Source organism: Ambystoma mexicanum, chromosome 3p (genome assembly GCF_040938575.1).
Source record: "Ambystoma mexicanum isolate Mex_15411 chromosome 3p, UKY_AmexF1_1, whole genome shotgun sequence".
Classification (NCBI taxonomy): domain Eukaryota; kingdom Metazoa; phylum Chordata; class Amphibia; order Caudata; family Ambystomatidae; genus Ambystoma; species Ambystoma mexicanum.
The window spans coordinates 113,394,377-113,538,555 of NC_090925.1; the positions used below are offsets into that span (position 1 = coordinate 113,394,377).

At 46.4% G+C, this 144,179-nt stretch overlaps 1 protein-coding gene across 2 annotated transcripts; it reads left to right on the forward strand.

Moving 5' to 3' along the window:
• Positions 1-8,548: 8,548 nt before the first annotated feature.
• Positions 8,549-88,598, forward strand: LOC138580140 (myosin light polypeptide 6-like). 2 transcript variants are annotated; one of them, XM_069650456.1, is made up of 7 exons: positions 8,627-8,739; positions 16,049-16,076; positions 42,123-42,266; positions 68,263-68,436; positions 69,468-69,545; positions 75,028-75,065; positions 87,733-88,598. In XM_069650456.1, the coding sequence occupies exons 1-7, from the start codon at positions 8,737-8,739 to the stop codon at positions 87,748-87,750; spliced, it is 483 nt and encodes a 160-aa protein (XP_069506557.1). In that variant the 5' UTR covers positions 8,627-8,736; the 3' UTR covers positions 87,751-88,598. The 2 variants fall into 2 exon arrangements, with proteins under 2 accessions (XP_069506558.1, XP_069506557.1); XM_069650457.1 differs by lacking the exon at positions 75,028-75,065 and having other exon boundaries at positions 8,549-8,739.
• Positions 88,599-144,179: the final 55,581 nt, after the last annotated feature.

The following is a 144,179-nucleotide window of genomic DNA, read 5'->3' on the forward strand; positions in this document are numbered from 1 at the left end:
TCATCGAGGGCTACGCAGAGATCACTAGACCCCTGATTCATCTCCTGAAGGGGGGGGTCAAGTGGGAATGGGGTCCAGAAAAATCCAAGGCAGTAAGACAACTCAAAAGAAGCCTCTCACAAGCGCCTTGCCTAGCTTACCCTGTCAGAAACAAGGAGTTCTTCCTGGAGACAGGGTTCTCTAATACGTGCGTGACGGCAGTATTATACCAAAAGTATGACAAGGTCAATAAAGTAATCTCCTATGCGAGCAAAACTTTATCCTCTCTGGAGGAAAAATTCAACGATTGTGAGAAGGCACTCCTGGCAACGGTGTGGGCATTGAAGAATTACCGCCCGTTTATCCAGGGGGAACACATCATAGTGGAGACTCCACACCAGCCTCTGCAATATCTCCAAAGTGACAGAATCCGGGCCGGAAATGTGAGTAATTCCCGAATTACTTCCTGGATTCTGTCAATGCAAGGCTTTCCCGTAGAGGTCAGATATGGCCAAAACAAGAAGAGTCCCCTCGCGCAAGGTCTGGCTGACTTGCATGATTGTGCCAGAGAAAACTCGAGGACGAAAGTCTAAAAATCAAGGACAACATGGAGGCATACCTTAATTCCCCACACAAAGTCTTTGAAGAAGACAAGTGTGAGGGAATGGCCACTATCTATGTGGATGGATGCTCTTACCATGTTGACAACAATGGGGAGAAAGAACTGGTGGCCGGCGTAGGGAACGCATGGGTGAATGAGTCACCAGAACCCTCCGCTGGATACAAAATTGGTCCCCGAAGTAGTCAGGTGGCAGAATTGATGGCTGTGCATCAGGCCATCCTCACTGCTGTCCAACATCAACTCCACGAACTGGTCATAATCACAGATTCGGATTATGTACGGAACGGGTTCGTGGAGCACCTGGTTAATTGGAAAACCAGAGGCATGTTATGTGCTAATAACAAACCCCTGAAACATGGAAAGTTAATCCAAAACATAGACAATCTGGTCACATCGAATGGGATGACCATCTACTGGAAAAAGATCAAGGGCCATTCTAAAGTAGAGGGACCAGACAAAACTGGAAATGACTTAGCTGATCAGCTGGCCAAAACCGGGGCCATCCAAGGGGATCTAATAGAAATAGAGTCCCTGTTGGGGGAAATCCAGGTCACTGCCATCACTAGGTCCCAGACCAATGCTCACAATGATCTTTCAACTGCACAATGGAGTAAGGAGACCCCTGATGCTGATTTGATTACAGCTCAGAAGGGGGATCGAATAATTGGTAAGTTTTACCAACACATTGAGGACCCTGAGAACTTTCCCCTGACGGATACCGATTACATTGGGAAAGAGGATCTAAGAGCGTTGATGAAATGTCCAAAAAGGTTCCGAATCCAAGACGGTTTGTTGGTAAGGAAATCCCAAGCTGGCCACGATAAGTGGGTGACACCTACCTCATTCTGAAGCCTGATGTTAAGTCACGCCCATGATGCGGCCACCGCCGGTCATAGGGGGTTTCACACAACACTGGAAATATTAAGAGAGGTTGCATACTGGCCACACATGGGGCAGGACCTCGACCAATACTTGAAGGGTGTCTTGTGTGTACACAATTTCAGACATCATCCCTCACACACCGTGCGCCTTTCCAAAAGAGGGGGATGACACTGCCATGGTCAGATTTGCAAATCGACTTTGTAGGCCCTGTAATCCGCTCGTCTAGAGGAAACAAGTACATGTTGACCGTTACATGCTTGTTTACCAAGTGGGTGGAATGTCTCCCAGCCCCAAATTGCAAGGCAGAAACAGCAGCTGCCCTGATGATTAACCACATCTTTTCCCGTTTTGGTCCACCTCAAAGGATTGAGTCAGACAGGGGTAGCCACTTCACCAGTGAAGTAATGACAAAGATGTGGGAGATACTGGGGGTCAAAAGGAAGCTACATGTTGCTTACAGGCCAGCTTCTTCTGGAGCAGTGGAGAGATACAACCAAACCATTGTGAGCATCTTAAAAAAGTTTGTGGCAGATTCTGGGCCAAGTTGGGATCTCCGATTATCTCTGGTCCTAATGGCCATCAGATCTACCCCTTCATCTGCAACCAAAATGTTACCATTTGAGTTGATGACGGGGCGAAAGATGCTGCTTCCCCAGCATTTGCTCTACAGGACCCAAGAGCAGACACTGATAAATGCCTCCACAACTCATGAGTATGTGGAGAATTTAAGGAAACACCTTCAACATGCTTTTGCCTATGCTCAGCGGAATCTAGAAAGATCAGCCGAGAGCATGAAGACCCACTATGATTTAAAAACTTCCCGAAAGGAATATAAGGTGGGTGATCGGGTCTATCTATACAATTTCCAAAGGAACCAGGCCAAACAGCGAGAATTCTTGCCTACATGGAAGGGACCATTTGAAATTATAGACAAGATCTCCCCTGTTGCCTATAAGATCTGCATCCCCAAAGGCAGTTTGGCAGAGGGGGAAGATAAGTGGGTCCATATAAATCAGCTAAAGTGTTGCCATCCCAGGCACACTCTGCAACAACTGGAGGAGTACTCTGCAATACCAAAGGGGACTGCTCCAGAGTAATTCAATTCCAACCCTAAAATATCCCACATATAGTCTCTAAAATATTATGATTTGGGAAAAAAAAAGTCTTATGATTGTATCTTGTTTTTTGTTAAAATAAGAACGCAAATGTTTTGACTATAAAATGTATATGCCACCCCACTATATCAATGATGGGGAAGAAATGTCTACGAATAGGTATTGCCGCTTTCCTTTGTCGTCCTAGGAGAAAGAAAACCTGAGGCTGGCCAAGGAGGACGATCCGGGGACCGGGAGCAGAGACCCGAGGGGCCCGGGGTACTACCCAATATTCCCATCAGGACCGGCGAAGAGAACCGATCGATCCAACTGGGTGGAGGAAAAGATGCTGAACTGTGCCATCCACAGAATTGGAAGAAGATAATGGGGACATACCAGCGCAAGGGCTCAAAACCTCCTTTGCACCCGACCTCCCCTCGACTTAAATCAAAGCGTAGTCGGGCGGGGGGGTTTTGTCAAGGGTTTTGACCCATGTTGAATCAATAGACTGGGTAGATGTGGGGATGAGCTGTTGCCGCCCATTATTCTATCCCAGAACAAACTAAATCAATAGATTGGTTGGATGTGGGGATGAGCGATCGCCGCCCACATTCACGCCAGAATAGGAGAACTGCGCAGTTGGCACAAGACCACTCTATTGAAATACAGTAATTCAAGACAACTCAAAAATGGATGCAGTCCCGACAAATTCCTCAAGGTGGCGCTAGCGGTCTAAACTCTGACAGGGAAACTGTATTTAAGAGTGGCAAGAGGGGCAGGGACTTCAAAGCTTGTTGGTTAATTGGAAACCTTAGCCACCTGTTGTTCCCAGAGGCCAAGAGGCTGGGAAACCTTAACACCTCAGAGATTCCACACCAGGAGGCACGATATCACATGACCCTGTTGATTGATTGAGGAGAGACTTCCAGGCAGCCTGCTGGAGCCCACACAAAAGGCTCTTTCTGTTGAATGGGGTATGTTAATTTTGAGTGTTTCCTGTCAACAGCCCTCTGCCAGCAAGGAGAGACATGTGATCACTGACCCACCCAGACTCCTGGAGGCGGACCCAAACACTTTGGGGAGTTGAAATGCAACACATATATATTTTATAGAAACAGTGATAATTTATTGTAACCAAATGACAGGAATGTACAACTTTGAGGGTCTTAGTTTGAAAAATGCCCTCACGATTTGAGTCCAAACTCCAATTTGTACCATGTTCTGGGGCAAAACCCTGCTAATTATGATTATTGTAGACAATGTGTTTAAGCTAGAGACATGGAAAGTTACTGGGATATATGTGGAAGGGAAATGTACCTTTGTATAATTTTTGATGAAAAACCAATGTTGCAAAACCCACTAAAATCGAAAATAAGTTGCCATTTTTGAATGCAAGCTCCTAGAAACGCCAGAGTCGGAACAGGGACTATCTTTAGTAATATATGATGTGTGTACGTGATGTCAAACAACTGTGTACCTGAGAAATATGTATTTGAATCAAATATAGATTTGTGGGCAAATTGACCAGGGGAGGATCCTCTGACCCATAAACAGACCTCATCACTCTGACTCACAACCCAATTCCCCAATCATGGGAGAGGGGAGAATTGGGCCAATGACATGTAGAGAGGGGCAGGCTCAGTTATGCCACGCACACACCCACTTCCAAAATACATAAAAAGAGACTGCTGGGACAGGTAGGGACATTCAGTTCCATTTTCTGCGGGACGCTCTGCCGGGAGACTCCAGACTTCACATCCATCAATCTCCAAAGACCAGAACTTTACTTCAGAACTTAAAGCAAGGGCCTAAACCCACAAACTGAGAACTCTTCTCAGCAGGCCTCAGAATCCTTAAAATCATTTGCAAACTCTTCCACAGCCGGGCGAGCTGTTTGAATTCTTTGCCAAGAACAAATGCCAGAGACCAGACCAGAGATCCATAGAACCACAGGCCGCTGTATCCAGAGAGCTGACCCAGACCGCTGTGAGCAGAACCAGAGATCCGGATCGCTGTGAGCAGAACCGGTGCCTGATTGACCCGCCGAGCAGAGAGAACCGAAGTCCAGTCCAGTTGACCAGATCCGTGACGAGGCCCATTCATTTCAAAATTAGGAGTGAGTATCCGCCAGAACTGTGCAGAACCCAATCTCTTAGTTAAAATAATCTAATTCAAGCTATTTTAACCTAATTAGAACAGCCTCCTAGAAATCGTGTCATCTGTCATTTTTAAAGCTGCACAACTGTCACCTGTCAATTCTGCAGCTGCCAGCTGGCACCTGTCATTTTGAGTTTTACTTTAAATCCGAAAATCTACCTTTATTAAATCATCCGTATCTCCGGAACCGTTTGTGCTAGGAACGAGATTTCTTCTCCCTATACTTTTTCCGTAATCGCGAGACACGCACTCGCGAAATTTACCGCGATTTGCGATTTGGCCCGATTTCTTCATCTGTAGAAATCAGCAGCTTTTTGCTTCTCTTTGCTAAAATTTGTTTGCAATCTGCTAATCATTCATAAAGTATTGTTAAAGTGATCCTGAACTAATATAAAGTAGCCATCACCTACCCTGAACCTCTAGAGGGAATTAAAAGCAATTTTAGCACCTTTTCACTTCCTTGCAAACCGCATTAAAGTAATTCGCCGGTGTTTAAAACTCATCCCTGTTTTCCCTAAGCTTGCTGGGAGAACTGGAACTGTGTATTGCATTATAAAGTGTGATTTGTTGGGATTCTTGAAGACTCTGTGCTCTCCTTCCATTTCTTGTATTGCATAGGGGGAGAGTGAATTGTCAAAGAAAAAGTGATCATATTACCTTTCGCTAAAATCATAACAAGTTATTTCTGTACTGCATTTTATTCCACTTTGCGTTTCCTTGAACCATATAAAGCATTCTTTCCCACCTTATTCTTCTGTTCCTATTCATAAGTTACCTCTTGCTGACTACTGCTCATATTCACAAGTGTAATATCCATTATCAATTTATTTATAAAGTGTGATAGATATATATTGTTGAATTGTCCAAATAAACCTTTTAAATTTGCAAAACAAACCTACTTCTTGGCTCAGTGGGGTCAGCGGGATTCTAAGAGGGGGGTGTGATACAAGGGTTGTGATCCAAAGTACTGAACTGGACATAAAATACATCAATAAGGGTTTTCCTCAGCATCCCAGAGTAGGCATTGACTTAGCTGTAGTGTTGATTGAATATCGCTTACAAACGTCCCAAGTGCTAGGTAAGGGGCATGTGCTGAGTATACCTGTGTAGGCTTTGCATTATTTGATGCTACTTGGACAATTATGTCTTTTGTATGTGGACTACGGTTGATAGGAATGTTTTCCTTTTTCCCTTTTGCCTCCATGTTTCAGTTTAAGGTTATGCTGGACTCCTTTGCGGTTTCCCGTATGTTGACATTAAGAGCTGGGTGCCATAGTAAAGTCTAGAGGTAATATATGGGTGATGGTGCATGCACGGGTGTTTTCAAAAAGTGGGTGTCAATATGTGGCGCACATCGCTCTAAAATGGCATTTTAGGAGCACATGGTGTGGTTTCCTGTAGCAACTTTGTTATTTCAGTTGGTACAATGGTGGTAGTTACTATATGTTATGTTTGTTTTAAACTTGATATGCAGGTCGTAAATACAGAAGGGCGATTTGGAGTGCCCAGTGACTAAAAGAAAACTTGATAGAAGAAGTTTTGATGCTATTTGATGGGACGGTGTCCCTAGCGCTACTCACCAACACTCATAGAGGTGTAGTAGCTTGTGGTTTTTAGGGGAAGACTCAATTCTTTGGTTTTCCTCAGTAAATCCTGACTTTGGGCAGCACCTGTGCGGTCTAGACGGGCTCTTTGGATAATGATAATCTCATGGCTCACTGTCTGATGCTTGTTGTTTGGATGTCATTTGTAGGTGACTCCCTGTTTGGATTATCGCTCCTTGTTACTCAGGAACACATGGTGGTGAAAACTTATGAAATAAGGTTCTCCCCAGAAGAAAGTTCTAGCATTTGGAAGCTTGAAGAACTGAAACATGTCGGGATATGTTGATAATCGACACGTTGTGTACATTTTTAGCAGATGTTAAATGTTATGTGTCTGTGAAATCTTTAATGTTGTAAATTTTTTGTGGTATAAATTTCCCCATTAGATTGGTGTTATACCCACCATGTGGGTCATAATCTTGAGCGGCACAAAGTGTTTTTAAACAAGTTGTTCTAACAATGTTTTATTGAGTTTTGAATATATGAAAATTAAAAAGATCTAATGTTAAAATTTGTGTTATAATCCTAGTCCATTTTGTCAGGACTTAAAGGTATGGGTGACCATTAATAATCTCCTCTCAGACAGATGAGCAATCCAATAGACTAAGGTTTTACACTCTTCCTCCTTTGTGTATACATATCTAGAAAGGGTGGCCATGTACCGCCGCAAGGAACCTTGCACACAGCCACCATCGGAAACCGGAGAAGTCCAAGACCCTCCACAGCCACCTGAAAGTCCCTGCCAGCCAGAAAGGAGCCACCCTACAGCAGTGAGTACTCAAGCAGCAGCTCCCCCGCTTCACCCAGTGAGTTGCAGCGGAAAGCAAGACAAGGAAGTCCCAAATCGCCTGCACCTCCCCAGGAGTACCCCAACAACCCTGCTCCACGCGCAGACCAGGGCAGACCGCAAAGGGAGAAGAGAAAACCCAGCAGGTTTTCAGACTTCGTCATGGGGCGACTCTTTGTCCTTTTTCCCAGCAAAGGAGGTGTGTGGGGACATCACGTGATCGCGGGAGCGCGGTCTCGCGAGATCTCGGCCAACGTGATCTCGTGGACCCGCGCTCCGCGAGTGGGAACTCTTGGCGCCAGTTGGAGGCTGGTGGAGCGCCAGACAAATCGGTCTGGACAGCGCTGCTCCTTCAGAGGGACCAATGTGACTGAAGGCCCAAGTCAATACCAGCTCACTTCGAGGGTGTAAGTCCAATGCCATAGGAGCCTCCTTGGGGCCCTGGAAGAACACTGCGTGGAGTCCTCTGCACACCCACTTCCAGTAGGTTAACTGGGAATCTCAGCCAAGACTGTGAGTACTCGCCCTGTCCCGTCTCCTGGACTATTGCTACCTGTTCTGTTATTGAATAAAAGTAGTTGCAACTACCTTGGGCGTCCTGTCGTCCTTTGAGGCCATAACAAGTGGGGTAGCAGCCACCCTCTGAAAAAAGTGTGCCTACTCATATATATCCTCTACTTATGCCCTACAAAAACAGAACATGGCCACAATGTGAGAAAATAACCCTTCCAGGATTGCAATCTCTTACAACATCCTGGACATATATAAATTACTTGCTTGCGCGCTCATCGTTTTCCCTCAACCCTATTTTTGGCTTTGAACAGTACTCTATTTTTAAAAATATGACATAAAAAGTACACAAACCATTTTAAGGTATTCACACAAATATATAAATCCTTATAGAAACAGGTTAGGCAAACATATTATTCTACCCATCTTGAATGGGAGACTACAAATACCAGAATACAATTCATGAGAAGGCAAAATAATGTTATTTGAGTTTTAAAAATGTACTTTCAAGACTAAGAGTATTGTTAGAAAATGTTAACTGTGTTTCAATGTTTGACAAATACAGGGTTTATATATATTGTGTGATGAAAATATTACATTGTACCAAAAATGAACCGTTTTTGGTGTGTTAAACATGAACATCGGAAAAGAATATAGTTAGTTTAAAACGGCTTTGAGTGATCTCATGAAAGTGGCCTGGAAGAGGGTGTAGATTCATTTAGGCAGCTTTGTATGTGTTTTTAGAATAAAAATGAAACTTTGCATTTTTTAACACTTGCTTGTCTTGCCCAAAACAATGGTCTCACGACGTGTAAATCGCTCCAGAGAAAGCGATCAACAGTAATGATGGGGCTTGCAGAGTCTGGTGGGAGGGGGCATTTCTCTTAAGAGCGTTACCGTGTATGGAGAGAAGATGCCCATGGCAACGCGGGGCGTTCCGCCCGCCTCAGCCACCGCGCGGTGATTGGACGCCGGAGACGCCACTCCGCGCCGTGACGTCGCCGTGGGTAGAGGGTCTCGCGCTGACAGGAAGCGGCTGCATGCCAGGAAGAGGCTTCACGCGCCAGCAGCAGCAGCAGCAGCAGAGGAGGCGGTGGTGAGATGGTGAGAGAGGGGCAGGGGCTGTGCAGGGAGGAGAAGCGGCGGAGCCTCAGCAGCCGAGCCTGGGGGCTACTGTGCATGGAGGGGGAGCAGAGTGTGAAGGCTGCTGAGGAGGAGCAAGCAGAGCCGGCCCGAGGCACGGGCAAAGCTGCGCTGCTTCCTCGGGCGACTCCTACTCAGGGAGGCCGCGCCGGCGTCGCCTCCCAGGCCTCTGTCCTGCTCTTAGGACGGATGCCCCCTCCCACCAGACTCTGCAAGCCCCATCATTACTGCTCATCACTTTCTTTGGAGAGGTTGACATGTCATGGCTCGTTTAAGAGACCATTGCTTGGGGCGAGAAGCTTCAGTGTTCATACATCCACGCCCTCCTCCATGTCACGTCACTTAAATGAGATCGCTCGAAGCGTAAACTATGTTCATATTTAACACACCAGAAATAGGTAGAATGTAAGTCTTGAAAGTACATTTTTAAAACTCAAATTGGATTTTCTTGCCTTCTGGTGAATTTCTTACTGGTATTTGTTGTCTCCCATTCAACATGGGGAGAATAATATTGCAATTTGTTTTTGTTTAACCTGTTTCTATATGGATTTGTGCGAATACATTATATTTGTTTTAATTCCTATTTATAAAAGACAGAGTAGTGTTCAAAGCCAAACATGTGAGTGAGGGGGAAATGAGTGGGCACGCAAGTCATGTATATATGCACATTTGCCAACATTCTGTGACAAAAAGATGTAGGATTTTTCAAGTTTCAAAATAATAATTCCCATAATAATTTAATCACAGGAAACTACAATTTTGGCACCAATGAAGCATTCTAAAATACTCAACCCATCAAACAGCACAACATGGAACACATTTTCTAATGTTAAAAATGTATAATTCTGATGGTAACTTGACACCAAATTCAGTTACCTAACTTCAAAGAAGATGATCACACAGAGCTGGTAGGTAATGTTTGTCACTGCTCTGTAGCAGTAGCCCGGGCAATACATATGTATTCCTGCAGTGCAAGATGAATAACCGCATGGAGATTGATACCATCATCAGTCTGATAGGCAGATGCTGTGTGATGGTGGTACGCTCTGCCACTTCCCTTCACTGGTGGTTCACCTAAGGCATATCCTGGACAGATCAAGAAGCTGTCAAGTCAGTGGGTTGGTCTGAGTGCTTTCAAAGTAATTGCCTACAAAGCCCCCTGCACAGACTAATTCATGTGTTGCATGCTTTGTCCTGCAGCCTGCCTTCGAGTCACATTAATTACCTGCCACTGAAAAAAGCAGTAGGATCTTTCACCGAAATCTTTAGGCGGTAGGACTGCTTAAAAAGCAGTAGCCTACTGCCTACATCTGTAGGGTTGGCAAGTATGTATATGTTCAAGCTGTGGGAAGAGGTTGCAATCCTGGACAGGTTGTTTTCCCACATTGTGGCCATGTGGTGTTTTCTAGGATGTGTGACCATGTGGTGTTTTCTAGGGTGTGTGTGTTTGTATCTTTTTTTCAGATGGTGGCTGCTACCGTGCTTGTGTTTTTTTTTTTTTTTTTTTTTTAATTTTTAGATTTCACCCAGATTATCATGTTCCAAGTGCAGACGCTTACCCACAATACCGCATAAAAGTGTTATCAAAACACGTCTCTTACTAGGATTTTTTTTTTCCTGGGAAAATTTCACTATGGATTGTTGGGATTAAAAGGTGGGCAACCTTTTCATTTTGCCAGTGTAGTTATTGGAAAATCTCCCCCCTCAGGTAATTTTTCTGGTGTAGTTTTTTAAATGCCAATGCTCTTTTGCCTGGTGCACTTTTTTCTAATGTGTAAATGTTAATTGAATCAAACTTGTATATCTTACTTTATGTACACTTACTATGTGGTTTAGAGGTGCCAGCTTTAGATTTTTACTATGGGACCAGAAGTGCCCACACCTAGTGATGTGAGGGAGCTGTACCCATCCCAAAACACTTTACAGCACGTTTCACAGCAGGTATTGTGGTCGGGGGAAAGCCATATGATTTAAAGGAAGATCTAAACAGAACATCTCAGCAACAGTCACCTAACCTCAGTTGTCATTGCAACATTCTATTATGTGATCCCCTACGTCCCATTTTAATTCCTGCACCTCGCCAACGTTTTGGCCTGCTCGCCCCCCCAATGTAGGTGCTCGGGGAGTACATTGATAAGGCTTTCTTCTCATTTTGTCTGCTACTTCAAAACAGCTATTGCCACACTGGCAGATGTGGTGTCCTGTCATAGTTTCGAAAAAGTAGTTCCGAATGACACAACTTTCAAATACAAAGTTTTGAGAGAAATACATTTTGAATGCATTTTTTTTAATGTTAAAGGGCTTAGTTTCGTATAGTAAAATAAGTGTTTTAAAAGGCACCCAATAAAAAATGCATTCAAAGTGTTTTTTCTTCAATGTTTTGTCATTTTCGAAACTTTGACTGTCGAACAGTCACTATGAACCGGTAAACGTTACCAGTGGCAAATCGTATACTGGACGTCACATTGTATTTGTCACCTGCCTTACTCATGGCAACATGTTTTTAATATAGCTTTCCATATTTTGTGCATTAAAGACAAAATAATTTGAAATCATTTTCTGTAATATCACTGGTCACCATTTATGCAAATAAGGGGACCTGCAACTCTTATTCCACTCTGGGGCCCCGCATATCCTAGCGCCGGCCATGGTGCAGGGACTTGAAGGGAGAGGGTAGGGGAGTGGGTAGCATTAACGTAAGATGCATTGGCATATTAACTGGATACCACTAGTCCCTGAATCAGGGAGGGGTTGGGCACTAGTCCGTGCGTTGCTTGGTTGAAGAGGTATTTTTTTCTACTGCCCAGACCCATGTCCAACGTAAGGTTGAAGTGTTGGTGGAGCTTTGTCCCTGTAGATTTAGTGGTGTAAATGCAGACAAACATGTTTGTGAAGCTTTAGGCTTAACAGTGCATTTAGTTTGTAGCTGACTGTAGGTGTTGGGTTTTGACCCCCGGTGTACTGGGTCCAGACGCACCGTTGCTGGGGCGTCCAGCAAGACACCAAATGCTGCGTCAAGCAGCTAAATGGGCAGGGGGGCACCCTGCAATGACCAGCCTCACCCGTTCCACCAATGGGGGAGGGAGGGCGCACCATCCCTGTGGGCACACGGGCCAGGATAAACGCACAGGCTGTGATCACATGGCATATAAACAATGACTGACATGGACACCAGTTGCTCACTCCTGGAGTCTGCTGCACTGCCGCACGTGTGAGACTAGGCCCATTTTTATTAACTGTAGTCATTACTCATTCTTCTTAACGGGCAATACATTTACTTTAAAGGGGCCACACCACACTCCTCCTTTTCTATAACTAAACAACAACATTAACCATATAACTGAGCACAACATTGGGTGTATTCCTGTCCGCACACCCATTGCATTATTGGCGGCAGTTGGCCCATTGGCCACCTGGTGATCCTAGATTCCAGGATCAAGCTGTTTACCTCGGGGAACCGTGCTACAGTCCTCCCACACTTTTTGGAGATACCGCATGGCACTTCTTTGGGGGTGCGACAGGAAAAACACATCCGTCTTCCTAAATGGGGTCTCCTCCCTCTCGTTGCACCAGCTGAACCACGGGTGGTCTGGGCGGTCTCCTTCCCATTGCTTGTCAAGTGTCTTCCTTTGAGGCTGTCACTACTGCTGTTGCAATTGGAACAGCTGGTGATGGGTCTAGACCAGAGGTCGCCAAACGGTTGATCGCGGGCGACTAGTAGCTCGCCTGAGCCTCTTCAGTCGCCCGCGCTGGAAATACTGAAAAAGAAACTCTATTTTTTTAAGTTAAATTATTCAATGCTGTGTTTTTGCAGTTATTTTCCTTGAGCAGGATCCAAACCCTGGTCGTCCCAATTGGGGGCATGGAGCTTGGCTGCAGTGCCACATGGAGCTGCTTGCAAATTCCCTGACAGATGTCGGTATCACGTTCTGCTTCTGCAGGCCGCCTGTAGTACCAGAGTTGGCCTTGTGCGCCCCCGACACTGTCTTGCTTAAGAAAGCTGCTCTTGTTTTCCAGAGATGTCAGAGGGGTTGGGGCAGGATCAGGATCATTGTGACCACGCCATGAAAATATCACAGCAGCACTGCTGCTCGCCTGCAAATGTTCAAAATAATATTTAAAAAATGGTGCAATTTCTTTCATGTGGCTTCTTTCCAAACTCCACACTGTACATTTCCACTTTAAATCACTTCCATGACACAGGTACACCCACTTTTAGTGCATCAAGCGATCCATAGACACGATGTACAGTAGAAGCCTACCAGGGTAGCTCAGCAGGTTGACAGACCGATGCTGAGATGTTATATATTCAAACCTAAATGCTGTATCATATCATAAGTGTTTCAAGGCGCGGCAAGGGAGGGGGAACAGAGAAGACAGACAGTGATCCTACTAGGCCAGGTGTCATTCAGATCACACAAGTGCATGGGACGGGGAAGGAGGAAAGTGCGGGGGCGAGGGGAAGGGGACAGTGCAATACATGGGATAATAAAAAACAATCAGTAGCGTCCGGCCAGCTGGTGGCAAGTGCAAGGGTAGTGCAGACATCAGGTGTCAAGTGCTAGTGGCGGAACTGTAGGGGTACAGAACAGTCCTTAAGTGCGGGGGTTGGCAGGAAGGCAGTGCAGGTGTGCAAGTAGGGGCGGAGGGGGTGGCTGGGCTTGAGAACAGGGGGGTTGCCAGGTGACCAGTGCAGGTGACCAATGCAGTTTCATTATCGGCCAGGCAGTCAGCGGGGGAGAGGAGGAGAAAAGGCAGAAGCAAAGAGAAAGGTTTTGAGGTGCTTCCAGAACTGGAGATGATTCTCCTCAAGTTTCAGGGAGGCTGTTCCAGAGATCTACCACCAACTCGTTGCTTGGTGAAGCGACTGACCCTGCGGGAGGTGGAGGCGGATGAGCGAAGAGCTCGAGAAGGAAGATATTTTGGAAGAGGGAGCTGAAGGTATTGAGGCCCCAGGCCCCAGAAGGCCGTGTGGACCATACCGAGGGTTTTGAACTTTATCCTCGCAGCCACTGGGAGCCAGTGCAGAGATTTCAGTCCTAGAGAGATACGATTCCCTGGGCTTGAGGCCAAGGACAAGTCTTGTGGTCCTGTTCTGGATGAGTTGCAGAGGGTCGGAGAGTAGAAGCAGGCAGATTTAGAAAGAGGCTGTAGCAATAGTCCAGCCTAGAGAGAACCAGAGCTCTGGAGACATTGAGCACCTGGGGGAAGGAGAGGAAAGGAATAATGCCTCTGAGGAGGTGCAGCTGGTAGTGTGACGACTTAGAGATGTCAGAGATGTGAGAAGAGAAGGAGAGTGTGGAGTCGAAGATGACCCCGAGGTTTTTAGCCTCACAGGTGGGAGCAGGAGGAGGGCCAAGGGAGGCCGACGGTTGTAGGTCAAAGGATCGAAAAAAGGGTCGACAGGACAAATGATCTCCGTTTTTTTTTAAAACTTTTTTTTGGGGGGGTTGGGGGTCCCCAACCCCCTTTTTTTTTTGCTAAAAATCACTTTTTTTCCAAAACGAAAACCTAAAAAAAAAATATAATAAAAAAAAAAAATCGATCCTTTGTCCTGTCGACCCTTTTTTTTCGATCCTTTGACTAGACACTGAGGCTGACCAGAGTGACAGGAAAGGTGGGAGCAGGTGTTCCAATGATGCTCCTGTTCCGGTAAAGCCGCTCACCGCCGCACCCCTGGAGGCCAACCCGGGCAGCAAGCACCCTGCCTAAGCGAGCCCGGAGTGTGAGCCACTCACCGCTGCAGCCTGAGCTTTTCAGCAGGTGGTGCCGCTTGCAGAGGGTCCTCTGTGCAATATCTCGACGCGTCAGGCCTGGCCTTGGCAGCCCACTGCATTATTGCTCTGGCAGCGTCCTGCCCACAGCGGGGCTCCCTCTTCACCAGCCAAACAAATTGTGTGGGCAGCCACAGGAATGCAAAACGGGGCTGCCATTGTTGGGGCACCCATAAAACAGGCAAGGGGGCACCCTGGAGCGACCAAGTTCACCCGGTCCACCAATGGGTGGGTGGGCTCACACACTGCATCTTCCCTGGCTCTGTGGGCACACTGTCCAGTCTAAGCACACAGGCAGTGATCACACGCCAGGCCACACAGTGATCCATTGCACCCGTTGCTCATTCCCGGAGTTTGCTGCCGCACGTGCGGACAGAGGCCCCTTTTTATTAACTGTAGTCATGACACATATCCTTAAACGGGCAATACATTTACTTTAAAGGGGCCACACCACAGGTGTCTGGACTGTGTAGTGCTCTTTTTCTCCTGCTAGTTCGTGGGGCAACAGCCATGTTTGTGACTTTGCGACCGCCCTAAGAGGTACTCCAAAGAGGCAAGCTGCATCTGGAATTTGCCTGCTGCTTTGGGCTGGGAAGCTTAAGTACATGCAGCTGCAATAATTGATGCGACAGAGAACCACTTTTTAATTGGTAGGCCTGGTGAGTGGGAAGGCGTTTTTGATAACCTTGTTTACCTGTGCAATTAAAAGTCTGTCCCAGTTAAAGCAACACTCGGTTGTGCGGAATGCTTCCACTCTGACTTGAATCCGAGCGTATGTTTGGGTCTCTGACAGTGTTTTATGTATCCGGGGAAAAGGGGCCACATTCCTTAATATATTCCAGAATTCTCCATTATTCTTCCCTGTATGAATCGTGTCTTGCCAGTAAATTTGTTTATAGGATGCTTGTGTTGGATAGGTTTACTGTCCTTCAATGCATGCCCCTGAAAGGAGAACCAGATGTTGGAGGCTGCTTGTGTGTGGGACTTGATCTCACTGAGAGTGTTTGCTAACAGAACACAGAAAATGGCAGTGTTGGTTGCTCATGTAGCTCTTATACTGCTCTGAGGAATCTTTGGAGCGCTGATGAGGGACAAAAAGTCTCTTACTCACATTTGCTGTTTTTGCTGTTTGTTTTCGAGCTGAAACCCCATCTACAATCGTTTGGAGGAAAATGCATTGCTTGGTCCCTTTCCATAAGATGTTCTCCCCTTATTCAATCTAGTTAAGCCCACAGTACTTATGTATTTTTCCCTCTAGTTTGTATAGATCATGGCCTTGTGGGTCATGTGAGTTCACATTACATAAGTGGGGGCATTATGGAGATCTGCGTAGTTAAATACGACTATCGCAGCTGACATAACATTACAAGTTACTTGTGGGTCAGAAGTTACATGTAGGTGGCTGTGCAAGATGTTACTCTGGGTTGTCATGATGCCCTGTCTCCCACTTTATACAAGAGCTGCCAACACTCACCCTTATGTTTTGCCCCAAACAGAGTGACTTTTCAGAAGACCAGATCTGTGGTAAGTGAAGCCTGTGTATTTTTTATGATGGGTGGGGTCCTCTCCTGGTTCTCTTGAACCGTGCATGCCCTGTCCTGTCTCTTACTCACCCCAATCTCTCTTATGCTCTCTGCAGATTGAGTTCACACCAGACCAGCTAGCTGGTAAGTGTTGCATTCCTTTAGGTGGTGTGCGCGCGGGTGGAACTCCCGTTTCATTACATGCCGCTTTCTTGCACTTGGATTTGAGTTTTTTTCTTTCTGCCCTCCTCATCTTAACACTAACCTACATTTCCATGTGTGGTTGCAGTTCTTGATCACTCGCTTGTTCATGGCTTCTAGTGTGGTTTGTTATTAGTCAGCTGTGTTATTGGTATTTGGGGAATTGGGCGTCTGCGCAATTTTAGGGCCCCTCTAGTATGTCATGTTTGTTTTTAAACTTTTTTTTTTTGGGGAGAGAAGGGCGAATCATGTTGCTTCATGACAATTTGAAAGCACTGAAGCCCCTTCGCTAGGCAGCCAATAGATAACCAACCTCCAGAGCAATGGGAGCCCATAGTAATGTAGTGGGATTTATAAAGCGCCCATGTCACCCCTGGAAATCGTAGCACTTTAGAGGCGATGGAGAGCAGATCGAAAACAATGGAGGTAATGGCTGGAAGGTTTGGAATTAATCCTAACCTCTGGCATTGCTGTGGGCAACCCTCCAGATCATCTTTCTTCTCCTGCCAAGCCATTATAAAAGGGGAAAGACAATGTGCAAATCAAGCATGCTCCAACTGTTTCAGTGCAGATGGGGAATGGCCTAGCAGTTTGGGAAGGGCTGCTCCCATTGGTGGCAGTAGCTGACTGATTTGCATATGGCTGGACCCCTTTTGCAATGGTGCAGACAGGCTATAAAACGGTGGTGTGGAAGGTTGCCCAGAGCAGGGCCAGTGTTTCAGATTCATTCAAAACCTTCCCATCACTTTTTGGTTATAGTGATGATTAGCAGACGGCAGTATTGTAGCTGTTATCTCTGGAATCGCCACATTTTCAGGTTTCTTGGACACAGCTCGCAGTGAAGAGGGCTGTTCCTTACACCTTGAGGCAGCCTGGTGAGAATGCCTGCCACTGGGTCGCTCCCTCCTGAATCTGGGCAGAATGAATGGGCAACTAGAGCATGGTCTCTAGTGTCCATGATGCTGGATGTAGAAGATATGGTAATAGTTTCACTAACGACATAAATAGCATTATGTGATCGACATATAGTGATGGGGGGCAGGTGTAGGGGCTAGCATAGGCGGGATCGTCTCACTTTACTCTTTAGGTGAGTATTCTGACCGTATTATGGACCATGTGAAGCAGCGATGGTTGCTTTTCTGGCAGGCCCAGATAAACAGTCCCATAGTCCCTCCGCAGTGATGGTGAAAGCATTTATAGCTATTATTTTGTGTGGGGAAAGACCAAAAGAGCAGGTGGGAGAAGCATGTTTTCACTATTTCAGAGATTTGAAGTCTGTTATAGATCTGAATGCGCAACAGTCCTGATATTACTCATGCTGGGCTGGGTGCAGGCCATTTGCTGAAATTGTGTGGCCAAAATGGGGCCTCCTTGTGACTGTCCTTTGCATGAGTGGCAATAACCTTGGTTTTATTAGGATTAATGTTCTTGTCAAGGCATTCTTGGTTTGTGAAGATGCAGCTCTCTGCACCAGACCAAAATCTGGGTAATCCTTTGTAATTCGGGCAATCATCAGTATCCACTTTGCCAAAAGGTTTAATGTACAGGTTAAAAACAATATAGGCGAGGACCCGAGGTACTCTGCATGTCGAGGTGTGGGGTGACGTAACCATCACAGGGCAATATCGCACAGACCAAAACTCCAAGTCGTTTCTAATGCCAACAGGTCCATGTTAACTAGTGGTGTGGGTCTGAGCCCTGTGGCATGTAAAGGAGCTGTTTTTACACTGCCTTTTAACTTTACTGGCGATGACTAATTTATATGCTGTGTTGTGATGAGGCCAAAGCACTATGGTTGATTAAATATGTTCTGTGCTGGGTGGGAGGGAAGGGGGTTGTTGCCTAGTTACCTTTTGAAAAGTCTATCCAACAAATCGTGTAAATACCAGGGTGGCTAGGCCTGTACCAGGGATCCACCCGAGCACCCATGTTTGCTAATCGCCCACTAGGTTGCTTTCCTCTCTACATTCATAGTCCTTGCATGCCAAGGAATGCACACTCACAAGGCCTAGTAGGTTCGTCCAGGGAAGTGCTGTCAGGCTGGTGGTGTAGGTGTTCATAAGATAACCAACTGTACTCCTAATACAGAGTCTATCCCTTCACCCACCTATCTGTGCGATCGGAGTACCATGGCTCACCGCCCCCTCCCCCCCCCCCCCCCCAGTGCCCCGGCCCTTTTTGGTGATTTTGGTATTTCGCCACTCAATGCCTTCTAAGGTTTCTGTTTCATTACATACTCCATCATAGTGCCATCAATGAGAGCTTTGTGCGATTTCACAGTACTTTCAACGCTAGAAAACCGTGATCTCCAACCGTACGTATCCGAAACTACATTGTCTTGATGTGTGAATGTAATCATAGTGACGTGCTTGTGCAACTGGGCGATGCTGCGTTGGAATGTTGGTGTCTGCATACGGACAGTATCTGAGGTTTATGGTAACCCTTCTCCCTCACCACTCGTCATTCACTGCTCCCTCGCACCATTATTAACTTTCTCGGACTTTGTGAATGAGGATGGGCCTTGCTGCTCTCCTGGTCACTATTCCTGCATATTGGATAACTCGCCCTTCCCTAGATATATATCGTGCAGCCTTTGGGGCTCAACGTTCCTCATGTCATCAGTCTTGTGTGAGTGGCTTATCTTGGGCGATGGGCCAGGACTCCCCCCAGTCATCTGTTGGATGTGGTTGAGCACGGTGGGACATCTATTCCCTTTTGGAAAGTGTCCTATCTTCCCAGTATACTGAAGGCTGTGAGGAGGATGCTTTGTGCATCCTGTGGGGCTCGTGTACCTGGTTTCAGGGGTGACCAGTACTAACTTTGTTGATCCCTCACACCTTCACTTTCTGCCTGGGCTGCATCTAGCTTTGGCACTGATGAACCACAAAGGGCTCACGGGCACCTAGTGTCTCCTCTTGACACCATCCTGCAGGCACGCTCGAGAAGCTACCCCCAGCACCTCAATCTCTTATGGAATGATCACTCTTGCTGCTGGTAGCCACTCCCTGTCTCTGCTATGCTTTTCAGACCATTCAAACGGACTCTTATTTTTATTTTTTTGAGGAGCATATCGCCATCCCAGCTCCGCCCCTTATTAGGCAAGCTGCCTACTCAGTTACACAACCGCTGCCACACTTCCCGTACTGTACTTAACTAACACATTTCCTGTAGCTGTGTATTATGGGGCCTAAATCCCAGTGGGCCTTTTTCAATAGTAAAGTAAGTTGCTGCTTACTCTGGCGTCGTACAACTCGTAGCAAATTCTGGTAATGTGCATTCCCTAGATCTTTTTACTAACTGAGCCTGGATGTATTGTACATGCTCTAGCTAACCAAGCATCAAATGCTGCACTGTTGCCTTCCTGTCATGGTTGGAGGACTGCCTGCATAGTTTTACCTGGATTAACGCCTTGCCTGGTGGCTGTGATACTCGAGCAATTTTAGCTTCGTTTGCCTGTATGAATGTTCACGTCTTGAGGCACTGTGGTTGCGCACATCTGCCTTAGTTATGGCATTCTGCACAGTACTTTATTGGACTAGTCCAAAATTTGACTTTAGCCCTGTGTTTGGAACTTGTCTGGGGCAGGCTCCTTTACGAATGGTTAGTAGGAGCCCTGTTGTTGAAATTGGCCTAATCTAATTAGACCAAGCTAAAGATAGACATTTAGTATTTAGTATTTTATTTATTTCTATAGCGCACCAGGCCCAGGGGCAACCGGGCGCTTAACTTAGTTACAACAAGATGAAGGCATGACAAGGCATGTGACAGAGTATTACAGGAGTATTACAAGAAGATTTACAAAATTTACAAAGTATACATTCAAGCGCATATAGATAAGGCAGTGATATACAGGATAGTTAATAATGGATGCAGAGTAGGTCAAAGTGCAAGTAGGGCAGTAAGCTGGTGTTAGCTGTCTTGGGAGGATAGCCAAGCTTTGGTGAGGTGTTTGAATTTCAGGAAGGAAGGTTCTGCTCTAAGGTCATTGGGGAGTGAGTTCCAAAGTTTGGCTGCCAGGATGGGGAAGCTGGTTCCACCTGATCTTTGGAGATTAAAACGCGGGATGACAAGGCAGTTGGCTTGGGCCGCTCTGCGAGGTCTGGTGGAATTGTGGAAAGAGAATCTGTTTGCCAGGTAACGAGGGGCTTGGTTGTGGAGGCATTTGTGTGTGAGAGCCAGGGACTTCAAGGAGATGCGATGTGGGATAGAGAGCCAGTGCAGGTTGCGCCTGGTGCCAGATATATGCTGGCGCCTAGGAATGTTAAGGGCCGCTCTGATCGCATTGTTTTGGACAATTTGTAGCTTGTTTAAGTTGCGGAGATTAGTACCTAGGTAGAGGGCATTACAGTAGTCGACCTTGGATAGTACGAGGGTCCTGGCCAAGGTTACGCAGTTGGCAGTGGTTAGGAACGGGCGACAGGCAGTGATGAGCTTGCAAGTATACGCTGCTGCAGATGAGACTGCGTTGGACTGTCTAGTCAAGGATAGGGTTGAGTCGATGTAAATCCCTAAGGTTTTCGTGTCCTTGGCAATAGGGATGGTGTTCCCATCAATGGTGAAAGACTTGAAAGCAGGGTCAAGTTTAGTGAGTTTTTGTGGTGAACCAAGAATGAGGAGCTATGTCTTTTCATCATTTAGGCAGAGGCCGTGTTGGGCCATCCACGCTTGGATGACCTGGTAGATGGCGTTGATGGCGCGGGAGTCAGTTGTGTAGTCTCCTGTGATGGGGATTAGTATCTGTGTGTCGTCAGCGTAATTGGTATACGTGACGCCCAAATGGTCCAGAATATCGAAAAGGGGTTTGGTAAACACGTTATATAACGTGGGCGAGACACAAGACCCTTGAGGCACACCACAAGAGACCGGAGCGGGTGGTGCGGCCGCAAGTGGGGAAAACATGCGCATAGATCTATTATCCAGGAAGGATCTGATCCAAGTAGAGGCATTTTCTGAGAAATGTGCGGCTGATTTGAGGTGATGGCAGAGAATTTTGTGATTGACAAGATCAAAAGCAGCAGAGAGGTCCAGGAGAAGTAATAACGCCAGTTTGCCTTTGTCTTTGAGCTCTTCGATCTGCGTTTTTAAATCGATAAGGGCGGTCTCAGTGCCATGGCGAGGCCGGAACCCTGATTGCCTGAGTCCCAGAAGTTTATATGATTCAAGGTATTCCTGAATTTGTAGGTAGGCCGCGCGGTCAAGGATTTTTAGTAAAAAAGGTACAGTGGTAATTGGTCTGTAGTTAGTGGGTATGCTGGGATCCAGGGTAGGTTTTTTCAGAAGCGGGATGACCCACGCATCCTTAAGATTGTCCGGTACAATCCCAGAGCTGAAGGAGGAGTTGATGAGCGTAGTGATGAATGGTGCTAGGTCGTGAGCTGCTTCCTTAATAATAGGTGCAGGACAAAGGTCACCCTGACAATTGGAAGGTTTAAGGCTAGTGATGATCTTTTCCACTTCGAGAATGGAGAGTGGAGAGAAGCTAAAAGGAGTCAGAGAGTCTGTGCTAGAGAGGTTTATGGTAGGTATAGGGATCTGTAGAGGGTTGGATTGAAGGCTAGATTGTTTGTTGTTTTTAATTTGGAGAGTGGCAATCTTACCTAGGAGAGCTTCTTGGATTTTGGAGCACCAGGTGCTATCTTTGGTACAAGTGTCAGGTGGAGTAGCAGGAGTTTCAAGTTCTTTTAGGATTTTAAACAATTCTTTGGTGTTAGATTTGGCTTGTTCGATACGTTTGTTGTATGTGTCTTTCTTTGCCTGGAATATAGCTTCCTTGTAGTTAAGGGTGGCCAGGAGTACGCGTGATTTGTTAGCTGGCGAGTGATTGCTTCTCCAGGGGGATTCTGCAATTCGTTTTTCTTTGCGCAGGGCTCTGAGATGGGGTGTAAACCAAGAGTTTAGGTGGGCTCGAGGTTTAGATTTTCTCAGTTTCGAGGGTGCGATGGTGTCTAAGGCTATAAGCATGGCCTGGTTGAATGTGTCGACCAAGGCCGTAGGGTCAGAGCATGAGGGATCCCGGTCATTGAGAGCTGGAAGGAGGAGGGGGAGGAGTCTATCGCAGGTAATGTTGCGTTTGTTACGGGTGGCCATAGCCGGGGCAATGTTGTGAGGGAGGCTGATAGGTTTGGACTCAATATTGAATGTAATTAAGTTGTGGTCTGTCCAGGCACACTGTTGGTTAGAGGTGATGTTGAGGGCGGCTAGCCAGTCAAGGGTTCTGCCCTTGTTGTGGGTGGGTTGGTTTAGGAACTGAGTGAATCCAGCATTAGTGAGGATGTTGTCAATAGACGAAGCAGCAGTGTCCTTGGGGTAGTGGAGGCCTAAGTTAAAATCCCCCAGTATCAAGACCTGGGAGATAGCTTTGGTGTTGTGTGTGAAGATGTTAGAGAGGTCCTCCGCGAAGGTGGATAGTGGGCCAGGTGGCCGGTAGAGTAGATGGAAGGTGATAGCTAAACTAGCTGTCACACCTAACCATTCTGTCAGTGCTTCCAGAGTGGAGGCGTGATGTGTGGCTGAGAGGTGGAAGTTCAGAGCGTTTTTGTGGATGATGGCGATGCCACCTCCTTTAGATTGGATGGAATTACGGTCATGTCTGATAATGTTGTAGCCTGGAGGGATAGCGAGGGAGAGAAGAGGACCTGAAGCTGGGTGGAGCCAGGTTTCAGTGATTGCTATAAAGTCGAGGTCAAGGTTGATGATCAAGTCAGCTACTTCTAGGGCGTGAGCCGGGAGTGATCTGGCGTTGATTAGCGCGCCTTTGATATTGTTTGAGTTAGGGGAGTTGGAAGATGGTGGTAGATTAGGTGAAAGTGTAGGTGGTGACAAAGGGAGAGGCAGTTTGATGCGGTGAGCTAAATGATGGGAAGCGTGGGTAAAACGCGAGCCAAGTCTAGCATTTCTCAAGGAGATAGAGCAGGGTAGGTTAGGTGAAGGTCTGGTGGCGAAGTGCTGGATCCAGAGGGCTGGGTTGTTGAGATAGGGGTTGGTGTGGTGAGCGTAGGATGGCATAGTAGAGGTGTGATGCAAGTAAGAGTGGTAGATAGAGGTGGTGGTAAGGTATAGTGCAGTGCAGCCAAAGTGCAGTATAAGGAGGAGAAGGGAGGGCAGCAGTCTGGTAAGTAGGATACTGAAAGAGTACAGAGGAGAGTTTGCAGTAGTTAGACTGTTGGAGGGGGGCATGTTGACCTAGTAGAGTCTAAGCGCGCGTGGTCTGGTAAGGAACATGAGGGCGACCATATGACACTTACACAGTTGCAGTGGTCCGTTAGCGACCATAGGCACAACACAATTGCAGTGGTCAGTTAGCGACCATAAGGCACAACACAATAGTAGTGGTCCGTAAGCGACCATAAGGCACAACACAATTGCAGTGGTCAGTTAGCGACCATAAGGCACAACACAATTGCAGTGGTCAGTTAGCGACCATAAGGCACAACACAATAGCAGTGGTCCGTAAGCGACCATAAGGCACAACACAATTGCAGTGGTCAGTTAGCGACCATAGGGCACAACACAATTGCAGTGGTCAGTTAGCGATCATAAGGCACAACACAATAGCAGTGGTCCGTAAGCGACCATAAGGCACAACACAATTGCAGTGGTCAGTTAGCGACCATAAGGCACAACACAATAGCAGTGGTCAGTTAGCGACCATAAGGCACAACACAATAGCAGTGGTCAGTTAGCGACCATAAGGCACAACACAATTGCAGTGGTCAGTTAGCGACCATAAGGCACAACACAATTGCAGTGGTCAGTTAGCGACCATAAGGCACAACACAATTGCAGTGGTCAGTTAGCGACCATAAGGCACAGCACAATTGCAGTGGTCAGTTAGCGACCATAAGGCACAACACAATAGCAGTGGTCCGTAAGCGACCATAAGGCACAACACAATTGCAGTGGTCAGTTAGCGACCATAAGGCACAACACAATTGCAGTGGTCCGTTAGCGAACGAAGGGCACAGCCAAATAGCAGTCATGAGGCATAAAGCACTGGGGGCTGAAAATGACTGTACTATTAAGAGGTGGCAGCAGTAACGCATAGAGGCGGCGGAGTTGGAGGCATAAGCGTATGTAGCAAACAGTTATCGAAGGTGAAAGAAACCGAGTTCAAATGTTTATGATTGCGGAGTAGCAGAAGACATACCAGAAAGCACAATAGTGTAGACTGAGGGTATCCCCTCTACTCGCAATGGATTAAAGGTCCGAGTAGACACTGTACAGGGGGCAAACAGGGGCCTTAGTGCGGGCCTTTGTTGAGAGGCCGGCGTTCCCGTCTGCCGGCGGAGGGGATAATCATGAATGGGGAGGTCAACAGCTGATTCGTGCGGCCAGAGCCTCACTCTGGTGCCGCGATGCGCCCGCCATTGCTGGGCCAGGCGGAAGAAACCGACGAAGTCAGTCGATTCTCAAGAAGCGTTGCGCCTCAGAACTCGACGTACAACTGGAAAACAATAAATGTGCACGATGGGCATACCTGACTGTGATAAGGCAACCCTCGCCCTTGAGGGAATTCGATGAGGCAGGGTGATCTGAAGCACGGCCGAACCGTGTGTAGCTGGAGATGCTCCTCGGCTCAGGAGGCTAGTGCTCCCGCCCTCCTCCGTGGTGTGCTGCTGCGGCTAGAACGATGAGGGTAGAGTTCGTGGCCCCTAACAGGCTCTCAACAGGCCTTTGTATGGCCTTCGTAGGGCCGCCGGCACATCCGCCTGCCGGCGGATGTAATGCACAGGATAAGCGAGGCTTAGCCTCGTTGTGGCGCCGCGATGCGCCCGGCATGCGGGGGTCAGGCAGGAAGTAGGACAAGGCCAGGCAGGCCTTCGTTGCAGCTTACCAGCTGTTGCGGTTTGCAGCGATGGGGAAAGGGCTCCTGCCCTCTTCCCTTGGATGGGGCGACGAAGTGAGGCCGAACAGGCTCTCAACAGGCCTTTGTATGGCCTTCGTAGGGCCGCCGGCACATCCGCCTGCCGGCGGATGTAATGCACAGGATAAGCGAGGCTTAGCCTCGTTGTGGCGCCGCGATGCGCCCGGCATGCGGGGGTCAGGCAGGAAGTAGGACAAGGCCAGGCAGGCCTTCGTTGCAGCTTACCAGCTGTTGCGGTTTGCAGCGATGGGGAAAGGGCTCCTGCCCTCTTCCCTTGGATGGGGCGACGAACTGAGGCCGAACAGGCTCTCAACAGGCCTTTGTATGGCCTTCGTAGGGCCGCCGGCACATCCGCCTGCCGGCGGATGTAATGCACAGCATCCAGGTGCAAACCTTACTATACTAACGCTTGTTATCCTAATCAATAGTCACAGGGATTTCATGAAGTGTACAGTGAATAAGATTTAATTGAAAGATGAGTGAATCTGCCGACACATGTTTCAACCCTCACAGGTCTTTCTCAAGGCTGAACCAATACAGGAGCCAAATAATTGAACATGTGTAAGTGAAGTGCATGCCCCACAAAGCACCAAAATGGCCCACAAAGCACCCTGACTTTCCCACCCATTCTGAGCATGTGTTGCGCGCGCGCGCACACGCTGTTGCTCCTCCACTGAGCATCATTATATGCAGAACTGGGAAGGATTGACTTCCGTGGCGCTGTAGCCACATGTTGCTGTGCACTATGCCTCACTCGTGGAAATTGAGTCTCATTGTGAAGGACCAAGGGGGGGTGGTGTCTGTACTTCTGCTCTCTATATGGTAGAGGAGAGGCACAGAGGACCCTAGCCAAGATTCTCTATTATTGGTACGTGGTCGAGCAATCGAGGCCTAGCTTCTCAGGAGGTGATGCAGGCTGGTTCTTGAGTACAGGGTAGTCCCCAAGTACCCACAAAGGAATGTCTGCACACTGTATTAGTTAACCTTGTATATTAATTATATAGAGACTGTTATGTACAATATCATAACTCGCTTTGTACTCGGTTATTTATAATGGCAAATATACAGTTCTACGTGGTACCACAATTACTATTAATTATATTGCCAGCCCGCAGCACCCATTTCGAACCTCTATTTGTGGACCAAGAGATTTTGACCTCAGAGAAACTATGGACCACATTATTTCATACTAATAGGAAAGTAGTGAGATATGCCATAGTCAACTATTTACAGCAGCTCAAAATTCCGATGTATGCACGGTTAAGAAATTGAGTGTCAAGCGAGTTTTTGTGTAAAATGTTTTAATGAAACACCAGGAAGAGCATTGTATTAATCTGTCTTATCTACAAAAGATCTAATTAATTTTGTCTTGTTATTTAGTTTGAATACTTAGAATATTTGTCAAAAGCGTACATGAGTTTTAAAATTGTATATAAGTTTTTTAATCTTAATATTTATTGTCTTGCAAGTTGAAAGGTCTAGATTGCGATCAAGACCAAAACAACTATGAATAAAAAAATAATAAAGTTCTACGTGGTACCACAATTACTATTTGATCTCTTTAAAGTGCATCAACTGTACGGTTAAATATCACACACATCCGTTCGTAAAGGAAACCAACAATAGATATGCGGAAAGCAGTTGGTTAGAACAATTGGCAGAATACTGGCCCCGATACCTAGACACAGTTCTGTGTGGATATTCTTCCCCCCTGCCCCCCCAAACTTAGCAACATGTAAAATAAAGATATAGCACAAGCCCAGTCCATATATTGTTCACAAGAGACTTTCCAATAGTTCTGCAACCCCAAAGTACCTGGTGTTGTAGCGTTCCTCGTCGGGGAATCGACTGCCCTTCTTGAGTGCCCTCCCTTTAAGGCAGGAGTCACGGGTCGTCCGAACAGGGTGAACTACGGCAGTGAAGTGGCAGCTTCGTTCCTAGCGGTGCTCGTCGACGGGAAAATGTAAACGTCCTGCAAGGAAGAGGCGTGCGGGGTACCTAGCACTGGACCACAAAGAGTTTGAAGAACTGTGGCCCAGCAAGGGCGTTGAGTTGTCCGCGTCTCTGTGGTCTTTGGGTGGCGGGAAACCCACCGGCGGATGCTCCTCAGCGCGGCGACGGTCTGGCCTTCTCCGGCGGGATAAGGCGGGCGGCGGTGCAGACGAGAGTATCCTTTCATCAAATGAAGTTCTTGGGCAATGGGAGCATGGCGGCTCCGTCGGCGGCGGTGGACTGGCGGGCAACAGTCTCTTTGGGATTCCGCGGCAGTCCCTGTCTCCGGTCGGCAGCATGTCGTAGGTCTGTCTACCAGGGAGCTTTGGCAAAGGTGCATGATGGTAGCTCAGGAAGAGGGTGCCTTACCAGGTCCTCTCTGGGTCAGTCCTTGGAGACACAGCAGCGTTCAGATCGATGAAGTAGAGCAACAGCAAGACTTCCCTTCCAACAGGGCTTCAAGGCTAAGCTACTCATCGTAGTGGACTTCAGCTTCTGATCACGATTCCTAGCATTGAGAGGTCCCCAAATCTACTGTTGATCTCCCATGCATTCCGCTGGGGTCATACTCGAGCATCCAATCGCGGCAAAGGGCATTCATGCAGGCAGCCAATCAGGTAAATAATGCATTCAGGCCATTCACTTCTCTCCAGACACTTGCATCAAGTTATGTCTATTGGTACAAGTACCCAGGCATTCAACACGCCACACTGTATTCATACCAGTTTCGGGCAGGGCTGTCTGTCATTGTGTCAAACGCCAGATACTAGACATTCACAACACAGAATGCGTATTTGTCACACTCTATTCCCCCAGGTCCCACCCACAGGCGTACCTACCCACAACACACGGTTGTCGGGAAGGCTCCAGCCAGTCTGGTCGGCACTTCCCCACACTACCATATATGGAACTTCCGCCGAACAGCCAGTCAAGGGGAAGGGACAGTCGGGGCTTCCCGGGACTTCGGGAAGATTGATAGATTGAAGATCAAGGTAACAGGCGATGGAAAGCAATAGGCCACAGGGGCCATCATGTCCATCAGGAATCTACTGTTTCCAATGACCGGGACTGGGCATTCCAAAATGGAGGATACTCGGGGCACCAGTCAATTCAGCACGGAGCTGCCACCAGCCCGTACCCTGCTCTGTGGGCCACACACAGGTGCCCAAAAATATACACTAGGGGCACAGGGTTGTACCTCCACCCATGGGTGCCATAAGGGTATCCCATGGGGTCTGTTCACCAAAACCAAAGGAGAGGGCTGCACCGCCAGGAGTCCCACATGAACTGTGCGGAAAACACGACGGAACCCACGATAAAAGGCAGTAAAGGACAAGGATATGGAGGCCATGTCCCTCCGATGCATTTCCAGCATCACACTCATTACTGACCAATAATTCCAGCTTGGCTAACACTCCTTAGCCGCTTCAGGGACCCTCCGGCACAGTTACCACTTGTGCCAATACCTACCAGGGAACAGGTTTTTCCTTGTACCCACTACCCTAACACCCAGCTCTGGATTTCTTTTCTTCTTTCAGTAAATAGGTAGCTTTATTGTTGGTTCCAGCAAGTCACTTAAATACACGAGAGGTGTTTTATGTCTCCACCACTGGACCATCCACACCCCTGGCGGTTCTCTCAAAATGTCATACCTTTTTAACTCATTCCATGCATGTAGCCAAGCCTCCCTGAGTACTACATGATTCTTGTGTTTATGTTGGTATTAATCTGTTCATCGAGGTGTGGGCATGCTATGATCTCCAATTCCTGATCCAGCATTGTTCTGTTGGCAATGCATGTTCATGTCGCGCCCACACTATTTCTATGGAGAATGTCAAATGAAATGGCCCCATGGTGGTTCTAGCTGGGGTGCTTTTTACAATAAGAAATTGTTTTTTGTTCGCTTGCATGTCTTCATTCCTGAACATTGTGAATGAACTGGATGGCCCTGTGAAATAACTGGGACACTCTGTGTTCGAGCTACTGTAGATACGTTAAGCCCTTAAACCAGTTAAAGATGGAGCCAGAGACTACCTGGATCATGGGAGTGCACTGGTGGGGAAATGTCATCCGTGGCCGGTTATAGCTATACCCTATACATATTAGGTAGGAATTGTGCTACAAGATAAACTAATGACCAGAATTAATGTAAAAGTGTTTCCTCCCAGGTGAATAGCTTCTGGCAGTTGGTCTTCATATGCTCTTCCTATTTGTTGCAGATCTTGAATATCTAGCTAAAGCTTTTCCAATGTGGATGATATTTGAGGAGGGATACAGTTGTAATCCCACCCATTCCCTGCCCCTAGCTAATGTAATCCCTATGGCTAATCCCACCTATTTTTCCTAATTTCGTTGAGAGAGCTGTACCATGGAGGCAGCCATCTTGGACGACTGTCTCTAAGGCAGCTCTCTGGAAACAAGCAGTCCATCTTTTAATGATATACCATGCATCTAGAATGATACATTGAAGCATGCATGTGTAATCTTTTTTAAAATAGCTAAAGTAATTTCTATTTTGGGAGCTTGTTTTGATTAGTTTGACTTTTTTTTATTTAAACAAAGTCAATCATGTTTTATTGTTAAGGCATCTTTAAAATGAGTGGTCCAGCTGCCATTCCAAAAAACAAAAACAAGTGATAGAAGGACCCGAATACTCCACATATAAATAACTGTAAAACGTATCCTTCCTAGTAAATCGCGTGTGGGCAAACTCTATGGAGCCACGTAGTCCGTAGTATATTCAGAGTGCTCGGAAGATCATGACTGAGGCAGAGGGGTGCTTTCCAGACGTGGCGGGTAAGCACAGACATGACTTCAGGGTTATGTAATGTATTTGGGATAGAAACATATGGTCTTCGGTTTTTAGTATTTGTCTTGGATAATTTTCAAGATAAATAAAGTACAGTAAAACAGTCTGTGTAGTTCAGCACTGTTGGCTCATGACTGGCGGGCAACCCTCAATTAGACACACAATAGTCCTGATTTCCTAATATTACTGTGGGAAATATAATTTGTTACAGACTGACATTTTTGTTTGTATAGCTGTAACTGGTGCCTTGTACAGAGGGTAAGGTAACAGCCTACTTACAACTGTGAGATTACATGTAAATGCTACGAGTCACGTAACGTTCTATATATAATGCCTTTTCATTTTGGCTAAACGTCAGTCAAAGCCCCTCCTAGTCACAACCGATACATTTACCTCGTCATAGAAGGGGGAAGTAGTTGTCAGTAATCGGAAGCAGCCATTCTAGTGGAACACCGAAAACGCCTGCAGTTTCTTACACAGCGCAGTCTTGACTTTATCCTCCTGGAAATGTAGCCTCCTATCGAATGCAAGGCCTCAAACTAGCCTCAGTGCATTATGTTAAGCTTTCGAAAATAAGGTGAGTGGTAGCACTGCTTTTTCAATCTTAGGCCCTTCATTAATATTCATGAACGCTGAATAGAATAGGAAGCCCATCACTATCTGGCTTACATTTTATTGACCAGGTTCATCCAGTGAAGCACCTTTTCCTGCTTTATATAGACTTAACAATAGCCGGGTGTAAAACAACAACAAATGAAACAGCCAGCCAGGCTGTACCAGTATCACATAATGCAGTCTGCTGAACCCCAGTTCATTTTTTCCGCTGTAGGGTGGGAACGATCTCTGTGCACTGACCGAAGTTTTTCAAGATCTTTCTGACAAAAAACATTTAGCGAAGAGAAATGTCATCTTCACTTTTCAGCTCTTGTGTGCTTGTGCACAAATATGTTTTTGTGGCAATGAGGTTCTCTGATATCCTGCTCTCCATACTTAACCTGGTTCATATATACCTTGACCAACAGACAGGCCTGGACGCCTTAATTTTTAAAACACTTTTTTAAAAATGTATACTTTATTTAAGTAGGTTCATGTTTACAACAGAAATCGGTGCACTGGAAATTAACATCTATGTTTAAATTATGTATCGTTGAAGGCAGAAAAAAACCAAAGAAAAGAAAACTGACACAAGGGCCCACCTGTACCTTCCTACTCCCACACAGTAAACGAGCATTTGTTGTGCTGTTCCCAAACCATCGCGCATTCCTGACGATATCTCTTAACATTGCCCCACCCCCCCCCCTCCTTTCACATACTTCTCACTTTAAGGAGCCTCCTCCCTTGCAGAGAGCATACCCCGAACAGGGTCCCAAATGTCTGGGGGCCGGTTGCCTGGAGATGCTGTTCTACAGTACTCCAGCTCCATGTTGCAGCACCGAGCCAAGTCTCTTAGCCTTTTGGACAGCGTCAGCACTGTAGGAATCGACCAGAGTATTAATGTACATCTTTTTGCCAGTATCGTACCTATTGATAGTAATTTCTTCCCCCTCTTCGAGATGCCTGGTACCAACCCAAACATGCAGGTTAAAATATTTAACGGGACTTTGCAATTGACCATGCCCTCCGTCACCTCTACAACCTGCTTCCAAAAGGTAACTAAATGCGTACAGTTCCACAGCACATGCATGAAATCAGTATTATCTTTACTGCACCGGAGGCATCTACCATCACTCCCACTGTCGAACTTTGCCTGAACCGCTGAGGTTAGACTAACCCGTTGGAAGACTTTAAGTTGGATCAGTTTAAAACTAGTTATTGGCACTTTCTTAGATTGCTCACACATAGATTTCCATCTAGCATCCCTCACCATGTCCCTTTACCATTTCGCCATGCTAGTCATTACTTACCCAGGTGTATTACTTTGGGCCATTGCATATATTGTAGCCACTATACTTGCTGAATTACTATATATAACAGCAGGGAGACTGTTCCGGGTTCCGTCAGGGAATGATGGTGACCACGCTCTGCCTCCCAGAGTCTGGAATTGGAATGCTAACCTAGAAGTATTCCCCAAGCTTCTCCTGAACCTGTTCCCACAGAACAAATGATCTCTCCCCCCACCCCCCCCGCCCTTGGATAGAAGTATGCCAAGGCCTGCACCCCATACCTCGACCAATCCCCCTTTTTATTTATTTTTTTTCTCCCATGTTTGGGCCCAGGGCCTGAAATAAGTTTTGAGTGTACAGAAATGGGATCTGCAACCTGCGGCATAGCTGCTCCCATGGGTGTACTATACAAGCCGCTGGACCAAGTTGGCACTTGTCATTATCTTAAATGAGAACAGGGAGCTTTGTAACGAGTATGGAAATGCCGCTTTCCAATTTAACATGTGGGCATGAGGTCGGCACCCGAAAGGAGACAGACACCTGCGCTGCCAAGTAGTATAACTCTGTCTGGGAAACCAACTCCGCCCCTAGCCCAATTTCTGACTAGATATTCCCATCGTATCCTGTGCGTTTTCGGACTCCACAGCAACTTAATCGCCAACGACTTCAATTCGGCAAAGAATTGGGACCCCGGCCATATTGGGACATTCAAAAATAAGTACAGCAGTTTGGGTAAAACAATCACTACCTTCCTGAGGAGAGAGATCGGGAGAGGGCTCTAGCGGTCAATTCAGCTTCCAAGCGCCTACATATAAATACCATAGTTATCCTGAAAGAGCTGTGTTCTGGATCTGCCAATGCGTGTACCTAGATATTTGGCCCACTCTTGTTCCCATCGAAATCCCTCTGCGCCTACTGGTAGCTTCGTACTCTCATTCAGCGGGAATAGAATTGACTTGGACCAATTCACTCTCAGCCCTGAACTATTTCCGAACGCTTCAACTTCCTGGGCAGGGGTAGGGGGGGTTAAATCACTACTGGGGTTTCTAATGAAAAAGTCTGCATACAACAAAACCAGCTCATGGGTAGGGGTGTCACGGTATTAGTTTTATAACGGTACGATAAACTTCTTGCCAAATGACGGTATATCATGGTTATCGCGGTATAGCAGGCGGAGTTAACTAATCTTAACACATATTTTCTAAAAGGTCACAAATTGTCAGATTTATCATCACAAACAAAACCAGGCACACAGAGCCAGAAATGGGGTTTTCAACATACTTTCCACTGAAATGCCACCCCTTGCTTCCACCAAACACACATGTGGAGAGGAGGAGGAGGGGGGGGCCTGCTGCAACTGGGAAAGTAAACTGATAGCTTTTCTTAAGTGGTCATTTAGGCTTTTAGCTCCCCCACTGGCTACTGGGGAAGATGAAAATGTTGCCATCTTTATAACCTGCATGCCACAGATCAATGGAGGATGATGGTAGTATACACTCACACACTCTATTTACGTTACAGCCTTTAGTTTACTTACGGGCCAACATGTTACCCTTTGGTATGATAGTAGGGAATACCCACAGAGATTAGTGAATTTCACAGTGTGACCTATTATATGTAAATTCAATGATAGAACCAGGGAAATCCTCCATTGTCATATGTTTAGCAAACATTACCCATTATAAATATATAAACCCCAAAGCCGCCAACCCAGTAAACCCTTTTCCTTCTTGGCACTGTATTTATTCTTCCTATTGCTAACATATTGATTTTGTGTCAGGCACGTGTGGTTTATGGAAGGGCATTAAAAACTGCACCAACTGAAACTACTTTGCAGATGGCACATCCAACAGTGCAAGACCAAGACTGCGCAGAACTTGCTTACTGCAGCCTTTCCAAATCAGATTGAAAAGCACACTTAACGGTATAAACGGTATACCGGTATAAACAATGTGACGGTTATTATTGTTTAATTGAGTGGTTCACGGTATCTTTAACGGTATACCTTAATACTGTTACATCCCTACTCACGGGTGCCTCAAAGCGCCAGCCCCCATTGCTCATGAAGTAGCCTCAATTTCGCAGCGGGAGGCTCCATTGCTACAGAGAATAAAAGTGGGGATAATAGACACCCCTTGTGCATTTCACCCCCCCCTGGCTCCGCCCCCCCCCTCCTCCCTGGCCAACCACTGTCATCCAAATAACCAGATTTTGGCCATCACCCCTAAATACAGTACCTTAACACAGTAAGGGGGGGTTCCCCAATCTTTTCGAGCACTGCAAACTGGTAGTCCCATGCAAGAGTCGAAAGCTTTCTCCATATCCAGAAGCCCTGCTATTGCCTGGATTGAGGGGTCCACCTGGGACAACACCCCAAACAGCCTCCTTAGATTAAGAGCCATACTCCTCCCCGGAATAAAACCTGACTGATCCACGTGTATTATTGACGGGAGAAACAGCAGCAGTCTATCCACCAAAATTTTAAAGAAAATCTTTGTCTACTTTGATAAGGGAGATTGGCCTGTACGACACACGGTCCAGCAGGTCTTTATCTGGTTTTAATAGCCGGGTATATCTTACTGCATTGTAGGGGACAAGCGTCCTACCTAGAGTCCCTCGTCACACACTTCTAGCAAACCCCCTTGCCAAATTACTTTAAATTCTGAAGTGATCGCAGAGCCTTACCCAACAGGTGATCTCTAATTGCTTTAAGGATATCTTCTGCTGTGATTGCAGTACTTGGTGCTTCCACAGCCTGTTCGCTAAGCAGGTTTAGAGGAGCATTTTCCACAAAACTATGTAAACTATCTGGATGCTCTCTAGCCCTTTCAGTAAATACATTTTCAGACACTGAAATTCGGCCATGACATGCCCTGGGCCTGTCGCCAGGGTTCTGAGCAATGTATCGCCGGCATGTCATTAAGCATCCTCACCCGGTCTGCCTTGCGCCCCGTATCTACAGGCCAATTGCAGGGTAGCCAAGAACTATCTCCCTGTCAGCCTCTGCTAAGAATAAAACCTCCCCGATTTCAGCTAGGGATTCAGAGCGGCCGGTGTCCCACTGCCACTCTGATTCGTGAGTGTACGCTACAACCCATTCAATCTATTTTGGATGCTTTTCAACACACAACACTCGCTTGAGATACAGAGCCCACTCAAGGTGTCTTGCCTGCTGGAGAGTACCAGCGTGACTGTACGAAAGCCCACGTTTATCGCAAAGTAAGCCTTTAACAATTTCATGTACTTCACTACGGTAAACCGCATCCAGTAGGGCTTGACGCTTGAACCGGCCGTACTAACCATAAGTCAGCCAATCGGAACCACCACACCACCTGGGAGTGATCTGACAATGTCTGCAGTGACATCGTCCAAGAAACACTGCCTTGAATCAGCTCTGATCTGGCTAGGATATAATCGATGCGTGAAGTAGTGTCATGCGCTGAGTGTCTATCAAACCTAGCTCTGACATGCCCCCACCACCCCCACCCCCCAAAGAGCCTTAGTAGCTGGGGAATCTGATTGCACCCCTGTGGTTGATCCTTCTAGCCTTGCATGCAATACTGCATTCAGGTCTCTTGCCACAACTAAGTGTGTATGCAAAGACTTGGCTGCAAAGAAACCAGAATCTTCCACGTTTTGGCCTTTCACCAGAGTGACTGGGCCTCCGGCAAGCAATAACATACCACCTCTCAGAATCACATTCTTCTTCAGTGAACCTAAACCCAGGGATTTATTAATGATTGACACTCCGCAAAGAAAAAAAGATGCGTAATATCTCTTGCCCCCCCGCCCCTCCTATGATTTCACCAGTCCTGCATTCAGTCTTCCCAGTAAGTGAGTCTCTTGAAGGAACAATAGCAAGCACATTTTTGCATAATTGTTAAAGCCCCTGACCTGACGTTCCAGCTAAGGAGGCCGAGACCCTTCACCATTGACTGCATCGCCCACCACTGCACCAGTCCCACAATGGCATAACCCCTCAGTGTACTCTACCATTTCAGTGCCATACACGTGTACCTTTTTTTTTAAGCACCACAACTCCCCTCCCTTCCCCTGCCCACCCCTCAAACTCCAGTCCTACCCTTCCCCAAGATTGCCTCGGTTACGTGCAGCCACCCTTACTGCCATCCCCCAATCCACATTGCCCACCTCCCACCCTTCCCCAACAGTGTTAACCATTTTAAACGGGGTTGCCTATCTGCACGTGTTGGACACAGCAACCACCTACTCGCCCACATCAGCTCCCCCTTCTAGGATGAAGAGACCCTTCACAAAATGATATTAAGTGAATGATCGTATTCGTAACATTATACCATCGCACCCCGCTGCTGAGGTCAAGCATTCCCAATTCACCCAGTTACCCAGTCCTAGTTTCCCACAAACCAAGCAATCCTGCTTAGACAACCAGGGCCCTCAATGCTTAGGCAGGGATTCTACAAAAGCTGCAACCTCCGGAGGGTCTGCACCTCCCTCAACTTGGAGGGATACAACAACAACATTGCATACTGTATTTGTCTATCCCGTAGGAGTTTCTTCACTGCCAAAAAGGACAAACGTGGTCTTGGTACTGTAGGCATAAAATCTGGTACTGTAGTTGCTTCCTGCGGCCCCCTCTGCCTGCTTTTTCATTTGTGCGGGTGCCAGTGGGCGCCCCCCACCCTGAGGCCCCGACAGGAGACCAAGTCCCAGCCGGCAAAGCAGGTAAGTCGCTTGTTGCGTGCGGTGCAGCCTGAGCCTGTCACAGTAAAGTGATCAGGCAAGGAAGGCCCAGGTCGGGGCCCAGGCGGTGGAACGGTCCCCTGGTCGTCTACTGACTGGCCAGGAGTCAGGACCCCACCAGGGGCCCGTCCACGCCCAGGCTTCTGTCTGTGTGACCTGTGTGCAGTGTGCTGCTGACTGCAGTCAGTGCCAGGCCCAGACCAATTTCTGTGACCAGGGGCTGCCGCCGACTGAGTCAGATGACTCTGCCGCGGCCGGCCAGGCCCGTGGATTGTGCCCAAAGATGTTTTTTACTTTTTTCTTTGAAAACCTGACCTTCCGTGGGGCTGGTGGCTGGGACCCGGGGCCCCACCCCACCCCACGGAAGGTAAGTTTGAAAAGAAATAACTTATTTTGAGTGGCGGCTGTGGCCCATCACTTCAAAAGTGATGGGCCCCATCCACCCAAATATGTTTTTTCTTTTAAAATATTACCTTCCGTGGGGCCGCTGCGCAGCGCACCTATTTTTGTCATCAGGCTTAGCATGGCCGTGGTGGCCCCACGGAAGGTAGCCTAAGTGATTGAGGCAAGGCACGGTAAAGCCCAGGACCGGGCGGGGCACGGGCGGCAGCGTGGTCCCACTAGTGCCTGTCACAAAAGGAATGAATTGTTTGCAACTGGCCACTTTTTCATTGGTGCCGAGCCCGACTCTAGACAATTGTATGCCCCAGTCCGGCCCTAGATAGCATTCATCTAAGCGAAACATGAACTGTGAATTTTTGCCTGGGTGTTTCCGCTCTTCCTTTTAATGTTATCGGCCTCATTAGTTCACAAACGAGCTTAAGCGAGGGGACCCGGAACGGTGCACGTATTGGGCCAAAACCGAACCAGCTGCCCTTCGTGAGAAAAGCCCATGCAAAGACTAACTTGTGAAATGCCATTTCAGGCTTAAAGATACACACATGGAAACTAGACGGGGATAAACGTAGTGCATGTGCCCACTAATCTGTCATAAATAAAAGCACTAGTTGAGTATTCGTGTATAATTTTCAACCGTCTTTTGGTGTCATTTTTTTACATAATTCCAGCGCATGTTTTCTATCCTGATGTGTGGTTTAAACACCAGATGTGGCCCCTTAACCTGGGTACAATACGCTCTGAGCATGTGCTCCGAATGAGAGCACATGCAATCCTCAGATAGGGAGGTGGGTGTCTGTTACACCCCACAGTTTAGTGAAGTATGTCAAGGACATGTCGGTGGGAAGGAGATATCGGAATATGCATTCTCCTCTGGCTCCCGAATATTGGGTGACAAAACATACTTCGCTTTTTAATGTGTTAAGGTAGAAAGAGGCCCTAAAGCAGAAGTAGCACAGGCTGTTGATTTCGCTACAATGTCTTGCAGAAATTACTTTTTCCAAGTTATACAACACCATGCTCATGCTTTAAGGAAGGGTGAAGGGGGATGCATTTATGAGATGTGATGACTAATAAGGGCTTGAGAGTAAATTGATTACACAAAACACCTGAATGAGGTGACTGAAGAACGGGATGAGGGGAGGGTGCTCTTCCTGGAGGTAACTGATTAACAATACTTGGTGTACTTTAACAGACTGTCAGATGGGGCAGAAGGGGTAGAGACAAATACAGTGCAACAGTGACTGAAACAGAATGGTTTTTTATTTATTTGCATTTTTAAAGCGCTCACACATAGCCCGGGGGCATCGGGGCGCAGTTACAGGAGGAGCATGTCTTAGTTGGATATTTACTACTAGCCTGTGCCAGCAGTTGCTGCAGCGCCAAACGTGACATGGAGCAGCAGCAGTGTGATGGGCTGGTGGTGGGACGATCTAGGTAGGTCTAGCACTGAACTGGCATGGCCGGTGTGCCCGAGCTGAGGGTGGCACCGCGCCCGGCATCATGGGGCCAATATTTTTTGGGCACTTATTTTTTTTACAAATTAAGCACTGCCTTTAGGGACCGTCCCCACAGCCCGGCGCTCCTGTCCTTCACTCTGGAGCCAGCCGTCTACTCGGCGGGAGAGCCGGCCAGGCCCTCAGGTGGCCGGGTCTTCCGTATTACGGTGCCATTTTTCCCTGTTAGAGCAGATGGGGTCCCTCATTCCGCAGTCCCCCGCAGCAAGTTATGCAGGTATGCACAGGCCTCCTCCGCCGAGTCTTTAACGAAGCTCAAATGCTGGCGGCATTTCAGGATGCCGGCTCTCGAGCGCACCCTCTCCAACCCCTCCCGACCCCACTTGGAAGCATCTTGAGCTTTACATTTCTTAGAATTAACTGTTTGTTTGCCATGCCCGCTCACGCACGGACCTTGCCCTATAAATGGAATAGCCACCCTTTGTGTTTTCCCTCCATCTTATCTGTCAGTTGTGATGACCTGCCTTTGGCATTCTGGATGTGCGTTTTCTTAATCCTGCATTTTAGTTTCGGCTGTTAGGTGGCGCTTAAGCATTACCTGTAATCCTAAACTATTGCACTGCAGTACTGGTAGGAGAGACAAGTGAGGAGGGACACAAGTCGGTGGTGGGGGGGGTGAGGGGCGTGGGGGGGGTTTGGTTATTTACCTATTGACGGCCCATGGCCATGCTAATTGCTATGGCCATTACCTATACCCCCTAAACACATCCTCATGGGATCTTTTTGAGCTTGCTCCATAAAGCAATAGCATCAAACTTTAGCCTGCCTGTGTTTTTCTAAGCAGCCTGCTGAGAGTTAATGGCTTAATCGCAGGTGGAAATGGCTACTTGTGTAATAAAAATAGTGTGCCTTAATCCATTTGATTTTGTAGCTCTTTCCTTTACCAAAAGTTTGTTAAAGAACAAACCAATCCAGTTTTGGCTTGAGGTATTATATGCATTTGCAGGGACTGACATGAGCCCAGGTTATTGCTCCTTTTTCCAGCTGTTCTGATCTTTTGGCCTGGTAAAACAATAATCAATGACTTCCCTTGCCTACCCAAAAGCTCAAACTGTTGGCCGTGCCAATGCTTGTTTTGATTATCAAACGTCAACCATCTAGGCAAACTGGAATGGGAGGAAAAGCCACTACTTTAGATGAGATGTGTCAAATGTTGCAAATGGCGAGTGTACGTCTGCTTTGCAAAACAATTGAGTTGTTTAAAGGGGAGGCAAGGGAGTGTGTTGGCATTAAAGTGGCTAATTCACCCTCCTGTTGTTGGTGGAACCTAAACTGTCCACTTATAAGGAGGACTTCTTTTGCCCCCTGCTGGGCTCTGCCCATCTTCCTCTGGTATTGGAGAAGATCGTGAAGGCTGGGAGGAGATCAGTGTTCTGCCATAGCAAGTTGATTAGACTTGTGGGGCAGCTTTTATGTACCATAAAGTGCACATGTGAAGACCATAGGGGGTGTAGCGGTTGGTTCTGCTTCCAAAATAGGCCTTGTAATGGGCATCTCCATGTTGCAGCTTCCATTTGGATAATGGCCAGACTTAATGACTGTTTAGACTGGGTACCCCGGGGAGACTTTCTCCACCTCCTTCTCACCCATGCACCTGCACTTTGGCAGAAGTAGGTGCCCTAAACTCTAACGCTACCGTTTTGTTACGGCTGTTGGTCAGTAAAGTGAATTGCGTGACTTCCAGAGTTCATTCACATAGAAGTATACAGTCATAGATTTGCTTCTTGATTTACTACGTTCTTGGAGATGGGGACTACTACTCCCTAATTTGTGAGGGTCGACTTCTGATCGAGTGGGGGAGGGAGAGCTTTTCTCAAATGGTGGCCTGTTAACCAGTTACTATTTTACCGGTACATTCTCACATAGATCCTTGAAGCTGCCCTACTCCTCCAAGCATTCTGTTTGCAGAGTTTGGTGCTATCCTTATCGGCTGGTCTTACTTCTGATTGCACCCTTTTGGAGTGGTTGCCTTGCTTCCTAGACTGCAGTGGTCTGGTATGCTAGTACCGGAGGCCTAGTCTTGTGCACATCTATTGTAACCTCATCGAGCAGGCTGCTTAACTATTTAGCGTGCTATGATGAGGCTTGCTTTGTCTATGCCCTGTCCTGGGCTTTGTGCAAGGCTGGGGAGGTGTGTTGGTGAGGGATCAGCAGCAAATCTGGTTTAGCGCTTGTATGCTGATTTAATATGTGTCTTCACATTAACCTAATTTTATGTTCTACCTGTGGGTCTGGCACCCCACACGCTCTCTGGTGGTGGGGTGTGATGCTGGGAGGAGGGTGGGTTGGAATGCTGCAGTTTTCTGTACTCTTCCTTCGTGCAGAGTAAAGGTGCTAAGGTGGAGACAGTGGAACACCATTGCACCCTACAATGGGCTAATTTAATGACTTTAAAGCGCCTTTCACCAAAAGCGCTATTAGAAAATGACACATTTTACATAATGCAAAAAAACACAAAATAGAAGGCGGGGGGTGGGGGAGAGAAACGGAGTCACTTAGTAGAAAGAAGGGAGAGCAGATGAGCTTTCAGGTTACATTGAAACATACTAAGATGAAGAAGAGTGGGGGAGTTCCAGTGTTTAGGAGCTAAGAGGGCAAAGACGGGATGATGCACAGGGAGGTTTGGGGACAGTGAGAAGCAGATTCTGTATCTGGCAGTCCGAGAGGGAGAATAGAACGAGATTAGTGAAGAAAGACTCACCAAGTGGTGAGTACATTTGAAAGAATGTGATGCAGGAGCAAAAAGATGAACCACTGAATTATAAACTGATCGGAGAAGATGTGAGGCAAGAAGGGAGAAAGTATGTCAGTCCCCCACTCCGTCTCCCTGTGTCTGACTGTGAGAGAGGGAGACTCTACAGGCAGCAAAGTAGAATGGAGGGTATTAGCAGCCACAACAGAAGACAAAGCAGAGAAGGTAGAACTAGGGAGTGTAGAGAAGGGAGTTTAGTTGGTTTATTTATAAAGCGCAACCAAACCCTCAGGTAACTGGGCGCATAAGATAGTCAAAGGAGGAAAGCTAGTCAAAGGAGCAAAAGTAGTTGAAGGAGTAGTAGACAGGGTAAAGGGAGAAAGTTATCAAACATAGAAAGGACAAGACATGGGCTGTTGTCAAGAGAACAGCCAGACTGATGGAAGGGTGGGATGGGAACAACTGGAGATAGGGAGTCAGTAAGTGAGATCAACTGAGAGCAGGAGGGATTAGAAGAAGGGAAACTCGTCACCCAAAAGGTGGGGGAAGAAAGGATTAGGAAATCGAGATTGTCCAGAAAATCCCTGGTTGGGCTTTGGGGAACGATACACAATGACGTTGCATGTTGCATCTGAAGTACTTTTAAATTGGGCACTATCGCGTGTTCGTGTTGACATTGGTCATTTTTCTCTATTGCTATCCTAGGAAAGCTTTGGACTTATTTTCTATCCCCAATCCATGAGGCTATGTCTTTGTGTGTGAGCGCGCCAATGCAATAGATAAGGAAATGAATTCAGCCTTGTTCATTGGACACCTATGCACTTTTGCTATTGGGCATGATTTGCTTGGCTTAAAATGTTACGTTTTTCTCGACCTTACTAACCAACCTGTCCTCCCTTTAACTCACATTTCCTTCCCACCCCGCCCCATAGCTCTCACTCAACGTTTGTTCGTTTTGTTTTTCTCTCTCCTCAGACATCAAGGAGGCATTTCTCCTTTTCGACCGCAGTGGTGATGGACGGATCCAGGTCAACCAGTGTGGGGATGTTATGCGAGCCCTGGGCCAGAACCCCACCAATGCAGAAGTCCTCAAGGTCTTGGGGAACCCTAAATCTGATGGCGAGTGAACCCCCCATCCACTTTTAGGGAATGGTTGGGATTAAGAGGCTTCATTTTAAGTGACTTGCCCACACATCCCTTTTTGTGTCTTTAGGAGTGAAGTTCAATTTTACTGTGTGGGGGAGGCTCACAGCTGTGATGTAACATTGCAAGCAATCCTGTCTTGACATCCCAATACACTACACTCGAGCAGCTATACAATTGGGTTGCTCTGCTGGAATTGGGTGCTCGTTGTGGCACTATGACCTATGTACTGGGATTCAAGCGAGTGCACTGAGGTTGGAGGGGGGGGGGTGAGATCTCGAGAGCAGATATTACATTCTGGTCGTGCAAGCACAGACTGTAACACCTCTGCAGCAGACATGATTCAGTACTGTGATCAGTGAAGTGCTCGCTGCATAACTCTGTAATGGTAAAACCAATTGGCCTACCCTCTTTTGAGATCTGCAGTGTCGCCCAGATAAAAGCTTTGCTAGCAAACCGCATGAGCACAGAATAAATGTCCTCTTAAACTGGATGGGAGGGTGTCCATGGAGGTAGAGGGATTAGCTTTTCTTCTATTAAGCACTTCACTGCCTTGCATGTGCACATGGAGAAAAATATTGAAATCTACACAGCATTAAATAAAATGCAAATCCAATCTGTGTGGATGTTGGTTCTATGGTTAATGGGAGGCGGGCATTAAGCTGTCCCAGCACTCAATTGTTCAAGCTGGTATTCCATGTTCTGCCTGCTAGTCCAATGCTTAATCAATGTATCTAACATCATGCTTGCTTATTGGCCCGAAGGAAGGACCGACCTTTATTACATTGGCTGCAGTGTTGGGGAGATTTATTTGTATGCTACATCGCATCTCCTAGTGAGATCGAGCACTTTTTGCTGGACTTCTGATCTGCATGAGGAGCCTCCCCCCGCCCCCCATCCATAAATAATGCATTATTTATATAGCGCCTTAATCGGGGGCTGTATAGGTACAGATGCAGACTCCAGTGCAAGGGGTGGACCGCAGGCAGGGTGGCAGGGTGAACGGGTACCTAGGACAGAGGGTGGCCAGGTGCACGGTGCCAAGAGGGAACAGGTCAGCAGGGGAGAGGGGGAGAGGGGGGAGAGGGAGATATTCTTGACGAGGATGCACAAAGTGCTTCAGAGGGGAGGGGAAGGATCCCGAGGCAAAGGAGTGGTTGCTAAAATCAGCAAGGGCCGGAGAGAGGCACAGATGGAGAGGGGAGAGGAGGGGTGTGGGTGGACAGGATGTCCTTAGTTTTTGAAATGAAGTGAGAGGCAAGGGCATTACAAAGAGCCTGGGAGGCAACAGGAGGGGTAGAGACTGCAGCACGGCCGGCTAACTCCTTTCAGATTTTAAAGTTTGGCCAAGTTGTTAGATGCGCAGAGACACAAGCTTGAATGTGGACTCTCAAGACAGGGAGTCTGTATTGCCTTTGTAGCGGTCGACAGGCCAGTTTGTCAGAGGATGAAGAGGAAGTCCTCCATTTCCTCTCAGCCACCCCACACTTACTTTTTAGAGTAGAGTAGAGTAGAGTAGAGGCTGTGTCGGGATGTGAGACAGCCAAAGATGGAGGGAGTGGAGAGAAAGTGGCGGCAAAATCCTCAACTGACACACGCTTCATGGGCCGGATGTCCGAGAAGGTAGGTGGCAGTGTTGGGGGTAGACTTGGCGTTAGAGGTGGGGGAGAGGAGATGGAGAGACAAGACGAGATGAGATGAGAGGAGGGAGTGGTGATCGCTCCAGGAGAGAGGGATGGAGAGGGGGAGGTCAGAGGAGATCAAGACATCAAGTGTGTGCCCTGCAGAGTGAGTTGGGCCAGAGGGGAGGATGGACAGGGAGAGGGAGTCGCAGAGGTCACAGAAGAGTACAGCGGAGGAGCAAGGAGTCTAAATGTATATTGAGGTCACCGAGGAGGAGTCGAGTGGTAGAGGCCAGGAGGGAGGAGGAGAGGTCTGCTCACTTAGAGAAATTAGGTGATTTGACCAGGAGGCCGGTAGATGGTAACAGTAAGCGAATGGGTAGGCAAGAGAGAATGCCTACAGACGAGGCATTCAAAAGAGTAGGTCTGAGTGGGAATGATAGTGGCAGGAATCCACTCAGGAAAGATCTGGGCTACACCCGCCCCCTCCCCACCCCCCAACACTGGACCCGGGAGGATCTGGGTGAATTTATAAATGTACATACTATTTATAAACATGGGTGTTAAGCAAGATAGTAACCCTGTGGGAGACTACACCAGTCTTGTCCTCTTGGTATTGGGTAACCCACCTGTTTGTACTTAGCAAGTTGGTAGAGTGAATGAGCAGCCAGACTTATCTCAAGAAGGGTTAATGTGAGTTGTAGCATCGAAATCCACAAATGCAATTATCCAAATAACACTAACACTCAAGGGTTTCTAGTAAAATATTTAACAGTCAGTGTTTAATAAGCATTCTTTAAAAAGGGGCAATGTGTAACAATTGAAATACACTTGTAACACGTTCTCAGAATCAAGATAAGCAAGGCTATTCGTTAGATGCTTTTTACACACTTCCTACACCCTGGGGTGACTACAATTTTTAGAACTTTATTGGCATTTATATATCACTTTTGTACTTGGTAAAATTCTGAGGTTCTGCAAAGTTAAACTTTAAAAAAAAAATATTTTGTTTATACTGTAATTGGTTAATTAAAGCCTTGTACACTTTGTAAACATTAAAATAACAAAATGACACATTATATACAATATTCCATTACATATCCTAGTTTAAAAAAAATATTCATATACTATGATGTAGGTTGCAATAAGACTTACAATACATCAATTTACTTTTTCCCTATACATAATTTCTACTACTATACATTTATCCTTTGTTTTATTATTTCATTATAATTTCCAAGAAAATCATGATCTAGCAATTAACCATTTCTCAACTGATACCATAATCCAGTTTCCTTCCACCTGGTGATTATTCTCTTACATATATCGTATGCTCCCCCTCCATATACCAGTTTCTGCCATGTAAATCGTGGACCGAATTGGTTTTATGTATCTCATACTAATTCCTTATACCCTCCCTGGAGATTATTACAGGCATTTGGAAGATGTCTAATCGTCCTATCTCTTGGTGGCAAAACCTAGACTCTTTCATTTCTAGGGACAAGAATCCACACTCCCACATACTCAAAACATGGTAAGGTGTTAAATCGGAGGAGGGTTATGAATCTGAGAATTCCTTGTTCTAGCTACGAGGGTAGGTGGATATTTCCCCTGTAGGCTATATGTGACATACCATTTCTTTCTTGACAATATAGCCAAATTGGTACTTGCATCCCATTCCATAGCTTTAGTCTTTTTGGTCGCCTAGACATGATTTGTCTGCTTCCCTCGGTAGGCACAGGCCAATCTCATTTTTAAAAAAAGTCAGTTATTTTCTAGGTCTTTCATAAAGTTGCTCACCTTCTTTCTTAATCATGCTCCTGCCCATCACACTCACCAGACACACTTCATTACTTTCCTGTACCATAATTTTTATATATAGCTTGCAGCATCTTCCACAATTGAGGTCAGTTCCATTTCGCATATTATGGCTTCTATGGTGTGGATCTAGGTTGCCTCATGACTGGTCTCATGAACTTTTCCCTCTATTTTATCCAGACCAGCTATATATCTACCCACCAGGGACTCCAGTGCGTGTAACATGCCCGGACCATGCAGCTTTTATATATTTCTAAGAAACCTTCTACCTAATGGCCCCCTTTTTTGGCCATATATGTTCTCATTACATTCCATTTTTTAAATAACATTGGTTTCTATTTTATTATAAAGTCTTGGGAAGGTTGTTAATAATGTGTTTACCCAGATTGGGGTAGATATCAATAAGATCTGTGTCCATCTTTACTTAAAATCATATTTTTCCCTCCTCCAAACACCACAACCTTTGTTTGCTTTGAATTAAAGCATAGATTGTCTTTTGCATATCGTTCATCCTCTATAGTCCCATCAGTGTTTTATCTAGGATGACTGTGTCATCTGCATACATCGTCCAACTAATGTCCACATCGCCAACTTTAGGCAGGTGGTTTTTCACTGTTTCAAACCTTTCCCTCATGTCTGCCACATAGAGGTTGTACAAGACAGGATGTAACACAGCCCTGTTTCAGCCCCATGGCGGGAGCTATGCTAGTTCCTTCACCCAGACAGATTGTAACCATAGTTCCAAAGTACATTGCGCTAAAAAAGTACAGTATTACCAGACTGACATTCCAATTTGCTGATTTACTCCAGAGTTTCTCTATCAACAGTCGAAGGCTCTGGAGTAAGTGAGTATCCGCGACAGCGTGGTTCAACATTAACATGTTGTCTAGGGTGCTATGGCCCTGTCTTCACGATTCCTTCGCATGTTTCGTCCAGTAGAAGCCTAGACTTTTATGCAGGTTTCTCCCACAGCCTAGTTGTCACTCGCACAGCAGGATGGCTGTCCTGCAAGGCCAGTCAGCCAGTCATGACTGGGTGCATTCAGGTTACCAAGGAGATGGAGTTTCGGGCATCGCCCGCTCTTACTACCTTTCCAGACAGTGGAGCCAGAAGCAGGTGTCAGTACTGAGCCTGCCAAAGGCAAAACTAAACCTGGTTTTGCGCGCAGAGTAAAACCCAAGAAAGACCTCAAACTAATGGCGAAAAAAGAAGACCACAGCCATTTTGACAAAATCGTCACCCATGGGTGCTACACTGCAGCTGATTCAGCCTGCGGTAGAAAAACACAATGGTAGGGGAAATTAGACCACTGCCACCAGCCATTAAAAGTAGTGAGAATAACAAATGTTACCGGAGTATGTAGAAACGGGGGCTACTGAGTAACCACCAGCACGCCACATAAGATGGTTTGTGCTGGATCTACAAAGAGGAAAGGTAAGTAAAGTCGATTTTACTTTACTATTCTTGGGAACAGTAGTTCACCCAAGAAAAGGTATTTAAACCTCCAGAGAAATCTAAAGGATTTCTGACGCTGCACTGAAGGTGCTGTGTGTTGCCATACAGAAAGTTGACGCCTATTGAGTTTAAAGGACGCAGGATCCAAATCGGATCAAAAATACAGGAGTGAGCAAAAGGTCTCTCTCGCCCCAGGGTGGAAATTAAAGTCCTAAAGTCTAGCAAAAGAGCTGTGGAGGTGGGAGGGGTCTCTAAGGTTGAAGGGAATTAGCACAGAAATGAGAATTCTCCCCTTCAATGGGAGTCTTGCTTTCCTCCATGTTTCTTAAAGGCATCTATGTTGTACTTTTGCAATACACAGCAGCCCATGTGCAGTTGCTGGGGAACCTTTGGTTTGTCCCCAAGAACTACTGTTCTTGAGGAAAGGGGATATTTTTGCCCCCCTCCCCTAGACCTTTTTTCTTTTTTTTTTTTAACGATTTTTACAAAAAGAAGAGTTTTTCTTGCTTCTTCCGATGCGCCTCAGCGCTCTCTTGTGGGGTTAAAATTTTCCAGTGTCTTCAAGTTCTCGTTGACGTAATGTTACTAATGGATGGGTTAAAATTATCCGTCTCTTCTCAGGCGGGATCAATTAATGGTGCTTTTGAGATCATTTCGAAAGCCAGTTCTATCAACTTTACCATAACGATTGTCCATCTTGTCATGTCTCCCGAAATCAATCTGCACCATACCTCTTCCGTATCTAGCGTGGTCACCTCTTTCACACAGGGCAGCATGTATGTGTCTCTGTTCTGACGTGTCTGAGCATTTTAGGACCAGATGTTTCAGTGTTTCCACTTCCTCGCTTACTCCACATAGGCGACAGCTATTGTCTGTCTTTGTTGACCTAATTGTTAGGATTTGCTGTGTCCTTAGTAAGTTAAGTCTGGCCTTTAGAAACGTTTCTCGCATTTTTTTGTTAGGAAATTTCCTGCAATAATTTAGCGGCATTTTTACTTTATTGTATGTAGGTGGGAGATGAGTGAGTAGCTTGTTCGAGGTTGCCGCTTCTATCGATCGAATCCAGTCCATGAGTTCTATTTTTGTTTTTACTCGATTAGGGTTGGTTATTAAGTCCTCTTCTGTACATGCAATTTCTCTCAAAGACTCTTGGATTGTTGCCACCCATCTATTGAGAGCTTTGCAGGTTCCGTCTTTCACTTCTTCCGCGATCACTGTGAATATTGGGAGTGAGTCTGCCATTATGATTTTTCTATAAAGCCTTAGCTTGCTCTGTTCCACCAAAGCCGCAAGAGAAACCAGACCCAATTCCCTTCTTATTGCTGGCATAGACGTCGACTTGGGTAAACCCAAGACAGATTTCCACACGTAGCCCTCCAGTTTTTGCCATAGTGGTTGGGGCACGTTGAAGTAGGCCTCCATACCATAAATGAACGCCGGCACCACCTTTGCGTTATAGAATTTTATTGCTGGCATGATGGAGAATTTGCCAAATTTTTTGTCGATCAATTTTATTTGAACCGTAAGCCTTTTCACTTTGTCCCATAGGTGGTCTTGCATTGTTTTTTCAACTGCTGATCCGTCTATGGACACCCCTAGGTAATTAAACTTTTCCACTACTTCTAGTTTGTACTCATCAAGTCTCCATGTTGGTAGATTTCTTCGCTTCGTCGTCTTTTTTCCCATAACCAGCACTTTAGTTTTTGTTGTATTGATTTCGAGATTATTCGATTTCATGTATCTAGCCAGGTTTTCCAATTTTCTCTGTAGGCCGATGGGCGTCTGATCGATGATAATGGCATCATCTGCATATAACAACCTCGAAATACTTCTTTTGCCAATTTTGGGAGGGAAGCGTCTTATCGTTTCTTCCTCTTGTTGGTAATCTCCCAAGAAGGTTATAAACAAGGCCGGAGCTAACGGACAGCCTTGTTTAACGCCGCGCTGGACCATTATCTCGTCGCTCAGGGCGCCTTGTTTGCTTAGTTTCACTCTGATCTTTGTATCTTTGTGCAGTGCTGTTATGGGTCCCGTGATAGATTTTGGGCATTTCCATTTCTCTAGTTTAGACCATAGCTTTTCCCGGTCGATTTTATCGAAGGTTTTCGATAGATCTACAAAGGCCAAATAGACGCAGGGAGCCCCTTCTCTCATTTTTGCTTTCAAAATTTGAAGTATTAGAATATTAATGCTTGTACTTCCATTTTTTTGAAAACCAGTCTGGAAGATGTCAAAGCACGGCGCCTGCCTTGCCCAGGTTCTAAAGTGGGTTAATAGCTGTGATGCGTATATTTTTCCCACGATGTCTAATAGGGCTATGGGTCTGTAGCTTTCCGGATCTTCTCTTCCGCCCTTTTTATAAATCGGCACTATTATTGCCTTTAACCACGTTTCTGGGACCATTTTTGTTTGAGCACAGTGTGTGAAAATTTCGCTTATAATCGCTGCCCAGGCTTTCGGTGCTTGCTTCAGCTCGACGTTAGTCAGCCCATCTGGTCCTGGGGCCCTTGATGTTTTCAAGTTGATTATGATTTTTTCGATTTCTTCGGGATCTGCTACGTCTACCCATGGTATTGTGTGATTAATTTTTTGGGGTGGTTCTCGCGTCTCTGGTTGTTGGAATTGAGTCATTAGATATGTTTTCCATCTTTTTTCCTCGACCGCGTTCGTTGAGTCTGTTTCTTTTGCAGGGTTAGATGTTTTTATTATTGACCAAAAGTCACTTGATTTCTTTGAACTGAGACATCTTAGCATATTTTCTGCATCTTGCTGGTAGAGTTGTAACCTATGATGTTTTGCCCACTGTTTATAGTTCTTCAACTCCCTCTTCCATTTTTCCCAATCTTCTTTGGAGTCTGTTTTTTTTTTGCGTTTTTTCTCAGTCTCCTGACAATTTTTCTTTTTTCCACTACCAATCTATCGTATACATGCGGGTTGGTCAATTTCTTTTTCAATTGACTTCCCACAGGTTTTCTAAATGGGATCAGTAAAGGTAAATAGTTCGGTCGATTTGTCTCTTGCGTTTTAGTTAAGTCCGGCAGTGCATATTTTTCTGTTATTCTTTTAATCTCTTCTTCGTTCAAAGAAACTCTTGATTGTTGTTTATTTACGTCCAAATTATATTTGTATCTTGGGTTTTGTGAATTGTTGCCTATCCATTTGCAAGTTGTATGGTCGCTCTGTGTTGTTTTAATGACTTTATACTCCTGGATCCGTGTTGTCAGCTCAATTGCCACGTATATGTAGTCCAAGGTAGCATTCAAGTTCGAATTTTCCCAGGTTGGAATGTTCTTTTGTTTTGGGAACAATTCGGCGACGTTGTGAAGGTTTCTAGATTTAATCATGGCTCTCCACGCTTTTCCTCTCTCGCGTGGCTTCTCTGGATTTTCCTCTTTTTATCGCTTTGGTCCACTCTCTGCAGTCCGCGTTTAGATCTCCACACACTATGTAATAGGCACTTTCGTATTCTGTGTGTAGATAATCTATAAGGTCTTCCATTTTTGTGCAGTAGGATTTAGTTGTCATTTTTAAGGGGTTCCAATAAGTGTTTATTATAATTATTTGATTAGTGAGCCTTTTCTTATGTCCTTCCCGTTGTTCCGTCCATGCGGTCATCAGGACAAGCGTTTCGTAGGATTCGTGCAGTTTTATCGGAGTTGACAACCCTGCTCCCATTTTTATCGCTGTTAGAAGACCAGACGACGGACGTCCAAACGTTCCTCTGATTGCTGGTGAAATTTCCACTGCGAAACCATCTAAGCTAGGTTTCACTTGAAGCCACATCTCTTGGAGGCATATAATGTCTAGTTGACCTAGATCAATGGTTCCAGGTCTAGTTAGATGAACATGCCCCCTTGTATTCCATGAACCAAGTATGAAGCTTGTCATTTCTTCTTCTGGCTCTTCATGCCGTAAACTCGTTGTTGTGGATGTCGAAGTTTGTTTTCGTTGCTAATTTTCAGAATTCAAATTGAGTACCGTTTTTATCCAGGCCACCGGTCCAGTTCCTGGTGCCTTGGTTTTTGTTTTCGCCAGAACAGGCTTTCCCCACTTCTCCTTTCCACCCGAGGGACATCTATGTCTCGGACTTGCTTGTTGTTTATCGCATCTGGTGTCCCTTCTAAATCGGTGTCTAAGGTTACTTGTCTCTGTTCCCTGTTGCTCATTTCTTCTTTGTCCGTAAAGTTTGTTATTCTCATCACTGGTTCTTTTATAGTATTCTTTTCGATATTTATCGTGTACATAAGCTCTTTCCCTACTGTAGTCGTCAACTTCCTGTTTTTTTCCGATTCTATTGCCTCGGTAGCACTCGTCTGTGCGTGATGTATAACGGTTTTTCCTTTCGCCTTGTCGATTGAGATAAGAGTCTAATTTCCCTGTTTGTTTATCTGTAGTTATTTCAGTTAATTCAAGCCCCTTTTCTTCCATCTCTCTGCCTACTATCTTGTCCATATTTTGTACACATTCTTCTTTCAAATGGATATATGCCTTTGCGGTTTTTCCTCTGTGATAGGGTTCCACTAACATGTCTTCTGTCCTTATTTTTTTTTAAGGACTGCATTGTGCTCATTATTTTCAGAAATGTCCTCCTGTTCAGGGTCATGTGTCCTCTGTTCAGATCTACTTGAGTGACTTTGAATATCCGTACTTGTTTTTCTGTTTTATTTGTTCTTGCTTTGTCATTATTGTCATTTGATTTTTTTTGTTTTCTTTTCGGTGTATCGGTGATTGTCGCCTTTGTTTATGATCTCTTGAATAATTGTCGGTGTCTTCCTTTTTTCCTTCTTGTATTTCCTTTTCAGGCTTTTGTTGTCTTTCAATATATTTTTGTTTTTTCATGACTTCTAACGTTGGTTTTTCTTGTGCTCTTTCTTGTTGTTCTAGTTCTTGGTTATCCTGGCTGACCTCAATGATGAGTTTTCCAAAGCCGTCTCCCAATGTTGGGATATATTCATATTTATATCACACATGAAGTCTTCTGTCGATCGTGGGGAGCTCATCTTTTTCTCCTTTATTACCCGTTCTTGCGTATCTCTTAGGCTATCCTTTCGACTCTTTTCTTTATTTTCTTTTTGTTTGTTTGAGTCTTGCTGGTTTACCTTTTCTGCCATCGCTTGTTTCTGCGCTTTTTCTTTGTTGGTTAGTTTTAGTAGGACTGGAGGTTTTTTCTTAGCCTTAGTACAAAGTCCCGATTTCATGTTGATGTCATGCAGTTTTCTATGTGTGTAATTTTTGCAGACATCGATGCTAATATCGAAGTGTTGTCTTGAATTCCTTCTTTAATTGCCTCGTATAATTTGCAATATGGAGCTAAGGCAATTGTTATGGCTGACATGATGGTCATAAGATCTGTCTTTTTATTTGGTGTTTCTTTCTGCATTGGAGTAGTTTTTTCACTCAGCCTTTCATTGTTTGTTGATTTTAGCATGTTGGGTATTTTTCTCGGGGTTTCCATTGCTTCCATGAAAAGGCTATCACTCAGTCTGATTTTGTGTACGTCTGTCTCTGGGGACATGTGTTTTGTTATGTCTGCCCCACTATCTCTTACTTGGCTCTTATCGTTTGTTTCTCTTGCTTTGACAGGTGTCTGTTCTTGTTGGCTTTGTTTTAGTTGCCCTTGCGACCCGTTTGGCCGCAGATCGATTAGCCACGAGTCTTTCTCTTGTTGTGTTTGTTTAGGGAGGGTTAAAACTTCTTCTCTGATAGATGCCTGCGTGTTTGTTAGTGACTTTCCTTGTGTTCCATTGTTACTTTCCTGTAAGATATCGACCATCTTATCAGTCTGTTGGCTTTTTTGGTTGCGTTCATTTCCTAGTGTTTTTTCTTGTTGTTCTTTCAACATACTCTGTCTTTGAAGTTCATCTCTTTCTACTATTTGACGTCTAATTTCTAAGGCCGCTTTTCTTTTCTCCATCAAGGCTTTCGTTAAATCCGAATTCAGTGTGCCTTCCTGGGCTATTTCTGGTTCTAGTCGATGTTGTCTATTTCCTGGTACTGGGTCCATCGCCGCCTCTGATTTCAGCATCAGATACCTCAATTTCTGAGTTCCGTTTCTGTTGGTTGAAGAAAGAAGCTTTTAAAGTTCCTGAAATCAAGGGTGGTGGGTGTCCTTTGTGCTGCTTTAAACGACTGCTTTCTCCTGTCAGGTTTACTATAGCTACTTTCTCGTGGTTGCATTTAGTTGTTTTTGTTACATTGCGATTTTCTTTATTTTTTCTTAGCCACTCTGTTTTGTTTAAATGTTTTCCTTTTTTCTGTTTCGCCTTTTGCTCTTTTCTCCCCAGCTCCATGTCCGAGTCTGAAGACGTAGAGTCACTTTCTTGCGAACGTGTCTGTTCCTCCTTTTTTATTTGCTTCTGTATTGGTGATATTTGCCTGATCAACGATGTTGTTTTTTTCACTTACTATTTTTTTCTTTGTCCTCTTCATTTAGAGTCACATTATTTTTCTTTGTTGCTGGTATCTCGGTAATTTCTATTGGATTCAGTGCACTGTGAATCAGAGCCCGGGCTAAATTCGCCCTAATTGTCTCATGTGATCTTTCCTGGATTTTCTCGTTGTCAAGGTTCTCTTCATTTGAGAATTGGACAGACCCCTCTTCCCTCTCCGCGGTGGTCCCTGTCGTTTCTCCTGCTTCTAACACGTGTTGCTGGTCCTCCTCGCTGCACCTCGTGAGCGTCTGTGCGTGCGACTTTCCCCTGGCGTCAGTGTCGCTGGAAATCCGTTGAGGGTCAGTCACTGTCGGAAACCCACTCGCCCTGCCGGCGGAACTCGGAATGTTGGATACCTCTTGCCCTGGTAGGTGGTTTTTTTCTGTAGACAACTTTTCATGTGATTAGTACTGCTCATGTACTTCGTGCACCGCAGAGGGAGGGTTTATTTCATTGAATAATTTTGTCCCCGATAAGGCTGACTTTCCTGCCTCTTTTGCAAGAGCCTTCTGGCGAGCTTTTAGGGCTTGTGTTACTCTATTCATTGCCTGGGTTCCTTCTTCGCTCCCGACAGATTTTACTTTTGGCTTTTTTGGGGGGGATTTTTCTGCTTTGTCGCTCCTCAGCCAGCGCCGGGATTGTTCATTGTCCGTGTCAGGATCGCCGGTTTCTCTAGCTTTTTCTGGGATTTCTTCTATTTCTCCTTCATTGAGGCATTCCAGATGGGCCATCTGTACAGTGTTACGTGGACCATTGCTTGCACTCGTCAAGGTCCGGACCATGCAGCCTTAGCTCCTGCGGACTCCCGTTGTGTTTTTCTAGTAAAGTTCGAACACGGCCCTGAGTCCGAGGGGTAAATCAATACGGAGTTCTATAAATACAGATCCTCTCCGGCGGATTTTGATGCTGGACTGACGTGAGTTGGTATTCGGTATGGGGATCAAAGAGATAATTTCTCCGCAGTCTCCCCAAATTGCGGTAGCGCACACCAGCGCCAAACAGCTGCTCAACAGCCGGTGGGCTTGCCTCCGACGGGCTTACCGCCGCAAGGGTGACCGCCGCAAGGGTGGTAGCCTCAGTGCTTTAAGGTCGGGTGATACCACGTGATAGGTCACGTGGGAAGGGTGGCTCCGCCTCCTCCTCCTGGAAGCGAACGGATGCCGGCAAGAGCCTCTGGCCAGCTCGCAATGCGGTTTCCCTGCTCCACAGCATTTGTTTTTCCAAATGATTCCTCTCAGGTACTCGGACCTTTTTTCTTTTGAGATACGCACACCCCACCTTATGCAGATTGCTGAGGGGATGTCCAGTATCCCCTCTCTGCTCCTGTGAACTTTTCATCACAGTAATGACCCTGTGGTAATGTCTGATGGTGGATGTGATCTAACATTGTTTTGTGCACTCAGGCTGTCTCGACTGCGGCTATGCACCATAGAGGCACCTATAGCCTAACATGGCGTTTTTTAAAGAATTTCTTGTGGGGTTCTCCTTTGGTAGTCCTTCTCCAATGCAAGCTTTGCCTCTGGCGCAACCCTTTGTCTGCCCACCAAAGGCGCCAGTGTCTGAACAGGCTGGAAGCGGGGGAGTGGGGTGGGGGATTTGGAAGCTCCTTCTGGTATGCCTGACATGAACCAGTTTCTCACTGGGGGCTGGCTGTCCTTAATGGACAGCCACCTGCCCCTTTTCGTAAAATCGGGGAGAGCTTGTGAAGGAGTGGGAAATCCTGATAAAAGGCAAGCTTCCTGTGGGCAGAAGGCAAGTTTACCGACTCCGACAGACACTTCCAGCAACCGTGAAGCGACCACTGCTGTCCCGACCCCATCTTCTTGATAGAGGAGCTCCGAAGACCACTTCCCTTTTGGCTGTGGGACCAACCAGCACAAGACAAACTGCAGATAGAGCAATCCCTACGGCGCTGTGATCTTCCTAGGCTGCAAACCATGAATACCAGGGGACCTTTGACCCATTTGCAATGCAACATTTTGGCCTGAATGAATCCTCTCAGAAATGTGTTGCACTCCAGAGACCCCACCAGGGTGCCGGACTGCAGAACCAAGGACGATCGGGCGGGAACAGTTACTGTTGGTTTGATAAACCAGTGCCAAAATCGCAGACCAGTGTGGGAGACCGATGAAATCTGTGCTGAGGGTCCTTTCTGGAGACTCCTGCTGTGATACCCTCATTCAGGTCCTTCTTTTCATCACCCTGATCCAGGTCCTACCTTTCACCAGACCTAGGAATTGGAAGGCCGGGCCATTGCCGCTGTACAGGAAAGAATCCCACTACGTTTCTGCCAACCACCTTAAGGTACTGTGGGGATTGGGGTAGAACTTGACCTCAGGCCCAATAGTTGCTTCAGTGTGATGGAGTGCAAAATTAGATGTTTGGGTGACCCCGTACTCCTGGCCCAGGATAAACGGCTTGTGCCCTCTCACGGTCTCCCAAAAAGGGCCCCCCTTACAACCAAGCATCTTTTATTTCAGCAATTAAATATCCGGGTGAACTTTAATTTTTCTGCTATCCCATAAGATTTGCACCTACCCTACAATGACTGTGATAACTCTTGTCAACTAGGGGTTGGACTGCTTAAGCCTTGAAAGTCTAGAGCTTTAAGCCTTGATTGAATAACTTGATTAAATGCTTTTGGTGTGTAAATAATCCTCCTTTTTCTTCCTTTCGCTGAATAACTTGCAACTGTCATTTTCTGACCTCACTACTATTTAAACATAGAACTGTCGGTTTCTTTAAAAGCCTGAGCAACTACCATCAGTTACCTTTGAAAAGTATTGTTGATATTTCCAATGTGTTAGGTGATTACTTACCTTGCTTTGTGTGTGTATATATATTTTTTCTGAGGCCTGTGGAATCTGCTTAGATCATATGCTGTGCATAGGCCGACATCTAGTGGAAGCTGCGGAGTATTACAGTTTGTTTTTCAAACTCAAAAATGGCCGTCGACACAGGGCGTGCCAGTAATACTATCCCTAGTTTGACGTTCACTGTACCCATGATCCCTCACGCGTTTAGGACCCTCAGTGTTTTCCGCCATACTTGACTGTCATGACCCTCGCCCAAAACCCCCTCTGGCAAACCCATTGGCCCGGTGGAGTCAGGACTCGGGCCTCTAGAGCCTGGCAACCTCTTCAAAAGCCCTCATGGGGCCAGTCCTGGCACCTATGGCACCAGGCACGTACACCATGAAAAACAATGTGCTTGGGAACTACTTTATTGTATTGTCAGCCAACATGGAGGCATCCACATTGCTTGGTTCCTAGGAACCAAGCTTTGCGGTCTAGTATTTTGGGTGTGGTAGCCTAGGGAATACTTTACCTGGACTATTTTGTTGGGTCTATTTAAACCACACCCGAGCAAGACAACACGCTTTGCGTTACTTTGCAGCTTGCAACGTGACGCTCACCGTGTCCAGCTATTCCCTCGAACCTCAGAGAAGCAGAATCTGCGAGGAGACAAAAGGAACATCATTAGCAGCAGCATCTTACCTGCAGTCTTCATCTTTAAACACTCGCAGCTACTGAGCTTCCTTGAATCTGCACGCCTCCCGGACAGAACGACCTGAAAGAGGAAGATGGCGGCAACATTAAAGAAAGCAGTTGAGACATTTACAAATTACGAACTGCTCAAAAGGCTTACCTGGCTGGTCGCCTCTCGGCTGGCACCACTCCGGACATTCCACTCGCGCTGAAGAACACCGCGACCTACAAGGAAGGAAAACACAGGTTAGCAAAGGCAAGACTTTGCAGCGCTGCGCATAGCGCTTACTGCATCATAGCGCTCTTACCATCATTTACCAGCGGGGCTCAACCAAGCCAGTTCGCCACGCTGAAGCTCTGCATACCTAAGGGAGAAAAAAGACATTTTAAACAAAGAAAGGCATGCAGGATAGCAACAAAACTAAAGAACAGCAATAAGACCTACCTGAACAATATCAAACGGGCCGGTGTCAGTGAAGTAACTGGACCGCACTCGCCCATGAAAGACAACTCGCCCCTGCAAAGAAGGCAGGACGGAGAGCATGCCTAATTCTACCACAAGGTGAGGAGAGGGCGCCAGAGGGACTGAAATCATATGGGGGTGGAGGGAGGATACTTACCCCAGTCGGTCAGTCTTGAACACAGTCCTCCTGTATTTTCAGGCAGAACCTTCCCTGCAGACCACATCAGGGCAAAGCTGAGAAGCATACCAGCGAGTAACCCGGCTGGGTAGCGTCCCTGTGGATACCAGGAGTTCCCTGGCTTTCAGCCATATTTTGCAAAAAATCAATTATTATTCCCCATTTTTTCCACTCCCATGTCGATTCGTCGACATTCAAAGTTCGACGCCGGCCCGGAGAAGAAACAGTCGAGAGCTGCACGACTGACTTTGGGCCTAGGCATGCCGCTGGCCTCGGCCCTGCAAGTAGGGGGAGTGGGGAGTGGTAACATGCTCTACACTCGTATATATTTTCCTACACACACTAGCCCGCTGCCACAGGGTGTGTATGGAGGGTACCCCTTTCAAATTCTGCCCCAAGTGCAACCGCAAGTATCCTTGGGTTGACAAATGCACCACCTGTAACCTCTGCTTGCCGAGGGACCACCCCCGAGGTGAACTGCAGAGCGTGTAGCCGGTTCAAGGCTAAGACACTTAAGCACCGCTCGACCAAACGTTGGGCCCACCACGCCAGGCAACGCAAGGCCATGGAAGCGGAGGGCACCTTCAGTGATGGCAGCGACGCCGTACTTTCGGACGTGAGGGCAAAGAGGCGTTGAAAGACACCCGAGCGCAAGTACCCGTCCTCGGAAGGCTGTCCGGCAGGGCAGTTATGGGGAACACACCCGGCGACATGAGCGCTACCCACACCACTTCTACACCTAAACACTCAAAGTCCAACCGAGACTCGACGTGCATGTCGAGTTCTCGCAAAGAGGCACGCAAAGAGCGGTCCACCGATTCGGTGACCTCTGGGCGTTCTCGGTCAAGATCGCCGCACGACACCAGGCAACCGTCCAGTTGACAAAGGTGCCTCACTCACCAAAGTCATGGAGGTACGCTTGTCAGAAGATTAATCGGACCACCACCACCAGCCCGCACACCAGAAGTCGGCTATGGCAGCCCATTTGGTTTCTTCCTCCAAGTCCCGACGTGCACACTCTAAAGTAATAGACAGTACCCCCAAATCTCTACTCCAGGCGTCGGATAGCTCAGAGAAGGTGAAAACACCAGGGAAACGCTCTTCTACTCATTGGGAAGGGGGTAAACAGCAGAAGAAGCCATCTCTCTCTTCTGCACACTTAAGGACAGCCAAAAGTCTTCAGATATGAAAAAATCCAAGACCTCTGTCCCTGGTTCCTCCTACTCCTCACGATATGGGAATAGAAGGGGAACCATATCGTCATTCCCAGCTCCAGAAAATGGAGCAGTGAAGATATAGACAGGTAATGACGAGAATGTCTTCCCTGGCTGACTTCTACTCCAAGAACCCAGAACACTTCCTCACCTATACCCCTGACGGTGCTACTCCTTCAGGATCTAGGGACCCGCAGCCCCCTGGTAAGAAACCTCGGTTTGAGACTCAAATGCAAGGTCTGTCTTCAGGCCCTTTTTATTTCCAGCCTTACACCCAGTATAGTGAGGATCCACTGCAGGATGAGGATCCAGACTTGGTAACGTTGGACGACCAAACTGGGGGGGACTATTATGGGGACGACGAGGACCAAGATGAAGAGTAAGATGACCCAGAAGTCTACAGAATAGACTCCACTGTAAGCAAAGAAGCACAAGTTACCGACTCTCCAGTCGACAACCAGCCCCTCCTAAATGAGGTCTTGACTAGAGCAGCAGAGCACATCCGCATAGACACTGGGAGCACAGGAGGAGAGGGACTTTGCTGAGGAACTAGTGAAAAGAAACCCATTGCCCAAGCCGTTCCAATTCTCAAGTCCATCCAACGGAGAATTGACCCTTCCCTTCTCACTCCTAACCTCACCAGGGCAATAAACCCAATTGTTCAGGGCAGCCCAATCAGACCCGCTTTACATAAGGGGACACCTGAAGCCGAACTCCCTGGTAGTTACTAATACCCGGAAGAGGGCGGGAGCGCCTCTATCATCATCTGAGGCTCCCTCCCCCCCCCCCGACAAGGAGAGCAAGAAAATCTACGGGTTGGGAAGGAAGGTGGCCTCCACTTCCGCTTACAGGCAAGGATTGCCAACTCCACCACTCTGCTGGCTAATTACAACTGCCACCAGTGGGAGCAAGTAGCTGTCCTCATCGACTCCGCACCGGAACCCTCAAAGGTCCAGTTGACCCAGGTTGCGTCGGAGGGGAGCGCTGTGTCCGGTTGCATCCTTAAGGCAACCTTTGATGCCGCTGATAACTCCGGCAGGCTAATAGCAGAGAGCCCTGTCATTAAGAGGCATGCTTGGTTAAGACAGTCGGGGTTTAAACCCGAGACACAAGCATCCATAATCGACATGCCGGTGGAGCCTAATTTACTGTTTGGCAAAGCGGTAGAGGACGCATTAAAAAAATGCCAAAGATGAGTATGAGACTCTGAAATTCCTGGGAAAGTTGACCAACAAGCCCCCTAATCAAAGAGGCAATAGTAATTTTCGTCGCCCACATGCCAAAATACACAAAGGGGCTCCAACTATTCACAGGGGCAGGGTACTTCATGGGGTAACAACCAGCAGTCTACCCAGAGTTACAGCAGAGGAAACCAGAGGGGCCGTGGTAAGGGTAGAGGCAGCCCCATCAGAGGCGTTTCGCTTCCCGCAAAACAGTAACACCGCGTTCAGGGTCCCTTCTCAGTAGGGGGACGCATTACCATCTTCACCCAAGCTTGGGAAGGGATTACATCAGACAGATCAGACAGGATACTGCATAGAATTACTAGAGCGTCCCCGAAACCACCCTCCACGTCAAAGGATACATTCCTCAGACCACCAGAAGATCCTCCTCGCGGAGATAGTCAATCTTCTAGCAAAGGACGTGATAGAACTCGTCCCGGGCAACCAGGTAAACAAGGGTATTTATTCAACTTACTTCCTTGTGCCAAAAAAGATCTAACAATGCGCCCAGTATTAAACTTGCGCCCTGCAAACAAATATGTCAAGCCCCAAAGGTTTTGCATGACTACTCTCCAAGAGGTAACCCCCCCCTCCTTAAAAAGGGGATTACATGGCAACATTGGACATGAAAGATGCCTATTTTCATATTTCTGTTTCCAGCGCACAGAAGATTCTTGCGCTTCAAGGTGGACAGTCGGCACTACCAGTTAAAGGTGCTGCCCTTCGGTATAGCCTCAGCTCCAAGGGTATTCACTAATGTACTGGCGGTGGCGGCGGCACACCTACGCAGGGAGGCAATCCCAGTGTAACCTTACCTAGACGACTGGCTCATCACGGGGGAGACCCCAGTAATTTGCAGATCAAACATTCAAAGAACGATCGACCTCCTCTTTGAATTGGGTTTCTCCATAAACGAGAAAAAAAATCAAGCCTGGTGCCAATCACCTCCAACAGTTCCTAGGAGCTGTCCTAAACACTCAAGAGGGGTTGGCCTTTCCATCAGAGGAAAGAATTCAGAATCTACTACTGCAAATTTCTCTAGAGCAGCCCGGTCGCCAGATAAGGGTGTACAAAGCGATGCATTTGCTAGGCATGATGGCGTCATGTACTTACCTGGTCCCCCACACGCTCCTGCGACCCATGCAAGAATGGTTGGGGAAACAGTGGTCTCAAGCAAGTGGTCCGTGGGATGATCTAGTGGTAGTTTCGGTACAAAGTCTTCGCTGGTGGACAAGAGAGAATCTTACAAAGGGGAAATCCTTCTACGATCCAGAGATACAGGCCGTCGTCAAAACAGCAGGGTGGGGAGCGCACTACCTTCACCATTCATCTCAGGGTCGCTGGTCTCACACAGTGGCTCAGAACCACATCAATCTGCTAGAACTTCTGGCAGTCATCAGAGCGCTTCAGGCATTCAAACCCCTCCTATCTAACCAGTCGGTGCAGATCCTAACAGATAGCACACCGGCAATGTTTTACTTCAACAAACAAGGGGCACGCATTCGGCAAATCTGTCAAAGCTTGCCCATAGAATTTGGAAATGGGCACTCAAAGATTTACCTGTCGCCCCACCATGTTCCAGGGGATCTCAACTTGCTAGCAGATGCTTTGAGCAGGGAGCCCCTTCCAGAAGAACACGAGTGGATACTACACGAAGAAGTCGTAGGAGACCTCCTCTCAGTGGGGTTTCCCCCACTATAGACCTATTTGCCACAATCGAAAACAGACAATGCCCAGACTTCGCATCCAGGTTCCCCCAGACCAGCTCCAAGGGGAACACCCTATGGATGAATTGGTCAGGGATGTTTGCTTAGTTTTCCACCAACCCCTCTGATGAGTAAGGTGGCCAACACTATCCACAGGAACAATGACGCTCATCCTAGTTGCTCCTATGTGGGCGAGACAACCGTGGTATCCACACCTATGCAAATTGGCAGTGTGCGACTCCCCCCCCCCTCCCCCCCCAAACAAACTCCCGTGCTGGTACAAGCTTCTCTTCCAACACGAGAGACTAACAGTGCGTCCTCAACCCAACTCAATGAACTTGGCAACATGGCTCCTGAAGTCAGAGTTCAGAAATCTCAATCTACCCCAGAGATGTATGGATATCTTGAAAGAGCCAAGAAAACATAAAACAAGGCACTGTTACTATGACAAATGGAAAAGATTTGTTATTTGGTGCCAGAATAAGCAAATCAACCCAATTGATTGTACTCCTTCTAATGTCGTCATCTATATACTCCACCTATTGGATGCAGGGTTAGTGCTTAACTCACTTAAAGTACACCTGGCAGCTTTATCAGCCTACACCATTTCCCATAACAAGGTGTCATGGTGGAAAGTGGCAGTTGTCGAAGCATTTATGGAAGGGGTAAAGAGACTCCACCCTCCACCAGGTTGGGACCTTAATGTGGTACTTGCTAAGCTCATGGGACTCCCCCCTTTTGAGCCCATACACAAATCTAGTCTCAAACACTTGACTTATAAAACTGCCTTCTTAGTTGCCATCACATCCATAAGAAGGGTCGGTGAAATTCAAGCTCAGTGCTGGATCCTTTCTTTACTGTTCATAAGGATAAACTGGTTTTACACACTCACCCTAGGTTCTCACCTAAGTTCATTTCCAAATTCCATGTTGACTAGTCTATTGAGCTACTGGACTTCTTCCAGGAACCCAAAAGCTCTGCTGAGGTGAAACTCCACACACTAGATGTGAAGAGGGCGGTCCTCTACTATGTAGTCAAAGCCAAGCTGTTAAGGAGGACAGATCAACTGTTCGTCTCCATAGCTCCTGGCAGAGAGGGAGATTGTGTCTCTAAGAATTCGATCTCTAGGTGGATAGTTGGATGTATCCAACTGTCCTATTCCCTTTCAGATAAAACTCTGCCTTTTACGCCGAGGGCCCACTCTACAAGAGGTACTGGAGCCACTCTGGCTTTCATTGCAAATGTACCCTTGATACCATTTGCAAAGCAGCTACATGGAGCTTTATTCACACCTTTTACTCAGCACTACTGCATTGACAATCATTCCAAGATAGATATTCAAGTGGGACAAGCGGTTCTAAGACATTTATTCGCTCATGACCCTTCTCACATCCCACCTCCTCATAACACTGCTCACTAATCTATTCACAGCATGTGATCTAAGCAGATTCCACAAGCCTCAGAAGGGATACATCACTCACCATCGTATTTCTGATGCTTGCATCTGCTTAGATTCACATGCGCCCACCCTTCCGCCCCTCTGAGAGAAGGCACATGGATGCTGGTAGTCTAGTCTTATCTATCTTATCTGCTTGGATACTCTGTAGTCCTGCTACTCCTCATGCTACCTCATGTCAGGAAAAAATACAATCTGAGGGTCCTACACGCGTGAGGTGATCATGGGTACAGTGGACGTCACACTAGGGATAGTATTCCTGGCACGCCCTAGTTCGCCCCTTTTCAAGTTTCGAAAAACAAACGGTAATACTCTGCAGCCTCCCCTAGATGTCGGCCTATGCACAGCATGTGAATCTAAGCAGATACAAGCATCAGAAATACGATTAGGGTGAGTAATGAATTATATATATTTTCTAAAAGCAAGGCGGTGAAGCCTTCATTCTGTGGAGCTCCACTCCCATCAATCTCGGATGTCGCCAAAATGCGGCTCCAATAGCCAAAAACATCCAGAGGTTGAGAAAACACCAAAAACTTGCCAACGGAGTCGTGGAAGGTAAAAAAAGAGCTTTTATTGAATCCTAGCAGTTTTAAAAAAGGCTTCCCGAGTCTGACTGAGGCTATTCGCCACACTCCTGCAGTTTGTTCACAATAATTCCTCCCTGTAGTGGGAGCCCAATTTAACACACAAACCTAATTAACAAACAGCGGGAGGTGACTCAAGCTGGATTACTACTATTACAGTTGGCCATTTTGGAAAGGGCTCGTAAAACTTGTGTTTCCATACTGTTTACTCAAAGGTAATGAATTCAGCCTTCACGCTTATAAATACATGTGTTCGATATATATGCTGAACGATATGTAGAGCTCCCCCCGACAATTATGGAAAAGTTCCCAAGTTGTTTGTGTATTGTTATCCACAATGGGTTCTAATAAATATTAGAAAACAGTGCTATTGATGATCCGCATTGTTTAAGCTGTTATTTAAAGTGGCAATTCATAGTGCACAATGGAGCAACATAGTCGTATGGCTGAATACATGTATACCCATCAGGAGATGAGTTACTAATACCTTATAAGATAATAATAGTCTTGTATAATAAAAGACCCATAGCCCGTGATCGGATATTAATACTGTCTGTACAGAAGGCCATAAAAATACTTATTTGATGCCATTGGAACAAGAATTGGTATCCTCACAAAGCTTAATACATGTGTGCCCATCAATAAATAAAAATGCATGTGCATGATACAACAATGATAAGCTTATGCTTGATATCTGTAACACATGGTTAAGTGCTATTGTAGTCTGTACCAAGGATCGGAACCAGTATGGCTATTGGATACAAATAAATCAAATGGCACGATCTACAAGACTAGGACTTATTGCACACACGATGATAGTCCTATCTTCATCCCTTGATATTATGGTCGACAGTGTATAATCTATTCAGCCCCATATCACAAGTAATTGTAGTGATGTGTCACCAGATAAAAAGAAGAAAAGGTGTAAAAATAGCCAAGAAACCCTCTGAATGAGAACGAGAAAAAGGAGATGGTAGAACAAGAATAGAAAATATCGATCAAAATAACTGAATTACACAGAACATTTCTGGAAGAAACAAGAAAAAGTTATCACAAACTCAAAATAAAGAGTATAAAGGTGCCTAAACTCCTAGAAAGGTATACAATTCCTCATCTATATTATGCCCTGTCGGGTATTTACTTTCAAAGGCGATGATATATTTTGTTTGTTCTTGTCTCAGTAGTTTTTCACTGTCTCCCCTTGGGCTAATTACAATTTTATAGATACCAAAGAATGAAAGTCTTTGGATCGCCATCGTGAAACTCAAAATGTTTGGCCATGGGATATGTCTGGTCCTTGTTGATGATAGCTCTGATGTGTTGTAGAATATGCACTTTCAGTTTGCATTTGGTGCTGCCTCCATACCACTTGAGGCATGGGCATGTCAGGACATAAACAACTAATTCAGATTCACAAGATTTTACCCTTAATTTCCATAAGTGTCTTGAGGATTGGATGAGTATAGCTGTTAAAATTAAAAGCATCTTTACAGACTTTGCATTTACTGCACTTAAAAAAAATAATCTCGTCCCCCTGTGAGCCAGTTGCTACCCTTTTATAGATGTTATCTGAGACCATATAACTTTGTACTACTAGGTCCTTGATGGACATCCTTTTACGGAAGGTTATATCGGGGCGTTCATGCAATACGTTGCCTAGATCTTTATCCACCGTCAAAACTTTCCAGTGTTTGTTAATGATATTCCGTATGATCGGTGAATGACATCTAAAAGTTAGAATTAGTCTAGTAGTACTCTCTTCTGTTATGCCCTTGATCAGATTTAGATATCAGCCGGTCCTGTCTAGTCATGTCCTGGACTTAAGATAAGATCTTTCGATTACTTTATTTATTTTTTTTTGGGTACCTTTTTGTTGTAAAAGTTTTGGGCTGTGATTTGGCTCGCTGTGTCGAAGTCTTTAATATTGCTGCAATTTTGTCTTATGCAAATAAATTTGCCATATGGAATGCTCCACAGAAGACATTTTAGGGTTTGCACTGTTTGCATGCAAAGTAACATTAGCGCCTGTAATTTTCCTATGAGGCTCGCACCCAATTTTTTTTTTTTTTGCTCCACAATTTTTACTTTTACATCAAGAAATACGATGTCCTGTACGCTGTGTTGTTCAGTGAATTGTACATTCAAATTGTTAAGGAATTTAACATATTCTTGACAAGATTGTGCTGTGCCATTCCAAATGATAGATATAGCGGAGCCATAATATTTTGTCAGTGAAATTTCATTTGTTTCCGCCCACACCACTGATTTTTTTTAAAATTTTTTTTTTTATTTTTTTTATCCCCAGTTGCCCATCAGAAGGTTTGCATACGAAGGTGCAAACGTGGTACCCATGGCTTTGCCCAGGATTTGATTAAATAACTCATCGTTAAAAAGAAGTTTTCTAGACTCTCACCATTTCAAGGATCATGGTAGAATGTTCAAAATAATGAGTTTTCAAAATGGTTTCACAAGGCCTTATGCCATCCTCATGTTGAATTGATGTGTACAGGGACACCACATTCATGGTGGCCAATAAATATGTTGGTTCCCATGGCAATTTGTCGATTTTTACATAGTCTGGGGTGTCTCTGATATTAGTGTAGCGCGGAGACGAAGGTGCAGAGAACTTCATCCACAAATGTGGACATGTAGGAGTGAGCCGCATAGTGTCACTATAGGTCTCCCTGGAGGTCTAGTGCGATTCTTATGGACTTTGGAGAATAGTCAGGGTGACTGTTTTGTGAATAGAAATTTCACCATTTCTTCTAAGATTCCTGCATTTTGCCATTTATAGCCTGATTCATGGAATTATTTGTGTGAAAAACGCAGATTTGCACGCCTTTCTGACCGAAAATCCCCATACTTCAAACAAGGATTTTCGGGCAGAAAGGTGCGCAAATCTGCACTTTTCACGCAAGTAATTCCATGAATCAGGCTGTTAGAAAGTCTCATTTTGTTTTACATTTGTAGAATGGGACTTTTAAAGTCTTTCATAGCATTTGACGTCATTGAGCTGCCTATAAGCTTCTTTAACATAGTGCTGCTTATTCATTAGGACAATATTGCAACCTTTATCCGCTGGTCTAACTATATATTTGTCCATTGTGCATATGTCAGATAAAGCCCTTTGTTGTTTCCAAGAAAGATAACTTTTGATATATTTTTGATGTCTTTCTTTCTTGTTTGAGGTCATCAATGACAACATTGGAAAACGCTTCAATGTGGACGTTCTGGGCACTCAAAGGGTTGAACTTGGATTTGCATTTTAATTTGCTTTTAGATGGCCAATCAGTACAAATACCAAGTGTCTCTAGACCTGGGGTCTCTGAATTGGTGGGTACATCTTCCAGGATCTCATTACTTTCTTGTTGTAAAGTGACTAAGGTGGTAAGTGTCCATACCAGCTATATCGGTCTGACCTTCCAGCGTTGCTTTAGGTTTCTTTTTGTATTAGTTGTGAAAATCCTTTTTAAATGGTGAGCGGTTATTTCCTGTTCTTTTTTTTTTTTACCATATCGCTTTGTACATGTCCAATACAAATGTCATCCCCCCCCAGTTCAACAAATTTACTAATGGACAAAGTCCCCATCTGGTGTGTTATTGTGTTATGCACACGGTTTCTTTGTATTTTCCTCATGATATTGCAAGAAACCCTGTAGGGTAGGAATTACAGAGACTGCAATCCCAGACTGTTATCACAGCATTTCTAATGCTTAATGTTTTTTTCTGTTCCACATTTTTTCTTTTTTCTCCAGTTGCCACAAACCTTAATAATGGGATTAGCTAGAGTCTGGCCTTGCTGCTCCGTGGGTGTTCTTTTGCAGGAACAGGGGTTTGGAGGGCAGAGTGTATACGTTGCTTTTGAGGATCAGTTGAAAAGAGGATGGGCTCAGGACGCTACCTCCTCAAAATTGTATCTGGCTAGTGCTTGAATTCCTCATTGACTGCAAAATGTGAAACTTGAATGTATGTGGTTGGCAGGGTCCCTGCGAGATGGCAAGCAGTCCCTTGTGTCCAAAAATTCCACAGCCCCATGGAGTTTAAAGCTTAATTCCTTGTCCATATTAAACAATCAGTCATTTTATGTATATCTTGATTAACCTGTTTTAGTTCTTACCCTCCCTCAATATAGTTCCAGCAGCAGACTGGTCTTTGGTGGTACATTCCTCGACTGCAGCATTTTTTGAGGGGGTACACTTTCTTCTCAAGTGGGTGTTTTCTTTGACCTTCCCCACCCTAACTGCCTCACCTATGCATAGTTGTAGACTCATTGCCTCAGTAGCACTGCTTAGCCAATGTAGCGCCTTGTTTCTGAACTCTCCTTTCCCTTCTAGAGCTGAACACCAAGCTCATCGGCTTTGACCAGTTCCTGCCCATGTTGCAGACTGTCGCCAAGAACAAAGACCAGGGTACTTTTGATGACTTTGTGGAGGGTCTGCGGGTCTTTGATAAGGAGGGGAACGGCACAGTGATGGGTGCTGAGTTGCGGCATGTGCTGGTGACGCTGGGTAAGTATAGCTGTGAAGGAGAATGGGATGATGGGGTTGGTTGTGGGTGTTGTGCAGAGTTGAAACGAGATCAGGCTTCACCGTGTGCTTGCATGTTCCTAGTCTGACTTTGTTATTGCGATTTGAAATTGATGGTAGGTTGGGAAGGGGTTCAAAGATGACAGTGGGTGGCAGCATGGGTAGGATTTCAACCCTGGCTATGACCATTCATTTGACTATTTGCTTCTGGGTTTGTGTCCTTTCACTTGGTTGCTCACATTTTCAGGTTATACAAGGGCAATACTATTACAAATGGGTGGGTGATTGGGGATGTGGGAAGGAACATAGAGCCTGTAAGTATTTGGCTTCTTACCTTCCCAAACTGCCCATTGCCATACTAACCCCTATGAGCGTTCTACCATCCTGGGGATCGCTCGCTCTGTCACTCTGTGGCATCAGACTGGGTTTTTTATGGGGCTAGCATTGTTTTTTTCTAATCCATGCTCTGAAAAGTAATGACTGAATTACAGCTGTAAATCGGCTCCAGGTTTCATTAAAAAATCTTGCCCAAGCGTGCCTTCAGCCAAGTTTTATTGATGAGCCAATGGGTCCTTGCACTGAATTTGTGTACAAAAACAAAACCAGCATTGGGAAAAACAGTTCTGGCTCTTCTTATAGGTGTTATTTGCCAGGCACTGCACCATAAGCCCAGTTACTTGCACCTTTTTGCGACTGGTGGTCATCTTGCAAATGCCCGTTGCATGCCTACACATGACTGTTGTGAAAGAGCAGATCACTGCTTCAGTCTTCACTGTCTGCCTTCTTGCATAGCCTGTGACTTTGTGTCCTTTTCTGTGTGTGATGGGCTGCTTAAGAAAAGCCACTGTTGGAAGTTGAATGGCAAGTTTACCAGAGGGCACTGAATGGGTATGAAGTGTACACTGGCCTGATCCCTTAAGACCATAATTGGAGCACATCTGGTTGTCAGTGATGCTGGATGGAGGTAGAACTAGTGCTGTCCATTGGCTTTCAGCTGTCCCTCTTTGGTGCAGGTGAGAAAATGACTGAGGAGGAAGTGGAGACTCTCCTGTCTGGGCACGAAGATGCAAATGGCTGTGTTAATTATGAAGGTGAGTTTGATCTTGGCTTCATTCTTTGTACACAGTCTTAATATGGGCTGGAACAAAGGTGGTGAGGGGGGGCGGTCTTGGTCAGGGGTTCATTCTCAGCAGTGCCTGGGAACCAATGCACTTTAGTTAATGTGGTGGAATTCCAGGCCCTTACACCAATAAACCAAACTAGATCCATTTAACCATCTTGCAGTTCCGGAGAGGGGCCATAAAGCTATGCGTACTCAAGTAGTCTCTGGTACAGGTCACGGAGGTCTGCTCTGGTCCGTTTGATTAGTCTGATGGGTGCGCAGTCGGTCTGCATGTGTATGTGTGCCTTTTTATATTAAGCAGATTCCATTGGTAGAATGGTAACTTACCTGTGTGTCTCCATGTCACGGCTAATGGAGCAGATCTGAACCATGTTTCCTATGCTGATTGCAGTTGGAAAATAAAACTTCTGCTACGGGTGTGGGGGTCGATCTGATTTCCCTCCCCTCATCGGTGCCGGCAGCTCAGTGAAGGTTATGTAAGAAGAATTTCTGATGCTTGTTAATCTGCTTAGAATCACATGCTGTGCATATAGTCTGACATCAAACGGCGAAGTATTGCATCTTGTCTTTTGAGAATCGAAAGGACGTCAAAATGGGCGTGCCTGTAACACTATCCCCAATGTGACGTGTAGTGTACCCAAAATCCTTGACGCATCGAGGTCACTCGGATAGTTTTTTTCCGCCCAGTATACTGGTCGCCTTATGCGGAGCTCTTCAAGAGACATTGCAATATCGTTATATTTATCGGCCTTTGGTTGGATTTATATTCTCTTAACCGTCCCTTCCCTCAGCGACTGTTTCCTGAACTCCGCCGAAGCCTGCTACTATAGACCTTCGACCTCGGTTAATCCGCTATGCGCTGCTGACCACGTGGCCGGGCCTTCTGGCCGGTCTACACATTAGGGAGAGTGGGGTCGGGGTGGAAATTGCATTTTTTAAGAATGCCTTTCCTCTTTGTTCCCTTGGCCTTATCGTTACTGTAATATTCCTGCGCTATGGACACGGCTCAATTTAGATTTTGTCCTTCCTGCAAGGCAAAGTTTCAGTGGAAAGACAAACACCTTAAGTGTAATAGGTGTCTTCCCCTTAACCACAATGAGGTGTCCTGTGCGGCTTGTAAGCTCCTGTGTCCCAAGACCCTAAAGGAGCGGTGTGTTAAGCGGTGGGCAGCCTACGGAATGTCGCAGGCTGAGAGTTCTTTTACAGCTCCGAGTGTGACGAGGGTCTTGGTGACTATCGGGGCTCCAATTCGGAGGCCATTGACCTCACAGCGAAGCACTTTCTCTCTGTGCCGTCCGGCCCCGCCAGCCATGATGTAATGGGGACTGTACATCCCGGTGACAAGGATGCACATTCTTCCCTAAGTAGAACAACCCACGGTCTGTCTTCGACGAAACAGTTGGGTCCACAGCGCCAATGGGCACACCGGATATTTCGGCAATGGCTGCCGATTCTCCTGATCGGCAGCCCTTACTGCAACCGCAGGAGCGGCATATGTCCGGGCAGTCAAAATTAAAGGGCACTACCACTAATATTCAAGTGACTGTCGAGACGCATCAGAAGACGCTGATGCCGCACAAGGCCTTAATTCTGCCGAAAAACACCTGCGCAACCGCGGGCCCCGTCCAAACACTGTCCTGTGATGCCAAGTATTACCAAAAGCATTGCTAAGATTGTTTCGGCGGCAAACTCAATGTTCAAGGGACTCGTCCAAACCTACGGATAAACGGGACTCGTCAACCTAAAGAGGGGCATGAAGACTCGTCCGAGGATGCGCCACAATCACCAGAACCTCAAAAGGACTTTTCAGGGAGCCCTATCTTTTTCGTCTGTTACGAGGTAAATCTCGACGTTCTGCGGTAGAGGATGCGCTAGAAGAGCCTTTTCCACCCCTAGACTCTGGTTCCTCAATATGGCCCAGGGAGAAGTTTGAGAGATGTCGGAATAGGTTAGAAAGATTTGGGAACTTCTCAGAAAAGTTAACACCTAAAAGGCCTCGGGAGGAGGGCCTTTTACTCCTGTAGCAAAATTTCAAGACCTTTTTGATTCCTATCAGGAGGAAGAGTATTAGGACCTCACTGGAGATGAGATCCCTGTAGACAAATTCATCCAGGATGAATACCCTTTTGGGGATCCTGTGGGGGATCCTATTGACCCTACAGAGGGGGGTGTTAAGTCGACCAGGACCAGCCATTCAAGCTTCAGCCTTGGGCATCACCTACTCCAGCACCAGAACCTGACACCCTGTGGCTGGATTTCACCCACCCCGTGCCCCTCACCACTCCTACTAGACAAGCCTCCCCAATTGACGACCAGATGGCATTTAACGCCATTTTAAGGAGGGCAGCAGAACAGTTCCAGATTGCTTCTCGTGAAGCTGTATGATTTGTCGGACAGTTTGGGGAAAAAAAGCCACCTGCCAGCCAGGCTATTCCATTGTTGAATTCAATAAAAAAGCTCTTGGCTCCTTCATTTTTACCCGCCCTAACAAGGGTTTTCAATCCTAGAGTTGAAACTGTTTCGGCCTTCCCCTTCTGAATCACTCTACATCAGGGGACATGCTACTCCAGATTCCCTGGTGGTAACTACAATCGGGAAGTGGGCAGGGGCTCCCCTGTCCACAGGGGAAGCACCCCTGGATAAGGAGTGCAAAAGGTTATATGCACTGGGGAAGAGTCCCAACGGCCGCAGCATTTTCCACTCTCACTCATCGCTAACACCACTTTGTTGGCTAGCTATTCAGTCACGCAATGGAAAATGCTACAAGAAAGTCCCTGAACCCTTGCAGGCTCGCCTGCTTTCCATTGTGACTGAGGGCAAAAAGGTTAATCACAGTATTCTCAAGAATCGTTTGGATAGAAACAGCTGGCAGGACATTGGCACAAAGAGGCACGCTTGGTTAGGGAACTCTGGTTTCAAACTAGAAACCCAAGCCTCATTGATTAATAAGCCGGTGGAAGAGATCAACTTATTTGGCAAAGCCGTTGACGAGGCGCTTGAAACGGCCAAAAAGGAGCACAACACCCTCAAGACCCTGGATCAAATATCCCAGAGGTCTTCCCTCTCCTCCCCCCCCCCCCCCCCCCCCCCCTCGGGAACGGTTCACGACTTTGCTTTTGTGGCCAATCACGCTTCAAGGGGGCACTCTCTCTCCAGGGCTGTCCTCACCCAGAACATTTGGAAATGGGCTTTCAAACACATATTCTGTTGTCGCAACATGTTCCAGGGGAACTCAATCTTCTGGCAGACGTACTCTGAGATTTCCCACTACCCATGGAATACGAATGATTACACAAAGTCATCGTCTCCAACGTTTTCGCAGAATGGGGCTTCCCAGAGATCGACCTGTTCGCAACTCTGGAGGATGATCAATGCCAAGATTACGCCTCCCAGGTACATACCACACCCCCCTCCCCCCGAACCGTTCCAAGAGGAACAGACTCGGGATCAAATGGTCAGGAGAAATTTGTTTATGCTTCCCGCCCCGACTCCCCTACTCAACAAGATCGTGCACAAGATGGGAAAGGAAGAGACATTGTTTAACATAAGACATTACATTGCCCACTTTGCCACATCCATTGCCTCCGGAACCAATCACCATGATATTGGTGGGCCCCCATGTGGGCCCGCCAACCCTGGTTCGCTCAGCTGATGGAGATGTCTTCCCCCAGTGAAACTACCTTGCCCATACAACATGTTATCTCAGGACCTTTCACCCGTGCCCGCAAACTTTGAACTTGGCGGCCTGGCTCCTGAGGTCAAAGTTCGGGCACCTCCAACTCTCCCTCAGATGCATGGACATGCTTAGAGAGACATACTTAGGTTTCCTTGCTTCTCTAACACCCGATATTGCTACTCCAGTAAGTGAAAGCGCTTTGTCATCTGGTGCAATTCCAAGAGCATCAACCCTCAACTGCTCGCCTACCAACTTTGTATTGTACCTGACTCATTTACTAGACTCGAGCCTGGTTTTTAACTCACTAGCTGCTCTTTCAGCATACACTACATCACAACAGAAGGTGTCGTGGTGGAAGATACCAGTGATTAAGGCTTTCATGGAGGGAGTGACGAGGATTCAACCCCCCCCCCATTTCTAACCCGGCTCCTGGATGGGATCTAAATGTGGTATTGACTAGACTTATGCAGTCTCCTTTCAAGCTCATGCATAAAGCAAGTCTGAAGGATTTGCCTACAAGACCGCCTTCTTAATAGCTATCACTTCTATAAGAAGTCGGTGAACTACAGGCTCTCTGTTCTTGACCCCTTTGTTACAGTTCAGAGATAAGGTGGTCCCTGGCACTCATCCTAGGTTTACGCCAAGTTCCATGTGAACCAATCCATATAATTACCAACATTCTTCCAGAACCCCTCCAACATGGTGGAAAGAAGCCTGCACACACTAGATGTACGCAGGGCAGTCATGTTTTACCTGGAAAGAACTCGACCACTAAGAAAGACAAAACAGCTTTTCGTTTCAGTGGCAGCAGGAAGAGAGGGGGATCCTGTCTCAAAATCTTCTATCTCCAGGTGGATTGTCAAATGCATCACTCTGCTCTGCCCTTCTAGCCTAGAGCACACACACACACACACACACACTACTCGAGGCACAGGGGCTTCCATAGCAAATGTTACTCTAGAGGCCATTTGCAAAGTGGCAACCTGGAGTTCTGTACACACCTTTTACAAAACTCTATTGCCGACACACTCACTCTAGGTCTGATTCTCAGGTGGAACAAGCAGTACAAAATTTTACTACAGTTCCTTCTCACAACCCACCTCCAACTCTGGGTACTGCTCAGTAGTCTATGCACAGCATGTGATTCGAAGCAGATTAGCAAGCATCAGAAGATGCTTGCAGAAGCACCATAAGCATTTCTGATGATTGTATCTGCTTAGATTCACATGCGCCCACCCTTCCTCCCCGCTCGGATGGAAGGAACAAAGGAACATAGATGTCTACTGCTTTCTCTTTTCTGTACTCTTGGTAGGCATAAGGCTCCCTCGTAGCAGAAAAAAATAAATATGCATTTGGAGGGACCTCGACACGTGAGATTTTGGGTACACTACACGTCACGTTGGGGATAGTTGTTACAGGGACGCCCTTGTCAACATCCCCTTTCGATTTGCGAAAGACAAGATGCAATACTCTGTGGTTACCACTGGATGTCTTACTATATGCACAACATGTGAATCGAGCAGATATAATCATCAAATGCTTTTATGGTAAGTAATGCATGGCGTGCCCTATTAGGAGTGCACTGCGAACCCCACTAAAGGGCACATGTGGAAAATGATGCCCGGTGGCATCTATACATATTGGAGAAGTGTTTGGAGTGATGGGTGATTTGTGTATTTTCACTTGTACATGCATTTCTTAATTGAGGCAATGGATGTGGTAAAGTGGACAATGTAATGTCTTGTGTTTAACCATGTCTCTTCCTTTCCCACAGCATTTATCACACATCATGTCTGCTTGATGGGCTCCGGGGTATGAATCACTCTGCCTTCTTAATTGCTCAGTTTACGCTCTTCCCTTCTCGCTGTTCATTCCTTTTAGCATGTCTCTGCATGGAGCTGACCTGCAGGAAATCTTCTAGCAATGTAGCGACGACCCATCAATGCTACATAAGTTGGTGTTCAGCAAATGCATATGTAGATCTACCAGGCAGAATCAGTGATTACCTGAGCTGTTTGCTACTCTAACTTTAGGGGTGGGGTTTGCTGTGAGTGAATGGTAGTCAACATTGAGTGATGGGACTTCACGTTTTTGTGCATACTGCAGTTGGTGATGACACATGGTTTTGGGGTCTGTAAACTGTCCTGTTTGGAGGGGTGCCAATGGCCACTGCCTCTAGGCTGTCCCTGTTTCTCGCCATGGAAAAGAGTGGCTGTTTTTTTACTTGGCCAGAAGGTATAACTTTCTTAACGTAATGAAGCTCATGGAGTCCACCTTCTGCAGTTCTCTTCTGCAATAGTCTTCTGTTTGTCAGTCTCGCCCATAACACAATTCTTTATTGTAACTCTATGCATTGTGCTCCTTCTAAGCATTGTGATCTGCGGTGGTCAACTGGCAAAGTGCTGTTAAACTAAAGCTGTGTTCAGCCAGTACCGCGCATGGCTACTCTGATTTGCCTGCTCTGTCACTTGGCCCATCACTGCCAAAGGCTATGGTAATGCCCAGTGACTTCAACTGTCGGGTCAATGGTGATTATTCTTTGTTTGGAGCGCAACTGCCCATAGCACATGTTTGGGAAGAGCCATGTTCAGTGTGTAGTGGTTTGCTAGTTACATTAGCGTGGTGTGCATTAAGGGCACACTTATGGTCTTGTGGTTTTGGCTTAATGGAAGCATTTTCACTAGCAAATTATTTTACCCATGCAGCCTTTGCTTGATTTTGTTTTTGCCACAGTCCCTGGCTGCTAGTACCCTTAAGAAATTAGCTAATTTCACATACGTTCTTCTCCCTCTCCCAAACACTAGTGCTACTGAACTCTAGTGTGTGCAAAAAAGCAAGCCCCTTTTTCTCATTGCTTGATGGGCACTGCATTTTGTAGGTACATGGTATCTTTTTTCAGTTAGAGTTTGAGTCCTAAAAGAACCTGGTTGTGTAGGTGGCAGGGTGTAAGACCATATGCATGTGAATTGAACACTATCCCATAGCTCGCTCGGAGCTCCCTTCTATAGCTGACTTGACTCTGTTTCTTCGCCCAACTCTTGGACGGGCTGCGCCTTTCCATGCCGTGCCATCTTCTGTGCTGTTAAATGCCCTGCCCTCCCATCCTGCTTGCTATTGAAGACTGGCCTGTCTCTGCGCTCTCCCTGCCAGCCCTGCTGTAGAATATGCAAGAGCCTTCTGCAGACAACTGAGCTGCTATACTGTAGGCTGTTACCCAGTGCTTTCGAAGCAAACCTTCCTTTTTTGCAGTGCTGCGCCTGGAAGGGAACAAGCTCCCATGACAGAGGGAAATGTGTGGTCTTTGATGGGGGAGAGGTTCCCAGAGCTATAGGCACGCTTCTGATCCTAAATGTCTGGGTTGTAGTGCAAAGACACTTGCTAGCTCGCCACTTTTCTGAAATGTTTTGTATGTTTTCTGGTAGTTGTTTCCAATCCAAAAGTGGCTGCAACTGTATGTCTGAGGAAAATTATACCTGCACTTGATCAGAAGAGCTTTAAGTGACTGACAGCAGCCTATCACAGTATTGTAGAGGTATGAACCTTAAGACCCTACAGTCTATTGCTACATGTGGGAGCATGTGGGACACTACATGTAGGGCGGTACTATGCACAAGACACTCTTCATAGATCAACATTACTGCCACACTCCCACTATTTAATGGGAACCAAATTCCTCCTATTCTGAATAAGTGTTGGACCAGGGAGTGCGAAAACAGCACTAGAATTCATACAAAACATATCCCAGTTTATTTGTTCACACAAAAACAGCAAATCACATCAAATGTAGGATATGTAAATATTGAGGCATAGTAAGTATCTGAAAGTGCCAGTGTTTAAAAACCTAGGATGCATTTGACCAAAGTGGTGTAGGTGCAATCACCAGATGGCACACTCCCACCCCATAGATGCATGAAGGGGACCACAGGCCTGTGAGGAATTTGGTTAGTGACATTGTAAATGTGGTAGTAATATTGTTGATCTCTGAGTGTGTTGTGTAGCTGGGAACCCTCGTGTAGTGTAGCTTATAAATGGAGCTTTGTGTCTTGTGCCTGGGGAGAGGCGACGGGCGACCAGACCTGTTTTCTAAAACCGTTGTGCTGGTGATCGCAGTCTACGCGTCTACGGCAGTCTCCTATTCCCTGCAGTCTGCTTTCCATTGCTGTGGTGGGAGGAGTGACCCACACAGCCTTCTTAACCTCATTCAAGCTGCGGAGCTGCTCCCTGAGGTGCTCTGTCTATGGCAGTCCACGGCCGCTCCGCGGTCCGCTTGCCTCAGAGGTGCTAGTCTGTGAAACGGGCAGTGAGGGGCACTGGCTTCGGAGCCAGCGAACCCGGAGCGAGGACAGTGGCCTGGAGTGGCGGAGTCCTTTGAAGCCGACGAGCAGCGCCAGAAAACCGCCCTCCACGAAGGCAAGCACAGCTGAACAAAACCCCAAACCACTTGAAGCTTTGGTGCTGCGGGACTCTAGCAAACACCAAGAAGACTACACTAAAGCCTTAACTAGCTTGGAAGATATTCCTCCAGTTTCAACACAACCGGAACGGCCTAGTCACATGGAGGGGAGTGACCAGCCCGCAATGGCAGCGGTGGAAGCCTTCAAACATGCCCCGCTGGTTTACAACAAGACCTTACCCCGCCCTCCTGTAAACAGTACATCGGGCTCTACTAGCCCTCAAGACCTGCAAGCGGAGGAGCCAGCAATTTATCCTGCTGATTACGCCGTCACCGAGGTGGAAGTTTCTGAGGGTGAAATTGCAGACAAGGCGCACTGTTCCTTCCCCTTGGATCCGCGAGTCTCGCCCATCCGAAATCCTTCTCCTCTCAAACTGAACGCCGCAGGCCGTCTCGCTGCCGACGAGCCGCGAATTGTGGAGAGAGCTGTAAAACATGGGGCGGAGTGGCGGCTCAGTCTCAGACTCTGCCGACCATGCAGCCCCTGCGGAACTCGGGTGAACTGCGAAGCTCAGAGGCTCAGCCCGCTTCAACGTCAGGTTTGGGTAATCCTCAGAACCCGACTTCGCCAGAAAACCTAAAACTGGGTCCTGCTCCTCCAGAAAATCAGGAGACCCAGATAACTAAGGAGCCACCTACATCGGGGGTCCACCAACCAGCTGTGACCCACCCCCCCCTAAAAGTGCCAAGTATGCCTTTGGTAATTACCATCTTGTCAGCCAAATTAGCCGACCTTCAGAACAAAGATGAAACCAAAGTGGAAATTCATCAACCACTCAAAAATGAGGACATACCCAGTCCCCAAAAAAACAGGGCTATTGGCAAGAGCACTGAGGACTGCTCGTACTCTACAATTGAGTACTCTGAAGATGACCTGGATGTATCAGGGGACGCCACAAAACCTCCAACCATCCCCCAAAGATTAATTTACTCTGAGCCACACTCCACGCCGACTGAAACAGTATTCACAAGTCGCCTCAATCCTATGGTAGCAACCAACATTAAGTGCCAGTCACAACAATGTCCAATGTCTTTTCCCAAGTTTACTAAGCAGCAGCCGAGTAAAAAACCACTGATGAAAGACAAAACACCATCACGCCCTTGCACGGCTCAAAAAACACCAACGATGGGATCCATAGTCTATTTCTTTGCAACAAAAAAAATACCTGCAGGAGGAAGACCAAGCCGAGTTATCGGACGCCGAACTCTTGGAAGGAACTCAAGACCTGAACCACGAAAGCGATAAAGACTCTGCGCAAACTTGCGTTCCCGAAAAGATGGCACCTCAAAGTGGAGATGACGGGCCTTGGAACCACCTTGAACGCACCGGAATCCAAACCGACACAAAAGGATACCAAACCCTTCACTGACCAAGCACAAATTAACATCGTCCCTGTCACAAGTAAGACAGTCGAGGATCCTGGGCTAAGAGGTTCTATAATTCCAACGAACAGTCAATGCCGGATCGAACTCACGGGCAAAGACTTAATAAATTCGACCGACCAGGAAGTGAGGAAAAGAGACGCTGCTCCTTGTAGTTCCACCCAAGAGAGCTCTGCAAGTGAGAGGCTCACTAATTTACGCCAACCCTCACCGGAAAGATACGAGTCTAACTCTACACCCGACTTTAGTGCTGCTCCGGGCTCACCCACCAAATCTACAAAAAGAAAAACAGACCTCTTTGCCATCATGTCATCCCTGACTATAGCACTAGCTCCTTTCACCAAGCTGTATGAAGCGCTCAACGACTCAGCAAAAGACCAAGTAACTTTATTGACCCACATGCAAACGCGACTTTCCTTCATCGAAGGCTACATTACAGCAAAGGAAATCAATAAACCTCTACGGGAGAAGTTTCTCTGCAACCTGGATATCCTGCTGTTGGCACAAAGTTTTCGAAGTCCACTCAAACGGATGAGCCAATCATCAAAACCTTCCAATTTACAGGAAACTCGGCAAAAGAAGCCACGATAGCCATTACCACTCGAGCAATAAGCGAGCCATCTGGCCGGAAGGCAGCGACAAAAGCTGAAGTTTCTCCTGTAAGTTCGACTACACTGAAATCAAAAGAAAAAAACAAATCTTTGAACACTAAGACTTTGCGGTCGTCTCCAACTAACCTGAAGAAAATCAACCTGAAAACTGTAATCAAACCTCAACTGAAAAATGGATGTGCAATCTGGTCCTCTGACCAATCCATCCAAAAAGACGGTGCTAAACTGAGTGGGCACTCCAAGGCGACGACGAGCAGGCCCTCAGCCAGACTCAAACTCGATGACGACAGTCTGGCATCTTCATTAAAACAATCCTGCCTACCTTTTGAGCCCAAACCTAATGATCCTACGCTTCTTCCTCAACCAAAGATTTCACGTACCTACACCAAAGGAAAGCGGGTTACAGACGATACCACCTTGTCAATCATGGAAAGAGAGTTGATGGAGGTGGCCTTGAATGAGACAGAAACCTGGGAGGACTGGGACGAGGTCGATCGGAGCCACCACAAAAAAAGAAAAGAAACGTAAATAGTAAATCTCCTGTGTCAAGGACATTGACCAAAAACGAGAAAAAAAATGCTCTCTCCGGAGCAAACAAGTCCAATCTTTTTAACACTGGAGGAGAAGAAACTAAACCTCCTGGCAAAAAATAAAGGCACTAGAATGTTTCAATACCCACCGGCCAAGAAAACAGAAAAGTCCCTTGTGCGGGCTAGGTCCAGGCCCTGTTCATCTAACAGGAAACTATCAATGAGAGGTGATTCTCAAAAACCAAAATACGAACGGCCGACAGAAAATACAACTCATTGGCGCTCTAGAGTTCATAGAAGTCGCCACAGGGATGAGCGTTCAACTTCAAGAAATTGGAGCACAAAAAGGCAACAAAATCGGATCATGCAGCCAGACCCTCGTTTACACCAAGAAAACAACGAACTTCAAATTCCAGAGGGCCCTGAAATTCAAAGCACGTGACAACACCCAGAGAAAAAAGCAAAGAACGCCAAGCAAAAAGAACTCCTAAGACGTACTGCTAGGTCTACTAAGACCTGCTCTTTCATCCTGAACAGCATCTGGAAAGAAGATTCCTCTTTCATTCTCAACAGGAAAACCATTCTAAATATCTTGCACTTGGTTTCCAGCACTAAAAAATCTATCGACAGAAGATCTTACGATTGTGGAGTTTCAAGACAAAAAGTGAGTTGACAGTGTTTACTTACACATACAGTCTGAAACAATAAAGTCCCTCTTAACCAAGGCAAAAAATAAATTAAGAGCTTTAGGATACAATCTCGTAGATTACACGATCAATGAAGGCCACAAAAACAAAGGGCATTCAACAGATCATTTGGAAAGACGCTCGAGACCCAGAAAGACGAACGACCAACGTACCAACGAAACTTCTCACCGGTATGAGCGAGTTTCGTCATCTTCAAACAGGTGTAACCCAAGGTCCGCTCTGCGGAAACAGAACGAGGGCCATCGTCCAAGCTCTCTAGAATTGGAAAGAGTCCAGTCAGGTCGGCAGAAAAACTGGAACATTACCATCGAACAAGACATCTAAACTAAAGGAAAAGTGAAGTCATCTGGCGACCGGAACCAAATTAGTCTCAAAGAAGTTCCAAACCGTTGGGCCTGGCTGCCCAAAGCCCTGTCAACAAAACAAGGATACTAGCAATCAAAGACAGATAAACAAGGATTCCTATGGTCAGTCATAAAACATGGAATCCATTACCGGCCTAACCTTGGGTTCCTGGAACACACAAGGCTTCATCCACCTGACAAACTCCTCAGATGTAAACTTGGGATAATCTGACATTTGGTGTCTCCAAGAAACATGGATCCAAAACAACAATAGAGGGCTATGTAACCATCATTTCTCCAGCCCTGAGAGGAGCCACAGGTCGACCAAGGGCCGGATTACTAACTGCTCTGCGCATCGGATCCAACCTCCAGTGTCTTAAAGTTATAAAGTAGGAGCCTCACATCTTGGCAGCGCTGATTCAACGAGGCGCCAGGCAACAAGGATCAAGTAAACTAAACAAAAGAAAAATACTTACTTGTAAACTTGTACTGGAACCCTAAAGAATGTGCAACGGAGCACTTCTTATCAAACATCGAAAACATTTTGAAAGATGCTATATCAAACAACTCCATCGACAGCATAATCATCTGTGATGATTTAAATGTCAAGCAAAAGAGTCGAAAATTCACAAATAAAAGCCAACATCTTAACATTGCCAGAAAACTCCCTACAAAGAGGAAAGAAATGGGCGAACTTGATGGACACTTTCGATCTTCACAATGCCCACTTCTTGGGCAAAGCATCCCACCCGGTCCTCCCAACCTGGGAGTTACCAGGAAGACACGCTACCCTAGACTTTCTATCTTTCCAGAAACCTTCTGACGCAGGTCACAGGCTTTGAGGTTATCAGAACACGCAACAGCGACCACAACCTTTTGAAAATGACGTGGACAGCTTCCCGCCTACACGTCCATGAGAGCTTGTGTGTCCTGAGATCGGCCAACATTGAGACCCACGCCAACTCCACACGTCTGAGGTTGAAGGGCTCAGCCATTACGACACTAACCACAAATTATTGTCAAGCAAAAGCACTGGACATGGAGGCAGGTAGCCTCACGGACTACTGTCCCCCTACTATAGCCATACCAGATTCAAAAAACTGGTAGCCGAAGCAAAGTGAAGACCCCCCCACTATAACAATTTGATACTTAGAGAAAAAAGGCTGATAATGAGACGAGCCACAAGAAAGGCTAGACGGTTTCATTTCTCTATTAATAGAGAAGCAGCTCGGACTGCTACCAATGTTTATAAGAACTGGTTAAAAGGCTTCAAACTCCAGCTTTATCAAGACGATTCTGAGCAAATGCTGTGAGTACTTAGTGGCAAGCAAACGAAGGCTTTCTGGTCCTTGATTACTTCAAAAAGCTCATCAAGTGAGGAGGCTTTATCATCCAGCGTCCCAGAAGAAGCCTGGATTGTCCACTTTTCAGCTCTCTTCGGCCTACCCGAGATGGGGTTAGAATCTTTGCAACATCGAAGTACCCCCCCCGTGCCTGGCTTTTATCGACTTGTCCAAAGCATTCGACAAAGTAAACAGAAGCTATGGACAAAACTGGCCAACTGGAACTGTCCCTCCCCCCCGCCTTGTTGGATCCTATACAAGAACTTTACTCCGAAACATCTGAGAGTCCGACTCAATGGTACAGGTCACTCTCCTCACCAATTGGTACACACTGCGGGGTAAAGCAAGGATGTCCCTTGGCACCGGCACTTTACAATGCCTACACTGGCAACTACCAACATGCCGAAAGAAATGTAAAAGCTTTTCCCCCTTCTCTGGGCTCTGATCAGTAGGCTGCTTTACGCAGATGATATCATTCTAATTGACCAAACGAAGATAGGGCTCCAGCGAAAACTGGACAATTTGAATGAATATCTGAAAACTAAAGTGATGCGCCTGATAAAAGTGGCCAAACGAAAGGCATCAGAGGCACAGTTCTTCAACACCGTTTTCAGATACCTGGGCACCATGTTCGGGAATAAGATGAATGAGCAACCAATGCTAGACCTCTTGATCCATAAAACCTTGACTAATCAACTGATCATCATGGCCAGAAAAATGTGGTCGCTTCTCAGTCAAGGCGGCAATCAACTTTTACAGGATGAAAGTGGTCCCAGTGCTTACCTACGGTGTGGCAGCCATGCCAAGTATTCCAGACTCAATTTGTCCCAAACTGGAAGGCTTCCTCTGGAAAAAAGTCCTCCGACTGCCTATCTGTACGTCAATAACTCTTATAAGAAGAGAACTCAACCTTATCTCACTCGAAGACACGGTATCCCTTAACAGCTTGATGTTCTACAGGGAAGTGAGATCATCTATGGAGAAAATCTACACACTAATCCAAGAAGAAATCAAGAAAGGCTCAAACAAAATGCTAAAAACCTGGATACATAAAAACCAACTCTCCTAAAAACAATAGGAAGTTCAGAGGATGAGCATTTGGTTAATCCAACAAAGACGGCCAAAAAATTGAAAGAATTTGACTGGTGTGACACACAGCTGAAAGCTCTGAGTTACAAATCTGCGACCCACCTGCCGCTTTATCAGCTATTTACTGAAGTTCCCGAACAAGATTTTTCGTTCGACTTTCTTGAGAGCAAGACTGAACCTTTTAAAAACCAACGAGGTCTTGAGAACTCGAGGCAAATCTGTGACTGACTCTTGCCGTTTTTGTCTGAATCAGGACTCGAAGGAGAGCCTAAAACACTTGATTCGCCATTGACCGGGTACCACTGGCAACAGGGAAACCCACCTAGGTCACCTCTATTCTGAATTTTCAAGACTGGACGAGGACTATTGGTGGTCTTTCTTGATGAATGGGTTAAGTCGAAGACCAGTCATCGCTGTTGTAAACTTTCTGCATAGTTTGAACTTGGACGCTATCTGTCAATGACCAGAGAAACCAGCCCTTCGATAAGCAACTGTACAAGCAATTTGAAGAAACAAAATGTGAAAACCTACAAAAGTTTTTGAGGAAATAGGATTTTCTTTTGTAAAAACTGTTAATTCAGTTAACACAATAAAAAATAAATAAATGGAGCTTTGTTGCTGCAAGAGGATTTCTGTGTTCACACTAGGACTACCGTCTCTTGCTAGGGTGAAGGGTCACAAGATGATCTGGATCTACATTTTGAGCATCCGACGCATGTAACTCCCAGACTTTGAAATGATCAAACTGCTCCGTGTTAAGGATACCAATCGGGCGTCACACACTGGACCCGGACACTTGGTCTTATCCTGTGATGTGGTGCTCAATAGGAATGCTTTTTCTTTAATTTCAATGAATTCAAATTGAGCCGATACCTGTCACGTCTCAATCCGCACCCCCTCCCCCCCCCTCCCCCCTCCTCCCCCCCTCTTACAAATACCCTGGGTCACAATGGACCATGAACCAGGCCGGTTGGTGAAAATACAATTATTTATTCATAAAAAGCCCACATTTTAATAGTGGCCAGCTATCACCAATGGGGTGTTAATTGCAATAACTACTGAACTACACTTAACCTTCTACAGGAACATATCCAAAGCACAATTGAAGAGGAGCACTTTATGAATTAGGATAGATGGCACCCAAGTTAAGGTTTCCCCCTGCAATGTTCCCTCAACCCACAAATAATCAGATTCTGGGTGGATAGAAAGAAGGTAGTCGGGGATAAGGGGCCGCAAACTGAATCAAAATCTGACCTTCCCTCACAAAATAAGATGGGGGCGGGGGGATCCTCTTGCAATGGCATAAAATGACTCTGAAATTGATAATTAATGTGCAGTTGAATCTTTGAGGCAAATATGATTTCTCACAAAGGCAGTAATGCATAAACCCTAGCAATCACAAGGAAATGGATCAACAAAAGGCATACAATGCTAAAGCGAGTGGAAAGGTGGAACATGCTGCAGCTGAATTCACACGCTAGAAAATTGCATTGTTTTCAATTCCCGTTTAAAATGACACAAACTAATTTAATGAAACTGGTGAAATACTTGGATTGTTAAGGCGGTCTTTGGGCTGGGAGACAGATGTATATCACAGGGATGATATAGAGGTTAAAGTAAGGCTATAGGTGAAGAATTGAGGGAGATTTGGAAGGTAGAAGGTTCGCTTTGGGTAAAATGAAACCGTGAGAGAGGAAAGAAAATCAGCTGAGAAAAGAACAGGTTTGATTTAAACTAGGTTATCAAGTCTATAAAAAGGGACACAGTAATATCCAAGGTTGATTTGCGACGTCAACCTTGCCACCCCAGTGTTCAACCTTAAGCGGAAATTACTTTAATTGCTCAAAATATGACTAAGGTTTTATGATCTATGCAGGACAAAAGGAAATAGGATAGTGGCGCTAACACTTGGAAATTCAATGATGTGGTGCACAGAGAATTCTAAAGTTTTTAACAAGTTACCAGGGTATGGATAGGATTGCTTTGAGTGGAATAAAGACAAAAGGGTCAGGATGGGGAGACTGTTTCTCTGGGATGGGGATTATACTCTGTCCCCTTTTGAATTTGGGATTTTGGACAGTCAGCAGGTTCTGGTCCCAAGATTCTGGTCACCAGATATCGGACTCTCCTGGCAAGACAGATGGGCAAAGGTCTGATCACCAGATACTAAAGGTCAGTGGGCATGCAGGTAGTGGCAAGAAGCCAGTCTGGTTTCAGGATGCTTCCCAAAAAAACAGCAATACAGCTTTTCCCTTTTGGTTATGGGATTGTAGGGGGTTTTTCTGGATCAATAGCCTTGCTGGGTGCTTTGGCCAGGCTGGGATAGGATCAGCAATGGTTTGGCCTTTCAGTGGAATCTGGAATCGGGCAAATAAATGTAGCAGATCAGGAATGCAGGCGCAGGAAGAGTCCCTGTAGTTCTGTCAACCACTCTTTATATAGAGCATGGTGACATCACAAAATTATAGGTGGGCAGAACTGAGCTAGGTATGCCCCCAAGAACCTGATGGGACAATACATGTTGGTTGCCTCCTCTAGGAGGTAACTTAGTCTGAGATTGCATTTTATGAGGTAAAGACTTCCCAGAGACCTTTTTGCCAAAAATCAACCTAAACATAATTTACACATTTGTGCAGTTGTAACTTTTTAACCAATTACATATTTTGTGTAGCTCATGCCAGTCCAACTCTCCAGTTTTTGAGACTCTGTTTCGTCCGTTTAACAGTTTTTGATCATTTATAGTGAGAAATCTTTGGCCTAAAATTCTATAACTTTATCCATGGGTGTGGATTATGATTAGGCATGTAAGTATTAAAATTTGCCATGGCATCATGGATACGTTCCTTAAATACCCAATTCTCTGCCATTTCTATCCCCCATGTGGCAGTGAAGTCTATGATGTCTTAAATTGAAGGCCGTAAAATCGCATTTAAACTGGTAAATTTTTCAGCCAATGCAGTTTGATTCCTTTTTTTTTTTCTTTTGTCCTGGATCTAAACAAACCTGTTGGATGAAACATCCCCTATATGTTCCCCCGCAACAAACCCCTTTACATTGCTAGGCACAGACTAGTTTTTGTTCAACATGGTATTTTGAAAACAGGCATTTATTTTCTGGTTTGCAAAATATTTTTCCATGTGTAAAGCCAGCTGCCATTTTCCTTGCAAATTCGGTTTGTCCCTTCCCTCTACATTTCCACATTTTTTTGTAGCCATAGTTGGCTTCATGTACATCGGTCTGTACCAGCCAAAGGTCTCCTGAAATTGACATGCGCACAGAAAGGTAGAATTTCTTTTCAAGCAATGATTTTTGACATTTTGTAGCAAAAGGTTTTTCCGTGCAGCTGAAGTAGAGCTTTTGTTGATTTTCTCAGATTAGGCTGGCACAGCCTGCCATTCAGGAATAATGCTTTTTTCTGATGGAGCACAATGTGGATGGGCATGGCAGGGTCTTTTTGATCCAGTTAGTGTGATGAACAGGGAAAAATAGCATCCGTGTCATCATTTTAAAGGTGAAATATTCCCTTGTTCAATGGGATCTTTGGGCCTGCAGCTAAGCAGTGCTGCTTTTTCACTCTATTTCTTTAAGACCAACAAGAACACCCCGTGGTAGCCTTTCTCGGGGTGCTTCCTGTTCCATCTTGCCCAATGGCGCTTGTCAAAACAGTGCAGCCATCCTTTTGTTGCTGCAAAACGCAGTCTGGATGTAATGGTGCTCACAGGAGCCAGTGCAGCCATTTTGCTGGTACTGCTGAAGTGCAGCTTGGTGATGTGGGGAAGCACTGCTGAGTGGGTAAATATATCCCACAGTGATTTAAATTTTTTTATTAAAACTTGTGACTTAAAGGGCGATTGTGGTGGGGAGGGGATCGGATTGGCTTGCCATGTGGCAAAATTGTTGCTTAAGCACAGGGCTGGGTATCCGTCTCCTGAGTCGTCATGGGAGCCTGTTCACCACGTGGTCCAAAACTCTGTTCTGTTGCTCATTTGTCCCTCAACTGTCTCCCTTTCTCTCCTCAGAACTGGTCCGCATGGTGACTAATGGTTGAATCTGCAGCTGCTGGATCCTCTGGACCTCACTTAGCCAATGTCAAACACTAGTTTTGTATGGTTCTGTGCCTTTCTCTATCGACCGCTGAGCACCTCTCACCAAAACAAGTTATCAAGACCAGTTTCGGATGCTGCATCACCACTCGGCTCTGGCACCAACTGCTCCTCTGGGCTGCTGGCCTCTCTGGGATGCATTGACAATTGTGGCCCTGTTGTAGGCTGCAGAGAACTATGTATGGGTAGCTTACTTCAAAACATTGAGGTCTTGGAATATCAACTTGGGTTGCCCTGCACCTGTGATGGTGTTGCATGTTTGAAGGTACGGAGACTACCCCTTGCTCCGTGCTGAGAAATGCATGAAAACACCTTCACTTGTGTAGCAGCGTCACAGTGAATGATCGAATTGGAATAAAAAGTAAAAACGATGTTTATTTTGATATGTCTTGGTTGCCCTTTGTGAGACGTGTTTCAGCAAGTGCTATGCCTTTTTCAATCAATCGGGGCTATTGTTATCTTTCACAAAGATACACCATGCATGTGCCGAAAACCAAATAATACATTTAGTAAATGTCATACATCCAGTTTCCAAATAATTATTTGTCACAGAGAGAAGGGGAGGGGGGGGAGAAAGGTGGATGTTTAGGGGGGGAAAAAACAAGACAAGACATTAAAAAAAAAACATTGTTTTTTGATAACCATTATATCAGTATTGTGTATCATTTACTGTGGCGCTGCTACACAAGTGATGGTGTATTCATCTATGTATGGGTAGATCTGGTTTCTTGTACCTGTTGCTACTTTGCTTTTCTGTAATAAAGAAGACACTTCACATCTCCCGACTTGTGTTATGTATGGTTTGTAAGAGAGAATGTGATGGTAGGACTCAGGGTGGTGGGGGCTCTACATGTTGACAAATATTGTGTTTCATATAGCACTTATTCCTGCCAGCTGTAATGTCACTTTTAATCACACGATTGAACATCTGTATTATTCCATTCTGTCTGGCACTATAAGGTTGTACTTTTGTGCTTTACTCTTGCTTTTATTTATTTAGGAACTCCATACAAACTCCTTAGACCTAACTTGGACCCCGATGTCAATCTTCAATATATTACATTATTTATAAGGCACGGCCAAAGTGGCCCCGGAGGCATACAGGTGCCGACAAGGAAATAGAAAACAGAAGACTGGAGGGTAGGGTGAAAGCTAGATGTCTAAAGAGATGGACCTTGAGTGGTTTCTTAGCTCAGAAGGTAAGGCATTCCGTTTGGTGGGTGCAATGACCCCAAAAAGCCCCCTTTTCTTACCAGATCAAGCGAAGCTTAGTATTTGCAACACTTTTGCATTGTTGGAGCGGAGAGACAGAACTTCATATTTGTTTTTGAGTCTGAAAGCTATATATGCAGAGTAGAGACCATCCAAGGATTGGTACGTAATAGTGAGTAACCTAAACTCAGTCCTGGAGGCAAAAGCACCCAGTGTAGACTTCTGCGCACCTCAAACAAGTGCACATTTCTGCATACCCGTAATGGCGCTAATGGTACTATTTTGTACTACTTGCAGTTTGCAAGTTCTCTTGTTCCCACCCCCATCAGAAGGGAGCTACAATAGTACATTTTTGATGAGATAATGGCTTGAGCTATTGTTTTGCATTCTTTTTGGTAAAGATGGGGATGAATGTGTGAAAGCAGCAGTAAGTAATGGGCTGAAGCCGACACCAGACTATCCACTCGAGCTGTCACGGTAAGTGCTTGATCAATAATCGCAGTAGTTTTATTTTCTTTTTGGTGGGGATAACGTGATTCGCAATGCTGAAGGAATCATAGTTCACATGAAGTTTCCGCAAGTCTGGGCCTGGAGCCAACATCATATGCTCTGTTTTCTCATGGTTCAGAGCCAGTCCATTTGTGTCCATCAACTTGTGTATTAAGTCCTAGATTTCCGCCACCTTTTTTGTGTCTTTCTCATAATTACCTGAGAGAGGAATGAGGCATTACGAATCACCCCCATAATTAGAGAAGCATATCTTTTTCTACTCTAATCTATGGAAGAGGGGCTGTGAAAATATTAGAGAACCGAGAGAGATGCCCCTTGATGGACTCAATACCATAATGGAACTGGATATGCAGACATACTGCAAACGCGCTTGGCCCCACTCCCAAGAAAGGACTACACCCAGTCCGTTGCTTGGTTGCTAAAGTTGGCCACCCCCTGAACTCTGGTCAAGCGAAAAGGATGGACCACTAAATCAAAAGCAGCTGATAAATCCAAGGACAGCATAGTTGTTCTGTTATTAATGTTGCCCATCATATTGGACTTCAGTTCCAACAGGGCAGACACAGTACTAAAACCTGCTCTGAAACCTGACTGGCCTTTGTTTAGGACTGGATGATCACTTATGTGGCACAATAATTGTTCATAGGACACCCAATCCATAATCTACAATATAAAAGGTGAGTTGGAGATGGGGCGATAATTAGCCACTTTACGGTCCTGACCTGTTTTTTTTAATAGTGGGGTAATTCAGGAACTCTTCCGTCTAGTGGGCACCCGCCCTTCTGTAAAGGAGGATTTACAATTTTGGTATGGGAGCTAATGAGAATCTGAGTAAGCCTTAATGGCAACAGCAGGGAAAAGGTCCCCTTTACAACTTGACGGTTTAAGTTTGGCTAGAATGATGCGCAATTCATTTTTGGTGATAGGCCTAAAATTAAACCTAGGGATGGTCTGTGCTGAAGGGGGTTTTTCGTTCAGCCATTGTGGGTTTGACGGGCATTGAGATTTTAGCTTGTTGTATGACCTTTTTTTAATGCTTTCCGTCTTGTCCACCAGGATTTCTTTCAATACGTGCGCACCATGCCTGGTTTTTACAGATGGTTTCTTCAAATTTACCGTCCGGTTTTTCCCATCAGGATGGCAAAGATTTCTTTAGAATCTTTTTTCGCCTTCTCTATCTGCACTTCATAGGAGTCATCTTCCGCCTGAGACTTTTTCCACTGATAAAATGTTTTCTGTGTTGCCAACCTTGGGGATTTAAAGTCCTCTGGTGAGTGGAACCCTTTCTGTTTTTAACTGAGCTAGTTTGGTTTCAATAGCATCATTGAAGGGGGACTCTTCCTAATGAAATATTTTACACCGGAATTGCACTACAGAATTGGTTGTCTCATCACAGGACCACTTTATACATGGCTGTTTAATATGATAATCCATAAGAACAAAGATGAACCAGCCTTCCTATGCTCAAATGGCCAATGATGTTTTAGGCAGGTTTAGTTGATGGAATGATAGTTGGTTGGAGAGGAGTTTCTGTGCACACATGGGGTTATCACTCTCCGCACATGGTAAGCACAACTTCAGTGTCCATTTTGGGCCATCATTACCACTCCCGAACATGCTTGGTTGGGCTTCTGCCCAAATGTCCCTCATGATCGGTTTTGATGATTTGGTGTCTTGACTCCCTCTCCCCTAAAAGCATGCCCCCTCTACCCACAATTCCCCACTCAGTGAAATGATTCACGCCCATCACTGGAAGACAACCAGCCTGACTTCAATAAGTCTCATCCCTTTTAGTATTTCCTGATCCTCTTAAGCTTTATGCCATGGTTTCTTTTCAAATGTGGCCCCTACTGCCACTTAAGTTATAGAGGTCCACGAGTCCCCCGCACCTGTCTCTATGGGGTGGTTTTGAGTTGGCAATCATGACCATCGGCTACCACCTTGCGTGCACCTGGGGTGTAGCTCATTCTAAAGTCACATTCTCTGCGGTTAAGCACCCTACCCATCTGATTTTGGAGAATGCAGACATATTTTCTATTAGTTAAAGCATGTAGAAGTAACATATGATCGCTGCATATGTTGAAGAGAACACCCCATAAGAAAATGAGTGTGCTGTTGTCCATTTACACGCTAACATGTCTTTTGTTACCGTAGAATAGTTAACTTCCACTCCTTGGAGTGTGCATGAAGCAAAAGCTAGTTACTTCCCTACTTTATCTAATTTATTATAAAGTGGCTCTCAACCATACATTGCTGTCAACTGTGGTTTGGATTACCTGGTCCAGTGGATTAAACATTACTATTATTTATTTAATGCCCCTTTTCACGTTCTTCAGTACATCTAAACTTTGCATTCTTTTAGAGCAATTCTCTTGGAAGGGCACACTTGAAGAGATTATCTACGGGTTTAGAATACAATTCAGATTAATTTAGGAATGTCCTCGGGAGGTGTGGGTGCGTTTTGGATAGCTGCAATAGTTTGTTTATGGGTGAATATGCTCAGTTATGGTTTCATGTCCAAGGTACTTTACCTCAGGTACATTAAAGGGACCTTTTTCTCTTTTGAGAGCGAGTCTTGCATTCTTTACTGAACGGAACAGGAGTTTGTCTCCCTCACCAACACCTTTTCTGGGGGAGAGCAACACTGAAAGCATTTTACAACAAATTGACAAAGTTATTGTAATTGAGCCAGAGCAGGTAATGTTGATGCAAGAAAGTGATGACTCAGCTAATTCTATATTTTACCGAAGGAGAAGACAAAAACCTAGGTCAAAATCCACAAGAAGAAAATAAAGATGGGGTTGTTGAGGAGCCGGGACCAGCTTTTCAGAAGTAGTGACCAAAACCAACCAAAAAAGATGCGGACAGAGGGGCGTGTAACACTTCAGATGTTGATGAGCTTGAGTTGCCCAAAACTCAGGAATTGGATGAAGCTGACCATGTAAGCTCCAGTAATGACATCTACACCATAGACGATTCAGATCTTTTGATGGACATGTCTGTCTATTCCAATGCCCCCCCCCCCCCCCACCCCGCATGAAGGCTGAAGGGACAAAAGAAAAGGCGGTCAATTTTGACAATGATACTAATATTGCAATGGTTGTGTTTTTAAAAAAGAAAAATGTTTTACTTTGGAAGAGAAACGAGCAAAACTGTGTCCTGCCCGGAAACCAGGTCAATAGTGCGAAATTCTGTACTGCTGGGCTCAAATTTGACAACCAGTTGTGCACCTGAACGACCGCTGTGGCTGTCTACTGGTCATCCTCGAGAGTCGTGGCTGGTGAGGATGAAGTTATTTTGAATCGCTCAAATGTCCCATTGTTCAACTTGATTCCTACCCTAAGGTCGCTTCATTCCAGTGACGTTTATGAAGTTTAATTCTTGAATGAAAAAGATAGTGACAAGAGTTTTTCTGCATCTATGATCCAGACTAGTCTTGGCAACTGTCCTATTGGCAGTTCCATACACTATCAATGTACACTGGAATCCTTTGGACATTTCTACTGGACAATTCATGAGTCAAATAAGTGGTGTCATTGATAAATGGATGTCAGGAAGTGGCTGTGATAATATTCTTATCGCTGGTGACCTGAACGGTTTCTGCTGTAAGAGGGAGGGATCTTTCTGTTATATGGGTACTACATTATGAAAGGATTCTATTCTATACCTAGGCTGAGCCTATGTACAGGAACTTTACTTGGGGATGAGACTGCAACAAATCAGTGTTGGATTATGTTTGTTTCTGTAGGTATATTTGAGGAATGTAGAGCTTTCAGGGTTTTAGTCTTAAGAGGAGCATTTACCACTGGTGGTGAATTGAATATGAACTGTCTGTTCCACTAACTTCAGTTTGTAGTGCTCCACATTTGGAAATAAATGCGAATAAGACTCGCATGAAACCAAAATACAGTTTTTCAATTCATGACTAGAGGCTGTGATTTTTTAATTGGTCGATAGAAGATTATGGGGAAGTGTGATCAGTTTTGTTTTTTGCGTTGCAATTCTAAGTCTTGGATACCTGATGCCCCTTGACACAAACATTGTTTGATAGCCTAATTCACAAATAAAAGGACGTTAATGTGTAACCTAAGAATTGTTTACAAGAATCAGACTAGCAATTCAAAATTGATTACCCTGAAGTGCAAACAGAGATATATAAAACTATATCTACGGCATAAGCAGCAGATGCTCGAGGAATTTGTAGTTAATGCTCCGTTCCCTGGCTTCCAACAATATAGCAACTGTTTGGAAGCAACAGTGTAAGTGTGTCCCAAGCATTCTTTGATGCATCCTATCCCTCAAGGTGAATGGGTAAAGTATTATAGGGAGCTTGCACAGCCCCAGCTATGAACTATACCCTCCCGTCCCTGACTTTTGTGAGCTTTGGCCTTCGACCAGGATGATATTTGTAGTTGAACTGAAAACAGCAAGCCATCTCGGCCCCCTGGTCCAGGTTGTCTCTTGAATATTCCTGCGAGATGACCCCAAATTGTGCTTTAAGGTACTAAAAGGGTTAGACAACCATGTACTTTTTACCAAATTCTCTGTCTTTGTGGGAACTATCTTATAGAGTTCTGTCTGCCTTGCTAGATGTGCCTAGCAATATCTTTTCTGCATTACTCTTGAAAAAGCTAGATGACTGCTTGTCCGCAAGGTTGTACGATGTGCATCTGCCAGGGTTTAAGAAACATCTGGAAACTTAATTATATGGGTTGCTTTCGTCATTGTTTGGCAGAAGGGCATATAAGAAAAAAGGAGGGAGAGCTTTTACATTTTAAAATGGCATTAGGTACAAAACTCATCAAGGAACCCTATAGCATTTGAAGAAATGTTCTCGCATTATTGAATTTGCTCCTTAGCTGTCAGTCAATGGTAGCATAGCTTAATGACCTGACCACAGTTAATTGTACCAAAAATGTTGTTATATATAAACACCATATCATGAAAAATGTGCAAAAGCTAAAATTGTTAGCACCTAACATTCCAAAAGTGCCAGTGCATATATGGCATTAATAGCGTGCCTATGCACAAGTGTTTCAAGCCGTGACGAGGGAAGGGGGAGGGTGTAACTGAGGGAAGACGGACAACAATCCTACTAAGCTAGGTGACATTGAGATCGCAAGTGCAGGGAAGGGGGTAAAAAGTGCAGGGGCGAAGGGGGCAGTGGAGTACATAGGATAAAAGTAAGTAAATATAGACCATAAATAAATCAAAGTGCAGCCAGCTTGTGGCCAGTGCAAGGGTAAGTGCAGCCATCAAGTGTCAGTGCTGCTAGGGGCTGTAGGAATACAGAGGCAGTCCCTGAGAGCAAAGGGTTGCCAGGGGGCAGTGCATGTGTACAACTGGTGGGGGAGGGGTCCTGGGCCTGAGATCGGAGAGTAGCCAGGTAACCAGTGCAATTTCAGATTCAGCCAGGAGATCATCAGGGGAGGAGGGGAAAAAACAGAAGCAAAATGTCTTGTGCTTCTGGAACTGGAGGTGGTTCTCCTTTTTGTTATGACTTGATGTTGTGAAGATTATGGGGCCTCTGTCCACAAGTTCCACCCAGAAAGATACAAATAACTTCCTGAGCGATCCTTGAGGCCACAGGTTTTTTAAGTGCCGAAGAACGCCAGGAACACCGGTGACCCCTCGACCGCTGTAAAGCAAGCAATGGGTCAGTACAATGGAAAAACAATACACTGAAATGGCGAGATCACAATGTCAAGGGGCTTACCAAGGTGAGGTCTGGGAAGAGCACAGAATAAAATGGAGGTGTTCCGTGTGGTTGCAGAATGTAGCAAGCTGTAGCGAGTAGGTGTAGATAGTTAAGTTTGGCACTGCAAAACCTGAATGGAGAGGGTAATCCGAAAACAGTCCGTTAAGAGTTCCAAGGTCAAAAGCCAGCCAGGTTTGTCAAAACCAGGGGTAATCCAAAACACAGTTCAAAAGGTCCTGAAACAGCAAAACAGTATGCAAGAGCTTGACGGAGTAATCCAAGAAGAACAGTCCGTAGTCCAGAATCGAAATGTGAAGACAGGAAGACTCCGAACAGTGCCTGATTGGGTCAGCTGTGAAGCACTGAATGAGCGTTCCCTCTCCAGTTTTGAAGGGGCCTAGGAGTGTCACATGACCCCATCACGTGACTGAGATAGCACGTTTGTGTCACATGACCCAAGATTTCAAAAACGCTGTCGGGTTTTCCTGGAGGCGTGATGAAGCAAAGAAAAAAGGCTGGCGTCTCTGTCGACTATCTCCAAGATGCCAGGGCAGCTGCCAATGTCGCAATACGTGAGAATGACCATAACGCATTGGATACCCTTGTGTGTTCTTGTTGCATAGCTGCTGCTGTGCTACTTGAGGGAGTGAGGACCTGAGGTTGGAAGTGGAAGGCAAATCAGGACCTGAGAGGGAGGGCTCAGTGGCCGCACGAGTATTTGTGTGCATAAGGTGACCAGTGGATGGTGTAACACTTGTATCAGAGAGGCGGGGGGGGGGGGGTGGGGAGGGCCTGTTCCAGAGGGAGGCCCCAGCAGAAGAAAGATCTACCACCAACTCAATGCTTGGAGAAGTGACTAACCTCGAGGGAGTTGGAGGCGGATTAGCGAAGAGCTCGAGGGAAGATATTTAGGAAGAGAGTTCAATGTGAACAATGCAGAGGGTTTTCGACTTAATCCTCGCCGCCACTGGGAGCCAATGCAAAGATTTCAGTCCCAGAGAGAGAGATGATCCCTTGGCTTGAGGCCAAAGACAAGTCTTGCAGTCTTGTTTTGGAGAAGTTGCAGAACGCGGAGAGTAGAGGCAGTCGGATTTAAAAAGAGGCTGTTGCAGTAGTGGAGCCTCTAGAGAACCAGAGCTCTGGAGCCAGTGAACTTCTGGGGGAAGGAGCGGAAGGGAAGAATACCTCCTGAGGTGGTGCAGCTGGCAGTGTGACATGTCAGAGATGTGAGGAAAGAAGGAAAGTGTGGAGTCGAAGATGACACCAAGGTTTTTAGCCTCACAGGTGGGAGCAGGAAGAGGGCCAAGAGGCTGGCCATAGCGTGACAGGAAAGGAGGGAGCAGGTGTGCCAATGAGGTGAATCTCGGTCTTGCTGGCATTAAGGGAGAAATCATTGGTGGCTCACCACTCCTGAATGATGAACAGTCTGAGATGAGAGAAGAGGTGGCAGAAGGGAGCCTGAAAATGAGTTGTGTCATCCGCATAGCACTGAAAGTTGGGGCAGAGAGCAGCAATGCGGTGGGCAAGATGTACCAGGCATTGGTTGAACAGCCAGGGAGAGATCTAAGACCCCTGGGAAACACCACAGGTAGAGCTAGAGAGAGGAGAGGAAGGACCCAAGTTGGACCTGGGAGGGTCGATCGGAGAGGAAGGAGGTCAGTCAAGCCAGAGCCTGATCGCTGATACCCAGGTTATCACGGAGACAGTTGAGCAGGATGGCAAACCCTGAGAATTTGCTAATGTACGCACATGCACCCTCCACGTTCATACCCACATTCAAAACAGTAAAGTTAATGGTCACCCACAATTTATCTAGTATCAACTACCTCATGGGCACACTTAATTTATTGTGCATTTTGTAAGGTGCTTATACATCAAGTAAATTGTGTTTCAAAGCGCCCACATGGCAACGGGCGGGAACGTGGGAGTGAGAGGCAAATATAACAACAATAAGAGGCAGTTCTTCTAGGCCTTGTGAGCATTCAGAGCTTGCAAGTGCAGGGAGAGAGAAGGGATGAAGGAGGGGTAAGTGTAGGAGTAAGTTGCAAGCAGCTGTTAAGTGCCTGGCAGAGATCACTTGGTGAGAGTGATCAGCTGCTAATACAATAAGTGCAGGCTTGTGAGATAGCACAGACCAGTGGGTGTCCAATGGCCAGTGCTGTGAGTGGACGGAGATTTGGGGGGTGGCGCAAATGGGCCCTGGCCACCATCTCGGCGACGGCAAGGGAGGGAGAGGGGAAAGGAGGAGGTGAAAGGGGAAGTATTGAGGCGCCTCCAGAATTTGAGGGGTCCGGCTCAAGACTGAGAAGGGGGAGGCTGTTGAGCAGAGGGAGCCAGTCGAGGAAAGAGAGTGGCTTCCAGCTCGCTGTTTAGAAAAGCGTTTGACATGCAGAGAGTTGGTACCAGAGGAGCGTAAAGATCTGGCGGGAGTGTATTTGGTGAGAGCCAATTGTAGATGGCGTGTCCCTGGCTCTAGACACCCTTATGGATGATGAAGAGGGATTTTAATTTGATCCTTGCAGCAAACTGGAGCCAATGGGGAGATCTTGGGGCTGGAGAGGTGCTGTCCCTGGGCTTGAAAGAGGCTCTTGCCTCTTTCAAGCCCAGGGAAGAGGCTGTTGCACTAGTCCATTTAGATTACCAGAGCTCTAGCGACTTTGAGTTTCTGGGGGAAAGGAAAGAAAGGAAGGATTCCTTTGAGGTGAAGTTGAAAGTGGGCCTTCTTGGCAAGGTCCTGGATGTGAGGGAGGAAGAAAAAAGAGAAGCCGAAAACTACTCCAAGGTTTCTGGCTTCAGGTGAAACTGAAGGGGCAGAGCCCATAGAGGGTGGCCAGAGGGAGGGGAAGAAGGGAGCAATAGTCCCAATGGAATGGATATCCATCTTGCTGGCATTGAGCCAAAGATAATTGGAGGCACAACAGGTCTGGAGGGCAGATGGGCAATCAGGAATGATGGAGGAAGTAAGGAAGAGGATCAGTGGGAAGTTTGAAGAAGAGTTGCGTGCCATCTGCAGAACACGAAGTGAGGGAAGAAAGTGGAGATTAGGTGTGCAAGCGGAGCACGATAGATGTTAAAGAGCCAGGCAGATGGGTTAGAACCCTGGGCAACGCCACAAGTGGAGTTGGAGGTGGGGGAGGAGAAAGATTCCAAGATCATCTGGGAGGGACGGTCATTAAGGAAGGTGGTCATCCAGTTCAGTACCCGCTCTGAGATACCCAGGGAATCATGGAGCTGTTTTATAAGGGTGGAGTGGTTGACTGTATCAAATGCCGAGGAGAGATCAAGTAGAATAATAACAGCAGGAGAGGTAGATTTAAGAGACGCAAGAAGTTCTTCACGGGTGTTCAGGAGAGCAGTTTCCACGCCCCTGGATGCTCGGAATCCAGATTGATGTTCATGTAAGCAAACAACAAGCTTAAGTGTGGTGGGTCAGTTGGGGGACCAGCTTCTCCAAGAGTTTCCCAAGGAAGGGGGTGATAGAGATGGGGGTGGTAGTTGGCCGGACACACAGGGTTGGCAGAAACTTTTTTTTTCATGAAGGGGCTCACAAGAGAGTGCTGGAGGGAGGAGGGGCCAGACCCAGTAGCAAAAGGGTGATTGCAGCAGTCCGCAAGTGCAGGGGCAAGAGAGACACTATTGTCCTTAATAGTTTTGGAAGAACCGGCAGAGACCGGTTTGGAGGAGACCTTAGAGTGGATGACCCTATTGACCTCATTGGATGTGATAGGAGAGATAGGAGAGAGAGGAGAGACGGGCAGAGGGGGATAGGAGGCAGGGACGTCATTTTAACCAAATGCCAGGGGTAGCAGAAGTAACATCACATGACCCTTGACCGCTCACATCACAAGAAGTGATGTCATTTGACCCCACCTGAAGTAACATAGCAAGCGATGGAAAGCAACTGTTCACCCCTTGGCAAAACAGGAAGTGGCATCACATAGCATTCTTCCTAAGTACGCTGTGATAAATATGGTTACGATATCACTGTGGTGTGATTTCATACAAGAATTAATCTTCATATGTATTAGTGTGTAGGCCCATATTACCAAATTACTGTGAATGCAAGCAATTATACGCTTCATATAGAACAAATATACAAACCATATCACCCAACCTGTGTTGGTCCTCCATTTATAGACTTCTGAAGGATGAAAGGCTGAGTTGGCCTTGCCGGGATTCGAAACTGCAGATCACACACATTGTAGCAGCGAGTGCTAGACCCATTGAGCTAGCTTACCGGCTGTAGCTTTCTTACCGGCTATAGTAAAAATGTGCAATTTCATGTCTGAATGTTCTCAAAGTCGGAAAGCAAATTAGACTGTAGTGGATACCAATGAACTGGTAACTGAGATTTAACAGCAGGCAGTTATCTGCAGGTCTGCTGCAAAGTTGGTCCCATGTCAAGCGTCAATCTACTTTTCAGGCTTCAGAAGTTGGCCAAATACATAACATTGGGTGGGTTCATAAGGAAATTAGAGTTGAGCAGGGAAAGCAGTGCACTCACACGGCATCCCGTACTCTGCACTTTGTTACCTCATACACGCAAACAGACATCCTGAACAGCATGCCAGGGAGATGGGGAAAGATGCACATTACAACACAGCATTAATTGTGCCACAATGAAATCAAGGACCAATTGATGTGCTATGGTCAAACATTTATGCACTATACACAAGATTTTTGGCACAAGGATTTTGTTACGTGACCAAGGACACCGAGATGGAATGTCTTGTGCTGACCGAGACAATGGCAGAAAAAAAAAAACATGCTATAACTGCAACTTGTGAAAAGCAAAATACATAGTTTTTGTCTGCATTGTGTGAATTTGAGGTGTTTTACAACAGACTAAATCAGTGACTCGCCCCCTGAAGTGTGCCTAAAATTTAATGATTCTAGCAATTATTGTATACAATTCCAGAACTATTTGTTATTCCAATTCTTTCTTATTTAGGGTCACTGCTCAAAGTGTTTCACTTGTGAAATCCCCTTGGATTTTTTTTTTTGTTGGTTTTTTTAAAATTTTAATTTTTTTTTTTTTTTTAAAGGGGCCTGAACAAGAAAGCCAGCCACTCCAGAAACAAAGAGCCACATGGCGCAGGCCATAGCCCATGAGCTTCCATTGGGACCTCTGGTGACCCCCAAATGATGTCCCTGATAGGAGGCCGTAGGTGGCATGGGGGTGTAGGAGGAAAGGGAAGAGGGTGCTCAGAATGTCCTGAGTTTTTGCCGTGAAGTGTGTGGCCTGAGATGGAAGAGGTGTGTTGGACTGCAGAAGGGTTGGATCGATACTTGAAGATTTTAAAGAGTTCAGCCGTGTTGGATGCACCAGAGACGCGGGCCTGGATGTGGGCCATTTTCTTGTAAGCACTGGAGAGGAGAGTCTGTATTAACTTTGGAGAAGGTGAAAGGCCAGTTTTTCATAGGGTGAGCCTGAGGTCTGCCACTTCTGTACAGTAGCTTGGAACGTGGGTTTCAGGGCTGCAAGTTCTGAGTCGTACCAGGTGTTACGCTTGGAGACATGTTTCAGGTGGATCCTCATGACTGGGTGGTGGAGTACGTGCATAATTAATCTCCTTTTTAAATTTGTTTATTGTTGGTTAGAGTAACAAGAGTAAAAATTAAAATGTTATGTTGGTATCTCCTGTTTTGTTTAGTGATGGCGCTGTGGTTCTTTTCCAACTACACTGTGGCAGATGTATTTGGGAGCCAGTAACGCATCGTCAATATAGTTACGTAGGCTTTGGCTGCAGTATTTCCCTATAACACTGGTGTTTGGTTTGAATGATTTGGATTTAACTTGTGTTCTACTCCATCTTTTCCGTGAGGTAAGCCGCTTTATGTTAATGTCATCTTAGGTTCGTATCTACAAGGATAATATTGACCATGTGGGGTCTGCTTTCTATTTGTTCCTTTAGGATATTGTGAAGATTCATTTTTGTTAAGTTGTTAGCTTGCCCAAGTCCACAGACTTTGGGCTATGTCTTTCAGCAGCTCTATGTAGCCCTAGTATTTATTTGTGATCTTTCTGTAGTACTCTTCTCTCATGTTTTTTAATACTTTTGATGCAGGCTATACTACAGAGAATTTTGGTGAGCACTAAAGCCGTTTTATGCCTTGCATCACTTTAGTGCCTCATACTTTGGACATAAGATTCTGACCAAAACAAACGCACAATCATATTTCCTTTGAATGTTTTTGTTTGTTTTCTCAAATTGGGCCATCAATCATTTTCAGGTCTCCTGTTTTAAATATAATTTGACCAAGGTGGTACCTCTGACATTTTGTTTGGGGTAATTAACTGGAATTGCTAAAACTTGTACTTTCAGTATATGTATATTATGCTTACGGTTGTGCTCGTGAAGAAATGGGTTGTAGTCCCCGAAAACGTGTTGAGCAATTTACCCTGCAAAAAAAAGAAGCTTCAGCAATTCTTTGAAATTTCTTCTGAAATTTTTTCGCCAAAAAATGTTTAACATCCGTATTATTTTTGAGATTGCTAATATAGCTGCTTGTGCACGAGGCACGGGTGTCCCATTCAAGGACACTGTTCATTCTCCAGCATGGGGTCTGGCATGGATTCACATGCTCATGAATATTCCCCGTCGTCAGGCTGGGAATCCTCGGTAAAGAAAAAACCAGTATCAGTTTCGTTTCTGATCTGTCTTTCGTAGTAATAACCAATCACTGGTCTCTGCGTCATACTGACCACAGCCAATGACTGCCCTCTACCTAAGCACCGCCTCTGGCAGCCATCTTCAGATTTTTACCGCACGTTCATGTGTTGGGATCCTCGTGCTATTGCTCTCGAGCGTTAGTGCTATTTTTTTCACGTTTTTTCTCAAAAACTTCGTTTTTTTCGGTCAAAAGAGTCTGGAGCTCCACCGACTCTCCATCCGATCAACGGGGACCCGTTTCGGATTCGTCTGCGCCCCTCAAGGGTGAAGATTTCGTCGAGCTACGCTTTTGGAGGACTCCAGAAGTTTCTCAGGCCCGGTCATGGCCCAGGAGAAGGGAAGCTCGACGCCCGGAAAGCTGTTCAGGGTCTGCCCTGGATGCCAGCTGCAGAACGTCTTCAAGGAGGACGAACACTCTTTTTGTCTTTACTGCCTACATGAGGACAAGACGCACGTGGAGAAGGACTGTGCGTTTTGCGGCAACATGTCGGAGCGGACCATGAAGGACCGCCATCAACGTCTCGCCAACTGGCTAGAAGGGAAGAGCCCGTCTGGCGAGAAGAAGAGGAAGAAATCCGAGCGGTCTTCTAAGACCTTTGAGGACGCCCCGGCGACGGGGGTCCAACATAAGGCCAAGCACCGCGAGTCCGCTGGCACCGGGAGCGCCGAACGGTCGGGCTCTACGGGCGCCAGGCAGGGCGCACCCTCCCCGGCACCATCAACCACGAGCCAACGCTCTGGGTCGGGTAAGAGGAAGGCCGAGCACCCGGCGAAGCTCCTGGAGAGGCCCCGGTCGAGCTCGAAGGCGGAGGGGGAGCGAGGCAGTGTCCCCCCCCCCCCTCAAGGATAAGGCGGTGAGCGCACCTAAGGTGGTGAAGGCCTTAATCCATCCGGCCAAGCCCTCTATCGAAACTGTCGCGGCGGCCCTGGCTCAGCCTGTGGAGGCTACACCAGTGGTGGCGACCTCGGGGCTCAGAGTCTCCCTGCCACCTCGGAGGGAGTCCTCTTTTGTGCCCATCGATAGGACCCCCGGGAAATCCCCCGTGGGGAAGAAAAAGGGGGGGCAGGGCGTCATCGTAGATTCGGCCTCAACCTCGGAGGAGGAGCTGGTCGAGGTCTTAAGCCACGGCCTCGGCGTGGAAGAAGACCGGCCCGTCGGGATGGATCCCGACGCAGGGGACGACGACATCGTCGAGGGTACCGACGGGGCCCCTGATCGCCCGTTGGATTCCCCTCTGCCAGCGCCGCGAGACAACTCGGCGGCCATTTTGTTGGCTATACAGTCCTTATGCTCAGAGATAAGGACGGGGCTACCGTTGCCGACGGAACCTCTCCCGTCGGGGGACCCAGAACTGGGACCTTCTGGTGTTCCCCCTACCAAGAAAAGAAGGATCCACCCTCCACCTCCTTTTCAGCCGTCGCGCCCCTTCCAGCCCTCCTCCCCGTCCACCCGAGGGGATGATACGGGGACTGACACAGCAGCGACGGGTACGGACGACGAGGTTTACGACGAGGATGTACCGTCGTCGCCTCCCACCAGGGCTTCTCCGCCCGACGAGATTGGATCGTTCCACTCAATGATCGCCAGGGCATCCGAGCTTTTCCAACTCTGCCCTGAGGAGAAGAAGAAGGAAGGTTTCCTTTATCAGCGGCGCGAGGCCAAGAGGAAGACGGTCCTCGCGGTGCCTCTATTGGACGACATTTGGGATGAGGGCCTCACCCTCCTCAAGAACCCTTCCACGACGCCAGCTAGAAGAGACCGGTACGAGAAAAAGTACCGGGTCCCGGACACGGCCCCTCTGTGCCTCCGGGCGCAGCCTACCCCGGACTCCGTCGTCTCTGCGGCGGCCAGGAAAAAAGCGGGGGGGGGGGGGTGCGGCCTCCACATCGACTTCCCCACCGGACGGCGAGGGAAAGAAATTGGACGCTATGGGACGCAGAGTCATCTCGTCTGCAGCGACGACGATTAAAGCTGCCAACGCCTTGGCTATCGTGGCCCGATACGACAGGGAGCTCTGGTACAAACTGGCTCCCCTGCTGGACTTCTTGCCGGACGACAAGAGGGCAGAGGCCCTGGAGATCCTGCAGGAAGGTGAGGTGGCTTCGGACCACGCCATTACCGTTGCAACGGACATCGCCGACTCTGGGTTCCGCCAGTTGGGCAACAGCGTTTGCCTTAGGCGGCGTGGATGGCTCAAGGCTACGGACTTCCGTAAAGACGTTCAGACCAGAGTCCTGGACATGCCCTTCGATGGGAACAACCTGTTTGGGAAAACAGTGGACGATTCCCTTCAGGCCATTAAAGCGGACACCGAGACGGCCCGGGCCCTTGGAGTTCTGCAACAACGACGGACGCCCTTTCGGAGTAGCGGAGGCAAGGGCGCCTCCAAAGGTTCCGGCGGCGGTTTCTCCTCCTACCGTCAAGCAGCCCGCTCGTCGTCTCAGGAGGCCTACAGAGGACGAGGCAAGTCTGGCGGACCCCGCCGTCGTCGCCAAGGACAAGGCGCTAAAGCCTCGTCGAAGCAGGATTGAACCGGCCGGGGGGTCGGGCCCCCACCGAAGCACCCCGGTGGGAGGCCGGCTGGCGAGCTTCGTCAGCGTGTGGGAGTCCATCTCCACCGACCGTTGGGTGCTGGACGCCTTGGCCCAGGGCCACGCGCTCGAGTTTCAAGGAAAGTGTCCGCGTGTCCCCCCCGGGGCCAGGAAAGAACTTCACGTCCCTCAAAAGTTCCGGATGGTCACCTTCCAGCACGTCCTGGGTCAGCTGGAGGAAGGAGACTTCCTGTTGTCGTTGGATTTGGAGGATGCCTACTTCCATATTCCCATCTTGAAGGGGCACGGAAAATTCCTCAGGTTTGTGGTCCAAGGGCGTCATTACCAGTTCAAAGCCCTCCCCTTCGGTCTACGGTCGGCACCCAGGGTGTTCACCAAGTGCCTCGCACCGGTGGCGGCTCAGCTGCGCCGCGAAGGGATTCACGTCTACCCCTACCTGGACGACTGGCTCATCCGAGCCAAGACAAGGGAGCTCGCCGTGGTTCACACGGCAAGGACCGTCCAACTTCTCACGGACCTGGGATTCTCCGTGAACTACGCCAAATCCCACCTGGTGCCCGCGCAAGACGCTCTGTTTCTGGGAGCGAGGCTCAACACAGTGTCCCTTCTGGACTCCCCGTCGGAGGAGAGGACCAGGACCATCCTGGGCAAGGTGCAGCGGATGTTGGTGGCCGACGCGGCCAAGGTGAGGTCCATCAAGTCCCTCCTCGGAATGATGTCTTCCTGCATCTACCTCATTCCCATGTGCAGGCTCCGGATGCGCCCGTTGCAGGAGTTCCTGGACGCGCGCTGGATCCAAACGACGGGCAGCTTCGAGGAAAGGATCACACTCGACAAGAGTTTCCGACGAGCGATCCGGTGGTGGGGCACCCGCGCGCATCTGACGGCGGGCATGGACTTCCAGACCCCAGCCCACCAGGAGACAGTGACCACGGATGCCTCCCTGGAAGGGTGGGGAGCGCACACCGAAAATCTGCACGCAAGAGGCCTTTGGCTCCCGACGGAGAAATCACTACATATCAACGTCCTGGAGCTCCGTGCAGTGTTTTGGGCCCTCAGGTCCTTCCTTCCGTCCCTCAAGGGCAAGGTGGTGAGGATCTTCACCGACAACACCACCACCATGTTTTACATCAGGAAACAGGGTGGAACCAGGTCCCCAGCTCTGTCCAAGGAGGCGCAGGACCTGTGGCATTGGGCAGTCGCCCAAGGGATGTTTCTGGTGCCGTTTCATCTGGCAGGGATAAAAAACACCATCGCCGACTCACTCAGCAGGGAGCTGCACTCGTGCCATGAGTGGGAACTACGGCAGGATCTAGTGGATCGCCTCTTCCGACGGTGGGGCACACCCCAGATCGACCTGTTCGCGACGGCTACGAACTCCAAGTGCCGGAGGTTCGCCAGCAGGTTTCCCCAGGCGAGGAGCATGGGCGATGCTTTCTCGTTCCCCTGGGAGGGCCTGTTCCTCTACGCGTTCCCTCCTTTGCCACTGCTAATCCGGCTCGTCAACCAGCTCAAGAGGTCACGGTGCAGGATGATCCTCGTCGCACCTGCGTGGCCGAGGCAGATATGGTTCCCGGACCTTCTGGACTTGTCAGCGTCCCCGCCAATCAAGCTGCCGGTGGACGCGGATCTGCTCTCCAGGGAAGGAGGCGCCATCCTCCACCACGACCCGAAATCGCTGAACTTGCAGGCCTGGCTCCTGCAGCGCTAGAGTTTGGAGGATACGACATACCGGCCGACTGCAGAGAGGTTCTTGCAAAGGCCAGGGCGTCCTCGACTCTTAAATGCTACGGACACAAATGGAAGAGGTTCTCTGTCTGGTGCCACGCACAGAAGATTAACCCTCTACAGATTACGGCTCCCCAAGTACTGCCGTACCTGCTGACGCTGGCCAAAGCTGGACTGGCACACGCGTCCATCAAGATTCATCTTACTGCGATCTCCCGATACACCAGAACCACGGGGCGACGTCCTTGTGGTCTCATCGTCTGGTGAAAGAGTTCATGAAGGGACTGTTCAGATCGTTCCCGCCGGTGAAGGCTCCGGCCCCGGCGTGGGAGCTCAACGTGGTGCTGACCAAGCTCATGGGACCTCCGTTCGAGCCTCTGCACTCGGCCCCGTTGAAGTTTCTGTCGTGGAAAACAGCGTTTCTTGTGGCCATCACCTCCGCACGACAGGTGGGAGAGATCCAGGCCCTTTCCTGCAAGGCCCCGTACTTGACTTTTCCCGACACGAGGGTAGTGCTCGGGACGCACCCCTCCTTCATGCCCAAGGTACCGTCGGACTTCCACCTCAACGAACCCTTGGTGTTGCCTGTATTCTTCCCGTCGCCTTCGTCGCCGGCTGAGAGGACTTTGCACTCGCTGGATGTGGCTAGAGCGCTGAAGTTCTACGTGGACCGCATGAAGTGTTTTCGGAAGACGTCACAACTCTTTGTGAACTTTGGACCTGTCAATCAGGGGAAGGCTCTCTCGAAGGCTTCCATTTCCAGATGGCTCTCCGGCTGTATCATGTACTGTCATCGGTTGGCAAACCGACCGCTGCCTGGCCGTCCGAGAGCCCATTCCACCAGAGCGATCGCAGCTACCACGGCGTTCCTTTCTGGTGTGCCCCTGCTGGACATATGCAGGGCTGCTACGTGGAGGTCGACGCACACCTTCACGAAGTTCTACTGCGTCGATCGGGATTCCAGGGAGGAGTCCAGGGTCGGCCAAGCAGTGCTGCGCAACCTGTTCGCCTGAGGTGAGCCTGGTGAGGAGGTAAGATGCTTAATGTTGAGTTTGATGCAATGCTTAATGTTGAGCCTTTGCCACCTCCCGTGGTTGTGCATGTGTGTACTGCTATGGATTCTTTATTCATGAGCATGTGAATCCATGCCAGACCCCATGCTGGAGAAGGAACAAGTTACTTACCTGTAACTGTTGTTCTCCAGCATGGGTCTGGCATGGATTCACATGCGAACCCTCCCGCCTACCCCTCTGCGGCTCTTCACTTGGTCATACTGCCACTTCACGTGCTTCCAAATCTGAAGATGGCTGCCAGAGGCGGTGCTTAGGTAGAGGGCAGTCATTGGCTGTGGTCAGTATGACGCAGAGACCAGTGATTGGTTATTACTACGAAAGACAGATCAGAAACGAAACTGATACTGGTTTTTTCTTTACCGAGGATTCCCAGCCTGACGACAGAGAATATTCATGAGCATGTGAATCCATGCCAGACCCATGCTGGAGAACAACAGTTACAGGTAAGTAACTTGTTCCTTCCTCAACCTCTTGTCAGGGTTGGGATACCTCCCCTGCACCCATGTTCATGTAATTTTTTCATTCACTTTGTTGAATTGTTTTATATGGTGTGTACTAGGCACAAGGAATGGCCCATTTGAGAAACTGATGAGGGCTCCATGGACACTGGAGCAAGAGCATGCTTGGCCTCCTGGGGCACATACAGGGTGGTGTGCTTCGGCAAAAGCGATTATGTCAACTGGTGGGGTTAAGTGTATGAAGTGAAGACCCCTCCTTGGTGATTTAAAGCAATGCTGTCTGATGGGGGGGCTGGTGTTAACTTAGAGATACTCTGGAGCCCACCACCTGGGCCCCCAAGCGGGCTATGGAGGATTAGCAAGAGCAGTGGCGTGCCATCTCCATGGACTTGATGGGGAGACCAAAGCTTTCTAGCTTGATATGTACAATGATGGGTGGTCTTGGTCTGCTGACTAATCTACCTCGGTGCTGGTTATTACAAGAAGTTAAGGCCCAGCAAGTGCACAGGAGAAGTTTTGCAGGAAACTAAAGCAACCTTTGAATTTGGAACACTGTAACATGTCCAGGGTTCGGACAGGTCATTATTTATATAAGCTCAAAAGGGGTAATTTGAGATGAAGGTCTTCCCTGACTAGCTCTCAAAGAAGGGGAAAGTCGAAGGATTCTGATAAAAGTGCTGCCCTGAAAAGAAATCTGGCTCCATCAAGGTACTCCAGTCTATGGGAAACGCCAAGAAAACCAAAATGGCCTCTGTTCACGATGACAAATCACCTGCATCACTGGGCTCTCCAGCGCATGGGGTGCTGCCCACCAATTGGCCCTTATCCACACCAGACCTTATGGAGTGTCTGGAATTACTGTAGAAGGACAACCAAGCCCCAATGCAGAAATGTGTGCGGCAATGTCTGCGATGCACAGAGATGTCAATTTACATGGAGAGAGATTAGATAAAACTGAGTGTATTGCCGAAGACGCTACCGGAAGAATTAAACACAAAGCACGCAATCAACATAATTCTAGAACAGTTTGAGGATTTCGAAAACTTTACAAGAACTTGAGAATCAAGTACTTCTTATAGGGTTCTGAGGGAACTTGCCTGCAGAATTGGGTACAATCATGTTTCCAAGCAACCTTTCCAGCTATCCACGCGAAATACATGGCAATTGACGAATTCATAGAGTGGACCCGCTTTGATGGGGCTGCAAACTCTGCCCAGGGACAGTATAATGAAATTCCATACACTGCACTTACCAATTCTTTTCTAAAAGGAGGTGGTGATGGGGCAATAAACCCAACCCTTAAAGCAAGACCAGCAGCTGTTTATGGGGCAGAAATATGGGGTTTTCAACTGAATTACCTTCTCTCTATCGAAGAACATATTTTTGCAACAGGCTTCTACATTTTTTTTTTTTTTTTGATGTAATACATGACCAAACATTTTAATGGCGACTGTAGACTAAGGAGGAACCCCTTGTTTGATATAAATTAATTTCTAATCAATTCATGCTGTGGTCTATGAGATGATGGTAGGTATCTCCTGTTTGATAGAACTTAATGTATGAGCTACACATGTTGTGATTCATGGGATGTCATTTATGCAGTTAATGAAATTAAAATAATGTAAACATTGTTTTATTTAATATAATACTTGTCTCTGTGGAACATGAAGTCGCCTGGTCCCAACACGATACCAAAAGAGCCAAATAATGGACACACCCCATTAGGGAATAAGACCAGGAGATGGATTGCAAGTTGAAGAAAGTTTTATATAAAATTGTGCATGAAGAGAACTCTGCTGCCTTGAGCGCTCTGCCAAACATTACATGAACAATACATTAGAAGTTCTGGAAACGCCACTACTAACGTTGCCTATAGGTACATCATTTTACAGCAGGATTGGCGGACTATATGAATACATTATCTGAACATACGGGTTGGCCCCACAGGATTGGCTAGTAGCTTGGAGATTCAGCAGGCAGCACATGGGTAAGCTGGGCTCCTCTCTGCAGGGTGAAGGTCAGGCGCACAAGATGAAACATTTCTAACTATCTTAGCACAACATGGACTAAAGACATGAGACAAATGACTATCATAAAAAGCTGGCATTTTAGGGGATTCTGTAAAGTTCATTTGTCAATGGTTTGGTGGCACAAAAGTTCACAAGACGCAGTGCCCTGGCCCAGGTGCCTGCCTTGGGTTTTTTGATCTGCTGATGCATCATGATTCCGGTTGACACATGTTGTTTCTACAGAGGATATATGGGGGATTAGGGCTGTGGTGGGTACTCTGCATGGTCACTACAAGAGTTTAGATGTGCATCTGTGTCAAAGAGAGGGTCAGGGGCTCTGTAAGCTGTAACGTTAAGCATGGGGGTTGAGGGAGCACAATTGGGTTTGTGGAGACAGATGGGCACACAGGCCAGGGTTTGCTCCGGTCGCACACAGGAGAGTGAGCTCATAGGAAGAGAAAGGATACTGAATTTTTGCAACAGTACATGGCTGGACTTCGTGAGAAATGGGTTTGTACAGTGCTGCCAGGAGGTGGAGGCTAGACTTGCAGTGCGTGGCGCTGGACAGTGGGAGAGATGGTTTTTAGAGATCATTATGTGGCCTAGCAAAAGATGGTGTTTAGGGTGGCACAAAATAGAGGCTGTATGGCTCACCAAATGGCTCTGTTTACCGTTTGCTTGTTAATACGAAGTCCCAATCGTATATGCAGATGAACGTAGGGATGTCTTCCGCAATTGGGCAAACACAAGATCCATGTCATTCATGTGGGAATGTCAAGGGGGGGTTCAGAAACACCTTCCCTTCCCAACATTCACCCCTTTCGTTATGCTTATGTTTCTCAGCTTTTTTTTACTGCTGCAACCCATGCTGAAGTACCCTTTATTGGCATCCACACATGGCATCCACACATGGCACACACTTCTTAGGCTTTTGCCCCTTCTTGCATATTCTTCAGGAGTACATGTCATATAAATACAGCCCCCAGCCAGGTCCACCCACACCTCATGATGGTTTTCCAAGTCTTTGGGCTCTGCAATGGTTATGTGCCATACATTATCCACTACATCGCCTGTGTGGTATACTGCTGTGATGCGATATTTGGGCTCGTTACTTATGCCAGTTTGTACTTGTGCTTCCCTAGTATCATGAGGCATCTTGCTTGGGTTGCCCACTGTCACCATCATCATTGCACTACTAGGGATTGCTTTAGCACAGCATCAAACCCCTACCTTTACACACAAGATCAACAGCAGAAAAAAGATAATGGGGACCAGTAGCTTCATTGCAATCCCGAACCATGATGGTACCCAGTTGAACACTGTGTTGAACCAATCGCTGGGCTGGACACCACCTTCTTCTTTCATTCTTACTCCGGGCTCGTGTACATGTCATAATGTCCCATTGTCTATATCTGAAGAAGGTATAAAAGTGCAACATGCGCTCCCGATTATTCGGCAAACACAGCCTTCCATTGCTGTGAAGAGGTCCAAGATGTAGCGGTTCTGCATTGTCGTTAACCGCAGGGCCCCGAGTTCTACCTTGATGACATTGAATCCCTCCTCTGTGTCATTGGCCAATTGAATCCGCTCCCGCCTCACAATCTGCAACCATTTGGCATTTGCTCGAGCCTGGATACTTGGTATGAGTGATGCAACAAATATCGCTGCTGAGTTAAACAACTAATCTGGGATTTGTGCTAGGAGGTTGGAAGAATCTTAAGAGAGGTAATTGGATGCTGCTCTTTTGCGTGATACTTTATCTTGCAGCTTGTCTTCGGATAGTGCATTGACTTCTGACTGGGGTGCAGATGAGTCTGGTGGGCACCCTCTACCCTTGGACACGGCTCTCAGGAATCAACCATCAATGCAGAATGCAGCGATGCCAGAGCACCATCGCCCCTCCTTGCTTGTGGGAGGTGCAAGTATGCCTGCTTGCCACACACCCAATAATTGACCATCAAAGCAGCAGTTCCTTATCGCATGTCCGGGATGACAAGTGTTCTATTACAATGCCTGTTTGATCCCAGGGGCACCTTTCCTTCCCAGCGAAAACAAAGTTTGAATGTTTCTTCATGCTGTATTTTGATTGGTTTAAGAGCTGTGACCAAAGTGAGTTTTGTAATGTGTTTGGGCCACGTTCCAGCACATGTCTTCCATCCATTTCAATCTCTCGTCTGTCTTTTCACGTAGTGCTTCACCCTTGCACATCACTGTTGTGTCATGCCATTTGCTTTCAGTAAACATTGTCCCTTTTATTGTGAAGTACTGCTCCTTTAAACATGTGGCACCTTCTGGCTTCTTTTTGCATAATTTCTCGTCCGGAGGAAGCCATTGTAGTTTCACTGTGTGTGTCTGGCAGGTAGTTCGAATTCTACAGAGTGCGAGATGGAGACACTGGGCTTCCACTATTGAGGTTACTAAAACCTTATGTGTTCCTGATCCGTGGGTAATCAGTGAACACACATAAGAGCTTTCGTTTGTAGCCTGTCTTCCTGTGGCACTCATATCTGAATACCGCTTGTTGGATTGCTCAGGGTGGTGGGGGTTTTCTACTGTATCTGGCCCAAGCCCATGGTATTTGTCATATTTGTGCTGTTTTATTCCCCTTTTCCTTCTCCTAATCCCCCACCATGCCATTATATGCATACCTATCATTTTGGTAATAGATGGTGGGGGGGGGGGGAGAACAATGCATGTGTTCAACATTTAATTCTGATCATTATTAGATTGTCCATACTGTGCATTTGGAGGAGTATTTGGTGTGGTAGCCAGGGACAGGGTATACATGAACTCGACATTTGAGGTAGGAACAGAGGTTGTCTGTGAGTATGTGGTGTCGCAAACGCATGTGAGGGTTTGCTGATGGTCATCCTATGTATACATTACATTTTCACTAATATTCATTATGGGTAACCCAGGCTGTGGTGGTTTCATTGTATGGTTCTTATGCAATGTGGTAAAATGTACAGAGGTATTATGTGTGGTCTTATATCAACATTACACCATCCCATATTAGCTGAGTACCTTCTTGTATCAGTTTATCCCCCCCTTTCTTTTACATCCCCAATGATAAAAAACATGCTCCAATATAGACTTAAACATGATAGTAAAGCAGAAAAAACAATGGCTGTAAAATAAAGGCCACATTCATAGGAGTACGTCCTAGTGGCACTAACATTGTCCCTATTGCTATCCAACTCTGTTCTTGCTGTATTCAGAGGCTTTGTCTCTAACATTGTGGCTCATACAGAGTGGGATACAAATGGGTTAAGCACATCTTTAGTTGAAAAATGATCACACATTCTTTTTCAAATACTTTCCAAGAGAGAGATATTTACATTTACACATATGTTAATTTTAATTTCTCTTCTTTTTTTTCTTCTTTAAGTACGTGTATATATCACACTTCTAATATACACTTCTCAATTCCACTGTACACATCATGTCAGTACCTTAGCAGCCACGACACCCTTACTCAGTATTGCATTTAAGGAATTGCTACTTCATGTTCCTCTTGTCCAACTGATTCTGGTACTACACTGTTGTATGCTTTCCTGACATCTGATGGATCCAGTATTTCAGCCCCTTTACTGTTAAAGACGTGCAATATATCACAATTCCACCTTCTTACAAAGCTGCATACGTACACTAATTCTCCTGGAATTAGTGGCTTTGCTGGGCTGTCAACAGCAGCTGTTTGTGTTTCGGCTTCATTATTCTTTGTGAAGGGCGGTGCAATTTGCTTGGCAATACTTCTTACTGCTCGTGTGAGCTCTGTCAGATACTCTTTAAATTCCTCCACTAATATTGTTGCTGTTTTGTGGGCATCAGATACGCTTCTTGCTGGTGACTGGGGTGTGTGCATGCATCTCCCTGTCACTACATAGGGGGGGACAAGTGGTGGTCTTTACTAGGCTGTGTGCATAATTGGAATAGGGCCAAAGGCAAGCAATGGACCCAATTCTTTTGAAGGGTATGACCTAATTTGGATATTCTGCTCTTAAGGAGGCAGTTTATTTTCTGTACAACCCCATTCACTTGTGGATGGTAAATCAAACACATTTTGTCTTTCTCACCGAAAGGTCCGATGGGGCAGGTTTAACGAGCTGTACATGGGGGGGGGGGGGTTTGGAACAAACCAGTCGTCCTGGATGTCTGCAGCTATGTGCTGCTTTGTGGTGTGGGCAGGGAAATGCAATTTTTGGCAGGCCATTTGTAACCACTCTAAAGGCATTACTGCTTTCCCTGTTGTTGTATCCTGTCTCCATAGAAGATCCGTTGGTGATTGTGTACAACCCCTTTTTAACCATAGGTCCTGTTCTGCGGGTGGAGCTTTCTTTTGTAGTTCTATTATTTGTGCTATAGGCAAAACATTATACCTGTCCTCCTTCTCTTCCTCTTGTCTACTTTTCTGCACACATTCTGCAGGCAGTGATTTTTTTAAATATTTGGTTTTCTTGGCGGCGGCATCCGTCGCTGCGTTTCCCATTGATATTTTGTCACTGCTCGTGTGGGCTTGGCATTTTACCAGTGCCACTACAGATAGTTCTGCAAGTGCTTTAATCAGTTTGTTTAGCAATTCTGCATGCTGTATCGGTAAGCCAATTGTACGCTGAATCTGAATATATTGTTACTGTGCAGCCCTTGGCTGCATGCAACGCCTCAGTGCTACTAGCGCTGCAGCCTGTGCTGAATAGTGCATGGGTAATCTTTTTTGGATCAAAATCTTGTACTTCCCTTCTTCCATTCGCACTACTGCTGCACCTGCATGTTTCTCCCCCCACTTCTGGACAACTTGATGCTGACCCATCTACAAAGTGCACTTCTCCCTCATATAATGCATTTTCACTTGCTTTGGGAATGTAGTCTCCTTCACCTTCCTAAGTGGCACAATCATTATTTTGTATGTCCTCCACTGTGCAGTGTTCTGTGAAGAATATTGCTGGGTTCACCATCTTGCAACGTACTATGTGGACGTTTGGGCTCGATATTATCTGATATGCTCTTTCTGTAGGGAGTGTGGATTTTGATCGTTAAAGGATGGTGAACAAGGAGTGTTCCACAAACGTGACGGAACAGCCCATCACCATTGTGGAGCTTTTCTTAATTGCGAAAGTGACAGCTGCAAGGGCCTGTTCGCACGTGAACTGACCCTGCATCGCCGAATCAAGAGTACCACTGTAATAAACTAATGGCTTATGTCCCGAAGATGTTTTTTTGTGTCAGCATTGCTGTCATTAATGTTTCATTACAATGCAAAAACAGGAAAAATTCCTGCTCATAATCGGGTGTTGTAAGGACGGGCGCTATGCAAATAATTTCCTTCAACTTGTTAATGGCAGTGTGCATTTCCGGGGTCCATGTTATTGTTTTATTTTCTTTTTGAGCCTCTTTTACCCCCTGCAATAAGGGCCTACTGAATGCCGCATAGTCTAAAATCCACGCTCAGCAATAGTTGCAAATGCTGAGGAATTGCTGTGTCTTTCACTGTGGGGTCTGGCTCTGCAGCACACACTGTGACAGCCCTGTCTGGTATTATTCTTTTGCCATCTTTGGAAATTAATTGACCCAGATACAATACTTCTGTAAGACAGTATTCTTGTCCACCTTATACCCCTTGTGGGCAAATAAGGTGAGTAATGCAACAGAATCTTCCCTGCACATTTCTTCTCCTTCACTACATATTCATAAATCATCAACGTACTGAATGACTATACTTGGGATAGAAATATTGCTGAGGTCTTCGTGCATATTCTGTTAAAAATTCTTGGTGCAATCTGCTGTGCTTGTATCTTTTCCCCCCCTAGGGTAAATGCTGTCGAGTATCGCGAGTCTGGATCGAGGGGCACTGAGAAGAAAGCATTCTTCAAATCCACTACAGTAAATTGTAAAGTGTTGGCTTTTTTGGGATGCTTCACAAAATGGACGCTGGGTTTGGGACAAGAGGGAATTCCTTTTGAACAATATCATTAAGTGGGCGGAGGTCCTGCACCATCCTCCACGACCCCCTTTTAGCTTTTTTAATTGGATAAGTTGCAATATTGCCTGGGGAATTGGAGTGGACGATTCCCTGTTGCAACAGTGCATTTATCGTGTCTTTTATTCCCTCCTCTGCCTCCCTTTATAGGGGGTATTGTCTCACTCGGGGCAGTACTGCTCAATTTTTCAATTTTATTTTTATGGGTGTTACTTCTTTTAATAGTCCAACAGCATGTGGATTGGTTGTCCATGAATTTGGGGGGTATCTGCTGCAAATCTGTATTACAAAATGATGGTGGTGCACGGACAGTAGCCAAGAACGAGGTTGTTGCTTATCTATCCTGCACCATTATATCACAAGGCATGCATATTTCCATTAATCTCCATCAGTGTATTTCTTGGTGAACAACTCATCGGTCAAATGTCACAATGCAATGTTTGGATCTATCCACAACACTGTTTGCCATTCACACCCGTACGTGTCCAATCCAATCGCCACAATACGTTTTGATGACACCTGTACTCCTTGCAAATCTACTGAGAGGACTGTACCAGATAGTATGTCGGGGGTGGCTACTGGGCAGAAAACAAAATTGGAGGGCACCCTCCAGTATTTTCGTATTATTTCTGGCACTACCCTCACAAATGCCTGTATGCCATAGATAAACCTATCACCATTTATGGGAATTCCTCGCAATACCGCTTTGTTTGCCAATGGCTGTATCAATAACATGGCCCTAAGAGTGCACATGCATGGTGTGGAGTGCACTACACCCCCATTTGTAAATGCTATGGTCATGTTGAGTTTGCTGAGGAAGTCTGTTCCTAATAAGTTTATAGGTGAATTTCTGTGGTAAAGTAGGGGTTCACGTATGGTTCCCCCCCCTCTCTAACATCCAAATCTTCAGTGTAAGGAACCATGACCACAGCCCCAGAGAATCCCTGCGTCTCGGGATTTGTGCCTGACAGCAGAACATTGCTTTCACATAGAGATGATGTATTCGCCCCTGATTCCACCATAAAGATGAATTGTTGGTTTCCTATCTCTGTCCCCCACCAATGGTTCCTCGTCTGGGCGTAAGGTAGTCAATAGGGCTGGACATGCAAGGGCTCTCTCTCTGGGCTGTCCTAATCTGGATAAGTGTCTTTTCTGGGGCAGGAGAAAACATTGTCGGCGAGCACACATACAGTTTCCCTGAAACAGTGCTGGTGCGCCATTCGCAGTTATATCAAAGGGGTTTGTGTGTCTCATTTGGTTTTGGCGAGTGAGACGTGTCTGCATGTTGGGTCCTTATGTGTGTTGCCCTGCTGTTTATCCTGTCCTTAACCTCCCATAGGTAGACCATATGGGCTGCCTGGGTGTGGGTGCCCCTGAAGAAGGGTTTATAACCCGAAATACATAGGCCTTACCGTGACATTTTAGCCTCTTAACTTGAGCATTTTTGGAAGAACTATAAGCTTACGATGATAAGCAAAAAATTAAAAACACATTTGTTTAAAAAATCAGAACCAATATCTGTTTAATTATTAGTACTATACCAAAACCACATCAGAGTGGTATACCGGAGTGCTGCCCGCACCGCTGGCTTCACGGCCAAGGTCTTTATTTTTATGATTAACGCAGTGCTTGATCACACAGGCACTTTTACCAGCGGGTTTGCACCCCAAGTTTCTTGAAGTTACTTTTTGCCAAATAAAACTTTGTCAAAGATACAATGTAGTGCAAAGCTCACCAGCATTCTAGTTGTAATTTCTTCACATCCGTGACCACATTCTCAGCTAGTGCACACAATTATGTTGTAAGAAGATATATAATTCCTTACAGATAATAGAACTACAACGCTTGGCTTTTCAGCCGAAGAGGCTGATGCCATGTTGGGTCTCATCAAAGAAACAGTCCACAATACAACCAATAAAGATCCTCAAAGTAAAATCAAACAACTAGAATACTCAATAAGGAAGCTGATCAACCGCAAATTACATGCTGATATTACAAAGCACAGTGCATTGCTAGAGGACTCGGGATACCCCTACGTCCAACCTTATGTAAAGAGAATAGGGAATTTGTGGAAAAATGGGAACACATTTTAAATAAATATTCACTTGATTTGGTACTATTCACCATCAAGGAACTCTCAGGAAATATTGAATTATTAGAGAAAGAAATTGACACTTTATCCAAGGACATTACGGGACTAACTGATGCAGAATCATTTGCTGAAATACTGGCCGACATTAACAACAAATTGGATAGTTGAAAACAAGATCTTGAGTCACGCAAGATTAGAAAATTTAAGAGGGACACTTACGACTATCTCAATAATGAAGTATACACCTGGGCAGACAAATACCTTAATCAAACACAAAGACCTAACAAGTTTACGAGTGATCAAAGTAGTTCTGAATCAGACAATGTAGAAACCACAGAGGATCCAACAACAGAAAACCCTACAGCAAGTACATCAGGAATAAATCTAAGACCTAGACAACCTGCGAATCCATCGAGAAAAGATTTTTTAGGAGGAAGAGGACAAGAAGTGGAAGGAAGAAGAGGACAAGGGATGAAGACACGATTGCAAATGAATCGAAGTTAGTGGTCAACCTATCAACTCGCAACTTAACATCTAAAGAAGTCACAACGCTTGAAAAGGGTCTCAAATTTGTACCGACCTATAGCAACAACATGTTCAACACTAAGGTTAAACTATACAAACTAGTTCGCAAGCTCAAACTAAAAGCTTATTTCTCAGAAACAGCCAACACTAACGACACACCAAGTCAGGCAGAAACGGAATACATCGAATTCAAAGGCAAGAGTACATTCAACCCACCAATACATATACCTGCTATTGACATTTTTCACAATATGGTGCTTAATGATATCAAGAAAATACAATTTCATCCACCTAAAAGGAAAAACTTGAACCGAGGAGAACTATCTATTATAAAAAAATCTATATAGATGATTCTATAACTATCAGACCAGCTGATAAAGGTGGTGCTATAGTTATACAGGACACTGAACAATATGACACTGAATGTTTGAGACGACTATCAGATACAGCCACATATCAAACATTAACATATGATCCAACCAAGGATATCAAAGCCAAACTCAACAGCATTCTGGAAATAGCACTAGAGAACCATTGGATCAGCAGCAAAACCAAAGCTTACCTATGGACCCCTTATCCTAATATTCCACACCTATACATTCTACTGAAAATTCATAAACAACTCCATAATCCTCCAGGCAGACCAATAGTAGCCACAACAGAAAACATTTTGCAACCTCTAGGCACTTACATAGACTTCTACATATGTCAAAGACACCACCCATTTCTTACAGATTTTGGAAAACATTGAACTCACTACAGACGACATTCTATTGACCATAGATGTCGCGAGTCTTTATACAAGCATTCCGCATGATTTGGGACAAAGAGCAGTCGAGAAGCTCCTGTTTTGACGCAGGATCAATAGGAGCCAACAAGGAATTTTTGATGATTCTTTTGAAATTAATTTCAGAAAATTTCATGTTTCAAATACAAAGAAACGTACTACAAGCAACTAACTGGAACCGCTATGGGAGCCACTATGGTACCATCCTATGCGAACGCATTTATGTTCGATATTGAACCCAGACAGATCATTAATCACCCACAATGGAGCATACATCTGAAAAAATGGAATCGATACATCGACAACATATTTGGAATCTGGTCAGGCAGTCAAGAGGAATTGAACAATTTTCTTTTATTTTTGAACAGCATCGACAATAGATTACAATTCACTATGGAAATGGGGAATCCAAACATTCATTATTTGGATGTCCAAACAGCAATCGAAGGTTCAAGAATTCTCACAAAACTTTACTTGAAACCAACAGACAGAAATAACCTTCTCCATAGAATGAGTTTCCTCCCACCAAATATATTATGTAACCTACCATTTGGACAAATGCTGCGAAATAAAAGAATTGTAAGTGATCCCGTGGAATGTGACTCGGAATTGAACAAACTGCACATGAAACTCAGAGAGAGGATATCCAGAGGAGGACCTCATATCAGCCAGCATAAAAACAGACACACAAGATCGCACTCAATTGCTGACAAAGAAACAAGAACGTGTCAAACCAGAATTGGTCTTTGTTACCAAATACTCGATTCAGAGTCGACAAATCAGAGACAGTGTCCTAAAAAGTTGGACTATATTGCAGAATGATCAAAGAACTCTTTGCACAACCACCAGTGTTCGCCTACCAAAAGAGCAACAATTTATGAAATTTACTGATTGACACACACAACAGAAAATTGAAACAGAAAACGGTTGATAAACACCCTGGGACACATCCGTGTATGAGTTGCGGCAATTGCAACAACATCATAAAAGGACCATACATATCACACCCAAAGAGAGGAGGAAAAATCCAACTAAAACAACATGCCACCTATTTGTCAGAAAACATCATTTACGTAATCAAATGTCCATGTGCAATGTATTACGTCGGGGAGACTGCACGCAATATACACGTGTGTATCAATGAACATAAATCTTGCATTAGAATGAATAATCAAACGTAAGCAGTGGCAAGACATTTCCATCAAAATGGCCACACAGTTGCTCAACTACGATTTACGTTGCTCAAGGTGATTCCCACCAAAGGGCAAAACACGAACATGAAGAAACTGAGAGCCCAAAAAGAAGCAATATGGATAGAAAGAATTGGGTCTCTGGCACCCGAAGGGATGAACAAAGAATTCGATCTAAGTTGTTTTCTGTGAAAACTATATTTAGCAGGAGTTCTTTCTTCTTATAACTATTTTTTGAAGAGGTCAATTTTTTGGAGTTCTACAGCGTTTTCTTATTCTCACTTTTTTGTTTTGTTACTGACTATCTTTATAAGTTTTTTTCCACTCCCACTCGGTTTATTATCATTTTTTTATTATCTTAATATTATTATTGGTTCTTATTATTCGTTTTCCCAATATATCAATTAATATTTATGTTTATTAACCTATACTCTTTGACTACTTATGTCGCTACATTATTATCTATGCTATTTCACATATTTTAGTGGACTAAGTCCCTCTATTTTTCCACTTTTCTTCTATCTATACTGTCCCTTTTTTCCTCATTGTTTCCTTACCCATTTTCATACAAAACAGATCGTTTTTAAGCATTCACTTTGCCATCAGCACATAAAGCGATCCTTTGCTTTTTGGATTACTTGCACTAGTCGTCCACTACATCTTAAGATTACCGCCTTTTTTCCACAAACGCATTACAGCTTACACCTGAACATGCAAGTTCCCTCGTTACCTAGGCAACTTTCAACAACTTAGTAGCCGTGAGTCCGCACGCAAGCTTCCGTAGCATTCAGCACGCCAGTTTCAGCAGCAGTTCACCGCTTCGTGGCTTTATAGTTTAGGGGTAAGAGACTTCGCATACATGCGATCGCTCTCGTATCTATCCCTCATTTGAACATCTCATGACGTAGCTCCATTAATCTTACAGTCTTGCGATAGCGATCGCGTTATTGCACACAAATGATTGTTTTCTTTCTACGAGGAGTTTATATGAAGTTCCACATTCGCAAAGACCAGGTCAGTCCTCTGACCGTTCACAATAATTTAACATTTTAAACAACACACACTTCGGTAATCGAATGTACGCTAATTCACTTTTCTTGATTTTTCTCTTTTCGCTGCTCTTAATTGATGAACTCTTCAATGATGAACCAATTTTCTATGCCATGATATGTATTGGTAATGTATATACACTTCATCAATCATGTATGCCTGTTTAATCATGTTGGTTTAATTATCTTTTCTTGTACTTGATCAATGGAACATTTATTGCTTTATGGTTGAAATTGTATTAATTGGCTATTTGTCATAATTATTGATGTGACCAGAAGGCAGATTATAAATACAGATGTTCACAGGCCCTGAAGAAGAGTTTATAACCTGAAATGCATAGGCCTTGACTGTGACATTTCAGCCTCTTAACTAGAGCATTTTTGGAAGAACTATAAGCTTATGATAATAATAAGCAAAAAAGACGCATTTGTTTCAAAAATCAGAACCATCATTATTAGTGCTATACCAAAACCACATCGGAGTGGTCTACGGGAGTGCAGCCCGCACCGCTGGCTTCACGGCCAAGGTCTTTTTTTCATGCCCATATTGGTATCCATCACTGTATCTCTGCTAATTTTGGAAGTTAGTCATAGGGCGGACACTACATTCCCTCGCAAAAAGGCCCCATCTTCTACATGACAAATGTGCACCCTGACCTCCACCCCTAGGCCCTTGCCCTCCATATGTTCCTCCATGCTGTCCTCACCTCTTCCTCTTGTGGGCCTTCCTTGCCACTGGGGTCCTGCATACTTCACTTCTCCACCCCATTGCTCCGGACCATTGTTTGCCCATGTAGCTGCCATTCTAGCCTCTAATGCTACTGTTCCCTCCCCCTCTTCTCCCTGCCATTTGGGCGGTCCTGCGGTTAATACTGCAACCTTCACTAACTTACTATGCTAATCTCCTTTGGGCTATTTCTTTTTCCCTTTTTTCGATCCTCCTGCAATGGTGTACTATGATGCTTTGTATTTCTGGCCATCCCTTGGCATCTATCCCAGCAATTCTATCAAAGGCCTTCTGTACCTCCTTTGGGAGGCCTTTTTTGATAATGAAATAGAACAAGGTGGTGGATTGGTCCCACGCTGTACCCGTCTCTGCTCGCCACATATCCTGCATCTGGAGAATGCATTGCAGAGCCTCTTCCTCGTCCCCCATAGTGCATTGCATAACAGAGTGAAGATCTGGGGTATCGGGTAAGGTCTTCCGCAGATCTTGCCATACTTGTGCTCTTACATTGCTAAAAGATGCCCCATCATGTATATCATTACCCATTGTTCGTGCCGGGAACCCTGCCTTCACCCACACTCCATTTGCCTGATCACTCACTGCCAATACCAAGAGGCTTTTGATATCCCCTATGGCCAGGGGGATCCCCCCCAGTTTTTTCCCCCTCAAATGCGTATATCCATTTTCCTGCTCCCCTGAGAGTGGTGGGAGTGCTTGTTTTGTCCATCAATGCCCAAGGGACATAATGGGGACGTCCTGCTCCCTTGTGGATAAGAGGCATTTGCAATTATGACCTAACCTTTCCTCTACCTACCTCTGCTCCTTTCTTTTTTGCTATCGACATTCGTCCTAGTCTGTTGCAAAACCTTCCTTCCCACCCTTCTTCTCCTGCTTCCGTTACTTGTGGAGTTGGCCACTGTATCTATTGTATTCCTCCCACTGTCCCCTCGCCTTACTTTGAAAAGTCACTCCAACATTCTTCTTCCATTTCAGATGCTACCGTGTCGTACCCCACACTTTCTCCTTCTCGCTCCACCCACACTGGTTTAATTGGTGCGCTGTCTATTTGGAAAAGGAAATTCCTGGATTTCCATTCATCCTCTGGTAACACAATGGAACTTTGATGGGGATGGGAGCTATGGCTATCCTCCCTCCTGTGGTGGCAACGTTGTTTCGTATAATGTCTGAAATTGGAATAGCTCGGCTTGCGTATTTGTCATTAATATTTCCAAATATTGTGTTGGTCCTACAAGGGCTGCAGCTATATTTGTTGGAGCATATAAACCTACAAGGGCGCTATTGGAACTTGCTGGAACGTATGGGGGAGGTGGTGCAGTTACTGGGGTGGTTGGTGCACTTTGCTGTGGCAGATATAGTGGATCACGATACCCCTCAGCGGGTCTTGTAAGCAGTGGGTATAATTTCTTTGGCTCTGCCTCTCCTTTGTCCTTCTCTCCTGCCTCGCCATTGGAAACTTCTGGAGCTTCTGATTCTTTCTCTTTGCTATTTGTAGGGAGCGTTTCTTCAAACATCCTCCACAAATCCAACACTTCTCGTCTATTTCGGAGCTGCTGCCCTTTATACTTGGCCATTAAGTATGTTTCCGCATGTGGGATGTTTCAATCCACGCATCCAAGCTGTAAGAAGATTCAATTCAACACTACAGCTAAGTCAATGCCTAGTCTGGGATACTGAATGGAAACCCTTATTGATATATCTTTATGTCCAGTTCATGAGTTCTGGATGACTACCCCTATATAACACCCCTCTCTTAGAATCCCCCTGACCCCACTGAGCCAAGAAGTAGTTCTGTTTTGCAAGTTTAAAAGGTTTATTTGAAAAAAAATTAACATTATATATATATATATATATATATCACACTTTTATAATGAATTAATAATTAATATCACACTTAAAACATGAGCAGTGATCAACAGTGAATAATGTCCTACTAGTAAACTGATTTGGTTACCCTGGAGTAGTATAAGGATGAGGTAGCACACTTGTGAATAGGAACAGAAGAATACGGTGGTAGAGAATGCTTTATATAAGTTCAGATGGATGCAATGTTGAATGAAAATGCAGTACAGAAAATACTCAATATGATTTCAACAAAACAATGTAATCACTTTTCTCTGGCAATCCACTCCCCCCCCCCTTTATGCAATGTAAGGAAATGAAGAGTAGCACACAGTTCTCAGACATGCAATCAAATGTAATTCAGTTCACCCCAGCAAGCTTAGACTACGGATAGAAGTTGAAACACAGGCCAAAGTGCTTTTATATGTGCTGGCAATGAAGTGAGGAATATGCTGAAAATGGTTTTAATTCCCTTTAGGAGGTTCAGGGTGAGTGAAAGATACTTGGGATGAGCTCAGGCTCCCTTTAACAATGCTCTAGGAGTAACTAGCAGGTTAAACACATTTTTGGCAAAGGAAAGCAAGGAGCTGCTGTTTTCACACGTGGCTGGATTTTTAACCAAATCGCTAATCGCAGCAAAACTCGCGAATGCGTGAATCACGATTACGGCAAAAGTACAAGTCGGTTCTAGGTTCGTTGTAAAGCTAAGATTCTAAGCTTTCAAGTTTCTAGCCTGAACGGTTCCAAAGATATGAACGAGTTTGTAAAGGTCGTTTTTCAAATTTGAAGTAACTCAAATTGACAGGTGACAGCTTTTAAAAATGACAGGTGACAGCTATGCGGCTGCAGAATTGACAAGTGACAGGAGGCAGTTCTACGTAGATTAAATAGATTGAATTATATCACTGGAAACTAAGAGATTTGGTTTCACACCGTCCTAGCTGTACTCACAATGTATTTGGAAGGTCTAGGTCTCGCGGATCGGGTCAGGATGGCTTCGGTTCTGGTTTAGCCCCAGACGGTCTCTGCGCACAGCGTCTGGTCTCTGCTCTGCTGGTCTGGTCTGACACTGCTCCTGGCCCGGCTCCTGGATCTCTGGGTACAGCGTCTGTGCACAGCTCCTGGATCTTTCTGCACAGCTTTCTCTGGACACAGCGCTGATGTGCACGGCTCCTGGATGCTGCTACCGCTGTTAGGTTTGCTGGATGCTGAGGCCTTCTGAGAAGAGTTCTCAGTTTGTGGGTTTAGGCCCTTGCTTTGAGTTCTGAATCAAGTTCTTTGGAGTTTTAAAGTCTAAGTGTTGGATCTGGTATCTTCTGGATGTTGTGTGGTCCGGCAGAGCGCGTTGCAGCAACTGGATTTGAATCTCTCTACCTGTCCCAGCAGTCTCTTTTTATGTGTTTTGAAAATGGGTGTGTGCCTGGGCCTAGCTAAGCCTGCCCCTCTCTACTTGTCATTGGCCCAGCTTTCCGCACTGCTTTGATTGGGGGAAGGAAATGTGTGTCCGAGTGATGCTGTAGGTTATATGGGTCAGAGGATCCTCCCCTGGTCAGTTTGCCCACAAATCTATATTTGATTCAAATACATATTGCACAGATACACAGTTGTTTAAAATTACATGCACCCATCACATATCACATGAGGTATACTCTGTTCAAACTCTGCTCTTCCTGGGGGCTTGCATCCAGAAATGGCAACATTTTGTGCTTTTTAGTGGGTTTTGCAAGATCAGATTTTTCTCCAGATTTATACACATATACACCTCCCTCCCACACATATCTCGGTAACTTCCCAGGTCGCTAGCTTAAATGCAGTGTCTACAATATCAATAAATAGCGGGGTTTTGCCTCAGGACATGGCACAGTTTCCCAACGCGTCTTAAAACGTGCACAGAAAAATCACAAGAATTATGGTATCATTTAAATAATTTTGACAAGTCCGCACTGTGAGTTATACATCTTTCTTAGAATCATATTCTGGCCAACGGGAGTGTGTCTTTTCAGGTCACATGGTGTAGAAACCAGTTTATCCAGTTTCTGCCAAGCTCAGAGACCCTGCCCCTCCCAGCTTCTGCCAAGAGGAAGCTATTTTACGGCCCCCCCAATAAACCATCTGCCTGAGTCAAGGAAGGGCTTTGTTCAACCTCCTGCAGTCTGTAGGTGCTCCACCCCTAATCCAATTATCAGAGAGATGGCATATCCTTTTAGTGTGGGCAGCAGAAGGCAGCTAGGCCTGGGAACTGCTGTTGATCCAGTTTCACTCCAGTTGGGGGAAGTTGTCCGGCAGAATTCAGTTCCTTTAAGCCAGAGTTTAGCTAACATGTCACTTTTTGTTCCCAATTTAAATCAAACATACAATTTTTACACATGCAGCTAAAACACTGATTCTAAGTTCTAAACTATGACATTTCGACAGTGACAAACTATGTGACACTCAAAAGTAGGTCACTCAGTTAATTTAAACATTTTCGATTTTTGGTAGTTTTAAATCCAGTTTGTTAGGCTGCTGCAGACCTGCAGAGCTCAGCCAGTCTTGTTATGAACATTGTTTTGGGGCTCTTCAACCTCCCAGATTTTGTATGCACACATACTTCATTCTGCCAGATGTTTGCTGGTGTTCAGTGAGATTTTTGGATATGTTGCAATGTTTGAAATGGGCATTTTGAGCTGGCATTCAGGGAAGCAAAAGGTGATTTTAAAGTGCATTTTTTCCTTTGGCACACATTTCACTCATGGCACCCCGGCCCAGCCTGCTCGCACTGGTGGGTGGCAAGTTAGGCAACCATTTTAGTGTGCACAAACTGCGTGGTTCTCCTGGATTTTGGCACACATGTGGGCTTTTTGGCCATCTTGGATTTTCTAAGCCCACAGCACCAAATGTTGCGGCATGATAGCTCAAACGTGGGTCAGGACACCCAACAAAGCCCTACAACATCATTGTGCTTTACTGACATGGGAAACATCATAATGGCTGCCGGAAAGCATGCGGCTGGTCAGAAATCACCAATAATGCGCAGTGAAAACCTGACCGGCCACCATCCACTTTTGCCTCTGTCAGTGTTAATACAGGAGACCATTGCCAGACCCTATCCTTTGGCTGCACACAGAGCAAAATCAGTGCAAAGGAATATAGTGCTGGTCAAATTCTGTTTTAATTGATGTCAAAAATTGCCAAAATCATGGCTCACAGAACCAGTAAAAAGGTCCCACCTCCTTGTTGGGAGGTCAACATCATTCTCCCACAAGAATCTACATGAATCTGAGGTCCACAGAAGGGCACCTATATTTGAACAAAGTATAATTTGAGGACTGCTTATTGGTAAGGCAGTTGTCAAAAATGGCTGCAATACCGGTGCTTGACACTAACCGGCGCTAGCGATCTAAATTCTGACAGGAGACCTGTATTTCAGAAGCTAAATTGCTGGTCAATGAGAATTCTTAACACCTGCTCTTCCCAGGCCCTACACCAACAGCTCAGGATATCACAGAGTCCTGTTGATTAAAAGGGGAGGAGAGTTTCCCTGCAGCCTGGAGGAAAGGGACAATGGATGCCTTCAGCTGAATAGAATATGCTTATTTTGGGTGTAAACTGTCAACACTGCTCTGGGGAAGGCGAGACACATGATCTCTGAGTCAAGCCAAGGGGGCAAACAAATGGGTGTACTGAATTGAGAGCAAATGTATGTTTTATTAAATTGCTTATAAAATATTGTATCAAGCTGACAGAAATGTACAATTTGGGGATTTTTAATATGAAAATTTCACTCACAATTTGAGACTAAGCTGGACATTGTGTGATGTTCGAAGACCGAACCCCGTGATTTATTAATATTGCAGACACTGTGGTTCTATCAGAAAAATGAAAACTTACTGTAATATGCGCAGAGAGGGGGTGTACCTCCGTGGAAGATTTGATGAAAAACCAATATGGTGAAACCCATTAAAAGCGCAAAATGTTGTCATTTCGGAACTCAAGCTCTTAAAAAGATCAGGGTTGAACAGAGACCTGTCTTAATTAATCTGTGATGTGTACATGTAATTTCAACAACTTGTGTATCTGGGAAATATGTGTTTTGGGTAAAATTGATTTTCTATAAAAAACCAAAGGGGACTGTTCTTTCCTTAAAGCAATAAAAATGATACCTGATGCCACAGGATGACTCACTACTCTGTTCTCCAGTCAGAGGACAGTAAATCCTTTCACCTATCAGAACTCTTAGTGGGTTGGGCATAGAAAGTCAGCCTTCCCACCCACTTTCAAAAGGCATAAAAAGAACCACGGAAAGACAGATAGGGACTGCTCTTTCCACTTTCTTGCACAGCACTTTGCCAGACCAGACAATATCCAGAAGGACCATAGACTCCAGATAGACTCCAGAACTTGAAGCAGAGAGGCCTGAACCAAAAGCTGAATCCTTCTCAGCAGGCCTCAGAATCCAGCCACCTAACCAAACTATTCATCAGCCAGGCGAGCTGTTTGATTCTGGCTAGAACCCTGTGCCAGAACCATACCCAGACCAGACCGCTGTGCAGTGCCGGTAGCAGACCCAGACCAGACCGCTGTGCAGTACCGATAGCAGACCCAGACCAGACGCTGGGAGCAGAACCAGTGGCAGAGAGTGCAGTCCAAGACCCCTTCCGGTCCAAAAACTAAGAGTGAGTATCCAGCCAGATCTGTACAGAACCAATCTCTTAGTTTAAAATAATCTTATCCCATCCATTTCAACCTGTCCCGAACTGCATAGAAATCGTGTGTCCATTCTGTGATTTCCAACATGTGAAAGCGAAATTGTCATTCTGAAATCTTGACTTCATTTCTGAAAATCTACCTCCACAAAACTGTCCGTATCTTTTGAACCGTATAGAAGCGAGATTTAACTTTCATTTTAAAGCTAAGAATCTAAGCTTTCCAAGAACCTAATCGGACATCCCAACTCCTTTATACTTTTTCCGAAATCACGATCGAAGCACTCTAAAAAAGTGCTGCGAATTGCATTTTGACTCAATTTCACCACTTGTAAAAAATAGCTGCTTCTTGCTTTCCACTGCTGAAATTCGTTTTCATTCTGATAATCATTCCTGAATCACTGCTAGTTTGACCTGAACTAATTCAAAGTAGCTGTCACCTACCCTGAATCTCCTATAGGGAACTAAAATCATTTTTTAGCATATTTTTCAATTCATTGCAAATCACATTTAAACATATTTTTGCCTGTTTAAAAGCATACCGGTTGCTCTAGGTTTGCTAGGGGGGGAACTGGAATTTGAATTGCATTTTGGTTGTATTCCTGAGAACTGTGTGCTCTCCTTTCCATCTCTTTATATTGCATCAGGGGGGAGTGAATTGCCACAGGGGGAAAAGTGATCATATTATCTCTTGTTGAAACCATATCAGTTTATTTCTGTGCTGCATTCTTTCCATCATTGCTTTTCCTTGAAACCATAAAAGTATTCTCTGCTACCTTATCCTTTCTATACCAACTCCTAAGTAATTAAAGAATTGTGCTACTGTAATATTATCCACTGTTAATCACTGTCATATTCATAAGAGTGCTATCAAATATTAATTTATTCATAAAAGTGTGATATTGTTTAATTTCTCAAATAAATCTTTTAATTTGCAAAACAAACCTACTTCTTGGCTCAGTGAGGTCAGGGGGATTTAAAGAGAGGGGCGTTATATAAGGGTTCATCACCCAGATTTATGAACTTGTCATAAAAATATATAAATAAGGGCTTCCATTGGGCATCCCAGACTAGGCATTGACTTAGTTGGAGTGCTGAATTGAAGTCACTTACACGCATGATCTAATACTACTTTATCAAATGACCCTTTCTCTGGCCAGACCTGGGGTGGCCCCTCCCCTTTAATTTTTGTCAACCACTGCCCATGGTATTTATTAATCTTGTTGCTATACAGACGGGAAGTGCTTACAAATATGTGAGAGTGGCGTGTCCACACCCATAATGCTACTAAATTCTCATCGCCTCCCTCAGTGTGTGCTGCCACCTTTAGCCTTTGATATATCACTTACACTTTTTGATTCTATACTTAATTCAATTTCATGTACATTGCAATGATTGACATATAACATATAAAGAGCATTTGACCAGTTAATGTTTGGACACGACAGACCGACAAATATACCAACAACACTAAACCGAGAATGTAAAACCTTAAAACGTTCCCTTATATCCCAAGCCCCTACTTAGTTAAAGGTTTGCTTCCCCCCCATTCACACTCAACAATCACATCACTTCCGCCCCTCCTGGGCCTTTCTCCAACAGGTTATAGATGCAAAAAGGATGACTAATACCGTTTTCCTGAGCCTACTAAATATACGAGGCTTCTACTTTTATCCGTTTTGTCACTTATATTCCAGCACTGGTCAGGGCAGTGCTATGTGGCGCTGCCTTTCACCCCCTTTTGGTGCCAGGTTCCATCTCCTCCTACTTCATCATCTTATTCATATAAAAACTAATGGTCAAAAAAGAAAAAAATAACCTCTTGAATTCAACAATCACTCTATTCACTCACATCCATCCTGTAAAGTTTCCCCCGTAACTAAATCTGCTCCATGCCCTTCAGACTTCCCACCTTAATTCTTCTTGCAATCAATACTCGCCTGTCTGCGGTATTCCGAGAGCCTCTGTTCGCAGTGTATCCAGAAGTGGGGCTTCTCCGGCTCCGATGAGCAGTTTGGTATTCGCAAAGCCGGGACCCACAAAACCTTCTCAGGAGCGTACACTTTTTTGTAGATTCTGCTCAGGTGTAGGTGGTGATGGCCCTCCCAGGGAAGCGCCGGATCTTGCCGCAGTCTGGGGATATCACAAAATAATCACATCAGACTGGTCCCCACTTTGAAGGCGCCTGGTACCAACACGATACCAAAAGAGCCAAATAACGGACAAACCTGTTAGGGAATGAGACCAGGAGATTGATTGCAAGTTGAACAAAGTTTTATATAAAATTGTGCATGCAGAGAACTCTGCTACCCTGAGAGCGCCTTGCCAAACATTCCGTTATAAGTTCTGGAAACGTCACTACTGACGTTTCCCTATTGGTACATCATTTTACAGCAGGATTGGCGGAATATATGGATACATTATAGGAACATACAGGTTGGCCCCAGGGGATTGGCTAGTAGTGTGGAGGTTCAGCAAGCAGCACATGGTCAGCTGGGCTCCTCTCTGCAGGGTGAAGGTCAGGCACACAACATGCAACATTTCTAACGATCTATCTTCGCACAACAGAGACTGAAGACGTGAGACAAATGACTATCATAAAAAGCTGGCTTTTTAAGGGGACGCTGTAAAGTTTGTTTGACAAATATATGGTTTGGTGGCACTTTACGGCCAAAAGTTCATAAAACACAGTGCCCCGACCCAGGTACATGCCTTGAGTTTTTCTGATCTACTTGATACCTCATGATTCGGGTTGACGCATGTTGCATCAAAGAGATAGAGGGTCAGGGGCTCTGTAAGCTTTAAGGATAGGGGTTGAGGTAGCACAAGCAGGTTTGCGGAGAAGGATGGGCAAACAGGCCAGGGTTTGCTCCAGTCACACACAGGGCAGTGAGCTCATAGAAAGAGAAAGGATACTGAATATTTGCAACAATACATGGCTGGACTTCCATGAGAAATTGGTTTGTGCGGAACTGCCAGGCGGTGGAGGGGGAGGCTGGTCTCACTGTGCATGGCGCTGGACAGATGCAGAGATAGTTTTTATAGATCATTATGTAGCCTAGCAAAAGATGGTGTTTAGGGTGGCATAAAATGGAGTCTGTATGTCTCACCAAATGGCTCTGTTTACCGTCTTGCTTGTTAATACGTTGTCCAAATCGCATATGCAGATAAACAAACATGGGCACGTCGCCCACCATTGGGCAAACACACGATTCATTTAATGTGGGAATGTGATGGGGGTCAGAAAGACCTTCCTTTCCCAACAAAAACTAAACACAATTCACGTTGATGTTTTTCCTGAATTCATGTTTTGATCAATTTATTTAATGTCTTATATGTTTTGGTTTGTGAATAAAACTGCATTAAGATTGCTTGAATAATGAACTAGTTTTGAACTTACCCAATTGCAACATGTCCTCTTTGATGTTGGCTAAATTTACCAAAGAGCACACTTGCTCAAATGCTGCCGTTGGAATTAGACCTTCAAGGTATTGATTTCCTGATTCTACTTAAGCGATTATTACATGGGATCTGTGTCTGGGGCACTGCGTCCCTTCAAAAGTATAGAACTGCTTTGCAGGATATCTTGAGGCAAAGTGGTGGGCCCACTATCCCATGGTGCAAGTGTATTAAAAATGTAACGCCCTTCATTGAGCACCTGGAACTTTGATTGGACTTGTCGGTTATTGGGAAAGACACAAAGAGCCTGGTAAAACCTACGAGGGGAAGATCAAATACTTCCTTTTTTGTATTCAAATCTTTTTATTCAATTTGTATTCAATGGATCATGCAATGTCATTAATTCCATTTTGTTACATGAATAGCAAAGTGGAGAGAGAAACACGAAACCAGTGTAGAACCAGTAATGCAGGCACTACCAGTAATACACATTCACGATAATAAAGGGTAACAAAATCAACTTCTGCATTAGTCACTTCGTTATTTTAGGGTCGGACAAATATCACAAAACGCATAATTCCACCAGGAGTGTCAATATGGGTGCTGATATATACCATCCCCCTCTCCCCCCAAGCGGGGAGAAGGGGAAAGGGGAGTGGGGTGCACATATTGACCGACATGTAGGAGACCAGGATGCCTGACCTCGCTCATTGCAGCCCCAACCCTTAGCACTCCTGTGTGAGAGAACGCCCTAGTCACGGGGGGAAATAAATCTAAGAAGTGTTCATTAGACCCAGGGCTAATTTTAATATACATGCGCTCCCCGGCTTGCCCTGTCGAGTACTATTTCGTCCTTTGATGCATCTGGGAAAGCAGAGTGGAATACTTGAAGAACACACTGCCTGAGGTCAGGCCACTTCATGCCCCCCCCCATTCTTGTACCTGTTTTTGAGATCTTCAGTTGTTGACACTAGGAGAGCCATATTTTGCTGGGCATCCACCAATTCCCCATGAAGATGGATAGTGTCCTCCTGGAGGGATTGCACCGAGTATTCAGTATCTTCAAGCCTGGTATTCAGTTGCTGGGTGCCCTTAGATAGTTTGGAGATAGTTTTCCTAATCTCCTCTGTGCAGTTTTGAATTTCTACCCTTACAGATTGGGTCAGCGCCTCCTTCAGTGAGCCTAGGAATTCATAGAGGATTTGCTTTGTAAGTACATGGGGAGTAGGGGTTTTGGTGGGACCAGACTGCACATGAGTGCAAGCCGAGTTGGTGGTAGATCTTTCTTTGGCTGGGGCCTTCCTCTGGAACAGCCTCCCTGCCTCTCTGAAACTTGAGAACCATCTCCGGTTCTGGAAGCACTGCAAAACCTACCTCTTTGCTTCTGCTTTCTCTCCTCCTCTCCCCTGCTGAACTTTTGGTTGAAACTGTACTGGTTACCTGGCCACCCTCTGATCTTGGGCCCAGGTTCTCCACCAATTACACACCCGCACTGCCTCTCTGGCAAACCCTGCACTTGTTCTCTGTATCCCTACAGTCCCCCACCAGCCCTTGACACCTGATGTATGCACTTAACATTGCACTTGCCACCAGCTGGGCCTACTTCTCTCATTACCCCATGTACTGCACTGTCCCTATCTCCCTCCGCACTTTTCCTCTTCCCCCTGCACTTGCGCGATCTGAATGACAACTGGCTTAGTAAGATTGTTTCTCTGCTTCCCTTTGTTTTCCCCTCACATGCCGCATCACGCCTTGGAACACTTTTGTATAGGCACATTATAAATGCCATGTCATATCAAATCATGTGTGAAGGTGTCTCCATTGTCAGGTGCCTTTCGATCCATTGTCTTGCTTTGTGGATGCCTGGGGTCCAAAAGGAGCTCCGAGGCTTACTCCTGCATGGTGCTCTGCGTGAGGGCAGTCACAGGAGAATCAGGCCCTGGCTTGAGCCCCGTCGCTGCCCAGATGTTATAGGGTCTGCCTTCTAGCAAGGCACCCCCACCCCGGAGTCACCACATCTTGGGCCTGCTCTAGAGGCTGGCTCCCTGTAATACAACAGGCACAATGAACATCTTCCTTGCTGTCCGGCACCCACTTGCTTCCAGTCAGGAAGGGCTATGGGCCTCAGCTTCCAAGAGCAGAGCTGGGTAGGTCAAGTACCAGCCCTCCTTCAAAAAACAATTCATGGGGCAGAATAGGTCAGAGCAGCCCTCAATTCTTCCCTCCAAGTTACAGTTTTTATATACCAGCAGAGGGGGGACTACCCACCACTGTGCTCACCAGAGGTCTTCTTGGCCATCATAGCATGCCACATCTGCACACGGGCTGTTAGGAGTGTCCCCTGCAGGGATTCCACTCTCCTCTGCTTCTCAAGAGGCCTGCTGTGGGCCTCCCTCCTCTGCACCCGCCTGGAAACCCACTACTCTACAGAGGAAGCCTCAGCCAGGTGCTGCAGGGAACCTACTGCCGAGCTGCCCTCCCTGACAGGCGTGTTCACAACCAGGCGAGGATGCACCATCAGAGGAGCATGCGAGCAGGCCAGTCAGTCCACCGCAGTCCTCCACTGAAATGCAGCCTACATCGGCAGGTTCACAGCTCGTCCTGCTCCGGATCCCACCACTGGGGTCGGTTGGTCACTCTGTGTAACCATGGTGCGGCCTTTTGTTTACATGCGGCTTCCAGAGGTATTTCAGAAGCGGCAATTAGGCCACCTTTGGGCCATGCCTCCCATCGAATACTTTCTAACATGGCCAATTCTGCTTCCCTTACACATCACTGGGAATCTGAAAACACCTGGGGCTTTGAACGTTACCTAGACCACACTACCCCCCCTTTTGCATGCTCACTTTACATCAAATTTAGGTTTGATATCCTCCCGTTATCCAGCCTAATCAACATGTGGGATCCTTCTGTGAATCTGTAAGGGAAACAGTACTTTTGTTGTGTCCTTTTACATCAAACTCTGGACTGATGTTTGTCAGGAGTAACAGTCGTAATGCAACTCACGCTCTTCCTGTATGTAAGAAACAGATGATATAAGTTGCTCTGGTAGCCAAGTATATGCATAAAGATTGGATTTCAAGTTGAAAACATTATATACCTAATCACTTTTTCTCTAATGAATTATGATTTTCCCTCCAGAAGTATATCTTGATGTCTACATTTTTAATGTTTCCACTTTTTCAGGTTTTATCATTATGATGAATTACATGCTTTTTAACAAGTTCTTACTTATTCTGCTTTTAATGTTTGGCATATGTTTTTGCACCTCTTTGTATGTTTGGCTATATGATCTTATATTGAATAAAAGCACTGCGACTGACTATATTGAAATTCCAAACTCACAAATTGGGCAACTCTCTTGATGTTGTGCTTGCCAATAAAGCCCTGGTCTCTTTCCATTCAGCTGAACCCATTGTCTGGACTGACCATTATTTGGTCACTTGTAGCCTGCTGCAAAAGCATGTTCCACCTAAGATTTTGCCTGAACCCATTCTGCGGCGCTGTTTGCGTACGGCCAACCTTCAGAACTTGGCTTGTTCTGTTCGGGATAAATGGTCAGCGGCTCTGTGCCCCTCCATGTCTCTAATGACTACCTTGCTGCTGAGTGCTGCCAATGAGGCTGCCCCCTCCCCCCCATGTAATTTCCAACCCTGCAGACTCCCATCTGAACCTTGTTTCATGGACTCCCTTAGATCGGAGCGCCTGCGTATTAGACAGTTGGAGCAGAAGTGGTGACACGGCTATGGTTCGGACAATAAACTTCGCTACAAAGCCAGTTTGTCAGCCTATGCCACCTCCATTCTCACAGCAAAAAAAACTACACTTTGCTGAGAAGATGGAGTTGGCACTTAATCAGCCCAAGACCTTATTCTCTTTTTATTAAGGCTTTGTCTTCCCCTTCTAAATACACCCCTTCTCCAGCATGGGGTCTGGCATGGATTCACATGCTCATGAATATTCCCCGTCGTCAGGCTGAGAATCCTCGGTAAAGAAACAATCAGTTTCAGTTTTGTTTCTGAACTGTCTTTCTCCTAATAACCAATCACTGGCCTCTGGGTTATAATGCCCCCAGCCAATGATTGCCCTCTGCCTAAGCCCCTCCTCTGGCAGCCATCTTCAGATTTTTACCGCACGTTCAAGTGTTGGGAGTCCTCGTGCTATAGCTATGGAGCTTTTACTGCGTTTTGTGATTTTTCAAAGAGTTTAATCACATTTTTTCAGTCAATCGAGCCTCAAGCTCCACCGTTTCTACTTCTGATCAACGGGGACCCGTTTCGGAATTTTCTACGCCCCTCAAGGGCGAAGTTTTCATCAAGTTCCGCTTCTTGGAGGATTCCGGAAGATCTTTGAGGCCTACCCCGCGTGGACATGGCCCAGGACAAAGGAAACACGACGCCCGGATCCAAGCTTTTCAGGAGCTGCCCTGGACGCGGATTACAAAATGTCTTCAAGGAGGATGAGCATTCTCAATGGCTCTACTGCCTTCACGAAGACAAAACTCAGGTGGAGAAGGACTGTGCGTTTTGCAAGAATATGTCCGAACGGACCATGAAGGATCGTCGTATCCAACTCACCAACTGGCTGGAGGGGAAGAGCCCAGCAGCAGGTGAGAAGAAGTCAGAGCGGTCTTCTAAGACCTTTGAGGGTGCTCCGGCGACAGGGGCCCAACAAAGGGCAAAGCACCGCGAGTCTGCAGGCACCGGAAGCACTGATCGGTCGGGCTCCTCGGCTGCCAGGCAGGGTGCATTATCACCGACGCCATCAACCACGAGCCAATGCTCTGGCTCGGTGAAGAGGAAGTCGGAGAACCTGGGTAAGCTTCGGGAGAAGCCCCGGTCAATCCCGATGGAGACAACCGAGGGGGAGCGAAGCGGTGACCCCCCCTCCCCCAAGGTGAAGGTCTCAGGCATGCCCAAGGTTGTGAAGGTCCTGATTCACTCGGCTAAGGCCTCGATTGAGGGAGTCGTGGTGGCCCTGGCGAAACCTAAGGAGTCTTTCGCAGTGGAGACTGCTTCAGGGCTACCACCCCGGAGGGGATCATCTTTTCTGCTTATCGAGAAGACCCCCGTGATACCCCACCAGGAGAAAGAGTGGGGGCACGGTAGCCATAATGGACATAGATACCACCTCTGAGGATGAGTTGGCGAGCGTCCAAAGGATCCTGGACAAGAAGTTCGAGGAATCCAGGACCCACGGGAAGGATCCCGACCAGGCTGACGAGGAGAGCAATGGGGGGGGCCGACGAGGAAGATGGGGCCGGGAGGATCTCACTCCCCAACCGTCGGTACCATTACAGCCGGTGGCCGTACCACAGGACAATTCAGGAGCTTTCACCTCCTTATCCGAGGGATGAGATGGGAACGGAGACAGCGACAGGGACGGACGATGACAGTGGTGAAGATGGAATGGACTGCCCTTCACCACCTCCTCGGCCCTCTCCCCCCAACCCCCTTCCCCGATGAAATTGGCTCCTTCCACGCCATGATCCCCAGGGCATCTGAGCTCTTCAAGCTCTAACCCGAAGAACAGAAGAAGGAAGGTTTCCTCTACCAACGGCGGGAGGCCAAGAGGAAGTTTGTCCTCTCAGTCCCGTTACTGGACAGCATCTGGGACGAGGGGCTGGCGCTCCTGAAGAACCCGTCCACTGCTCCTGCTAAGAGAAACTGGTACGAGAAGAAGTACTGGGTCCCGGAAAATGCCCTATATGCCTCAGGGCACAGCCGTCCCTGGATTCAGTGGTCTCGCGGCGGCCAAGAAGAAAGTGGCGGGGGCGACGGCCTGAACTTCAACATCCCTGCCGGACGGCGAGGGGAAGAAGCTGGACGCCATGGGACGGTGGGTCATCTCGGCTGCGACGACGATGATTAAAGCGGGCAACGCCCTCGCGATTGAGGCACGCTACGACAGGGAGATGTGGTTCAAAATCGCTCCCTTGCTGGACTTCCTCCCAGACGACAAGAGGGCTGAGACCCTAGAAATCCTACAGGAGGGAGAAGTGGTGTCGGACCATGCCATTACGGTGGCTACAGACATCGCCAACAATGGCTTCCGTCAGATGGGAAAGGGAATTTGCCTGCACCGGCGCGGATGGCTCAAGGCCACTGACTTCCGCCAGGACATGCACACCAGGGTTCTGGACATGCCCTTCGATGGGAACAACCTGCTGGGCAAGACAGTGGACGAGCCACTTCAGGCCATCAAGGCAGACACCAAGATGGCTCGGACCTTGGGTGTTGACGGCCGTACTTTCGGAACTCCGGAGGCAAGCAAGGTGCCTCCAAAGGATCCGGTGGCTGTTCCTCGTCGTACCGTCAAGTGTCCCGCTCCTCGTCGCAGGAGGCCTACGGAGGACGTGGCAAGAAAGGAGGATCCCATCGTCGTTGCCAAGGAGGCAAGGCCGTGATGACACAGGATTGAACTGGCTGTGGCGTCAGGCCACCACCTGTGAGGCCGGCTGGTGAAATTCATCAGCGTGTGGGAATCCATCTCCACCGACCGTTGAGTGCTGGATGCCCCGGCCCGCGGGCACACTCCTGGAATTTCAAAGGAGGTGTCCCCGTATTCCACCTGTGGCCAGGAAGGAAAACCACATCCCCCAACTGCTGCTGGGGTGCTGTACAGGCGATGCTAAGAAAGGGAGCCATCGAGCTCGTCCCAAAGAGGCTCCGGGGCTCCGGAGTGTACTCGTGTTACTTCCTCGTCTGGACGAAGACCGGCGGTTGGCGACCCATCCTGGACCTTCGTCGTCTAAACAAGTACATCAAGTCCCAGAAGTTCGTATGGTCACCCTCCAGCACGTGCTGGGACAGCTGGAGGAAGGCGACTTCCTATCGTTGCTGGACTTGGAGGATGCCTACTTTCACATCTCCATTCTAAAAGGGCATCGAAAATTCCTGCAATTTGTGGTCCAAGTTCAAGGCCCTTCCTTTTGGATTGAAGTTGGTGCCCAGGGTGGTCACCAAGTGCCTAGCACCAGTGGCGACACGGCTGCACCTGCAGGGGATCCACTCCTACCACTACCGTGAGGATTGGCTCATCCGAGCAAAGTCAAGAGAACTCGCCGTCGATCACACAGCGAAGACCATTCAACTGCTCACGGATCTAGGATTCTCGATCAACTTCGCGAATTCCCTCTTGGTACCGTTGCAAGTCGCCCTGTTCCTGGGAGCCAGGCTCGACACAGTGGCGGATTGGCTTCACCGTCAGAGGGAAGGACGAAGGCCATCCTGGGCAAGGTACAATGGCTGTTGACCATGGACGTGGCCAGGGTGAGGTCCATCAAGTCCCTACTCGGCATGATGTCCTCGTGCATCTACCTCGTGCGCCTGTGCAGACTACGAATGCGACCACTGCAGGAGTTCCTCGATGGCCATTGGATGCAAGCGGCGGGCAGCTTCGAAGACAGGATCTCACTCAACGAGACTTTCCGCCAAGCGATCTGGTGGTGGGGCACCCGCACGCCTCTGGCGGTGGGCATGGACTTTCAGGACCCGGCACATCAGGAAACGGTGATGACGGACGCCTCCCTGGAGGGATGGGGAGCACACACCAGTGATCTCCACGCAAGAGGCCTTTGGCTCCCAGAGGAGAGGTCAGTACAAATCAATGTCCTGGAGCTCAGAGCCCTGTTCTGGGTCCTCAGGCCGTTCCTTCCGTCCCTCCAGGGCAATGTGGTAAGGGTCTTCATCGACAACACCACCACATTGTTCTACATCTGGAAGCAGGGAGGCACCAGATCCCCAGCCCTATCCAAGGAAGCCCAGGATCTGTATCACTGGGCCATCACCCATGGGATGTTTCTGGTACCCTTCCATCTGGCAGGAATAAAGAACACCATCACCGACCCACTCAGCAGGGAGCTGCATTCGTGCCACGAGTGGGAGCTGCGGCAGGATCAAGTGGATCTCCTATTCTGACAATGGGGCAATCCCCAGATCGTCCTATCCACGACGGAGGTTTGCCAGCAGGTTTCCCCAGCGGGGGAGCATGGGCGATGCCTTCTCATTCCCCTAGGACAACCTGTTCCTGTATGCATTCCCACCGTTGCCATTCCTGCTGCGACTCATCAGTCAACTCAGACGGTGCCGGTGCAGGATGATCCTCGTTGCACTGGCATGGCGGAGGCAGATCTGGTTCCTGGACCTTCTGGACATGTCGGCGTCCCCCACCAGTCAAACCGCCGACGGATGCGGATCTTCTCGTCGGAGAAGGAGGCGCCATCCTCCACCACGACACAGGGTCGCTGAACTTGCAGGCCTGGCTCCTGCAGCACTAGAGGTCGGAGGGTACTATATCCCGGCGGGTTTCAAGGAGGTGCTTGCAAAGGCCAGGGCGTCCTCGACCCTCAAGTGCTATGGACACAAATGGAAGAGGTTCTCTGTCTGGTGCCGTGCACAGAAGATTAACCCTCTCTGCGGATTATGACCCCTCAAGTGCTGCCGTACCTACTGTTGCTGGTCAAGATGCGGCTAGCTCTGCCTCCATCAAAATCCATCTAGCAGCGATCTCCCGCTATACCAGAACTCCAGGGCGATCATCTCTGTGGTCCTATCGCCTGGTGAAGGGGTTCATGAAAGGAATGTTCCGGTCATTCCCGCCGGTGAAGGCTCTGGCCCCGGCATGGGAGCTCAACGTGGTGCTGAGCAGGCTCATGGGGCCGCCATTTGAGCCTCTGCATTCGGGAACCATTGAAATTCCTATCGTGGAAGACAGCGTTTCTTGTGGCCATCACCTCCGCACAACAAGTGGGAGAGATCCAGGCCCTTTCCTGTAAACCTCCATACCTGACATTCCACGAGATGAGGGTAGTGCTGAAGACGCACCCTTCCTTCATACCCAAGGTGCCATCGGACTTCCATAGCTGGATGTGGCTAGAGCGCTGAAGTTCTACGTGGACTGCACAAAGACCCTTCGGAAGACATCACAGCTATTTGTGGACTTTGGACCTGTGAACCAAGGGAAGGCACTCTTGAAGGCTTCCATTTCCAGATGGATCTCCGGCTGCATCATGCACTGCCACCGGTTGGCAAACCGACCGTTGCCCGGCCATCCGAGAGCCGATTCAAGCAGAGCGATCGCTGTTACCACGGCGTTCCTGTCTGGTGTGCCTTTGCTGGACATCTGCAGGGCTGCTATGTGGAGTCCAGAGTCGGCCAGGCAGTGCTGCGCAACCTGTTCGCCTGAAGGTGGGCCTGGTGAGGAGGTAAGAGATGCTTAATGTTGAGTTGGTGAAATGCTTAATGTTGAGCCTTGCCACCTCCCGTGGTTGTGCATGTGTGAACTGCTACGTATTCGTGTGTTCATGAGCATGTGAATCCATGCCAGACCCCATGCTGGAGAAGGAACAAGTTATTTACCTGTAACTGTTGTTCTCCAGCATGGGTCTGGCATGGATTCACATGCAAACCCTCCCTAATACTCCTCTGCGGCTCTTCTCTTGGTCCTACTGCCTCTTTACGTGCTACTAAATCTGAAGATGGCTGCCAGAGGAGGGGCTTGAGTAGGGGGGCAGTCAGTGGTTGGGGGCAGTATGCCCCAGAGACCAGTGATTGGTTATTAGGAGAAAGACAGTTCAAAAACAAAACTGAAACAGATTTTGTTTCTTTACCGAGGATTCCCAGCCTGATGACAGGGAATATTCATGAGCACGTGAATCCATGCAAGACCCATGCTGGAGAACAGTTACAGGTAAGTAAGTTGTTCCGTCTATGTGACTCCTTATCTACTTTTTTCAACACAAGACTATTCATAGCAATATTACGAACAGTCTCGCCTCTCTGACCCTCATTTCGCCGCTTCACAATCAGTTTAGTTAGGAAGACACTGCCCAAACCGGCTTGTCTAGGTCATCCTTCCCTTCTTTTTCTGAAGATATGGTCTCTAAAGCTCTGTTTAATGTTAAGTGCTGCTCCCCTGCGGATCCACTCCCACTCAGAGTGATGAAACAACAATCTACCGATCTGTTAGGTGGGATTGCTACTGCTGTCAATCTCTCCTGTCAGTCAGGAATTGTCCCGAATGAACTCCAGGCTGCTCTTGTTATTCTTCTTAAGAAACCGTCCTTGGACCCATCTCTTCCTTCTAATTGTCATCCTATCTCTCTCCTCCCGTGTCTCATGAAACTTCTTGAGTCGCTGGTTTCTCTGCTACTGTCTTTTTGGAGTCATAGAGGATGCTTGACCCGGCCCAGTCTGGTTCTCGCCCTGGCAGTGGCACAGAAAGTGTTCTTGTCTCTGTGCAGGATGATCTGGCCAGGCTAATTGACCAGGGCAGTGTTGGCGCCCTGATTCTCTTAGACCTTTCAGCAGCGTTTGACAAAGTCGATCATGCCATCCTGCTCACGCAAGGTACCCAGATCGGTGTCTCGGGCCAGGTATTGATCTGGTTTGGCTCTTTCTTGACGGACAGATCCAAACTCTTTACCTACTACCTTTCTTTTCTAAACCCTCACATCTCAGTTATGGTGACCCCCAGGGTTCTGCCTTGTCCTAAATATCGAAAAGAAAGTGGATCTTTCTGCTGGTTCACCTCATCCGCTCCCTCGGCATCGGGTGCTACGCGGACGATACCCAGCTGTTGATCCGCTTGCATCTGGATCCGGCCAGGGTGTCCGGGTGCCTTTAATAAGTGCCTGACTGCCGTTGGTGAGTGGATGGGCCTTAACTGGCTGAAATTGGAGTGGGGACAAGACGGAGGTGCTGGTGGTGGGTTCCTCTCCTGATCCCTCACTGTGGATTGCTTCTTTTTGGCCCTCTTCTCTTGGCCCTCTTCCTGCGCCTTCCCCTAAGGTAAAAAATCTTGGAATGATTGTCAGCTGATCTCTCCCTAACGCCTAACGGCCCAAGTGACCTCGGTGTGCCAGCAGGGTCACTTTCAGCTTAAAATATTGAGGAAAGTGCTCCATCTGATTCCAGCATCTCTCTGTCCTCCTGTAGTGGTAGCTATGATTCTTAGCAAGCTGGATTACTGCAATTCCCTGTACTTGGCGCAACCTAAGGGGCTGGTTGGTAGGCTTCAACGCCTTCAAAATCTAGCGGTGAGTACCCCCTATTGATCCCATATAACTTGTGTGCTGCGCTCTCTCCATTGGCTGCCCGTGGCACAATGTTTTCAGTTTAAGGCCCTCTGTATGGTTCATTGGGCTGTGCACGGTATAGGTGCTGAGTACCTATCTGCCAAATGTGAGCGATATGTACCCAATCGCCCTTTACGCTCAGTCTCTGCCAGTATGCTTTGCGTACCCCTTTATCGCTGCTCTTGAATTGGTGGCCATGCGTTCTGTCTCAGCGGCACTGTTCTGGAACGGCCTTCCTTCCTTCATTAAACTTCTGCCAAATCATCTGGCTTTCCGGAAGGCTTTGAAGACCCGCCTTTTCTGAAACTTCTTGTCTCTGGTTCTGCTCCTTTTCCTGTTTGTTGTGGTCCTGCCTCCCTCCAGTGCTAAGATACCTCTGGGTGAACGTGCGCTAAATAAATAACCATAAAATAACAATCTATGAAGGAATTATTTTTAAATCCGCTAGGAGCAAGGGTCCACTCTCCTTCCAGGGTCATTCACTTGTGATGTTCAGGACAAGGCGTTATCAGCACTAAAACAAAAGGGGTCTTTTGGCCTATCACCAGTACACGCTACACTGAATATTAATGTGGGTTGACTTTCAGCATCGTTTCCACCTAGGAAGAGAGACCGAGCAGACGTTTGCACCTTGACGAAGCAACTCACCTGTTGGGAACTTTAGCTGAGGCCACCTCACCAATAAAGCCTCGAGCTTCTAACTAGAAGACTATTCAGAGGAACAGAGCTCCAGAACTGTGAGGGCCAGTAGTAGGGAGTGGGGTGAAGGCTAGATAGCTGCATCTTGGATGGGGTGTTGATGGAGAGGTACAATAGGAGGAGGATTAACTATGCTATGAGTTTTTGTCCTGTTTTCCTGTCAATTATTCCACCCTCCATTTGTTGGGTCTGGGAAAGCCAGGATGCATGGCATTGGTTGGGGATGCTGACAATAGCAGGATGCAAAGGTTCCTATCTGATCTATTTTTTAACCTTTCCCCTCTCCCCACGGTGGGTGTATTCCAATGGTGGGAACCCCATGTCCCTGGAGGCACAGTGTTCATCTTGAAAACCTTCACTAGACTGGGACAGGGGTTCATC

Coding starts and splice junctions, on each gene's coding strand:
- LOC138580140 (XM_069650456.1), top strand. Junction 42,267..68,262: donor GGGGAACCCTAAATCTGATG/GCGAGTGAACCC, acceptor TTTCCCTTCTAG/AGCTGAACACCAAGCTCATC. Junction 68,437..69,467: donor GCATGTGCTGGTGACGCTGG/GTAAGTATAGCT, acceptor TCTTTGGTGCAG/GTGAGAAAATGACTGAGGAG.